This window comes from Orcinus orca, chromosome 1, assembly GCF_937001465.1.
Source record: "Orcinus orca chromosome 1, mOrcOrc1.1, whole genome shotgun sequence".
Taxonomy (NCBI): Eukaryota; Metazoa; Chordata; class Mammalia; order Artiodactyla; family Delphinidae; genus Orcinus; species Orcinus orca.
In genome coordinates, this window is record NC_064559.1 from 51,298,100 (window position 1) to 51,442,278 (window position 144,179).

The following is a 144,179-nucleotide window of genomic DNA, read 5'->3' on the forward strand; positions in this document are numbered from 1 at the left end:
TATATCCTATATATAATAATAGGAGATTAGCCATAAAAAAGTATGAAATATCCTTTCATGCAACATGCATGGACCTAGAGATTATCATACTAAGTGAAGTAAGTCAGACAGAAAAAGACAAATATCATGTGATATCGTTTATATGTGGAATCTAAAAAATAATCTAAAACCTTATTTACACAACAGAAACAGATTCACAGACAGAGAAGACAAACTTAGGGTTACCAAGGGGGAAAGGAGGGGAGGAGGGATAAATTAGGAGTATGGGATATACACCATTATATATGAAAGAGACAAAAAACAAGGAACAAAAAACTGTAAAGCACAGGGAACTATATTCAATATCTTGTAATAACTTATCGTGGAAGAGAATCTGAAAAAGAATATATATATACCTATACATCTATATATATCTGAATCACTTCACTGTACACCTGAAATGAACACAATATTGTAAATCAACTATAGTTCAATTGAAGAAAAGATTCTACAATGTTGGAAAAATACTCCAACCTGTATAGAGCCTGAATAGATTGGGGAGAAACATCATATATGGGGTTCTAGAGACTCTCTACATAGTGGTAAGAATAGATGTTTTAAACACAGACAGTCTGGGTTCAAATCTCTGCTTCACCACTTTTTACTTGGGTATTCTTGGGTGTCATTTTATCTTTGTGCTTCAGTTTCCTGTCTATAATGTTGGGATAATATTACCACCTCACAGGATTATTGTGAGAATTAAATCAGTTAATACATGTAAAGAAGTTGAAACAGTGTTTGGGGCATTAATAAGCACTCAATAAATAGTAACAAAAACTAGAAAATGGTGAGGGACAACTTAATACATATTCAAAGGTCTCGATATAGATCTTTTCCATCTTCATGGTATACAAAGTAGGAGAAAGTCCATTTAAACTACGAAATTGAGAGTAGATTAAAAAAATTGCTCATCAAAAAATGCACATAACTACTATGAGTAGATATTCTCTTATGGGCTATATAGAACGGAGCAGTTTCTCTTCTTGAGTTTAGCCTAAGAATGGTGCTCTCTAAAGGTGGGAAGAAAGGGATTTCCCTGGTGGTCCAGTGGTTAGGGCTTCGCCTTCCAAAGCAGGAGGTGCGGTTCCGATCCCTGGCTGGGGAGCTAGGATTCCAATGCCTTGTGGCCAAAAAACCAGGACATAAAACAGAAGCAAGGGACTTCCCTGGTGATGCAGTGGTTAAGAATCTGCCTGCCAATGCAGAGGACATGGGTTTGAGCCCTCGTCTGGGAAGATCCTACGTGTCACGGAGCAACTAAGCCCGTGCACCACAACTACTGAGCCTGCGCTCTAGAGCCCGCGTGCCACAACTACTGAAGCCCACGCACCTAGAGCCTGTGCTCCGCAACAAGAGAAGCCACAGCAATGAGAAGCCCACGCACCGCAACAAAGAGTAGCCCCCGCTCGCCGCGACTAGAGAAAACCTGCTCGCAGCAATGAAGACCGAACGCAACCAAAAAAAAAAGACACAAGGGGAAGTTGCTGAGGCATAGCAAGCCAGAAGTAGAGAGGCAGAGGGAATGGCTGTGAGGTCTCCGTCCAGAGCAGTCCTCACAGTTCCCATACTTTCCTGTCTTGGAGTCTCAGATGTATATTCTTACAATACCCACCTCACCCTTCCTTTCCTCTTTTGCTGATTAGACAGAGTTTTTATTTACAATCAAATAATTCCTGACTAAATATGTGAGTCTCTACTTCAAACTGCTAAAAGTCAACAGAAAGACATTCAGAGATAAGAATTTATTTTACCACTGTGTGCTTAGTATTTGGGGAGAGAAGATAGATGAGCTAAATAGATTGAGGAGGTATTTTTAGTAGTACAGTGCTTTGAAGAGTCCTCTATGAGGTATTTTCTCTATAACATTACATTCGATTACCAGACCTTGTCATTTCTATGTCTCGAATATTTTTCTTATCCATCTTCTCTCCACATCCATAGCCATCTCTTATCTGGACTATAATTACCCTCTTAGGCAACATGAAAAGATGTAAGGAAACTTCCTAGCTCTTTTAAGAAAACTCAAATTCCTAATCTTACTGTGGAAAGACCTTAAGGCCTCCCAGTTTTCTTTCTTAACATTCACCTTCCCCTCGGGGACCTCTCACTAATGATCCTTGCTTCCATCAGAAAAGGGCCAGGTTTCCCTTCTGAGACTGGTCCCCTTCCTCTTTCCTGAAATTATTCATAGCCTTACTGAATCCAGGTTGAAATAGTTTATATAAAAAAGATTTAGAAAAAAAAGGCTCAGTAATAACAGAAAAAAAGCAAAACACTGGGAAAGATGCGACTTACCTATTTTTGCTAACCACACAGGGCTTGCAATTTTTATTTAACAAATATTTGAGCACTTTATGTGATTACCACTGTACGTAGATTGATCACACTCTCCTGCTCTCAAGAGGCATATGGTGATCCAGCAATCCCACTCCTGGGCATATACTCAGACAAAACTCTAGTTTGAAAAGACACATGCACCCCTATGTTCATAGTAGCACTATTTACAGTGGAATATTACTCAGCCATAAAAAAGAACGAAATAATGTCATTTGTAGCAACATGGATGGACCTAGGATTATCATACTAAGTGAAGTAAGTCAGAAAGACAAATACAAATATCATATGATATCACTTATATGTGGAATCTAAAATGTGACACAAATGAACCTATGAAACAGAAACATACAAAGAGAACAGACTTGTGGTTGCCAAGGTGGGGGGGAGGGGAGGGATGGAGTGGGAGTTTGGGATTAGCAGATGCAAACTATTTTATGTAGGATGGATAAACAACAAGGCCTTACTGTACAGCACAGGGAACTATATTTAATAGCTTGTAATAAACCAAAATGGAAAATAACATGAAAAAGAATATATATATGTATAACTGAATCACTTTGCTGTACAGCAGAAATTAACACAACACTGTAAATCAACTATACTAATAAAATTTTTTTAAAAAAGAGGCATATGGTTGTGGGAGTGTGCTAAGTGCTGTGACAGGGGTAATACAGGATGAACAAGCGTGTAAAGAAGAGGCACCTGCACCAGTATTTCAGGGTAGGGAATTAGGTTAGGTTCAGTAAAGTTCTGTCTGAAAAAAAATAAAGCATTCAGAACAAATAAGAATTAGCAGAGCGTGAGGCTGGGAAAAGGGAGAAGGCAAGATATGAAAAATATTCCAGAGGAGTCCAAGAGTGTGCAAAAGACAAGATTTTAATTTGTAAATTGCAAGAGGTTTCTCCCTGTTCATACTCAGGTGATGGGCTATATTTCCCCTACCATCCAGAAGAACCTGCAAGCCCACCAGGACTTCTCTGAATCCAGGCCAAAGATAGGTTTAAGGCAGGACTTTCCTCTTTTTCCAAGTCAATGGCCGTCAATGGAAGACTTAGTTTGGTTTCCCAGACCCAGGACTCACACCTTCATCCCAGGTGGCTAATGCCAGTAGAATCTTCATACCATAAGATTTGACTCTGTGGCCTTGATAAGGACAATGTAGAAGAATAGTCCACTGTTTTTTTTGCAATCAATGAGAAATGCTTCCTCATATTGACAACACAAAGGCCGCTTTCAGAAGACCTAAGGTCACAGGCAAATTGGGCTTTATATCTTTAGTGTAGGTATTAACTATGCAAACCTTTTCTAAGTTTCACTTCTCTTCGTAGAACGAAAATCAGGTTTATTTCCTATCATTGAGGACTGGAGGTTTAGAAAACCTCCTTAAGAGTAATATAAGTAAGTCATTAAGAGAAGGGAAGCAGATTAAGTTTTTAGAAATTTGTAAGGTCAGTTTTGCACTGTGGTTTTCCCTGGGCCAATGTTGTCACCCAAAGTCACAATGTGCCTAATTCCTAGAGGCCCAAGTTCCTATTTTCAAGCCGATGATTTATTAAATTTTCCCCTCCAAACAGATTATGGTAACATGAACAAATCAAAATGTTTTAGGCATCAATGATATAAAATACAGATGTCCGTGAGCATGCACTTTCAATGGGGGCAAAAAAATCTTATTCTTCAGGTATATAAAGCATAAAAATATGCAGTCCATAAACAGATATAGAGTATATATGCAGTATTAAAATTTCATGGGAGTAGATGATTAGAAAACAAAAATCTAAAAAGGTTCTTCAGAGAGGTGAGAATGAAAAATTTGAGAAACATGGTGTGGATTCTTTTGCCAACTGGGGAATACCTAAACTAATTCCATTTTAGTGATAATTCAAAATCCCTGGATGAAACAGAAAATCACACTGATTATATTTCCTACCAGTGTACTTGTGAGTGGCTGCAATTCTTTGTTTGGCCTTTGTTTCTCCTAGCAGAAGTCACTAAAATTGGTCAAGTGTAAAGAAAACTCTAGGAATAATTTCTTTTAAAGGTATATGAATCATTAAGTTTATGACACACAAGAGTACAAACCAAGAAAGTAAATTTATTTAAATTACTAAAATAGCTTTTAAAGTCATTTACAGATCAGCTGCTACAATTATTTTTCCTGATATAAGTAATATTAATTACTTTAAAATTATTTTGGTCAATGAAACATTTAAAAAAACATGTTTCTCCATATAATATATATAGGTATAAAATAAGTCTTTTCAAAAACTCTTGTTTTAGAATCCTCTATAAATCAGAATATTTGACTTCTGACAGTCAGGAACAAATTACAATAAGGGGTATAAATTTATGAATACTGGTAGTCCTAGTGGGAAGAAACGAGACTGTACTCTACCACCAGTCATGGGATCCTTAAAAGGTAAATGATGAAGCCATTGACAGGCTCTAGTATTCTAAAAACAATATTTTCATTTAAAGGTTTGTAGACAATAAAAAAATAAAGTGGATCCAGAATTTTAAGCTTCTAAGAAAACCAAAGCAGTTGACGGATGAGAAAGCTGTTAGTGATGCTAAGTTAAAACTGAAATTCTATAGTAGTACAGTAATGTACAGTAGTACATTTTAACATTCTTCATATATGGTAAACTTCACTTTCTTTTTCGCTTGAGGCACTCTTAGTAGAATTTATCACGTGCATTGTAAATCTTTATTCTTGTTACAAGAGTGTCATTAAAGGACTCAGAATGCAACAAGTAGACATGCAGAAAATCAAATCCTTCTTCAACAGCCCAGGAGAGCTGGTTAACAAATGGTTTACCAATTCCTGAAACTGTATTTCTTAACAAAACTTTCAGGACATGACCAAAATAAATGGCTCTGAACTTACCCATTCTTAAGAGCCAAGTGAACAAATATACTAAACCTCATCATATACATGCTTCAAAATCTCTGGGAGGAATAAAAATTTCTTAAAGGAAAAAAAAGGACATGTGAGAAACAAGTCCCAACAGAATTCACTGAGAATGCAGTTCATATAACTATGTTTGACTAACCCTAAGCCTCAGTGGCTTTCTTTTTGGCCACGTGGGGCGGCTTGCAGGATCTTAGTTCCCTGACCAGGGATCAAACCTGGGTCCTCGGCATTGAAAGTGTGGAGTCCTAACCACTGGACCGCCAGAGAATTCCCTCAGTGGCTTATTTTAACATTTCACCTTGAAGACTTTTTCCCCCCTTTCTCTCCCCATTCCACAACTTTTCCCATGTCTCCTTCTCCTTATCCTCCAAAATCAAAGGAAAAAACCAAAAACCAAAAATCCCAAACACACACTCGGATGGTCTTTCATTATTTTTGTTCCTATAAGCAGAAGCTGACTACGGAATTCACATCTAAACGATGTAGAAGAGGACAAAAGGGAAAACCCACAGTTATGTTCAGGGAGCTGTCTTACTAATAACTCGACAAACTGTGAAAAAAATCTAAGTTAAAAAATTGGGTGGATTCATAGGAAGGAGCCTAATCCCTCCCACTGGTCATACCGTAGCAATAATGATTCAACCCAGAATCTAAGCAGATCCTCTATGGGACTGCATATAATTTACAGTCCTCAGATATCATTCACACAGATCTCAATGGAAACAAGGAAACAATTCTCTCAAAAAACAGATAATTAGGTTGAATAAACGATTTAGATATTCCACGTTTACTTAAGAACTTAACCTCCTTTAAAAAGAAACCAGTTCTTTCAAAAAGAGCTCTGGATCCTGTCTATGGTTAGAAAGTTTGAAAAATTCTCAGAACTTGAGACATGATTTTCTCTTCTGTCTCCTCTTATAAGCAGATGCCCCTTTTCAGGTCATTTTCTGGTTGTACTGGCAGGACTAAGTGAGAAATACGGCTCCAGAGCCCACTCAATTTGTCTGGGTCCATATGTTTGTAGGAGTTGGGTGTATCAGAGTTGGTAAACTTGAGTTTGAGGAAATCCCTCACTTTTTCTTCAATTTCCTTTAGGCCTAGACTGGTTCCAAGTGTCTCCTCCTCTAACAAGACAGTTAGGACTAAGGCTACATCTTTGAAGGCTGCATTTTCATGATCACAATACTTATAGAAGATCAAAGTAGAGCCTGCAGGCAATGACTCAAAGCGGTGGACCACAGCTGCATTCTGGCCATTTCGGAATCCGTTGCTCAGTTCCTCATCTACCTCTTGTTTGACAACATCACTGTCTTGAGTTGCTTTGCCCGTCCCATCAATCCGGATTGCAGGAACACTTTGGAAGGAAGAATAGGCATCGGCAATTTGTTCACTCAGACACTTGAGTGCTTCTTCAGCATCTCGGGCAGCAGTGAGCAGCAAGATAGCAGGCTGAGGCCGAGGGTGGGAGCTATTAAGATGTTTTTCCAGGAATGTTAGGCTCCTTTTCCACAGCTTCTCATCTTGACCTTGGTACTTATTCATAAGTTGTTTCATCTGGTTCTGGAACTCTTGAACAGCAGTGGTTTCTGCTTCAGGAGTACGAGTGTACAAAAAACACCCAATGAGAAGACCAGCTATCAGAACAAGGGGCCACCACCACTTCACCTTGACAAAAGATGCACTTTGGGGTTGTCCAGTCACTTCTGCTCAGGAAAAAAAGAAATGATAGACACAAATATTATTTTCTTAGATTCAAGAGCAAGTGACTTTTAAAGCCAATATTAATCTTATAAACATTAGATAAGAGAGGAAGGAATTTAAAGAAGGGAGCTGATAATTTACTTTCTTAAAGAAATAATTTAGCACATGTGTTTTAAGTTACTTGTATGAGTATGCACATGTCTCTTCAATGTCAAAATGATAAAGAGACTTAGAGGAAAAAGTAGAATTTAAGTATATGTAATGGCATGTGCAAGTCAGAAAGAATACAATTTATAAAGCAAAACTATTATTACTACTGCTAATATTTGGGAGGTAAACAATATTAAAAGACACTTTACAAAATAGTTTTAAATTTAGAAACTAACATGGATTATTATCCAAGGTGGAATGTTTATGTATATAAAGGAATAAAGAAAAGGATGCATTATAAGTGAAATCTTCCATATAATAGCTAGCTGTCCCTTTAATTGCACTGATGCCTATCTTTTGCTGTATGCAAGTTAACACTGGTAAAACTTAGTTTGCAATTCATTCCTAATTATTACTGGTAATGATGATATGAATTTACATTTACCTAGTGCTTTTCAGTTTAAGCACTTTCTCATATACCACATCATTTAATAATTTAATATGACAGCAACAGTATTTTTACACTTCCTATTTATTGACTGCTTTAGACTAATAATTGTACCATGGACCCCCTAGAGCAACAGTTCTCAAAGTGTGACTGGTGGGGTATCTCAAGATCTCTTCAAGGGGGTCCTTGAGGTTAAAACTATTCTCCCGACACTAAGATCTTATTTGCCTTTTTCCACCATATTGACATCTGCACTGATGGTGTAAAAAGCCATGGTAGGAAAAATAACTGATGCTTTAGATGAATCACAGGGCAGTAGCACCAAACTAGGACTGTCTTTGTATTCTTCATGGCCATGTATTCCAGGTTATCAGTTTCACTTAAGGACATCCTTCATGAAGCATTTAAAAGAATTTATCTTATTAGAACTCAACCTTGAGTAGAAATCTTAACATTCTATGTGAAGAAATGGGACATATATATAAAGCACTTCTGCTACATAGAACAGTATATGGCTGTCTCAAAGAAAAGAACTTTGTGCAACTGAGTTGTGAGCTGAAATAGTGCTTTTTTCATAGAATTTTTACTTGAAAAGACAAGTGACAAACTGGTTAGTCAAACTTTCATATTTGGGACACTTTTTCTGGAAAACAAACAATGTGAGCCTGTTGTTTTCAAGAAAACAACTGACTGGGACTTCTCTGGTGGCTCAGCGGTTAAGAATCCGCCTGCCAATGCAGGGGACGTGGGTTCAATCCCTGGTCTGGGAAGATCCCACACGCCACGGAGCAACTAAGCCCGTGCGCCACAACTACTGAGCCTGCGCTCTAGAGCCCGTGAGCCACAACTACTGAAGCCTGTGCACCCAGAGCCCGTTCTCTGCAACAAAGAGAAGCCACCGCAATGAGAAGCCTGTGCACTGCAATGAAGAGTAGCTCCCGCTCACCGCAACTAGAGAAAGCCTGTGCGCAGCAAAGAAGACCCAATGCAGCCAAAAATAAATTAATAAATAAATTTTAAAAAACCCCAAATCGCCAATATATTGTAACAGTTTGAATACAGAAGCAGAATGAAACTCCAGCTCCATTTTATTAAGCCAGGCATTAGAGATCAGAGAAAATACAAAGCAATCTACCACTCTCCTTACTAAATTATTTAAAAATAACTAACAAACATTAAAATTTTTTTTTACAATTTTAATCTCTAGGTAAATATGGACAGGTATAACTCATATATATTTTTTTAAGTCTCTTTTTAAAAAAGGTCTCTGGGGTTCTTATTAATTTTGCTAGTGGAAAGTGGTATTGAGACCAAAGAATCTGAGAATCACTGTTACTTTCTTAGTACTCTTTCAAGAAAATAAAAAGGCTTAGAGAACTAAAGAAACTTGCCTCAAGGCTATACAGAAGGTAAGTGGTCCAAACTAATTCAAATTCAGGTCTGTGAACTCTAAAAAACTATGGTATTCCCATTATGTCATGCTATGTGCATCTTTCTTTTGACAACAAGGTTCACTTGGTTAACAGTATTAGTTGCTTTACTTGTTAACTTTCACTTTTGGTCTTATGGATAATAAAGTAAAGGGGAAAGCCAGATGTTTTTTCACAGAGTTTGTCCTTAAAGACTTTTGCTGCTGGTAAAATATATACTTTTTCTTTTGAAGTACTTAAAATATAATTCTTCAAATAGCATGAAGTTCTTTGGTGTCAAAAAAATTAAAAAATCATTATGTTCACCAATTTTAGAGACTCGTTTAATGAAAGCTGAATAGACAAACTTACGTTGGCTGGAGGCTGATGGAGATTGGTTTCCAAGCTCTGATTTCTGAACACCGTCATCTAATGATAGAAGTAATAAAGACTATCAATTTATGTTTCATAATTTCAGTATTTCCAACAGAAAAAGAGAATACAAATTTCACCAAGAGAAAATAAGGCAGAGATCTGTCAGAAACAGAAGAAAAAGCAGAAGATTCAAGTGTCTATTAGATTGACAGCTGCTTGAGACACAAGATTGATTTCTTTCATAATTAATGTAATGGTCGAGTACAAAGCATACTCTTAACACATTAGTTTTGTGAGAAAGCCTTGAAGAACTTGACCCAAATTATTTAATGGGAGTGGTGAAACTTCTGGGACAAAGAGGACAAAGAAAATAAGCACAACTATAATAAAAGGAAACAAATAATACCATCTGAAAAATTGCCATATATCGAACGCTTGCCTGGTGATGATGCTGTAAAGAGGGAAAGAAGGACAAAATATGATTATGGATTACTGAGCTCTCTGGATAAGGGGTTTTAAGGTAAAACTCAATCTTAATCTTCACTAATTTCTACCTCAATCTGATTCAAATACGTCCTCTGGTGCTTCTGACCATTTCAAATATCAGTAATATTTTAGAAATTACACTGAAAAACTTTTCACCATTTCTGGTAATAGACAAGTAATTGTTTTAGCTTCGTGGTTAAACAACAGATTTCAAAAATAATTTTCCCACAACTCCATCAAATCTCTATTTCCATCATACTTTAGAAAACAAATGAAAAGCTCTTTCCTTTTCCTCTCCGTCCTCCTTGGCATAGCCATCTAAGAGAGAGGAAATGGAACGACAGGGTTCAGGAAGCGAAGAGGCTGAGTTACTCATCTGTATGATCTACATTACCAATACTGTCATCTAGCACTTGCCTGGAGTTTTATAACTTTATGTGTATAAGTGATCTTCCTAGTATTTATCAACAGTTTTCATTTGAGAAACACTGGACTAAACTGGAGGAATAAAATTAGCATTGCTGATTTATTTATTTTATATATATTTTTACAGAAACAGCCTTATTTCTGGTCATATGACAAAAAACCTCAAATGAAACAAAATGACATCAACCTTAACTCTAAAGGCATATTGTTTTGCAATTACTAGGTTAGTCTAGGAAATGGCATCATTTAGAAGCTTCAAAGTTAGGTAACCAAAGTTAAAACTGTCTTACTAAAAAAAAAAAATTTCCATCAGATAATGTTTATCTTAAATACCTCATTCCATGGTTGCAAAGATCAAATGATATATGAAAATGCTGTGAAGTGCATGATGATATTAATAATGGAGAATAGCTAAATAACAGTTATTATGAAACATATGTAACATTCATATAACTCATAAGAACATAAAATTAAGAAAACAAAATTAACACAAACAAAATTAAGAAAAACTCCCATTTACAATAGCATCAGAAGAATAAAATATTTAGGAATAAGAGTAACCAAGGAGGTAAAAGCATTATACACTGAAACCTCTAAAACACTGATGAAAGGAATTAAAGCAGACACAAGTAAATGGAAAGACATCCCATGGTCATGGAATGGAGAATTAATATTCTTAAAATGTCCATACTACCGAAAGCAATCTACAGGTTCAGTGCAATCTGTATCAAAATTCCAATGGCATTTTTTACAGAAACAGAAAACAATCCTAAAATTCATATGGAACCACAAAAGACCCCAAATTTGAAAGGCCAAAACAACTTTGAGTAAGAAGAACAAAACTGGAGGCATCACACTTTCTGATTTCAAAATATATCACAAAGCTAGAATAATCAAAACATTATGATACTGCCATAAATACAGACATATAGACCAATGGAAGAGAATAGAAAGTCAGAAATAAACCCATGAAGATATAGTCAACTGATCCTCAACAAGGGTGTCAAGACTACACAATAGCAAAAGGATAGTCTCTTCAGTAAATGGTACTGGGGAAACTGGATATCCACATACAAAGAATGAAATTGGACCCTTATACCACACACAAAAATCGACTCAAAATGGATGAAAGACTTAAATTAGGAATTGAAACAATAAAACTCCCAGAAGAAACACGGGGAAAAAGCTTCTTGAAGTTGGCCTTGACAATGATTTCTTGGATATAACAACAAAAGCATGGACAACAAAAGTAAAAATAGACCATGGGATTACATCAAACTTAAAAAGCACATGACTTATGTGATCAAAATCACAATGAGAAATCACCTCACATTATCAAATGTATTGTGGCTATTATCGAAAAAACAAAAGTGCAAGGTATGTGGAGAGGATGTGGAGGAAGGAGAATCCCTGTACACTGTTGGTGGGAATATAAATTGGTGCAGTCACTATGGAAAAGAATTATGGAGGTTCCCCAAAAGGTTAAAAATGGACTACCATATGATCCGGCAATCCCACTTTTGGATATATATCCAAAGGAACAGAAATTACGACCTTGGAGAGATATCTGCACACCCATGTTCATTGCAGTAATATTCACAATAGCCGAAACAGGGAAGCAAACTAAATGTCCATTGACAAATTAATGGATAAAGAAAATGTGATGTATTTATACATATACATGTATTCACACACATACACACACAATGGAATTATTATTCAGCTTTAAAAAAGAAGGAAATCTTGCCACTCTGGACAACATGGAGAACATTATCCTAATGAAATAAGTCAGATACAGATATGCAAATGCTTCATACTATCATTTATGTGAGGAACCTAGTCAAATTCATAGAAACAGGTGGTTTCCAGGGCCTGGGGGAGGGGGAAATCAGGAGATATCAGTCAAAGGGTACACAGTTTCAGTTAAATGAGATGAAAAAATCCTAGAAATCTACTGTAGAGCATAGTACCTATATTTATTGTCCTATATATTAAAAATTTGCTACGAGGGTAGATCTTAAGTGTTCTTATCACACACATAATAATAAATAAAGAGGGTGGGAGAAAACTTTTGGAGGTGATGGATATGTTCACGGCATAGACTATGGTGATGGTTTCACAGGTATATACTTATCTCCAAACTCATCAAGTTGTATACAGTAAATACGTAAGTTGTATACATTAAATGCATGTCAATCACAGATGAATTGATAAAGAAGATGTGGTATATATATAATCAATGGAATATTAACCATAAAAGTGGATGAAATAATGCCATTTGCAGCAACACAGATGGACCTAGAGATTATCATACTAAGCGAAGTAAGTCAGAGAAAGACAAATACCATATGACATCACTCATATGTGGATTCTAAAATATGACATAAATGAACATATCTATGAAACAGAAACAGACTCACAGACACAGAGAACACACTTGTGGTTGCCAAGAAGGTGGGGGTAGGGGAGGAATGGACTGGGAGTTTGGGATTAGCAGATGCAAACTATTATATATAGGATGGATAAACAACAAGGTCCTATTGTATAGTACAGGGAACTATATTCAATATGCTGTGACAACCCATAATGGAAAAGAATATGAAAAGTAATATATATATGAATAACTGAATCGCTTTGCCATACAGCAGAAATTAACACAACATTGTAAATCAACTATACTTTAACAAAATATTTTAAAAACCAAAATGAATGTATGTCAATCATACTTCAATAGTTTAACCTACAGTTAAAGAGTATGTGAAACAATTTAGAAAATAAATCCATCAAGATAATGTTTATCTTGGATACTTTAATCCATGGTTGCAAAGATCAAATGAGACAATACATAAAATGTTAAGTGCTCTTCTATGATGATTTTAATGATATAGAATAGATAAGTAACAGTTATTATATACCATATGAAACATTTATATAATTTGAAGAACTCAAACTTAGTAGGGTATATATACTGCTGAGGCAACACACTAAAAGGTAAACTTTATTCTCATTAAAAATATTTTTAGAGACAGTAATAAAAATTCCGTTAAAAAAGATCTTTTTAAAAAGATAAAGCTCAGAGTTTTTCTAGTATGAAGAGTATGGTAACAATCAATCACTCTATAAAGTCAAAAGCAGAGGGCATGAATCTTTCATAGTTATTACTACTGATTATTACACAATATATTGTTAACAATAAATAAGCATTAATTATTTATGTGGTACATTTAGACTTAAAAAATTGTGTTCACATATATAATAAGCTCATTAGAATAACCTAGTTATAGGCACTATTGTCCCAACTTTAAAGTTAAGAAAATTGAGGTTCACAAAGTTTAAGAGACTTTACCAAGATGACTCAATTAGTAGAAGATCTGGGACTGGAACCCAATAGCTCTAACTCCAAACTCTCCTCTTTTCTCTACACCACTTTTAGAGACAGGTTCCAAAGCATGTATATTAATGAAGCAGAGACTCAGAGGCCTGACTGTTTTATCATCTGGGACACAGCAAAAGTATAGACAGTGGTTCTATCTTTCCCCAAAGATCTGGATACCTGCAGAAACCTGAACTGGGACCTGTCTACCCAGAGAACTGGTACTAACATAGGGTGATAATGATCTGAAATCCAGGTTCTTGAACACCTAAATCTAAAAATGAATTTTTTTTTCTCACTGAAGCAGGCAGAAGTGTATAGTTAAGACAATAAGATATGAAACTTGGAATGCCAAGGAAAAGTTTTTTTCAAATGATGTTAGATTGAAGAGAAATCTATAAGGCTGTTTGGAAATCACTGCAATCTTCTACTCTGACTGAAAATTCTTTCTTCCTGCAATCGTCTACTCTGATTGAAAATTCTTTCTTCTTATCTTAAAGTCCTTCTGTGGTCAAAAATCTAAAAAATTTTGTTACCTGAACCCGAATGTGCAAATTTCTGCTATATAGTTTCTCTTTAACTCTGGAAGTTCTGTATATATGGTAGATGTCTATCAACCAGTATACAACTATTTAAGCCATAACAAATATACAAACTTAAGACAAAATAGGAATACAGAGAAAATACTATAAATAAGCTATCAATTTAGCAACCATAAAGATCTATTTCTACATTCCAGCTAGACCTTCAATATAATGATTTTCCCTTCTGCATTGCATTTGTACAGTGTCTTAACAGAGGACAATGCAAACATTTTTTGACAACAATATGTACTACACTTCACTTTTCTGGAAGTAATTTATCTGCTATTAGTTACCCAGAATATATAGTTAAGAACTAATAACATCATAAAACTCTGAGCTTTTCATAGTATATACACTTAAACTCGTGCAGTTTTGCTTCCAAGAGTAATTCTTAGATCTTCAGAATGTTTTAATTTTTGATATTGGCTATAACCATAATCTTAAAAAGCTGAATTAATATTTGGTTTCCTAACTATAATAGGTCAAGAAGAACAAATTTTAAGAGGAAATGGTCTTCTAATAGCAAGTATATACAGCAATAAGAAATGACAGCCAGGGAATTCCCTGGCGGTCCAGTGGTTAGGACTCTGCACGCTCATTGCTGAGGGACCTGGTTCGATCCCTGGTTGGGGAACTAAGATCCCACAAGCTGCGAAGCATGGCCAAAAAAAAATAACAGCCAACAATAAGGCGAGGGCAAAAAGTTATTTCAGTTTTAGACAGCTGAAGAACTCACTTACGTGTACGGTAATACTTCACTGCTGGGGAAAAAATGAATTGCAACCATTACTACTTTACTGATAGAAAAACAAAGCCACAGAGGTTATCTTGTCCAATTACAGTTAGTTATTTTGTGAGCAAGAGCTATATGATGGGGATTTTTATATTATCTAAATAAAAGTAAGGGACACCTGATGACCTCAAGACCTACTGTGGCTACAGGAATAAGGAAGGGATAGAGGTTAAAGGTCACTTAAGGCATGGCATGGATTTTTTTATACAGTCAAGGTTTAATGTGGACACACTGCTATAGAAATTATGATAGACACTGAATTCAAAGTATGTTTTATCGCACCTATTTATTTCTTCAATATTTCTTAAATTCTATGACATTTAATCCATCCTAAACCCAAACATGAAAATACAATTTGAGGATTTCAGCATTTATAACTTAAAATAATGAGTATGCAAAGCTGCTCTAAGTGGTTATTTATATAACGGTAAACAACTGTTAAAAATAAAAACAGGCACTATCAAAAGATTAGAATTTCATTTTCATGTGCAGATTGTACTGCTGCTAGACAGAACTGACAATTTGTCAAGTACAGACCTATCATCCACTGGTTTTCTCACACCATGATTCTACATTCTACACCCAGTCCATCTCCTGCCAGTCCAAGTAGATGGAAATAACTAAACTAGCAATCATAAATGTCCTTTATTAATGAGATCACAAGCAACCCAAATGCTTATCTGATGAACTAAACAGTTTTATATGTTAAATAGTCAAAAAAACAGCAAATAAACTTAAAATTACTTCAATAACAGGTAGCAATTTTAAAATTTCTTCAATAACAGGTAGAGATTTATCAACTTACTTTGCATCCTAGTCCTTATTCTTGTGGTTTTTTCAACCCATTCCTGAGGATTTTTTTGATATCCCGAGCCTGAGACAGATATATATATCAAGATATCGTTTCACATACTTTGAAAATGTATACTATACCTCAGTGTTATAAGGTAAATTTATCAGAAAGGCAAAACAAATTTGGCGAGGGAAACAACCAAAGCAATAGGTTCAAAAGTAAAAGATAATGTCAAAGGATCACATCAGTGAGGATGAGTTACTTCCCACAGCAAAAAAGGCAGCAAATAAATACATAATCCCCTAATAGACAAAACTATGTACAAGTCCTTTGCTATGGTCTATGACTGCATTTATTAACACTTGAACTTCATTAACACTTTGGTGTTAATTAAGAAGAAAAAGGTTAACCATTTACTTTTGTAAATAAATTATTTTCAGTAAAGTAGTCCTAAACACATTTCTACATCACAGAGTACCAATATTACATATAGTATCAATCTGTGGTGGATTAAAAGGCAAAGAGGGTAAAATGACTTTGAATTCTATTCAAATTTTTGTTGGCTAGTAAGACTGGGTTGATAGATAAAAGAATAGACAACCAACCACTTACTTAGCACTAATGGTTGCTTATCAAAAGCTGTGAAGTCGGGACCTGAAACAGAGAACAGAGATAAGGTCATAGAAAATAAAGAATGGAAATAAAAACAATGAAGATGTTGCATAAACATTTTACTTGTTTACTACTGACACCAAAAACAAAAACAATCAAACCTTTCTTTCATCAGTCCCAAACATATACAATATATATGTATTTTCCCTTTTCTAAACTTCAAAATGTTCAGGAATTGGATAATAAGAAGCCAGCTTTAAGAGCAACACCATCAAAATAAAAGCTAAATGTACTGAATGCTTACCAGGTACCAAGTATAATTTTATCAACTCTCACACTTTATGTGGTAGATACTATTATTCCTATTTTACAAATAAGTAAACTGAAATTGATAATTTTCTCCAAGATTACATATGTAAAAGGTAGTAGGACTGAGATATAAACCCAGGCAGTTCATATATAACGGTATATACTATATAAGCAAATTTGTGAACACTGCAAAGCAGTTATGCAGTGCAAGATGCTACTTCATGTTTTGGGATGGTATTTAAGGACAACTATAAAATGATACAATGGGATAATTAGAAAATGTTATTACAAACAATTATAACATGGTAAATTTGCAAATCTGCCCTGAAGAAACAAGTTACTTCTAGCTACTGATACAAGTACCAATATAAATTTATGTTCGACTTATTTTCTGACTAAAAATGCAGTATGTGCTGGCTGTAACAGAAATACACCATTCTAGAAATGCATAACCTAAAAATTCATTAATATCTATTAAGTGCCTATTACGTGCAAAACATTGTAGGAAAACCGTGGTGAATAAGACAGATAGATGTATATTCCAGATTTGTTTTCAGTCTACACTAACAAAGAACTTTTTAAAAAACTAGACACACTTTTTTGTATTGTCTTTCACTGACTCTGTGAAGTAACTTTTTAAAAACACCTTTGCTTTAGGGCTGCATCTTAGAATCAGTGATATGACACAGTTTAACTGGATGGTTTTCTTTCTCAGTAATACATAAAAGCAATGGCATTTTAGATTCAAGGAAATATATACCTAATTGTATACAAACAACTCATTTTCCATAACTGAAAAGTATACCATTGCATAAGTATAGCATAATTAATATAGGGACACATTTCAGAGCTTCCAAAGATCAAAGATTTAGAATAACAAAGCGCAAACATATAAGATAATCCAGAGAGTAATTTTCCATAAATGACTGATTTTTGTTTCACCTGCTTTTGTTTGTCTCAGTTTTAATTCCAAACCCAGAACCTACTAAAAACTAAAAAAAAAAATATATATATATATACACACATATATAAAGTGGAATTCTATGAACACAGTGATTAGAAAACAGATTTCCAAAGACTTTTTCTTTAAAAATAGTCTCATATTTTTAAAATGGTATTGTGGAAGGAAAAAAAAGTTCTTGAAGATTTTACATTCCAGGATATTTCTGGTTGACTAATAATTAATTTGAATTCTGGGACTTGATTTAAAAATGGAAAAAGAAAAAACAGTGTAATTTCTGCTTAACCTAAGAGATACATATCCATTGTAGATAATCTGCAAACTATAGAAAAAAAGTAAACGAAAAATGTCAACAATTCTACCATCCTGAACAAACACTGTTAGCATTTTAGCATACTACTTCCCATTCTTTTCATGTGTGTTACATTTTCTCAATATTTTATTATGAAAATTTTCAAAGCTGTAAGCTGGGCTGTAAGACTTTTATATACACACCAACTAACTTACCATTAACTTTTTACTTTACCTGATTTACCACTTATTTATTCATCCTTCCAAACTTTCGCAACACAGTTTAAATCATACCATATAAGTAGGTTCAAACTACTACAATCAACAAATTTATATTGCAGATGAGGACATTCAACAAATCAAAGAAGGCAGTAGTTTTTTTTTTTTTTTTTACCCGGTACGCGGGCCTCTCACTGTTGTGGCCTCTCCCGTTGCGGAGCACAGGCTCCGGACACGCAGGCTCAGTGGCCATGGCTCACAGGCCCAGCCGCTCCGCAGCATGTGGGATCTTCCCAGACCGGGGCACAAACCCGTGTCCCCTGCATCGGCAGGCGGACTCTCAGCCTCTGCGCCACCAGGGAAGCCCTTTGTTTTTTTTTTAATTCAAAATCAAGGTTGGGTACAGAGGTGATTAACTCAAGAAGCAAATTCAAGATGCAAGATGAGGGTTTTTTTAGCATTCACTATACCTCTTTTTCAACATTTTACATTAAACTGCAAAAGAAGATCTTCAAAAATAAGAATAGCATTTGACCACACCCACAGGTAGACTTTTAAGAGTAAAAATCATGGTTTTACTTACTTTGTGATGACTGCCAAAATGATTCTGGATATTGACTTGATGATCTGGTGGTTTGGTCTAAAAACAAAAAAGAAATATAGTATACTATAAAGCATATTTAACTTTCTAAGTGCACATTTAACCAGAGAATGATGAATAATCAAAAGAGCAAGAATATTCAGATAAACCCCAGGGAATTCAACACTTGAATGTATAATTTATTTTAAAAAATAGTTTCTAAAGGGTCAAGTTATGTCTAAAAAATTAATTATCTGTCTTTTCTTTTTAAAGAGAAAAAAAGATATAGGGCATGGCATGAGGCAAAGAAGATAATGAAACCTTTGAGCTGGGGAAAATCTTGAAAGTTTAGAATAATGGATCTTCATTACTATACATTTTGTCTTAAATTCTTCTTGCAAGTGGTCGATATGTTATGTATTTTAGCCTTCCCTTCTTAAAAATCTTAATTTTTTTTCATTTAAAAGTGGAATTTATAACAAAGTATGTCTAAAAGCAGTCAGACTGCTATCTTGGAGGCAAAAGCATTTGACACAACCAGGTGGTGGTTAAGTATTTTTGTTGGTGTACTCCTCTAAAAAAATTTTGAGCATCTATCTCCAAAATATATTTTTAATATTATATACAAGCATTACTAAAATAATATATTAACTAATGTGTTGTATATATTATAAAACAAACTAAAATAGACATTTTAAATGGATGAAATAAAAGATGTATATAACTAAATTCTAATATTTTCCTCCTGCACTCCAGTGGACCTTCTAGTACCTCTTCGGTAATAACTGGCCCAGAAGACAATCTAGAAAGATCAGTATTCTTCTGAATATGCCTCACATCTTTGTTCTTTAGCTAGAGTTTTCTTCTGTATGGGGTATGCATGCTTCAATAAGAATTTATTAGAATTCAAAAGGGATCACAGAGCCTGGGGTTTATGTAGCATCAAAGAGCCACACTGGTAGCAATGGCATCAAGCTACTGGCTATATGATTCATGACTTAATTAGTCTCTAATTTTTAGAGCTGTATGTATGCATATATGAAAACTAACAACAGCACTCAATTTGAGTGTTTACTATGTGCTAGGTACTCTCTAAGTAATTAAACCTCACAACAACCCAGATGAGGGAATTGAGGAACAGAGAAGTTAAGCAACTGCCTGAAGGCACAAACCTAGTAGTGGAAGAGTGAAACCCAGTGAAACTCCAGAGCCCAAGATCTTAACCACTAGGCTACAGTGTTGCATATCTCCTTTGGGATTTCTGTATCAAGAAAGAATGGTGAGGGACTTCCCTGGTGGTCCAGTGGTTAAGACTCTGAGCTCCCAATGCAGGGGGCCCGGGCTCGATCCCTGGTCAGGGAACTAGATCCCGCATGCTGCAACTAAAGATCCCACATGCGGCAATAAAGATCCTGTGTACCGCAACTAAGACCTGGCATAACCAAATAAATAAATAAATATTAAAAAAAAAACAAAGAAAGAATGGGGAAAAATGAGGAAGGGTGGGAAATATGTAGAATAAATGCCCATAAACCAGCTTCTGAGCTTATTTTTAAAATGGAATGATTTAGTAAAACATAGGAATTACAGAAATTCTCAAAAGGTGGTGAGGGGTAAGTAGAGACTTACTCTATAATGGAACTAAAATATAAAATTATTTATTATTTCCACTGTTTACAAATTTAATCAGCACCCTCATAAGTCTCAAGTTGGTATTTTTTTTCTCTTCAGTCAGTTCTTTCCTTGAATAAACTTAAACATCAATTCACAGGAACAATCAGAAATTGTTATTGCTAACTGGATGTGAATTTGAACAAATCAGAGATAAAAGGAGTAATCTAAGTTTATTAAAACTTCCTAAAAGCTAACTAATACTCCTGATAGTGTAGTGAGTCAATGCCAGTGTGATCAGTTTCTCTATAAACATTTTTTTTTAATTTTTAATTTAATTTTTAATTATTTATTTTTGGTTGCATTGGGTCTTCGTTGCTGCACGTGGGCTTTCTCTAGTTGCGGCGAGCGGGGGCTACTCTGTGTTGTGGTGCACAGGTTTCTCACTGCAGTGGCTTCTCTTGTTGCAGAGCATGGGCTCTAGGTGCGCGGGCTTCAGTAGTTGTGGCATGTGGGCTCAGTAGTTGTGGCTCGCGGGCTTAGTTGCTCTGCGGCATGTGGGATCTTCCCGGAGCAGGGCTCAAACCAGTGTCCCCTGCATTGGCAGGCAGATTCTTAACCACTGCGCCACCAGGGAAGTCTCTCTATTAAATTTTTTAAAAAATCACAAATAACTCTTCTTTTGAGCACAAAAATATCTTATGTTCCATAAACAACAAAGCAAGGTAAAAGTGATTTGTTTGTTTAGATATTACATTACTAATCAGATGTATACATGGAATCAGTAATTTTAAAAAATGTTTAAAAGCACACAACTTTTTAAAAAGTAGTTTTAATAAATACTTTAAAAAAGCAAATTCACAGAATACCTTTATACTTTAACTAAAAATACAGCTCCTAAGATAAGAGTCATATGTACATAAAGCAATGTTACCTCCAGACTCAACAGAATCCCCGGATCTGACCTTAACAACCGTAACATCACTGTCAGAGCTGTCTTGATCATTTTCCTCCGTTTCCCCTAAAAAGAAATAAAAATATACTAGTATAGTCTTTATTCTAAGGCTCTAAAGATCTGGATTAAAAAATAAAAACAAGTAATTCAACATTAAAATGAAGCCTTTTAAATAATCGGATATAGAATTGCTATTTATTATGCTTACTATCCTGAGTCACAAAGGTCTAAATAAGCTAAAATTGAGCTCATTTATTTTATTTTCTCTGAGGTAAATAATTATATCCGAAACAAATATTCAATAAGATTATATTCTGAGGCTTTAATGTAGAGTTGAAAAGTAAACAAATGAACATTAAATAGAAGAAAAGTTTTAACTTATGGGGAGGAAAAGTACATATAGTTAGTGTATAAATTCAGACAAGATTAGTATATGCATGCATATGTGTTTGCATATATGTGTGTGTGTTTGCAAACAGGGTGTGTGGATACATACACCCGTACACAAACATTTCTGTATGCAGGTGACTAATCTCAGATTATGGTGAACTTAAAAATGGACTAAATTTTACCGTACTACTCAAACATAGACTAGTTGTAAGAATTTGAAAACTGATTATTTGAATACCATAATCAAAGGCCAGCACATGCCAGAAACAGAAAATATTAGCTTTGCTTAAATTAACTCAAACAGACAAAAGATGCTTAAAATGCACAGGAAGGGGGCTTCCCTGGTGGCGCAGTGGTTGAGAGTCCGCCTGCCAATGCAGGGAACATGGGTTCGTGCCCCGGTCTAGGAAGATCCCACATGTCGAGGAACGGCTGGGCCTGTGAGCCATGAGTCGCTGAGCCTGCGGGTCCGGAGCCTGTGCTCCACAACGGGAGAGGCCACAACAGTGAGAGGCCCTCGTACCAAAAAAAAAAAAAAAAAAAAAAAAATGCACAGAAAGGCTACCATTCTATCCTATTTTACCTTCCATTTAACAGTTCAGATAATCATGAATTTTTTTTTCCAAAAAGACACTATTTTCTGCTCTCTCTCTTAAGTACTTAGCAAAATTGCTTCTAATCTTAACAAAAAGATTTAGAATATATTGCATGATATTTTAAGAGAAAATACCTTCTTCTGAGAAATTGATCTTCTGTTGGACACTGGTGGCTTCTAGAAGAGAGAAGCATACATGCTGTATGTAACATCATAAGCCAAAGCTCAGGAATAAATAAGAGCATTTAATTTAGGGAAGTGAACATTACATCACACCAATTAAACTTTTTTTGTTAAATTATAAAAAAAAGAATCAATTAATTCCCTTTACATTATTTCAGGAATAAGTCTGCTACAAACTAGAATCAGAAAGAGTTTACTGTTCCTTCACCCAGAGGTCTGTTTGTATTATAAAATGTAACCTTTGTTTGCAGAAAACATGAAACTCCATGTTGATAAATACAGTCCCTATAGGTTTACTGTATTCTTATTCTCATATCTGCTACATTCCCTATACTCTTTTGAAAAGCCAACCACACCAGTAGAGTTGAAAAACCAGTTCTTTAATGAATCAGTGCATCCAAAGAGGATGTAAGAAAGGTAAAGAAACTCTCCTAGTTCCAGCAGGTCCACATACACCACTATTTCTAAGAGCCAGAGAATCTGGACAAAGATAAACGAGCAAAATGTGTCAAACAAATGCAGTATTTTTACATCGGCTATTCTGACTTTTATTTTTGTATTTTTGGCTGTGCCCCGCAGCTTATGGTATCTTAGTTCCCCGACCAGGGATTGAACCCAGACCCTTGGCAGTGGAAGCGCAGAGTCCTAACCACTGGACCGCCAGGGAATTCTGTGATTTTTTTTTTTTTAATAAAGGAAGATATACCCAAATGCAAGCATTGCACAATTGGGCTAAAATACTGCTGAATGATCATATGAGAAGTAGTATGTTCCACAAAGCTGAAAACTTGTGTTTGCTTTCAGATTTTCTTCTATTGATTTTAACCCCCATTTGCTTTACAAAAGAAAAAAAAAACTGTACTGTAGAAAGCAACTACCAAAACATTATATGGTGAATTTGGAAATACTTTTTAAAAATCAGTTTAATTAGATGATATAATACTAGTCAAACTACTCTTAATAGTGGCAAGTGCAAATCAGTATTTCCCAACATTTCTGCTATAAAACTAATTAACCCTGAGAAAATTGCTAGTAATACTATGCTACTCTTTCCTTAGAAAGACTGTCTTTTCAGTTTATCTTTTTCCTCCAAGCAGAAAAATGGAAAGTCAAACTTGTCTTAGTGCTATTCCCTTAAAATTTGTTAATATTTCCATTCACATAAAAAGGTATGGTTCCCTTTTTGAAGTTTTGTTTTCTAAGTGCATAAGTATTACAGTATTTCTTTTTTGGACAGCTGTTTTGCTTTATTCATTTATACAACTATTCACATAGCATGCAAAAAAATTTTTTCTTAAGAGTCAATGGTCATGTCTTAGTTATTATTTTAATAATAGTAAGTCCTTAATATTTTCATGTTGCTAGTTAGTTTTCAAAAAACTTCATGTCTGTTTTCTGATTCCCATAATGTCATAAGGGAATACTATCATAGAGGTAAGGCTCAAAGATACTAAGTGACTTGTCTAAGGGTGTCAGGACTAACAAGTGACAAAAAAGGACTTGAATACAGACTCTTCTGATTCCTAGTCTACTACCCTTCTACCACTGCATCAGTTTTGTTCATAATGGCACATAGTAAGCACTCAGTAATTTGTTTAAATTTATTTTTAAATTCATTTTTAAAATTCATTTTTAAAAGCAGTTTAAGATTCATGAAACTGAGGGGGAGAGAGATTTCCCATATGCTCCCTGTGCCCAGACATGCATAGTCTTCCCCATTACCAACATTCCTATCAGAGTGATACATTTGTCACAACTGATGAACCTATACAGACACATCGTAATCACCCAAAGACCATAATTTACATAACAGCTCAATCTTGATGTTGTACCTTCTATGGGTTTAGACAAATGTATAATGACATGTATCCACTATTATGATATCAGAGTATTTTCACTGTCCTAGAAATCTTCTGTGCTCTACCTATATTCATTGCTCCCCCAACTCCCACCCCCACCCCAAACCCTTGGCAATCACTGATCTTTTCATTGTCTCAAGAGTTTTGCCTTTTCCAGGATATCATATAATTGGAATCATACAGTATGTAGCCTCTTCAGATTGGCTTCTTTCACTTAGTAAGATTCACTTAAGGTTCCTCCATGTCTCTTCATGGCTTGATAGCTCTTAACACAATAATATCCCATTGTCTGGATGTTTATTTATCCACTCACCCATGGAAGGACATCTTGGTTGTTTCCAAGTTTTGGCAATTATGAATAAAGCTGCCATATGTGTGTGTAGGTTTGTGTGTGGACATAAGTTTTCAACCCTTTTGGGTAAATATCAAGGAATGTGATTGCTGGACTGTATGGTAAGAGTATGTTTAGTTTTGTAAGAAACTGTAAAACAAACTTCAAAGTGGTTGGACCATCTTACGTTCCCAACAGCAATGAATAGGATTTCCTGTTGCTTCACATCCACATAAGCATTTGGTGTTGTTAGTGTAGGTATGTAGTGGTATCTCGTTTTCAATTGCATTTCCCTGATGACATAAAATGTAGAGCAACTTTTCAAACGTTTATTTGCCACCTGTATATCTTCTTTGGTGAGGTGTCTATTACGGACTTCAACCCATTTTTAAATCAAGTTGTTTTCTTATTGTTGAGTTTTAAGAGTTCTTTGTATATTTTGGATAATAGTCCTTTCTCAAATAAGTCATTTGCAAATATTTGCTCACAATCTGTGGCTTGCCTTCTCATTCCCTTGACATTGTCTTTTGCTGAGCAGAAGTTATAATTCTAACAAAGTTCGGCTTATCAGTTATTTCTTTCATGGATAATGCCTTTGGTTTATACCTAAAAAGGCATCACCATACCCAAGGTCATCTAGATTTTTCTCCTATGTAATCTTCTAGGAGTTTTATAGTTTTGTGTTTACATTTAGGTCTATGATCTATTTTGAGTTAATTTTTGTGAAAGGTGTTAAGGTCTGTGTTCAGATTTTTTTTTTTTTTTTTTGCATGTGAATGTCCAGTTGTCCCAGTACCATTTGTTGAAAAGACTCTCTGTTCCATTGTACTGCCTTTGCTCCTTTGTCAAAGATCAGTTGACTATATGTGGGTCTACTTACGGGCTCTTTATTCTGTTCCAATGATCTACTTGTCTATTCTTTTTTTATTATTATTATTTTTTATTTTTTTTGCGGTACGCAGGCCTCTCACCGCTGTGGCCTCTCCTGTTGCGGAGCACAGGCTCCGGACGCGCAGGCTCAGCGGCCATGGCTCACGGGCTCAGCCGCTCCACGGCATGTGGGATCTTCCTGGACCGGGGAACGAACCCGCGTCCCCTGCATCGGCAGGCGGACTCTCAACCACTGCGCCACCAGGGAAGCCCCTTGTCTATTCTTTTGACAATACCACATTGTCTCAATTACTGTAGCTTTAGGTTTAGTTTAGCTTGAGGCTGAGTACTGTCCTACTTTATTCTTCCAATATTGAGTTAGCTATTCCTGGTCTTTTGTTTCTCCATACAAACTTTAGGACTAATTTGTTGATATCTATGAATTAACTTGCTGGGATTTTGACTGGTGTTGCACTGAATCTACAGATTAAGTTGGGAAGAAATGACACCTTGACAATATTGAATCCTCCTATCCATAAACATGGAATATCTCCCCATTTATTTAGCAGTTCTTTGATTTCATTCATCAAAGTTTTGTAGTTTTTTTCATATAGACCTTGTACATGTTTTGTTAGATTTATATCTAAGTATTACATGTTGGGGTATGCTAATGGTAATTATATTGTGTTTTTATTTTCAAGTATCTCTTGTTCACTACTGGTATATAAGACAGTGCTTGACTTTTGTATATTAACCTTGTATCCTACAACTTTGCATAACTGCATAAGTTCCAGAAGGTTTTTTTTGTCCATTCTCTTGGATTTTCTACGTAGACAATCATGTCATCTATGAATAAAGACAGTTTTATTTCTTCCTTCCCAATCTGTATACCTTTTATTTCCTTTGTCTTATTGCATTAGCTAGAACTTCCAGCACAATATTGAAAACTGGTGAGCAAGGACATCCTTGCCTTGTACCTGATGTTAGTACAAAAGCTTCCAGTTTCTTACCATTATTACACGTTAGCTGTAGTTTCTGTAGACAGTCTTTATCAAGCTGACAAAGTTTATCTCTATTCCTAACTGAGGATTTTTATAATGAATGGGTGTTGGACTCTATCAAATGTTGTTTTCTGCATCTATTGATATGATCATATGATTTTTCCTTAGTCTGTTGATGTGTTGGATTATATGAATTGATTTTCAAATGTTAAACCAGCCTTGCACACCTGAGATAAATCCTATTTGGTTGTAGTGTATTAATTCTTTTCGTACTTTTAAAATTTTGATTTACTAACATTTTGTTGAAGGTTTTTGCATCTGTGTTCATGAGAAATATTTTTTAAACATCTTTAAAAAAATTTAAGTAACATTGATCTGTAAGTTTCATGTGTACAGCATTTTATTTCTACTTCTATATACCCTACAATGTGCTCACAACCACAGACTTATTTTCTGGGACTTCCCTGGTGGCGCAGTGGTTAAGAACCCGCCTGCCAATGCAGGGGACACGGGTTCGATCCCTGCTCCGGGAAGATCCCACATGCAGTGGAGCAACTAAGCCCGTGTGCCACAACTACTGAGCCTGTGCTCTAGAGCCCGTGAGCCACAACTACTGAGCCTGTGTGCCACAAGTACTGAAGCCCATGCACCACAATGAAGAGTAGCCCCCACTTGCTGCAACTAGAGAAAGCTCGTGCACAGCAACGAAGACCCAATGCAGCCAAACATAGATAATAAACAAATAAATTTATTAAAAAAAAACTTATTTTCCATCCATCATGCAGTTGATCCCCTCTACCCATTTTCCCTTCCCCACCGCCCCTTTCCCTCAGATAACCACTACTTTGTTCTATCTACATGTTTGTTTTTGTTTGGTATGTTCACTTATTTTTAAATGTTTATTAGTTTTTTTACATTCCCCATATGAATGAAATCATATGTATGTCTTCCTCTGTCTGACTTAGCTCACTTAGCATAATGCCCTCAAGGTCCATCCACACTGTCACAAATAGCAAAATTTCATCTTTTTTTATGGCTGGGTAGTATTCCATTTTATACATACACCACATCTTTATCCATTCAACTGTTCATGGGCACTTGGGTTGTTTCTGTACCTTGGCTACTGTAAATAATGCTGTGATGATTATGGGGGAGGGTGGTGGTGCAGATATCTCTTCAGATTAGTATCTTCAAATTCTTTGGGTAAATGCCGAGAAGTAGGATAGCTGGATCATATGGTAGTTCTATTCTTAACTTTCTGAGGAATCTCTAGTCTTCCATAGTGACTGTACCAACTTACATTCCTAACAACAATGTATGAGGGTGTCCCTTTTCTCCATATCCTTGCCAACACTTGTTATTTCTTGCCTTTTTGAGAATTCTAACAGGTGTGAGGTGATATCTCACTGTGGTTTTGATTTGCATTTCCCTAATAATCAGTGATGTTGAACATTTTTTCATGTGCCAGTTAGCCATCTGTATGTCTTCTTAGGAAAAATGTCTATTCAGCTCCTATGCACAATTTTTTTTTTTTTTTTTTTTTGCGGTATGTGGGCCTCTCACTGTTGTGGCCTCTCCCGTTGTGGAGCACAGGCTCCAGATGCACAGGCTCACCGGCCATGGCTCACGGGCCCAGCCTCTCCGCGGCATGTGGGATCTTCCCGGACCGGGGCACGAACCCGTGTCCCCTGCATCGGTAGGCGGACCCTCAACCACTGCGCCACCAGAGAAGCCCCTATGCCCAATTTTTAATCAGGTTGTTTGGGGTTTTTTGTTTTTGAGTTGTATGAGTTCTTCATATATTTTGTATATTAACCCCATATTTGATATGTCATTTGCAAATACTTTCTCCCATTCAGTAGGTTGTCTTTTCATTCTATTGATGGTTTCCTTTGCTGCAGAAGCTTTTTAGCTTGATATAATCTCACTTGTTAAATTTTGCTTGTGTTTCCCCTGCATGAGGAGATGTATCTAGGAAGATACTGCGAAGACTGATGTCACAGAGTATATTGTCTCTGCTTCTTCTAGAAGTGTACGCTTTCATCTTATATTCAAATATTTAGTCCATTTTGAGTTAGTTTTTGTGTATGGTTTGGTCTAGTTTCATTTTTCTGCATTTGGCTGTCTAGTTTTCCCAATACCATTAATTGAAGAGACTATCCTTTTCCCATTTTATGTTCATTGCTCCTTTGTCATAAATTAATATCCATATGTGTGTGGGCTTATTTCTGGGTTCTCAACTGTGTTCCATTGATCTATGTATGTTTTCCTGCCATAGCAACCATGCTGTTTCTATGTCTTTGTAGTATAGTTTGGAATCAGGGAGTGTGATACCTCCAGCTTTGTTCTTTTTTCTCAGGACTGCTTTGTCTACTTGGGGACTTTTGTGGTTCTATATAAGTTTTAAAATTTTTTGTTCTTTTCTGTGAAAAATGTTTTTGGGATTTTGATAGGGATTGCACTGAATCTGTAGTTTGCTTTAGGTAATAAGTACATTTTGACAATGTTAATTCTTCCAATCCATGAGCACAGAATATCTTGCCATTTATTTGTGTCTTCTTCAATTCAACAGTGTCTTGTATTTTTCACTGTACATGTCTTTTACCTCCATGATTAAATTTACTTCCACGTATATTATTATTTTTATTGTAATCGTAAGTGACATTGCTGGCTTTCTTTCTTTTTAACATTCTTACTGGAGTATAATTGCTTTACAATGGTGTGTTAGTTTCTGCTTTATGACAAAGTGAATCAGCTATACATATATCTCCATATCTACTACTGCTTGCGTCTCCCTCCCACCCTCCCTATCCCACCCACCTAGGTAGTCACAAAGCACTGAGCTGATCTCCCCGTGCTATGCACATTGTTTCCTTAGTCACTCTGCAGCATGTGGGATGCTCTTGGACCACGGCTCAAACCCGTGTCCCCTGCATTGGCAGGCAGATTCTTAACCACTGCATCACCAGAGAAATCCCCAGATTTTTATATATTGATTTGATATCCTGCAACTTTACTGTATTCATTTATTATTTCTACTTCTTCCTTTCCAATTTGGACGCATTTCATTTCTTTTTTCTTATCTAATTGCTCTGGCTAGGACTTCCAATACTATATTGAATAGGAGTGGTAAGAGTGCACATCCTTGTTTTATTCCTGATCTTAGAGGGATAGCTTTCAATTTTTCACCATGGAGTATCATGTTGTCGTGGGTTTATCATATATGGCTTTTATTAGGTTGAGGTGTGTCCCTACTATTCCAAATTTAGAATTTTTATCATAAATCAGTATTGAATCTTGTTAAATGCTTTCTCTGCATCTACTGAGATGATCTTATGGCTTTTGTCCTTCATTTTATTAAGGTGGTGTATCACAATGATTGATTTTATAATGTTGAACCATCCTTGAATGAAATAACTCCCACTTGATCATGGTGTAGGATCTTTTCAATATATTGTTGAATTCAGTTTGCTAATATTTTGTTCAGGATTTTTGCATTTATGTTCATCAGAAATACTAGACTGTAATTTTTTGTTGTTGCTATCATCCTCTGGTTTTGGTATCATGGTGACATTGGCCTCTTAACACATTATTGACCAGGGGATTTCTGCAGAAACTAACTCCTGTGGCATCTCTGGTCAATAATGCGTTACAGTGAGATAGGAAGTATTCCCTTCTTTTCAGTTTTATGGAACAGTTTGAGAAGGATAGGTATTAAATCTTCATCGAATGTTTGGTAGAATTCACCTGTGAAGCCATGTGGCCCTGGACTTTTGTTTTTTGGGAGTTGTCTTATTACTGTTTCAATCTCTGTACAAGTGATCAGTCTATTCAGATTTTCTATTTCTTCCTCATTCAGTCTTGGAAGGTTGTATGATTCTAAGATATTGTCCATTTCTTCTAGGCTGTGCAATTTGTTGGTGTATAGCTGTTAAAAATACTCTCTTATAATCCTTTGTATTTCTGTGGTATCATTTTTTTCCCTCTTTTGTTTCTAATTTTATTTATCAGAGCCTTGTTGCTTTTCTCCTTAGTGAATCTAGCTAACAGTTTGTCAATTTTGTTTATCTTTCCAAAGAACTAGCTCTTATTTTCATTGATCTTTTCTACTGTCTTTTTAGTTTCTTATTTATTTCTGCTCTGATCTTTACTTTTTCCTTAATAATACTAACTTTGGGGTTCGTTTGTTCTACTTTTTCTACTTTCTTTAGGTGTAAGGTAAGATTGTTTAAGATTTTTCCTTTTTCTTGAGGTAGACCTTATTGATACAAACTTCCCTCCTTGTAAAGCAACCATACTCCAATAAAAATTAATTAAAAAAAAGAAGACATGGATGTACTCTGTAATGACCCATATGGGAAAAGAAACTTAAAAAAAAAAGTGGATATGTGTATAACAGATTCAATTTGCTGTAAACCTGAATCTAAAACAACACTGTAAATCAACTATACTCCAATAAAAATAATTTAAAAAAAAGAAAAAAAATGACAGGACGAGGGGAAGATGGCAGAAGAGTAAGACGCGGAGATCACCTTCCTCCCCACAGATACACCAGAAATACATCTACATGTGGAACAACTCCTACAGAACACCTACTGAACACTGGCAGAAGACCTCAGACCTCCCAAAGGCAAGAAACTCCCCACGTACCTGGGTAGGGCAAAAGAAAAAACAGAGACAAAAGAATAGGGACGGGACCAGCACCAGTGGGAGGGAGCTGTGAAGGAGGAAACGTTTCCACACACTAGGAAGCCCCTTCGTGGGCGGAGACTGCGGGAGGCGGAGGGGGAAAGCTTCGGAGCCCCGGAGGAGAGCACAGCAACAGGGGTGCGGAGGGCAAAGCGGAGAGATTCCCGCACAGAGGATCGGTGCCGACCGGCACTCACCAGCCCGAGAGGCTTGTCTGCTCACCCGCCGGGGCGGGCGGGGCTGGGAGCTGAGGCTCGGGCTTCAGTCGGAGCGCAGGGAGAGGACTAGGGTTGGCGGCGTGAACACAGCCTGCAGGGGGTGAGTGCGCCACGGCTAGCCGGGAGGGAGTCCGGCGAAAAGTCTGGACCTGCCGAAGAGGCAAGAGACTTTTTCTTCCCTCTTTGTTTCCTGGTGCACGAGGTGAGGGGGTTAAGAGCGCTGCTTAAAGGAGCTCCAGAGACGGGCACGAGCCGCGGCTAAAAGCGTGGACCCCAGAGACGGGCATGAGATGCCAAGGCTGCTGCAGCTGCCACCACGAAGCCTGTGTGCGAGCACAGGTCACTATCCCCACTCCGCTTCCGGGGAGCCTGTGCAGCCTGCCAGTGTCAGGGTCCCGGGATCCAGGGAGAACTCCCCGGGAGAATGCACGGCGTGCCTCTGGCTGGTGCAACGTCACGCTGGCCTCTGCCGCCACAGGCTCGTCCCGCACTCCGTAACCCTCCCTCCCACCGGCCTGACTAAGCCAGAGTCCCCAAAGCAGCTGCTCCTTTAACCCTGTCCTGTCTGAGCGAAAAACAGACGCACTCCCGCAACCTACACGCAGAGGCGGGGCCAAATCCAAAGCTGAGACCTGGGAGCTGTGAGAACAAAGAAGAGAAAGGGAAATCTCTCCCAGCGGCCTCAGAAGCATCGGATTAAAGCTCCACAATCAACTTGATGTACCCTGCATCTGTGGAATACCTGAGTAGACAACGAATCATCCCAAATTGAGGAGGTAGACTTGAGAGCAAGATTTATGATTTTTTCCCCTTTTCCGCTTTTTGTGAGTGTGTATGTGTATGCTTCTGTGTGAGATTTTGTCTGTATAGTTTTGCTTCCACCATTTGTCCTAGGGTTCTATCCGTCCATTTTTTTTCTTAATAATTATTTTATATTTTAATAACTATTTTTTATCTTACTTTATTTTATCTTTTTTCCTTTCTTTCTTTCTTTCCCTCCTTCCCTCACTTCTTTCTTTCCTTTCTTTCTTTTCCTCCCTTTTATTCTGAGCTGTGTGGATGAAAGGCTCTTGGTGCTGCAGCCAGGAGTCAGTGCTGTGCCTCTGAGGTGGGAGAGTTAACCTCAGGACACTGGTCCACAAGAGACCTCCCAGCTCCACATAATATCAAACGGTGAAAATCTCCCAGAGATCTCCATCTCAACACCAGCACCCAGCTTCACTCAATGACCAGCAAGCTACAGTGCTGGACACCCTATGCCAAACAATTAGCAAGACAGGAAAACAATCCCACCCATAAGCAGAGAGGCTGCCTAAAATCATAATAAGTCCACAGACACCCCAAAACACACCAGCAGATGTGGACCTGCCCACCAGAAAGACAAGATCCAGCCTCATCCACAAGAACACAGGCACTACTCCCCTCCACCAGGAAGCCTACACAACCCAATGAACCAACTTTCGCCACTGGGGACAGACACCAAAAACAACGGGAACTACGAACCTGCAGCCTGCAAGAAGGAGACCCAAAACACAGTAAGATAAGCAAAATGAGAAGACAGAAAAACACACAGCAGATGAAGGAGCAAGATAAAAACCCACCAGACCTAACAAATGAAGAAGAAATAGGCAGTCTACCTGAAAAAGAATTCAGAATAATGATAGTAAAGATGATCCAAAATCTTGGAAATAGAATAGAAAAAATGCAAGAAACATTTAACAAGGACCTAGAAGAACTAAAGATGAAACAAGAAACGATGAACAACACAATAAATGAAATTAAAAATACTCTAGAAGGGATCAATAGCAGAATAACTGAGGCAGAAGTATGGATAAGTGACCTGGAAGATAAAATAGTGGAAATAACTACTGCAGAGCAGAATAAGGAAAAAAGAATGAAAATAACTGAGGACAGTCTCAGAGACCTCTGGGACAACATTAAACGCACCAACATTCGAATTATAGGGGTTCCAGAAGAAGAAGAGAAGAAGAAAGGGACTGAGAAAATATTTGAAGAGATTATAGTTGAAAACTTCCCTAATATGGGAAAGGAAATAGTTAATCAAGTCCAGGAAGCACAGAGAGTCCCATACAGGATAAATCCAAGGAGAAACATGCCAAGACACATATTAATCAAACTGTCAAAAATTAAATACAAAGAAAACATATTAAAAGCAGCAAGGGAAAAACAACAAATAACACACAAGGGAATCCCCATAAGGTTAACAGCTGATCTTTCAGCAGAAACTCTGCAAGCCAGAAGGGAGTGGCAGGACATATTTAAAGTGATGAAGGAGAAAAACCTGCAACCAAGATTACTCTACCCAGCAAGGAACTCACTCAGATTTGATGGAGAAATTAAAACCTTTACAGACAAGCAAAAGCTGAGAGAGTTCAGCACCACCAAACCAGCTTTACAACAAATGCTAAAGGAACTTCTCCAGGCAAGAAACACAAGAGAAGGAAAAGATCTACAATAACGAACCAAAAAATATTAAGAAAATGGGAATAGGAACATACATATCGATAATTACCTTAAATGTAAATGGACTAAATGCTCCCACCAAAAGACACAGATTGGCTGAATGGATACAAAAACAAGACCCATATATATGCTGTCTACAAGAGACCCACTTCAGACCTAGAGACACATACAGACTGAAAGTAAGGGGATGGAAAAAGATATTCCATGCAAATGGAAACCAAAAGAAAGCTGGAGTAGCAATTCTCATATCAGACAAAATAGACTTTAAAATAAAGACTATTAGAAGAGACAAAAAGGACACTACATAATGATCAAGGGATCAGTCCAAGAAGAAGATGTAACAATTGTAAATATTTATGCACCCAACATAGGAGCACCTCAATACATAAGGCAAATACTAACAGCCATAAAAGGGGAAATCGACATTAACACATTCATAGTAGGGGACTTTAACACCCCACTTTCACCAACGGACAGATCATCCAAAATGAAAATAAATAAGGAAACACAAGCTTTAAATGATACATTAAACAAGATGGACTTAATTGATATTTATAGGACTTTCCATCCAAAAACAACAGAATATACATTTTTCTCAAGTGCTCATGGAACATTCTCCAGGATAGATCATATCTTGGGTCACAAATCAAGCCTTGGTAAATTTAAGAAAATTGAAATTGTATCAAGTATCTTTTCCAACCACAACGCTATGAGACTAGATACCAATTACAGGAAAAGATCTGTAAAAAATACAAACACATGGAGGCTAAACAATACACTACTTAATAACGAAGTGATGACTGAAGAAATCAAAGAGGAAATCAAAAAATACCTAGAAACAAATGACAATGGAGACACAACGACCGAAAACCTATGGGATGCAGCAAAAGCAGTTCTAAGAGGGAAGTTTATAGCAATACAATCCTACGTCAAGAAACAAGAAACATCTCAAATAACCTAACCTTACACCTAAAGCAATTACAGAAAGAACAAAAAAAACCCAAAGTTAGCAGAAGGAAAGAACGCATAAAGATCAGATCAGAAATAAATGAAAAAGAAATGAAGAAAACAATAGCAAAGATCAATAAAACTAAAAGCTGGTTCTTTGAGAAGATAAACAAAATTGATAAACCATTAGCCAGACTTATCAAGAAAAAAGGGAGAACACTCATATCTTTTCATTTCATTAGAAATGAAAAAGGAGAAGTAACAACTGACACTCCAGAAATACAAAAGATCATGAGAGATTACTACAAGCAACTCTATGCCAATAAAATGGACAACCTGGAAGAAATGGACAAATTCTTAGAAATGCGCAACCTGCCAAGACTAAATCAGGAAGAAATAGAAAATATGAACAGACCAATCACAAGCACTGAAATTGAAACTGATTAACAATCTTCCAACAAACAAAAGCCCAGGACCAGATGGCTTCACAGGCGAATTCTACCAAACATTTAGAGAAGAGCTAACATCTATCCTTCTCAAACTCTTCCAAAATATAGCAGATGGAGGAACACTCCCAAACTCATTCTACGAGGCCACCATCACCTTGATACCAAAACCAGATAAGGATGTCACAAAGAAAGAAAACTACAGGCCAATATCACTGATGAACATAGATGCAAAAATCCTCAACAAAATACTAGCAAACAGAATCCAACAGCACATTAAAAGGATCATACACCATGATCAAGTGGGGTTTATTCCAGGAAAGCAAGGATTCTTCAATATATGCAAATCAATCAACGTAATACACCATATTAACAAATTAAAGGAGAAAAACCATATGATCATCTCAATAGATGCAGAGAAAGCTTTCGACAAAATTCAAAACCCATTTATGATAAAAATCCTCCACAAAGTAGGCATAGAGGGAACTTTCCTCAACATAATAAAGGCCATATATGACAAACCCACAGCCAACATCGTCCTCAATGGTGAAAAACTGAAAGCATTTCCACTAAGATCAGGAACAAGACAAGGTTGCCCACTCTCACCAGTCTTATTCAACATAGTTTTGGAAGTTTTAGCCACAGCAATCAGAGAAGAAAAGGAAATAAAAGGAATCCAAATTGGAAAAGAAGAAGTAAAGCTGTCACTGTTTGCAGATGACATGATACTATACACAGAGAATCCTAAAGATGCTACTAGAAAACTACGAGAGCTAATCAATGAATTTGGTAAAGTAGCAGGATACAAAATTAATGCAGAGAAATCTCTGGCATTCCTATACACTAATGGTGAAAAATCTGAAAGTGAAATCAAGAAACCACTCCCATTTACCATTGCAACAAAAAGAATAAAATATCTTGGAATAAACCTACCTAAGGAGACAAAAGACCTGTATCCAGAAAACTATAAGACACTGATGAAAGAAATTAAAGATGATACAAACAGATGGAGAGATATACCATGTTCTTGGATTGGAAGAATCAACATTGTGAAAATGACCCTACTAACCAAAGCAATCTACAGATTCAATGCAATCCCTATCAAACTACCACTGGCATTTTTCACAGAAGTAGAACAAAAAATTTCACAGTTTGTATGGAAACACAAAGGACCCCGAATAGCCAAAGCAATCTTGAGAACGAAAAACGAAGCTGGAGGAATCAGGCTCCCTGACTTCATACTATACTACAGAGCTACAGTAATCAAGACAGTATGGTACTGGCACAAAAACGGAAAGATAGATCAATGGAACAGGATAGAAAGCCCAGAGATAAACCCACACACATATGGTCACCTTATCTTTGATATAGGAGGCAGGAATGTACAGTGGAACAAGGACAGCCTCTTCAATAAGTGGTGGTGGGAAAACTGGACAGGTACATGTAAAAGTATGAGATTACATCACTCCCTTTCACCATACACAAAAATAAGCTCAAAATGGATTAAAGACCTAAATGTAAGGCCAGAAACTATCAAACTCTTAGAAGAAAACATAGGCAGAACACTCTATGACATAAATCACAGCAAGGTCCTTTTTGACCCACCTCCTAGAGAAATGGAAATAAAAACAAAAATAAACAAATGGGACCTAATGAAACTTCAAAGCTTTTGCACAGCAAAGGAAATCATAAACAAGACCAAAAGACAACCCTCAGAATGGGAGAAAATATTTGCAAATGAAGCAACTGACAAAGGATTAATCTCTAAAATTTATAAGCAGCTCACGTAGCTCAATAACAAAAAAACAAACAACCCAATCCCAAAATGGGCAGAAGATCTAAATAGACATTTCTGCAAAGAAGATATACAGACTGCCAACAAACACATGAAAGAATGCTCAACATCATTAATCATTAGAGAAATGCAAATCAAAACTACAATGAGATATCATCTCACACCAGTCAGAATGGCCATCATCAAAAAATCTAGAAACAGTAAATGCTGGAGAGGGTGTGGAGAAAAGCGAACACTCTTTCGCTGCTGGTGGGAATGTGAATTGGTACAGCCACTATGGAGAACAGTATGGCGGTTCCTTAAAAAAACTACAAATAGAACTACCATATGACCCAGCAATCCCACTACTGGGCATATACCCTGAGAAAACCAGAATTCAAAAAGAGTCATGTACCAAAATGTTCATTGCAGCTCTGTTTACAATAGCCCGGAGATGGAAACAACCTAAGTGCCCATCATCGGATGAATGGATAAAGAAGATGTGGCACATATATACAATAGAATATTACTCAGCCATAAAAAGAAACGAATTTGAGCTATTTGTAATGACGTGGATGGACGAAGAGTCTGTCATACAGAGTGAAGTAAGTCAGAAAGAGAAAGACAAATACCATACGTTAACACATATATATGGAATTTAAGAAAAAAAAATGACATGAAGAACCTAGGGGTAAGACAGGAATAAAGATACAGATCTACTAGAGAATGGACTTGATGATATGGGGAGGGGGAAGGGTAAGCTGTGAGAAAGAAAGAGAGTGGCATGGACATATATACACTACGAAACGTAAAATAGATAGCTAGTGGGAAGCGGCCGCATAGCACAGGGAGATCAGCTCGGTGCTTTGTGACCACCTAGAGGGGTGGGATATGAAGGGTGGGGGCGAGGGAGACGCAGGAGGGAACAGATGTGGGAGCATATGTATGTGTGTGGCTGATTCACTTTGTTGTGAAGCGGAGAGGGACAAGCCATTGTGAAGCAACTGTACTCCAATAAAGATGTAAAGAAAAAAAACAAAAAAAATCTTCCCTCTTTTATTCCATCCCATAGATTTTGGTATATTGTATTTTCATTTACGTTTGTTTTCAAGTAATTTTTTATTTCTCCTTCAATTTCATTGATCCAATAGTTTTTCAGTTTCCATATAGTTGTAATTTTTCTAGTTTTCTTCTTGTAAGTTGATTTCTAGCTTCATTCCATTGTGGTAAGAGAAGATGGCATATGACTTCAATCTTCTTAAATTTACGGAAACTTGTTTTGTGTCTAACATATCGTCTATCCTTGAGAAAGTTCCACGTTCCCTCGAGAAGAATGTATATTCTGCTGTGTTTGGATGGAACGTTCTTTAAAAATCTATCAACTCCACCTGGTCTAATGTTTCATTTAAGGCCAGTGTTTCCTTGTTGACTTTCTGTCTGAATGATCTGTCTGTTATGTTATCACTGTTACGTCTTCTTGATAAATTGTCTCCTTTATTATTACATACTGTTCATTTTTGTCTGTTGTTACCTTTTTTGGCTTGGAGTCTACTTTTTCTGATATGAGTATGGCTATACCAGCTTTCTTTTGGCTGCTAGTTGCTTGATGTAACATCTTCCATCCTTTTACTTTTAGCCTATGTTTGTCTTTAGAGCTATGTCTTCTAGAGGAAACATATAGTTGTTTTTCAATCCATCCAGCCACTCTGTGTCTTTTGATTGGTGAGTGCAATTCATTTATATTTAGGGTGATTATTGATAGATAAGGACATAGTACTGCCATCATATCTTTTTTTTTCTAGTTGATCTATACCTTGTTTCTCCTAGTGCTTCTGTCTGGCATTTTTTTTTTTCTTCTTTTTAGATATGGACCATTTTTTTCAAGTCTTTACAGAATTTGTTACAATATTGCTTCTGTTTCATGTTTTGGTTTTTTGGCCATGAGGCACGTGGATCTTAGCTCCCCAATCAGGGATTGGACCCGCACCCCCTGCATTGGAAGGTGAAGTCTTAACCATTGGACCACCAGGGAAGTCCCCTGTCTGCCATTTTGGTTTGGTGGTTTTCTAAGATATTTTTCTCAGGCTCTTCTCGTTATGTTGTGTGTCTCTGCTCTATGTTAATGTTTGTGTTTACCCTGAGGTTTGTATAAAACACCTTAGTTAAAATAGTCCTTTTTCTACTGATATCTTCATTTACCTATACAAGTTCTGTCCTTTTCCCCTTTTATGTTTTTGTTGTCTTAAGTTATTCCTTTTTATATTGTTTGTTATCAAGGTGAGATAGTTATATTATTCTGCTTTTTTTCTCCCTTTAACCTTTATGTGATGATAGAGGGTTTAAAAAATCTGACAGACCGTTGCAATTTTCTAGTTCTATTTATCACCTTGCTCAAAGTTTTGTATATTTTGGCCACTTTGTTTCTGGTTGAAGAGCTCCTTTCAATAGAGCTTGCAAGGCAGGTTTAGTGTTGATGAACTCCTTCAGCTTTTGTTTGGGAAAGTCTTTTTCTCCTTTATATGTGAATGTTAACTTTGCTGGATAGAGTATTCTTGTGTGACAGTTCTTATCTTTCCGTATTTTGAGAATGTCATTCTACTCCTGGCCTGTAGGGTTTCTGCTGAGAAATCCACTGATAGCCTAATGGGGGGTTCCTTTGTATGTAGGTCACCATTATTTTTTCCCTGGCTGCCTTTAGAATACTGTTATTGAATTTTGAGAATTTTAATATTATGTCTTGGAGGAGGTCTTTTTGCATAGAGGTAATTAGGTGTTCTCTTAGCTTCATGGGTTTGTATATGCAGCTCCTTCCCTAGGTTTGGGAAATTCTCAGCTATTATTATTATTACTATTTTTTTTCGGTACGCGAGCCTCTCACTGCTGTGGCCTCTCCTGTTGCAGAGCACAGGCTCCGGACACACAGGCTCAGCGGCCATGGCTCACGGGCCCCACCGCTCCGTGGCATGTGGGATTTTCCCAGACCGGGACACTAACCCGTGTCCCCTGCATCGGCAGCAGACTCTCAACCACTGCGCAACCAGGGAAGCCCAGCTATTATTTCTTTAAATAACCTCTCTGCTCCCTTCTCCTTCTGGGATACCCATTATCCTAACGTTGCCCTTCCTAAAAGAGTTGGACTTCTCTCATAGGATTTCCTCGTTTTTAAAACACCTTATTTCTCTTTCGTCTTCTACTTGTATCATTTCTAGATTTCTATTTAGAGGTCACTTCCCACCATCGGGGGAAGGGGAGAGGACGGAGGGGGCAGAGGGAGCTGGAGTCATGCAGGCAACTCTACCTTGTCTGTTGTAAGGTTTGCAGGCTCTGCCACTGTGAATAGGAGGTGGAGGGGGCTGTGGATGTGGGCACCTCAGCAGCTGTTGTGATGGGGTCCTAGGCCCCACTGCTGCTACCCACCAGTTACTTGTGGCCATGGGTGCTGGTGCAGTCAGTTGGCTCAAGTCATGCATGTAGCCTTTCTTGCAGTTACTGCGTTCTCTGAAGCTGTGGGCTCTGCTGTCCCATTAAGGGACTCAAATTGCAGGCCCCATCTCTACTGTTCCCTCAGTTCCACTTCCACTAAGTGTTAAAATTCACCCAGCTTTAGATGTACAGCTGTGTGGAATTCTCCAGCATCCTGTTGTTTTGGGCAGAGGCACCTTTGTTAAGTTGTGGATGTTTCACTGGTTGTACAGTGAAGGGGAGAGGCAAAGGTAGATGCTTCACTCTGCTGTATTTCTGACATTGGTCTATAGTTTTTTCTCAGGATGTTTTCGTCTGGTTTAGGTATTAGCATAATGCTGGCCTCACAGAATGAGTTAGGAAGTAATTCCTCTGCTTCTATACTCCAAGAGATTGTAGAGAATTGGTATAATTTCTTCCTTAAATGTTTGACAGAATTCACTAGGAAACTCATCTGGGCCTGGTGCTTTCTGTTTTGGAAGGTTATTATTTATTGATTCAATTAACTTAAGAGATATAGATCTATTTGGATCACCTATTTCTTCTTGAGTGAGTTTTAGCAGATTATGTCTTTTGAGGAGTCAGTTCAGTTCATCTAGGTTATCAAATCTGTGGCATAGAGTTGTTCATAATATTCCTGTGTTATTCTTTTAATTTCCATGGGATCTGTAGTGTCCCCTCTTTTATTCCTGACATCAGTAATTTGTGTCCCATTTTTTTTCCTCCCTTTTTTTTTTTTCTTCTTTCCTTTTCTTTTTTTCTTAGTTAGCTCGGGTAGAGGCTTCACCTCTGAAGGATAGTTTTGCAAGGTACAGTATTCCAGGTTGGTGGGTTTTTTTCTTTGAACACTTTAAATCTTTCACTCCAATCTCTTCTTGCTTGCATGATTTCTGAGGAGATGTTAGACGTAATTCTGACCTTTATTCCTTTACAGGTCATGTGCTGTCTTCCTCTGACTTCTTTTGGGATTTTTTTCTTTATTTTTGACATTCTGTGGTTTAAAAAGGATATGCCTAAGTGTATTTTTATTTTTTGGCATTAATCCTGCTTGGTGTTTGTCAGCTTCCTGGATCTGAATTTAGTGTTTGACATTAATTTGGGAAATTCTCAGTCATTATTATTTCAAGCATTTCTTCTGTTCGTTTCTTCTCCTTCTATTATTCACATTATGCATGCATTATTACACCTTTTGTAGCTGTCACACAGTCTAGGATATTCTGTATTCCTCAGTCATTGTTCTCTTTGATTTTTGGTTTCAAGGATTCTATTTTTTTTAATTGAGATATAACTGATACTTAACATTGTGTTATGGGTAAGGTGTACAATGTGTTGATTTGATACATTTATATAGTGCAATATGATTGTCATCATAGCACTTACTAACACATCATGTCACATAATTATAATTTCTTTGAGGAGTCTGTTGATATATCCTGTAGAGATTCTTTCCTTAGCCGTGTCCAGTCCAATAAGCCCACCAAAAGCATTCTTCATTTCTGTTACAGTGCTTTTTTTTTTTTTAACATGCCAATTTTTATTTTATTTTATTTTATTATTTATTTATTTATTTATTTTTTGCGGTACGCGGGCCTCTCACTGTTGTGGCCTCTCCGGTGCGGAGCACAGGCTCCGGATGCGCAGGCTCAGCGGCCATGGCTCACGGGCCCAGCCACTCCGCGGCATGTGGGATCCTCCCGGACCAGGGCACGAACCCGCATCCCCCGCATCGGCAGGCGGACTCCCAACCACTGCGCCACCAGGGAAGCCCTACAGTGCTTTTTTATCTGTAGCATTTCTTTTTGATTCTTTCTTAGGATTTCTATCACTCGGCTGACACTGTTTTTCTGTTCTTGCATGCTGTCTACTTTATCCATTAGAGCCCTTAGCATATTAGTCATAGTTGTTTTAAATTCCTGGTCTGATAATTCTAACATCCCTGCCACGTCTGGTTGATGTTGCTGTACCTTTTCAAATTGTGTTTTTTGCATTTTGGCATGTTTCGTAATTTTTTTCTTGATAGCTGGACATGCTGTACTGGGTAAAAAGAACTGCTGTAAATAGATCTTTAGTAAGGTGGTGGTCAGGTATTGGGGAAGGGGAAGTATTCTATAGCTCTAGGTCTCTGTTTTTGGTTAAGCTTATGCCTCTGGACCGTGAACTTCAAAACAGTTCCTCACCTTTTTTCCCTTCCCTTTTAGGTGTGACAGGATGTTCAGAGTGGGCTGGCATTGCGTATTTCCCTTCCTTCAGGTCAGTCGGGCTTTAATAATAATAGAGTAGGTTAGGTTCCAGTTAACTAGATTTCCTTGAGGGCTTGCCTTGTTAAGAAGAACAGAATGCCCTTGCATATTTCAAAATGTTTCCTTTCTCCCTTTACCTTGCATAAGTACGAGGGGATTTTTTGCTGATATTCATTATGGGAGCCTGGCTGAGCTTCTGGAGGTAAATTTCACAATACAGTAGGGGCCCACCTTTGACTGGGTCCTCCTGGAATTTTTAACTCTTCAGACTTGTCCACACTGAGCCTCCAACAATTCACCGACTGCAGCTCAGATTTTCCTACCCAGCACTACCTCCTGCAGAGGCTTCTGCTTGTGAATCTTGGCTCCAGTAAGCCATGACTTCCTATGTTTGTCTGTTTCTCCAATCTTGGGGTCAGTGGTTTTACCTGTGTCATCTCCTCTGTTATGGATCTAAGAGTTGTTGATTTTTCAGTTGTCAGTTTTTAACTTGTCATTAGGCTGAAGTGGTGACTTCCAAGCTCCTTACACGTGGAACCAAAAAGTCTTCCGCAATAATTTTATTTATTTATTTATTTATTTATGGCTGCATGGGGTTTTCGTTGCTGCGTGCAGTCTTTCTCTAGTTGCAGCGACTGGGGGCTACTCTTCATTGCAGTGCGCAGGCTTCTCATCGTCGTGGCTTCTCTTGCGGAGCATGGGCTGTAGGTGCGCGAGCTTCAGTAGTTGTAGCAAACGGGCTCAGTAGTTACGGCACATGGGCTTAGTTGCTCGGCAGCATGTGGGATCTTCCCGGACCAGGGCTTGAACCCATGTCCCCTGCACTGGCAAGCAGAGTTTTAACAACTGCACCACCACCAGGGAAGTCCCTTCCTCAATAATTTTTTGAATAAATGAATGAATGATGGGAAAAGGCTGAGATGTGAATTCCTCCTAAAATGAGAGGTTCCAACAACACCTAGGTGTAAGTCATGTAATACAGCAGCTGGGCTAAAGTTACAATTATATTAGGGCATTATGTTTTATATAGTTTAAAATTTATTTGGTGTAGCAAACTTTCTTTAAGGCTGAACTGATTTTTGAGTCTGCGTTAATGGAAAGAAAAGTATGTTGAAGATTTATATTCATTCACCCAACTATCAGAAAAAATAAATTATACAGTAATCCTTCCCTTTTTCATCCTGATACAATTTATTTCCATAATACTTTTGAAGTTCCAGGTCAATTTGTCTAGAGCCAATTAACTAATAATCAGCCCATATACCAGGTTGCCTAAAATTCAATCTCCTTTTTTTCTGTTTATGTTAGTGTTCTAATTAGCATGGGGGAGGATTTAAGAAATTTTTTAACCAGCTTATAAAACAGAGTTCCCCATTTACTTTTAATACTTCTAATATGTTATTATCATATTTGAAGTATTTAATTTATTTTTGAATGCTTTAAAGACTTTTAATCTGTGTCTAAAAATCCTTTCTTTAGAATTCCATGTTCCTAACAGTAAATATTTATCAGCACTATACAAGACATAAACAATAACTTGTCAAGCTAGGCTATCTTGATAACATCACTAAGAACAAAAAACGGTATTATTTTGTGCCTTACAATCCAGTAATATTTTATGAATTAGACAGCTTAAATAATAATAACTCTTGTACATTTGACAAGTAATCATCACTGTAATAGGCTTTCGTCTTGACTGTATATACATTTTTAAACATGTTTCTCACTCTAGAAAATGAAACTCTAGAAACCCAAGTCTACCGATTTAGAATGTCATTCTGAAAATTATTTAACATAAAATATCTCAAAGAGCCACAGTTAATGTGAGTGTTGCCTCTAATGTAAAGGAGTTTCTCATATTGCCTGAACTCTAAAGGTAAAAGAGTGACATTCTATTACAAAACAATTACAAGTATTGGCGATATTTGTAATTCTCCTTCCCCATTTTGCCTGCTATTCATCCTTCAAAATTCAATTCAAATGCCATCTCCATAAAACCTTCCTGACCTCTTCCAGAGTAGGGAGCTTCTCTAGGCTACCATATATATATATACACCACTATTTTAATACTTAAAACAATTTTCATTTTTTTAACCCAAGCTGCAGAGAATGTACAGATAAATATTCAAATACAATCTCAAATACAATCTCATGGTGAATCAGCAGTATCTATGACTACATAGCTTTTAATTTCATTTCCCTCTTTTGTCATTCAGTTTCGTTTATTTTAAACTTCTTGGCTGCTACATGTGGAAGGTTAGAGCATTTAAAAAAATTTTTTTTAAAAAAGGTATTACTCTTCCCTACACTCATGCAGAAACTTTAAGAAATTAAAATCCCATTTGGAGCAATAATACCCTTAATCAAAAAAAGTTATTAAATTATAAAAGCTGTGGCTTTTAGACAAATGGCAATAATTAAATGTGCTATTAAGGAGGTGTCACTTTTCTAACAACTTCAACCAATTAGGAAAAGGTACTTTCAGAAGTCCCAGGTCTTTATGTCTGCTGTAAACGTAGACCACTTACAACCACTTTCTCTGGTGGGTGGAGCATCCACTAACTGTATCACTTTCTGTTCACTTTCTTTTTCCTGGTCATCGTTTTTAAGAAAAACACAAAGTCCCAGGTATATTTCTACTATAGACTTTCCTATTCCTAGAGACTTATGGAATGTGTTCGTGTGAGTAGTGAAGGGTACTCAAGGAAATATAAACTTCACTTGTGTTGTGTGGGACAAAGACATGAAGATTCAGAATTGACACTACCATGCCTTCTCAAAGAGAAGACTAGATAGAATACAGGAGAGTCACTGTGTCTCCTGTCTTTTGTGTTGTCAGGAAAACCTAGTGTGGAATGTTGCAATAAATCTATGTCCAGACAAGTATGGAACTCTCTGAATTTACTTAGAACAAACAAATGCTAATTTGGGTGATATGCTGTGTTTATTTCTGCCACTGATAAAATCAGGGGTTGGCAAACTTTCTCCATCAAGGGCCAAATAGTAAGTATTTTAGGTTTCTCTAGCCACATATGGTCTCTGTCATACATACACACACACACACACGTGTGTGTGAGTATAAAACGTAAAAATCTTTTCTTAGCTCACAGGCTGTACAAAAACAAGATTGCAGGTCAGATTTTACTCAGAGGCTGTAGTTTGTGGACCCCTGCTATAGATACCTTCAAGAAAGGTACCTTTTAAGACTATTCAGTGCCAATCATGTTTTGGAGAACAGAGTGGGGCTGCAAGAAAAAGAGAATAAAGAATAGTTTGGAAGTATCACTAGTGCTCAAGCTCCATGAATAGCCATTTTATATACTCCAAGATGTACTAGCATTACTATTAAAAAAAAAAAAAAAAAAGAGGGTGTCATTCCCTATACTGATCTCACAGAAATTCCCTTTAAGCTGGAAAGCACTTTTTTAAAGTTAGTTTTTATTATAAAGTACTTGTAGAAATGATTTCTAAATCTAGCATACAAAGAACATAAAAGTGCTAGATTATTTCAGCTCCAACTTCTCTTCTAATTAAGATTCTGTGACTTAAAAAATTTTTTTTCTAAGTTTTTAAATAGAGCATTTGAGAAACTGGTGGGTGAAAGTACACATGATAAGTTGCGTACTACAAGGATCATTTTCAGTACCCAGACACTATAAGTGCTGAAGTCTCTAAAAAAAATTAGCCTGAGCTTAAGTGAAAGAAATTTAAAACAAGCTGCAACTATTTATAAAGAAAAATGAAGCTTCCCTCCTTTTGACTCATCTCCAAATTTAGAGAAGAATTGTAACCTAAGTCCAACCACAATCAATGTAAATTCACTTAAAGCCGCAGATCTTGGTAGCTCATGTCTTACACCAAGGCAAACACTGAAAAGAATATAAACCACTTCAACAAACATGGCAAAGAACACTGAACTTACCTTGAAAAAGCTCAAATTCACTTTCTAAATCAAGGAAAAACCTTAATTGGTAAATTGATATCCTTTTCTCCCAATAGTGTGAACTTGACTGCTAGTAAAAACTAAAATATATGTTCTTATATTTTCTTACATGAATTCAAACAATAATATAACAAAAGACATAATTTTAGAGAGAATAAAAACCCAGGTGATTAAGAAAGTTTATGGTCATAAGGACACTGCCCCTCAAGCTGAGATAATGAACAAAGTAATATTCTCAAGCCAGTGGCCAAATGAATGTACCCCTGTATTCTACTGATAATTAGACACCTCAAAGAGAACCTACAAGAATTAGAGATAAACAAACCTAATTCACTCATTTTAGTATTTCCATTTGTTTTATATGACGAATCTGCAAGAGAGATAGCAAGAAAATGATTAGAGCTGAAAAGGAAATGCATCATATGGTTCTTTACCACAGGTTCATCATCAAAACCTTAACAGATTTTTATCATTTATAACACTTAAAAGGACAGCCATCTATCAAAAAAAAAAAAATCAACCGAATTCTTTTTTAAAGGGAATGATTGAGGAGTAGAAACCTCATGTGAAGATAAATATGCTTCCTTTTTAGTTCCCATGATAAAGCACCCTTATGGGTCTGTAAACTCTAAAAATTAAGTAGAAGTAGACCTCTTGGAATGACATTACTAGTTTTCTTTCACAGTCATGAAATCAATTTAAGGGCAATACCCTTTTAAGGTTTTAGTCAAAAAGAAACGTAATTAAGGCAGGGAAAATTTATAGCCCTGAGCCACAAAGCCTCAGTCTTGAATTTTTTATTAGCATTATACTGGGAAGAATAAAAAGTCCCTGACCCTAATTTAAAACCATTTTGCTAACAAAAAGAATCATAGCAACATATAAGAAACAACCTCTTAAAAAGAATGAGGAAGTCCTTTATACACTTGTATAGAAAGATGTCTCAATATATTTTAAGTAAAAATAAATAATAAGACAGTACAGAAAGGAGTATTTATTGGGCTAAAATTTGGGTTAAAAAAAGAGAGGAAAATATCATTTATACATGAATTTCCCTATATCTCCATAAAATACCTCTGGAAAAATACCTAAGAAACTGACAACATTAGTTGCCTCTGATGAGGAAACTGGGTGGGCAAAGGTCAGAAGGGGCAGGGAGACTTTTCATTGTATATTTATAGAAACTTTTGAATTTTGAACCATATGAATACATGTAGTACTCTATTTAAAAATATAAGAAAGTTGAACCAACAGACAAAACAGTCTCTTACCAGATCTTGAGCTTCTTAGAGGGGGTCTACACAGGCCGATTACAGGATCTTTACTCACCACTAATACAGGAAGAGAAAACATTAAAAAAATATATAAAATGTCAAACATATTAGATTTATTATACAATCATCTATTTAGTCAGCCAAGTTTTTTCTGAGCTTTCCATTTTGCTAAGTATGGGAATACAATAGTGAACTAAAGTTTCCTGCTATAAAAAATTTATGGACTTGATGGAAAATTTTGCAGTTTTTCTCACCAGACCATATTTGTATAACAAGAAAGGAATATCAAATAACACTCTTCTAAATTTCTCAATTAAGAACCAAAATCTGTACCATAGCACCAACTCAATTATCTACCCCATTTGTGGCATACCCTAATTGTGGATTATTTATGTCATATTTTAATTTGAGGGTTAACTTCCTGAGACTTAATACACTCCCTCCAATTATTTAACCTTGTGTGTGTTCAGGAAATGCAAACTCCAATTTTTAAAACAATGTTAATGTTAGCCAGGTTTCAGACTGTCTGTGGTTCAATGGCATAGGGTTAATGAGGAAGCCAATCCCATTAAATAAAATATTAATGTTAGCCTAGAAATCCAAGGTGTGTTTCCTCAAACAGCCTCACACAACATAAAATAAAATGCAATCTACATCTAAATTTGGGTTATATTATGCTTTGTTTCATTTGTTTCTATAAAAAAGCAGTATGTTTGGCTCTGTATGAGAAGTGCAAAAACCACATTCCGAACCAGCTATCCCTGACCCCTGCCATTACACTGGCTGCCCATGTTTGTTTTCACAAAACTGACTTAATCCAATTTCCCTTTACAGTATCAAGAAGAGAAATCTTGAAGGGACACCCATTCATTTGTTCTAAAAATACTTACTGAGCATGATTTTGTACATCTTCAAGACAGAGATGTAGAGAAACAATTAAATTGACTTTGTGTAGCTCAAAAACACAGAACTAAGATCAAGAGAAAGTTACAGCAAAGTAGCTTTTAGTTCAATAGTAAAACGAAAAACAACCAAATTAAGTGTTGTCTCCAAAACAGAATGGAGAGTGAGGGAGTGATTTCCACATCACTGCAGATGATCAACAATGCACAGATACATGTTAACAAAGGGACACCTACACTGATAGAAACTCTGAGTAGATGACTTCCCTAAATCTTCCAGTTCTAAGATTATTATCAGTTGTTAGAATTTCACATATCAGGTATTTAGAACTTACATAAGCAGCTTTAAAAAGAAATCTTGTACATGTCTGTTACTCTTATTATTACAACTACCTTCCTCTTTTTCTCCTCTGTATTCCCATCCTTTTCAGGTTTAATTAAAACCTAAAACTTAACCTACTCTATAGACATCAATTACTATTTCAGTCCCCATCTTTTCATTTGAGCTTTTCTTGTATGCTCTACCATATATATAGCCCTATGTAAGATACTTGAAGGAGACAGAGTAGCCCAGAGAGGTATTAGAGAATAAAATAACAAGTACCCTTCTTTAGTAGCAATCTCCTTCCTTTGTCTGCTGCTTTTGCTCACCACTGCACCCCCAGGCTCTAGAAAGGGGACTGGTATAAAGTAGGTGCTCAATAATATCTGGAGAATGGATGAATGCTGTAACTACAGGAGCCAAAGAATCAAATGTTGATGACAAAATAGAAGGTATTAAAAATATTTAACTATAATTATTTAGCCAGAAACCATAACTGTTAAAAATATTTAACTTTAGGAAAAGTAAATGAAATTTTCCTACTGTATTTTTAGATTATGAAATTAGTTTCATGAAAGGAATGAACCTGGCCATAGAAGAAGTTATATAGATATTGTGGACTGAACTGACTGAACAACCTAATGGCTATTTCAATGTGAAAATAATGCAATTCTGAAACTTCAAACATTAAGCAGAGTTTAAACCATATCCCTATTCTAAACTAATACAATAAACATTTTTTCACAACTTCAAAAACAGGATGACAAATGATGTAGTTGTCTTTATTAGGTTGTTTTAGAAAGTGGCCCCTTGCTTTAGGTCATTAGTTTCAAGGACATTTTTGGATAAAGTTCTCTCAGACCACACCACTGGCCCTATATACAATTATGGCACAACTCTGAATACCAAAGTTAAACTGAAAGTCTATGATTCTACAAGAAGGAAGGGACTATCTTTTTTCTTTTTTAATTGATGTAGTCAATTTACAATGTTGTATTAAGTTTCTGGTGTATAGCAAAGTGATTCAGTTATATATATATATTCTTTTTCATATACTTTTCCATTACGGTTTCTTATAGGATACTGAATATAGTTCCCTGTGCTATACAGTAGGACTTTGTTGTTTATCTATTTTATATATAATAGTTTGTATCTGCCAATCCCAAACTCCTAATTTATCCTTCCTCCACCCCGCTTACCCCTTTGGTAACCATAAATTTGTTTTCTAAGTCTGTGAATCTGTTTCTTTTTTGTAAATAAGTTCATTTGTATCATATTTTAGATTCCACATATAAGTGATATATTTGTCTTTCTCTGTCTGACTTCACTTAGTATGATAATCTCTAGGTCCTTCCATGTTGCTGCAAATGGCATTATTTCATTCTTTTTAATGGCTGAGTAGTATTCCATTGTGTGTTGTGTGTGTACACATATACATATACACATACCACTTCTTTATCCATTCAGCTGTTGATGGACATTTAGGTTGCTTCCATGTCTTAGCTACTGTAAACAGTGCTGCTATAAACATACGGGTGCATGTATCTTTTCGAATTAGAGTTTTCTCTGGATATGTGCCCAGGAGTGGGATTGAAGGATCATACGGCAACTCTATTTTTAGTTTTTTTAAGGAACCTCCAAACTGTTTTCCATAGTGACTGCACCAATTTACATTCCCTCAAACAAGGAAGGGCCTACCTTAAACTTGCACTTAAAGCAGTTTTCCATCAAAGTTGACTCCTGTTTAAATAATTCCTTTGCTAGAAAGACTTTATAACCATTCATTTAATGACTTCCCTAAACTCTTTCTCCTTTTATTAAGAGGAATGATACAGGAGCATGCCAAGTGCTAGATGCAGTATAATTTTTAAAAGCACCTTTTAGAGTAAGAGAACCCCGAGTATCTCAAGTCTCCCAAAGATGCACATATCCTTATTTCTAGTTATATTGTAGCACAGTATGATATCGATATATTCCAGGTAATCTATGCATGAGTTCCATCGATCTATCATCTATACTGGGAAATGTTTTGTCTTTTCCGTTACCAACTATAGCATAAGCTTCTTGAGAAAAAAGAAATGCTTAAGCAAAATTTTATGAACTTCATATCTCCTGTAAAGTGCTGTGAGGAAAAAAACCCCACCTTATATCTGTATGTTTTACTGGGTACAAACTGACTTGGCAAGTACTATATCATTTTTGCAGTGGCCTTGTGAGTTAGGCTGGGTAAGTCATACAGATAAAGGCCTGAGGTTCAAGGTGAGTAGCTAATTCAACCAAGGTCCAGTGCTCTTTCCACAACATTATGCAGCCATGTACCTCAACAGCAGTCCTTAAATACAGGCCTAATGTGAACTCCAAAAGACTGTACGAGACATTGTATTTTATAATCGTTTTATAATGGTCTATAGGCTGGTGCTCAACAGTCTTCATTACATCAATTTACTTAACTCCATAATTTTTATAAATTTACTGTAGATTTTAAAAATGAGAGATTTTTGTTCCTCCCGGTATAAGGGACATGAATTAAATCTCCAGTAAATAAAATTTCAAGAATATGGTTTTTCCACATGGCCTAGAAGGACTTCCCTGGTGGCAGAGTGGTTAAGAATCTGCCTGGGGCTTCCCTGGTGGCGCAGTGGTTGAGAGTCTGCCTGCCGATGCAGGGGATACGGGTTCGTGCCCCGGTCTGGGAGGATCCCATGTGCTGCGGAGCGGCTGGGCCCGTGAGCCATGGCCGCTGAGCCTGCGTGTCCGAAGCCTGTGCTCCGCAACGGGAGAGGCCACAACAGTGAGAGGCCGGCGTACCGCAAAAAAAAAAAAAAGAATCTGCCTGCCAATGCAGGGGACACGGGTTCGAGCCCTGGTCCTGGAAGATCTCACATGCCACAGAGCAACTAAGCCCATGTGCCACAACTACTGAGCCTGTGCTCCAGAGCCCGCAAGCCACAACTACTGAGCCTGAGTGCCACAACTACTGAAGTCTGTGTGCCTAGAGCCCGTGCTCCGCAACAAGAGAAGCCACCACAATAAGAAGCCCATGCACTGCAACGAAGGGTAGCCCCTGCTCACCACAACTAGAGAAAGCCCACGCACAGCAATTAAGATCCAACGCAGCCAAAAATAAATAAACAAATCTTAAAAAAACAATGGCCTGGAAAATCTGTTTATAGCACCTATCACTCAAAGCATTTTCCTAAGGTAGTTTATAATCTTAATACAGTACCATAGGCTATTCAAGGAATTAAGCATAAAGGGTGTGTTATTTGGAACTGAACTTGAACCAGATATTTATTCATTCTAAACTGAGAACAGAACAGTTTAAATTATAAGGAATAATCTTATTAGAAGCAATGGGTAAGGAAAGAAGTCAGGATTTGCGTTTAAAAATAAAAAGCCAGAGATGATCAGTTTCAATAGCTACAATCATTTATTGCTGTGGACTTTCCTAATATCAAAAAAAGCAAACTGAAAATAAATGGAACTAAAAACCAAAGGATGTTACGCGTTAATGACAACTTAATCCTTTCCCTTGCTTTTCAAAATAGTTTAAACAGGTTTTAAAACGTTAAGTAGACTATCAAATGTACCCTATTGTCATGTTACATTGATACTAAGATGCAAATATTTTTACACTTTAACATCTCTGAAAGTGGGATGTATCATAAAATCTAAGGCATATTACAGTTTAATTGGCAGCATTTCTTCCTCTTAGGTGGTACATAAAACAATGACAGTATATCTTACAACTGATGAGATCTTAGATTTGGTGAAATATATTATCAAACTGAGATCGACCATATTGTGTCATGATTTTACAATGCAGACCATTTAATCCATTTTATTTTATTTATTTATTTTTGGCTGCATTGGGTCTTCATTGCTGCATGCGGGCTTTCTCTAGTTGTGCCGAGCTGGGCTACTCGCTGTTGCGGTGCGCGGGCTTCTCACTGCGGTGGCTTCTCTTGTTGTGGAGCACCAGCTCTAGGTGCGCGGGCTTCAGTAGCTGTGGCTCGCGGTCTCTAGAGCGCAGGCTCAGTAGTTGTGGCGCACGGGCTTAGTTGTTCCACGGCATGTGGGATCTTCCTGGACCAGGGCTCGAACCTGTGTCCCTGCGTTGGCAGGAGGATTCTTAACCACTGCGCCACCAGGGAAGCCCTTAATCCGTTTCAAATGGAAAGTAGTGTGACATATTCATTCATTCAACACTTAACAAGCTTTACTGAGTAGTAATTATTACACGGGACAGTGACAGTGAGGTACTTGGGGCAAATGAAAGGGCTTTGGAGAAAACAAACCTGGGTCTGAATTTGGCTCAGTTACAAGCAAGTAATCTTAGAGAAAAGTTAGCTACTCTGAGCTCCAGTTTTCTCACCAAAAAATGGGTACATCTATCCTGCATAGTTATGTGAATGAATTAACATACACCAAGTATATGGTATTTAGTAGGTACTCAGATATGTGCCCTGTCTTTTCTTGACACATCCTACTATTGCTTAATTCAATAAACAACCTATACAGAAGATTCACTGAAACCCTGAATGAGGTATGATCTGCGACCCTTGATAGACCAGGCTATCATCTATACATAAAAAAAGCAGCCACGTAAGGAAAACAATAAACTCACTCTTCTTACCTGGCGTCTGTGTCCTCCTGATAGTATTCTTTGAGACGGTTGGGCTTAAAACAGTTTGTGAAGGTGGTTCATCCTCTAAAGAAAAGATATGACAATTTTAAAATTCAGAATATGTGAACTGAGTAGAGATTATGTATATTAACAGCAATATATAAACAGAAATGCAAGTAATTCATCCCTTCAGAAATGTGTTATTAGGTTTACCAAAACTTAGGAATTTAACTAGCCAGAACTACTCTTTAAGACAATATAAAAATAAACTATTCACCAATGATGCTTTACAACAAAATTACATTACTTTAGAAAATTTAAAAGATGGGCTAAAGCAGAAGAATGAAAAACGTGTAGATCCTTATAGATTTACTAAAATAGAAGTATATCCTTTATGTGTTAAAAAAAATTAGCTTATACAACTGCACCAGCCTGTGTGGGAGAGTCAATACAATTTAACATATATATTTTTTGCCTTCTAAAGCAGTCTTCCAGATATTGGAGATACAGAATGAACATAAGCACGGAAGTATAACGTGGTCCTTCAAATACATAAATATATATGTAGGGTCTTTGTCTTCAGAAGTTGACAATCTTAAAAGAGAGATAAAACTAACATATATATGGGTTAAACTGTCTTGAATTGCTACTCCCAATACTAATTTACATTATCTTTAACATAGTTTCCAAAATCAACACATCTTCCAATGTGGCAGCACTTCACGTGTTAGCTCGTAAATGTGCAGCCTATTACTCTGCTCTAAACTGAAAATCCACCTCCTCTTCATCATATCCATCAAAGGTCTATCACTAACTATGTAATTCCATTATGATTCAAATCCCCCGATTTTACCTCATAGGTGCCCTACGGGGAGCCAACATGAAACTTCATCTGTGACTCAGTGTTAGATAGGGGAGAGGGGGCAGGGTGGGAGAGGATGGATTAAGGGAGCTGATTCATCTGTGACTTTCCTAAAACTATACAATCACCTTGTCAGTATCCTTGCGGCCCATTCAGACGACACCTAATTAAAAGTCTTGCTTTGTCTGGCTACTACTTAACCATTGACGGTCCCCAACATGCGAATTTTTGCCAGAGACCACCACACTCTAGAAAGAGCGATCAGCTCAAGTTTATCAGGCACTGGGAAGCTTCAAGTTCAGGATAACTGCCTTACCCTATTTCGGTGTAAGTATTTGGGTGGGCCCTCAAATCAATTCATCAACTACACTTGTCCTCAAAACGGCCACTCACAAAATTCCCCTCCCTCTCTCCCCACCTGGGTAGTGATGGAAAAAGACTGGAAGGTTAGATGAGAACCAAAATTCTCAGCTAGGGACTTCTGGCCTCTGAGAGTTAAAGGAGGAAATGGAAGTGGCTTTGGTAGAAACATCCGCAGGACAAAGAGAACCGATATGAAACCCAGCCCGGAGTGATTCAGTCCCGCCTGCCGCCTAACTCGCCGTCCCAACGTGCAAGCCTGCAGAAAAGAGGCAATCCTGACACCCCTAAATTGATGCCCAAGGATGCACGCGGCTCCACGGCTCTGCTCAAGTAGCTCCGCACGCCTGCCTTCCCTTCCAGTGCCCCCGCCCCTGCCGCTTTCCCGCCAGCGGTCGGGGCGGACCGGGCGTCGGGTCGCACGCCCATCCGGGCGGAGGAGCCCCGAGGGGGTGAGGTCCAGAAAGGCACACGCCCGGCCGAGGCGCACACGCCCTCTGCGCGCGCACGCTCGCGGCACTCCCTTCCTGGCTCGGGGCTGAGACTGTTACCTCTGTCGGCCTCACCTTCGGATAAATGGGAGTCCCGTAATCCTCTCCTGGTCGTAACCGGAGACGGCTGCAGCGGAGGCGGCTGTGAGTGCTGCTGCTGCTGGAGGCGAGTAGCCCTTCGCGTCTTCATCTCGGCTTCCTGGAGTCGCGGCTGCCTCCGCTGCCGAGACCGAAGGTAATAGGAGCGTTCTCTCACTTCCTCTTTCGCCGAATCGGGCCGGAACTCTTCTAGCGGAATTTGTCTTCCCACCGGGGCCTTTTCTTTGGCCGCCCGGGGCTCGAAGTCGCCGTACACTTCGGGCGGCTCTTCTGAGAACCTCACTTCCCGCCGGCCGTGGCGCGACGGCGTAGGAGATCTATACGCAGGCGCGTCACTGCCGCCGCCATTTTGAGGGGCGAGCCGGGGCCTCGCCTCCCGTAGCGGAGCCCTGGGCGTGACGTACAGCCCCCATCCTTCCCTCTCCGGCTCCGCCCGCCACCCCTCGCCTGCCATAGTTGTTGACGTAGCTTGAGTCGATCGAGAAGGTGTTTTGGAGGGCCTGTAGAGTCTCCCGCCGTTGGTGGCGATGGTTTTTCGGGTGTTCGGCAGTGGTGTAGACGGTCAGGGAGGCAGTTGAGAGTCGCTGGGGCTGCCGCCTGCGTCGTCGCTGCTGTGCTGCAAACCCGCCTCTGGGCCCATCGTGTGTTCTGAGGGCTGTGAGAGAGGCAGTGCCTGTGCTGGGTCAGCTGCCGCGGGTCACTCCCGCCTCCTGGCTGAAGGCACCAAAGAGGAGGAGAAGAGGGAGGAGGACGTCGCTGTCCTTGGCCTTCAGGGAGGGAAGGAGGGGACGACGGAGAAGAGACCACTGGTTGGGCAGAGTGCCGGTACTCAGCCCGCTGCTCCTGGCAACTGTTGCCGGCACGCAGGAGACGTCCGGCCCGTCCCCCAGTACCGAGAACCTGGGAAAGGCGGAGTGGAGGGGAAGTTTCGGTCCTCACCCCCAGGCTGTTGCGCAGTTTTCCCGCAGCCTCTGATCGACTGCTGCCTCCGCCGTACCTTGCCGAGTGTTTCTTAGCAGGGGTTGATAAGAAAGATACTTTTGCAGGTGTCATCTTGGAGAAAATTTTAGTTTCAAGGACCTTGGGAAGGCATTTAACCACTTTTTAAGTTTTAAGTCCCTCGTTGAGTGTACGAAATCGGATCTACAGGCATACTGGGGTGGATTAACATTTGCAAAATGTGCGCATAGCAAGCAGTCTTATTCCTGGTTTCGTATAAAAGCTCTAGTCCAGCAGCACTGTTCAGAAAGCTTGCTAGTGCTGTGTTATGGACAGTGAAAAATGAACAAATACTTTAATTAATGACGGCACTGTAATTTTCACTTGTGATCCATTATTTTTACTTTGATTCTGGGCATGACTTGATATACTGCATTTGATATAGGGTTTTCCTGCGTTTAGTTTACTGAATAAGAAAGCATGATAAAAGCCTATGTTCCACCTCTGTGTATCGTATTTGCAGATGTGGATAATCTGCAAATATCTAACCAAATTTAGACACACTGAAGGAATGTTAATTTAGTATAAAGTCTGAACAATTATTGAAAAAAGATTAATCTTGCCTTCAAATATACACACACTTCTTGGACGGCTTTCTATAATTGATTTTAGTGACTAGATTTAAAAAGTTGCAATTTGGATAGCAATTATAATGAATGAGCCTGAAAAATTTGAAGGTATTTGTTTATTCTTTCATGTATTTAAAATCACTTTAGAATGTTTTTGAGCAACTCATTTGTCCAAACTGGGGACAGATTTCAATTTAATTAAATCTTAAGGTGTTCAATGTTTTCACTAATTGTCCAAAAATTTGGCCACAGACAAGAGGAATTACATGCTTTAGAGAATCACCTAGGTTTTTGCCTGTGAGGAGATTCATTTAGTTGAGCTTTTGTTTTTACTGAATACAATATAGACAAAGAAACTGAAGGAATAGCAACATGGGAGATGCTACTTTTTAAAAAAATCTTTTGTCTTAAGGGAAAATGAAAAGCATGTTCTCCCTCTTCAGCCTGAGTTAGTATATTTGCAAGATTCGTGGGACTTAGTCTTTTCTGACAAAATGCTGAGAAGTGTTGATACTTGGTTAATACCTGGCTTTTATTTAACTAATGCTTTAGGAGGTACCTACTATATTACTCATTATTAACATATAATAGTAAAAGTTCTGTAATAGATGAAATTATTAAAGAATATAAAACTTTATAGTATTAATATACAAAGTTCATATTATGAACAGTAATGCATATATTAAGAGCCTCTTTAAAACAGTTACCAGGACAGGTGACTATATGGAAACTTGGTTACAGATTGTAAAACTTAGTTTGGGGGAACATATTAAAAAAGAGAGGACAGGAGGTTCTATATATTATTGAATATTCAGTACATGTGTTATTTTGTAATTAAAAATGCTTGTAAGAGTTTAGGAATGGTTTTCAAAGAAACAGATCATGAGACGCTTGAAGTAAAATCAGAGGAACGGCAACTTTAATTTAGCATTAACACATATATTTGCTTAGGATTTTCCCTCTTTATCTAGGTAATAAGGATACATAATCCTAGCCCTGCCATACGTGCCTCCCACGCCTTAGCAACTTTACAAATACCAACTTTCATCACTAACTGAGAGGTAAAGGTAAACCCTTGTCAAACCAGATATTCTGCTGTAGATGTTTTCCAAACTACAAGGGTGGCCCAAAAGAGGTGAGACAGAGACAGACTCATAGCTAATATTATAAGGGAATTGCTGGGCTGCCAATACCAAGAGAGGAAGCATGAGCTCCAGATGTTAAACAATTACTTTGGGAGTTTGAGATATGTAGAGGAATTCAGTGAATCAAAACAGAACAAGAGAAGAAATGATTACAACAAAGAATGTACTCATCAATTTAATTCATATATTTATTAAACACAGAATAGATGCTTAATAAATATATGAATTAAATTAATGCGTGTTCTTTACCCTGAGGGAATTTGCCATATACTAGGGAAGACAGATATACAAAAAATTATAATTCAGGTTAAATGACTGGCAATTTAAGGACCTAGCTATTAGGCCTAAGTCTAGAAATCTAATGTTCTTGACAATGGATTTCTAAATAAAGCAGTTTTTTTTTTTTTTTTTTTTTTTTTTGCGGTACGTGGGCCTCTCACTGTTGTGGCCTCTCCCGTTGCGGAGCACAGGCTCCGGACGCGCAGGCTCAGCGGCCATGGCTCACGGGCCCAGCCGCTCCGTGGCATGTGGGATCCTCCTGGACCGGGGCACAAACCCGTGTCCCCTGCATCGGCAGGCGGACTCTCAACCACTGCGCCACCAGGGAAACCCCAATAAGATAATTTTTGTACATGAGTTTTTTGTTTAGGGTAAGCAGAAATCCTGTTGTTTACTGAGAAAGCATTTATCAATTAATTGTACATAATATCCACACTTTTGATCAGAGAAATAACTTCGGGATTATATCTTAGTAGAAGGAGGAAACATTGTTATTTTTAATAAGGAAAAGATTGAAATATTAAATAAGAGGAAGTAAAGACAGTAGCTAGCTGCATTTATTCCCCATCCTCACAAGTGATAGAAAAAATACTTTAAAGACGGTTAATACAAATGAAAATGTCTAGAAATGAAGTGATTAGAATATAAGTCTTCCACTTATTCTTTGTTGAATTAGAAATTGCAGTCAATTAAACAGCGTCTAAGAATGTTACCAAATCCCGTGTCTTCTGCCAAAAAAAGGATGGTTGAGAGGTGAAGACACCAAAAAATCAGTTACATGAAGAATCAGTAATCCAGTAAATTATTGAGCTAGTGCTATGTACTAGGCAAACCCTGTTCTAGGTGCTGGGGATACAGCAGTAAAAGAAGAGACCAGAAGGCAACCCTCCCTGCCTTCTAGGCTTTTATATTCTATGGGAGTCAGATAAAAATCAAAATAAGTACAATAGTGTGTTGGTCAGGAGTGTTATGGGGAAAAATCAGGAAAGGGGAAGTGAGATTTATGTGAGTAGATTTCTTCTATGTTGTATTGAATTGGTGCAGGTCAGGAACAGGACTTTTAGACTTACTTGACTTTGCCCTTAACCAATTATGTGTTCTTGCGTAAATTGCTTGCCATCTCTCAATTTTCATTTTTATAAAATTAATAGATTAAGATAATAGCTATTTTTTATTCATCATTTACTAATGTCGTTTAGTAGACACTGTTATGTACATTAGCTCATTTACTCACAACCACCTATGAGGTACTATGTATGTAGCGTTGTCTGCATTTGACAAGAGCAAACTCGGGCTTAGATTAAGCAACTCCTTTGAGGACATGCACCTCGTAATGGTAGAGGCCGGCTTCTAAGTCAAGTCTGACTGGTGCTTGCCAGTATCATTGGCTAGTACCTCTCACTGTGTTGGTTCCATTAGTTCCTCGAGCCTATGAACTTTAGGTCTTTATGAGGGTTTAGGGTCCTCCAGGGTCTTGCAGGGATGCCTGCCTCCGGGTCTGGTAGCAGCCTGAGAACGCGGGGAGGCTTGCGGTTCTGCCGCTGCACTCACCGCACCTCCAGCCTCCAGCCTGCGGGGAGGAGGGGCCGGCGCCTACCAGTCCCAGCATTCCGCGGGCGCCTACCCTCCCCGCGGAGGTCGCGGTCACGTGGGCAGGGACGGGACGACGTTCTGTTCCGCCGCGTCCGAGGGGTGCAGCTCAGCGTTGTGGAGCAGAAAGAACACTCTAAGGGCTCTCCTGACATTGACAGTCGACGATTTAAAACCCCGCTAGAATTTGTAAGTAAAATTTGTATACAACTTTTCCATGTTTTAATATTTGATCTGATACCTTCTTTTTAAATATCTTTCAGAAACGGTCCTTCCCCACCCCCACCTCCTTACCGCAAAAACCTTAAACGGAGCAGGTTGGAGGTATATTTTTGTTTTGGAGTGAAAAAAGAGAAACAGAATCATATAAACATTAAACAGAATAAGGTGGGAATAAATGTTTGGTTTGGACTTTGAGACGAGAAGCAGAATTCCTATAAGGTTCAAATGTAAACGGGAAATCTACCAGTGCAGGTGTTGATTACTCCCTTTACCTTCATGCTTAACAGGATCCCATCATTCGTCTTTTTAATCTTTATAAGATAGTGTCTGTGTTCCCCCGCCGCCGCCCCGCCATCGCTCACTTGCCACCCCTGCCTTTTAGCCTTTATGGTGCTAAAAAGAGAGAAGTTTTAGTAAGACCCTGCAATTACCAATTAATTACATATTATATATGTATTCCCAATTGTATTTCATACCCGAGAAAGTTTACCCCTTTTTCCTTCCTTCAAAAAAGTTTACTCTCTATTTAATCAGTAGTGCTTAATTGTTAGACTTTATACACAGTTACAGAAATCAGTTAATCTGATTCAACACACTGTTTCAATTTTACCTGTCTTTAGGTTTTAAAACATTTTATTTTGGATCTATATGAGAGATCCTTTCCTTGTCTCTGTTTGTTAAGAATTAGGGCTGTGGCTGTTATCCATATTTATCAGTTTTGTTTTTCAAGCACAGGATTACTATATAAATGGTCAGTGGGAAATAATCTAATTTTAAAAGGAACTTACTGGTAGAGGAACTAAAAATTTTCCTGGAAGCCTTTGTGTGGATTAGAACAGTTTGAAAACTGACATTTGCTGTGAAAACTTTGGGAGTCTCTCCTGAGTAATGCTTATGCTGAATGCAGAGTCCAGAACTTGATTACCAGTTTTACTCTGGTTTATCGTAACCATAAGTGACTCAGTTCAGCTCTACTTCACTTGTTTTTCTTCCTAGTGTAGAGATAATACTAGCCTGAGAGCTTCTATAAGTAACAAATAAAGTAACAAGAATTTAGCTAATTATTTGAGGATTATTGGGTATTTAAATAATGTATAGCGTCTTGTATGTAATTTATTTTTGCGTAGGCGGTAATTTTAAACTGTATACCATGGAAATCCACATTTCTCTGAAGTGCCACTTGAATTTCCTGAAGGAAAGTTTGCTGAGAGAAGCCTTGTCTGCTTTATGCTGTTTTTCATTTAGAATTTTAATTGTGTTAAAATTTCGTTAATAGTCTATATTTTATAATGACTACTGTGTCCCACAAGAGATAAGTCAATATAGTGATTATACTTTATCGTAAGTTTTGCACAGCAAATCAAGCATTTGTGAATAAAGAAAGATGTCTCCAACATTGGTTATGAGCGTAGACTTCGGAGTCAGAGCTGAGTTTGAATTCCTGTTCTGTCAATTTGTGGCTTGGGCAGGTTGCTTTATCTCTCTGAGCCCATTACCTCATCTTTAAAGTGGAGAGTCATAGGGTTATTTGGAATATTAAATGGGGTTAAGGACTCAATAAGTGGAAACAGTTATTACTAATTGGACTACTTTCTTCTTTACTAATATTAAAGGAAGTGGCACATGGTTTTGATAATCAAAATAGAAAGGAAGAAAATTCACCAATAATTCCACTACCTGAACAAATCAAATTGTTTTTATTTTTATATACTCTTCTTTAGCTCTTGATCATGGGTGTACATAATGTAAATATAATAACATTTTTGCCAAAAGGCAAATTTAAAACATTAATTTGTAAACTTCTGAGGGTTTTGTTTTAATTATATAAATAGAGCTCTCTGGTTCTGCCTTTATTTTGATCTACTAGTGAAGAAACAGCAGAACTTTCCTTTAGCACAGTGTCCACTTGCTTTCCCCATTCCGAAAAATAAAACGTCTAGTTGCACTTTTACTTAACAGTTCAAATAATAATAAACACATCCTGAGACTTCTTTTGTGCCCCCATAGCGGTAAGTGCTGCACATTATCACTTTAACCCTCATAATGCTTCTTTCATCTGGGTAGTTATTCCATTTTGTGGTTAAGAAAACCAGGGAAATAGAGCAGAGTTCACCAAGTCAGGTGCTGGAGCAGTCATTCAGGCCTAGGCAGTCTGACTTTAGAGGACTGTGCTGGGAGGATTTCATATTTATAGATTCACTATATGGATGTTGAGTCATATATGTAGGCAGGAGATGGTCCTGCAGGCTGACTTAAACTTCTTTGTATAAGAGTAACAATATTTGTACTTTATAACTACCATGACCACCACATGTAAAAAAAATTTTGTAGGAAAACAAGAGTAGGGAAGTGTTCAGTGCCTTAACAGATGAGGCATTCACCTATAGTTTTATTAGTTGTGGCAGTAAAAATATAATTTATGCACAAGTTATTAAGAGTAAATTTTCCCTTTTTTTATTAGGGATAGATATAGTAAACATAGGGTTTATAGTGATGGAAAGCTAACTCTTCTTCATTAAAGCAGTGTTTCATGTTTCTTAAAATTTTATAGTGAGCATCAGAATCATCTGGTGAGCCTGTTAAAACAAATTCCTGCACCAGACCCTCAAAGATTCTAGTCTGGTAGGTCTGGGGTGGGTCCCAAGAGTTTGCATTTCTAATAGGTTCCCAGGTGATGCTAATGATTTCCAGCTAATGAGTTTAGTAAGGAAACAAATAATAGTGGGGGTTGTCCAAATTGTTGACCTGATGGTGAAACCCCAGTAGCAATGAGCACCCAGCTCTTGTTTTTAAACACTATCCTCTGATAAAAGGAAATAGGATTTTTTTTTTTTTTTTTTGAGACGTACTTGATTCCAGGTCTGAGTCAGGGAAAATACAAGGTGAGCCTGGAACATCTTGTGGTGCTTGAAATTAAGTAAATGCTCAAAAAGGTTTGGGAGCTTGTTGAAAGGACACAGGAGGAACTTGAAGGAGCTTGATGGCCAAAGTTGGAACAACCTGAGTAATAAAATGAGTAATGGTAGTACTGGATTTTAACCCATAGAATAAAGTAAAGTAAGTGGCCATGAGTCCATACTGACATAGTTGATAAATAAATAGAATTCAAGAAGGGACAGCTCTTTCTTAGAGAAGAATTCCAATGAGTAAACATGGTAAAAAGGAAACAAAATCACTATTAGACAAACAGCCGCATAGTAATTATTGCAGATAAAATCTACCTATAATACTGGTAGGTGAAATTTTGAGGAAAATCAGGGTATTTGCATAGTCTCAAAATATCTCCCCAAAATAATTATTAGCTACAAAGGAAAAATAGTAACTTGACAGTGGAGATACTGTGTTAACCAACTGATTGAGGTTAACATCACCAGTAATAAGACATACAGACATCATGACCCCAGTGATATGATGCACTTAGAAGGACTCAACATCATTTCTGTGGTGTTATTCTTGCCAAAAATGCATAAACTCTTTATCTTTCTACTCACAAATTGGGGGACATTCTACAAAGTAACTGGCTAGTACTTTTCAAAAGTGTAAAGGTCACAAAGACCAGGAAAAGTCACAGATAATTAGAGACAGAAACTGTCACGGATTGGAGACTCAGGAGAATTGACAACTAAATGCAGTGGTGGATCCCAGATTGGACTATGGAACAGAAAAGGGACATTAGTGGAGAAACTGGTACAATTCGAGCAGTCTGTAGTTTAGTTAATTGACTTGTACCAATGTTAATTTCTTGGTTTTGTAACTGTATTTTATGAGATGTTGACTTTAGGAGAAACTGGGTAAAGGGTATAAGGAACTCTCTGCACTATTTTTGCAACTTTTCTACAAGTTTAAAATTCGTTCAAAATAAAACATTTAATAACAACGTGCTGGCTTCCTGTAGATACTAAAGATGATTAGAGGAGTTGAGCTAAAACTGGGAATCAGTTATGCCACCCACTGTTGGAAATCGTAGCAAACTCTTTGATCTTTGTTGCTTTTTGCCTCTGCGTGGGTCAGCCTAAATGTGAAATGCAAATCGAGGGAGTAAGAAGGGTAAGAAGGAAAGGAAATTTTTTCTCTATCCTCAGAAAAAATTTATATCTGAACTGTTCCAGACATCCAGTCCCTATATAAGAAACAGTTCCCTAAGAAAGTAAGTGGAGTGCTTTTTGTTTCTAGTTTTTAGTACTTTCTCAACCTCCCCTTCAAAAATATGGAATAAGTACTATTTAGTGAAAACACTGGGAAATGAGTGGGAAATCTTGAAAATAATAATCCTGGCATATTATGACAATGGATATGGTGCAGAGGCGTGGGCAAGACTTAGATACTTAGTTTTCAACACAGACACAAATAGCTGATACAAGTATATAAATACCTAACCTTAGCACTAGGTCTCACTGTTGAAAACTGCATATTAACTTTAAAGGTTTGGCTGCTGGTGTTTTAAATTGAAACTGTAGATAGAATTTGAACCATGGACTTTTGTCCATTAGGGCAAAGTAGATTGAAGTGCACCAGTAAAATTTTAAACCAGTTGTTCCCCTTTATGGAATGCCAGCAATGCACACACACACCTGTTATGTTTGTCAGTTCCTTTTTTTTTTTTGTTATTTTTATTTTTGGCTTCGCTGCAAGGCTTGTGGGATCTTAGTTCCCCAAGCAGGGATTGAACCCAGGTCCTCGACAGTGAGAGCTCGGAGTCTTAACCACTGGACTGCCAGGGAGTTCCCTGTTTCTCAACTCCTGGGTGACTCAAGATCATATTTTTTGTTTGGCTTATCTATTTTCGTAAGAGGGAACAGTGTGTGTGCTCAACAGTGTTGAAGATTGTGCCTTCTCTCTGTGATCTCAAGACTGCCAAATTAAAAGTAGTTCCTCACAAAACAGGCTGAAACCTTTTTTCAGGAGCATGTATTTTCATAATATATTTTAAGCAAAGAATTATTTTAGATTATGTGAATTTAAAAAGAAGAGTGATTCTTTTTTTTCATACTCCTTAATCTCCCAACATCTAAATTCAGAACTAGTTAATGAAATATGAAGCTCTTGAGATTTCACTTCGTGTGTGAAACTTATCAGAGAAGCTGTCTCATACAAAAAATAGTTTTGATTATTGAGTAGTGTTAGAATAAATTATTCCATGGGAGAAAATATTTAAAATGGAAATGCAAGAAAATTTAGAGCATTTATATTTTTTCTATGTGTCTGTTCTTTTGATTTTATATATCATATGAGGACTTGGCTGAGGCTGAAGTTTAAGTGATATATTTGCCTGGAGAAGTCATCCCAGTCCTGACTCAATCTGAAACTTATATTATCCTATCACTAAAAAGAACAAGAGGGACTTCCCTGCTGATGCAGTGGATAGGACTCCAAGCTCCCAATGCAGGGGGCCCAGGATCGATCCCTGGTCAGGGAACCAGATACCACATGCATGCCACACCTAAGGAGCCCAGCTGTCACAACTAAGACCCATTGCAACCAAATAAATAAGTATTCTAAATAAATAAATAAAAAGAACAAGAGAATTTTTGTTTATCAGAGGCAGATTTGAGCTAGCTTACTAACATCAATTCAGGAAATAGCGAAGAATGATACAGACTCAATATTTAGAGTTGATAATTATTTAATATGTATTAAGCTGCCATCATTAATAGTGTAAATTTCACTGGTTTGAATAGAACTGCATTTTCTATTTTGATGTTAAAGTGCTTATTTTCTAAATTTTCCTCTAATAAATCTACAGGATGAAACTTAAATTTACTTTAGTTCTCATACACAAAAAGTCTGATCTGGGAAGTTCCCTGTTGGTGCAGTGCTTAGGACTTGCCACTTTCACTGCCAAGGCCCAGGGTCAATTTCTGGTCGGGGAACTAAAATCCCACAAGCCACGCAACGCAGCCAAAAGAAAAAAAAAATCTGATAGAAAATATTTGTGAAAAAAAATTCAGAAAGTTCCAAAAAGCAAAACTTGAACTTGCTGTGCTCTGGCAGCTATTTACATAGCATTTACATTACATTAGGTATTATAAGTAATCTTGAGATGATTTAAAGTATACAGCAGGATGTGCATGGGTTATATGCAGATACTACGCCATTTTATGTAAGGGACTTGAGTGTCCCTCTGGTCCTTGCATTTTGGTATCTGTGGGTGGTCCTGGAATGAATCCCCCACTGATACTGAAAGATGACTGTATAGCATTTATGTGGTAGGGAAGCCCTTTAAATTTGTTTTTTGCCCACTGTTGTTGGCTGCAAGGTTCGCTTGAAGATAAGGACATTCCAACTTCTGTGGGCCTTCCTGAATTTCCTGTGATCTCTACAGGCAGTCTTTTTATATCTATCGAAAAGCTCTTAGCCTTTACCTAAAGCATTGGTTCCAATCTGGATTCCCTCGACATCTGGAAGCTCTGTAAGATTTTTCTCTCTGTATGTATAGTATTTGGCATTGGGCCTAGTACGTGGCAGTTTCCTCAATAACTTAAACAATAATCAGTTGAGTAATGGTGGTTCCCAAGGTATTTTTTGCATTTCTACCAGCCTGGTGGTAATCATACATTTACCTCAGATCAACCACTTTTTTTTTTTTTTTTCCCCCAGATCAACCACTTTTGACTTAAGCTAATGGAGTTGAGGAAGGAAACAAATCCAGAGTAGCCGAAATCTCTCTGACTTTATGTTATAGGCATTTTGAATATTATCTGTAATTTAAAATATTGAAAATTTCTAAATCAGGGCTATTAACACTAGTTTTTTTCTTGTTTTTATTAGAAGTTCTGATTGGCAGACCTACATGTCTAATTAATAAAATGAGAAAACGAAGTTATTACAAGAATGGTAGTTGTTCAGGGATCCTTCCATATTGAGATCTGGGGAGGGGGGTGCCAGGAATAAAAATTGCCTTTGATGGTACAATGATTAGGAAGCATTCATGCCCAATGGTTCTGAACCATTCCTTTGGGAATCTAAAAGTGTGTACAGTTGACCTTTGAACAACACAGTTTGAATTGTGTGGGTCCACTTACATGCAGATTTTTTTCAACAATAAATATTTCAGTACTACACGGTCTGTGGTTGATTGAATCCAAGGATGCAGAACGATGGCTACAGAGGAACTGCATATACGAAGGGCTGACTGTAAGTTACATGCAGATTTTTGATTACTTGAAGGTTGGTACCCCTAACCCCCACGTTGTTCAAGGATCAGCTGTACTCTCTTTCCAGAAAAAAATGCACATGTGTACATAAAAAATTTTATATGTAATTTCAGGGGATTTAGGACTCCCTGAAATGTATCCTGGATTTTTTTGTGTGAAAGTGGAAAATTATGGGAGAGAGTTTCTCCCACCCCCACTTTAATATAATACACACAATTGAAGAGTATCCTGTAGCTTTGCAAATAGCTTATGAAAGGGTTTTCTAAAACTCAACAGTCACTGCTTCAGAAAGGCAGTGTCTTATAGTGGTTAAGAGTACAGGCTCTGGAACCAATCTTCTTGAATTCAAATACTGATTTCTCTACAAAGACCTGTGTGGCTCTGGGCAAGTTGCTCAGCCTCTCTGTTTCTTTAACTATAGAGTGGATTATTGTAAGAATTACATGAGTTAATAGATGTAAAATGTATTACATGTATTAGAACAGATAGTGATGCTCAATAAGTATTAGCTATTATTATTATTATTATCTTGGGGACTTCCCTGGTGGTCCAGTGGTTAAGACTGCAATTCCACTGTAGGGGGCGCAGGTTCAATCCTTGGTTGGGAACTAAGATCCCCATATGCTCCATGCGTGGCCAAAAAAAAAAAAAAAGTATTATTTCAGAGATGGAGTTTTTCTGTTGAATATCTGGCCAAGTGAAGTTCTTTTCCATTAGGTAGCCTAATGGAAAAATTAATTCCATTAATTAACATTAGGTAGGCCTCTTTTACCTTATTTCTTTTTTCTTTCCATAGAGATTTTTTTAAATTGAAGTATAGTTGATTTACAATATATTTTCTGTTACTTTATTTCCATGAAGAGATAGTTGCTTCCAATATTATGAGAAAAACAAAGATCCATGTCTTTCTGTAGGACTTCTGTTTTCCTCAGTCACCCACTTTGCCTCTGAGCAGAGTAACTGCTCCTGGTCTTCTTGTCCACAGGGTGAAAGTTGGTTTTGCCTATTAATCTCTTTTTCTAGCCCACTGCTATTTTCCACTCTTTTCTTTTTTTAATTATAAAATATTGAATAGAGATTGGGATTAACGTATACACACTACTATATATAAAATAGATAACTAATAAGAACCTACTGTACAGCACAGGGAACTAACTCTATTCAGTACTCTGTAATGATCTATTTAGGAAATGAATCTAAAAAAGAGTGGATATATGTAGATGTATAACTGATCCACTTTGCTGTACACCTGAAACTAACACAACATCGTAAATCACCTGTACTCCAATAAAAATTAAAAGTTAAAAAAAGTAAAAATGAAGACAGAAGTAGAAAAAAATAAAATACTGAATAGAGATTATGTAAACTATTATGATTTATGATGCATTCTTGTACCTCCAGCCATTCAAAGAAAAAATGTTTACAGTTATCTTTGAAATACTCTGTATGCCTTTCTCAATCCCATTCCCTTCCCTATCCCATCAAAGGTAATAGTTATCCTTGTACTTATCCTTTTCTTTTTAGCTTTATTGCATTTATTCCTAAGCAATATATTGAAACTTTATGTAAATGGAAACTATATAAGAGAGTGAGTATGTGTGTATTCTTCTGCTACTTGCTCTTTATATTTCAGCTCAATATTCTTGAGTTTCATCTATGTCTGTGTGGGACTATCTCAATTTTTTTAATCCATTCTACTGTCTTGGGCATTTTGGTTGTTATTTTGCTGTTATACAAAGAACTACCTTGAATATTTTTATTCATGTTTTTAAATAAACGTGTAATTTTCTCTAGGGTAGTTACCTGAGACTACTCTCAGGTAATTACTGAGTTACAGGAAATGCACATCCTCAGCTTTACTTGATAATGCCAAATTAATTCCAAAAGTGGTTATCCTAATTTATGCTCCTAGTGTTAGGGTATAAGGATTCAAATTACTCTATAGTCTCATTATTTATTCATTCTAGAAATGTTTATTGGGTATGTACAGCAGTAAATAAAAACAAAACACCCTACTCTTGGAGTTTAGGTTTTAGTAGAGACAAATAGCTAAAATATTTAATATCAAAATGGTACATGTTTTATGGGAAAAAAAGTAAAGAAGAGAAGGGGGTATTATCTTACTGTTGTCAGAGCCATATGGGGATTAGAGACTATAAGAGGATGAAGTATAACCAGGAAGCTCTGGGCTCCATGTGGTGATTGACATAAAAAGAGGTACAGGTGTGATGAGATTGGTTGGTCCTCAGGCTTTCAAGCAGATAATGGTAGTGAAGCTTGTGAGGCTGGGGGGGTGCGGTAGTTCGAGAATCTTGCCAGGAGTATTTTCAGGAAGGAATGAGTTAGGAGGCTGGTAATAGGTGATCTTATTCTGAGCATTTAGTGCTTTGGAGCCCTGTTTTGACTCCCCTCTTGCCCATTGTGGTTTGGAGGATGAGGGGAGGGGTGGTCTTGTCGGGAACATATGGAACACTAGATTGCTCTTGATTCAGGAATACTTGGAGCTCTAGTCTTGCTTAACTCTTGAAGATGGAGAAATGAAGGTTGGGGGAAGGCCATCCTTCATTCTGAGCATTTGGAGCTTAGGGAATGGAGCTTTAGCCAACAGAGATGTGGAGTTTGAGGGGAGGGTAGTCTTGCCTAGAGTATATAGAGCCCACATTGTCAAACTTGTTAATTTTTGCCAGTCTGGTGTATGTGAAATACAGTATCTTCTTGTGGTTTTAATTGAATTTCCCCTTTTCTTTCTAAAAACCCAAAATTCTATACCTTTTCAATGTCAGACTTAGTCATATAACTTTACTACTAACTTCTGTGATAAACCCCACAATCATGTGGGTTTTATTCATCATCTATTTGTTTCATGTACTAGACATCCAAGATTTCCCAGTTCAACAACTGAAACTTTTACTGTAGTGGCTCTTGACAGTAGACCCTCAGGGAAATCTGTTATACTCTATGTTGTCACCACAAAGGTCAGGAACCCTACTTTCTGTTCACTCTTCCTGAGGAGCTGAGTTGGTAATCTTCATGCATACTGTCACCTAACCTCAAAAAACACATCAGTGTATCTACACTGATTCTATCCCACCCCATCCGGGGCTCCCATCAGACTATTGACCCCAGGTTGCAGCACTGGCAGAGGCTGCTCTTCAGTTGTCTTTTAAAGTTGCCGTTTTAAAATCTGAGAATCACAGCTGCTATTGATAGTCTGTAAGGAAAATGCTTTGGCTGATCACAGCTAAGGGTTATAACTCCCTCTGCTTTTCAGGCTATATCTTTTTTTTTTTTTTCGCGGTACATGGGCCTCTCATCGTTGTGACCTCTCCTGTTGTGGAGCACAGGCTCCGGACGCGCAGGCTCAGCGGCCATGGCTCACGGGCCCAGCCGCTCCGCGGCATGTGGGATCTTCGCGGACCGGGGCACAAACCCGTGTCCCCTGCATCGGCAGGTGGACTCTCAACCACTGCACCACCAGGGAAGCCCCAGGCTATATCTTTATACAGTTTTAACACTCACATCTTCCCCAGTGTCCCTTAGTGCTCTCACAGGATCAGGCCTCAGAATTCACGAAAGAACACTGGAGAAAGGCAGACTATATATTGTGCTCTGGTGATCTGTGGCACTTCCTAGGTGCCTGTCTAGTTGTTCCATGCATCCTGCTCTACCCTACCTTGTTTACTTGTTACATTCAGTGTCATGAAGGAGTACAAAGATGATGAAAGCATCTGTAAATTCCAACTGATTTACTATATATTTTCCAAGAATAGCTCAGTACCGTGCCTTAATTGCCTTCTTAAACTTAAAATGCATATGAGCCTATAAAGGCAGATGTGGACAATGAGACGTGTCCCTTGTGTTTTCTTTTTCAGCCTTCAAAAGGATTTCATCCAACTTCCTATGGTTAGTTATTAAGAATATTATCTAATAATTTTGTAAGCTTTTCCCTGCATGGATTGAAGTCTGTTTTAGAAGGCTGTCACCATTGTTAATGTTATCCCACCCATTATGGGAGAACTATATATACGGCACCCATTTCACAGAAGAGAGACAAGAAATCTCAAAGTTTTACCACATTAACCATGATTATACAGACCTTATTATTCCCAAAGTTCCAAAGGAGTAGGAAAAAGAAATATATAGTCCTAAAATAAAATTAAGCTAATACAAACCTTAAATGAACCAAAATCCTCCTTGTTGCCCAATCAAGCATAAGAATAACTCCCAACAGATAAATTGGTTTGAACCCATATGAAGTTGTTATGGGGAAACCCATGAGACAATTCTCATCCAAATGCATGTTTCTAATAATATTGTGAGCAACTCAAAGCCCACATGAGTCGTCTGAAGTTTTATTATTTACAGGTATGTGAAGCATTCCCAGACTCTTCAACCAACTCAACAGCAGCTACTTCCCTGTGACTGGGTCCTGATTAAGGTCCTCCCAAGAAAGACTTCATTGGATCCACGCTCAAGAGGACTCTGCCAGGTTTTCCTGACCCCTCTACATCGCTATAAAGTGCCAAGGCCTTAAGACTTGGGTACGTGTATTACAACGGCAAGAGTGCCAGCGCCCACCAAAGACCCATTGGACCTGTCAGCTCCTCTGTTTCACCAAGCAGACATAATAACTTACCAGCAAAGCAGAGTAAGCCAGATGCCTCTGCATGATACCACCAGCTGATAACACACAAGAAAAAATAATTAACTTAGACTAGAACCCTATCTTTTCTTGAGAAGCTGGGATTTAAAGGAGCTATTCTGAGATCTGTGCTGTTAGTAAGTGACTGATAACATAGACTGGATCAGTCCCTGAGTTCAGAGACTGGGTTGCAAGTGAGTGAAAAATAGACAACGAAATCTTGAAGAACTGCACGGAGGTGCAAGCCACATTTTACCCTCTCCAAGTAATGGTGGTTGGACTGAGAAAGTGCTAAACCAAACCTGTAATAGGACTGGTTGTTTGGGTGTCTCTCTTTATCATTGTTGCCTCTTACAGTTACATTGCTTTCTGTGTTGTCTCTCTAGGTCCCAATGTTCTCAGATAATTCACATTGCCCTGACTGTGGACAGCAATGGTTCCCTAGTTTAGAACTAGGCCATTGGTTGTACCAAACTGAACTGGTTGAGAATGAATGTTACCAAGTATTCTTAGACCGTATTAACAGAGCTGATTATTGCCCTGAGTGTTATCCTGATAATCCTGCTAATAGAAGCCTTGTTCTTCCTTGGTCTTTCCCACTTGAGTGGGCTCCCCAAAATCTTACCAGGTGGACCTTTGAAAAAGCTTGCCACCCATTTCTTCTGGGTCCTCCACTGGTTAGGAAAAGGATACATGACTCTAGAGTTGCTGGTTTTAACCCTGCATTACAGTTAATCCTGACCAGAACAGATAAAACCTTGAACAAAAAACTTGGCCAAAGCAAATAACTTCTGAAACAGTCAAAATCATGGAGACTCTAGAGGGTTTTGTACTAGTAGCCCAAGGAAGATGGAAAAATGACTCCTTTCTATATCTGATCCAGACTGTCACTACTCTGGGAAACTGCTTAAATTGTTGTTGGATCTGCTTCCAGGGTCTGTGCATCTCTTCTTCAGCATGAATTTAATCAGTATTCCAAGCCAGATTGTTCATCTAGAACCTGACTAATCCATATTTCCTATGTTTTGGAATTAGCTTACTCCTAAAAATCTCCACAGCCTAATTATTGACGTTATTATGACATGGTAGTCCTGGAGGAGAAGCCCCATACTGTGTGTACTTTCATTATATTCTAGTGAAAACTTTTCTGGGAAAGCATCCTTGTAGCTGAATTCTAGATTATTCCAGTAAAACAACTAGACATTTTAATAATAAACTATATTGTTCTAAATTCCACCTCTTAAATATTAATCAGTGATAATTATATATATATATAAAATTTATTCATATATAACCATTTATTCATCATTGGCTCTATTTAGCTCATCCTCAGTGTGGCTATGACGTTATCCATAACTGGTCACTGTCAGAGGAATCACATTCAGTCAGGCAGCACCTATATAGGTGACAATAAAAACATGCAGAAATGCCTCTGTCTACACCTCCTTGGCTCTACATAAGCAAGGACTATCCTGTCTTTGTGGTGACTGAACTTAGAATGTCCTCCCCTGGCAATGGAAAAGTACCTGTCCTAGGAGATAGGTGACGAAAGGAGTTACCCAGCTTGACTGCATATATATTATGAACAGTTTAGGGGAAGCATTTTTCTTAGAACTAAGAAGGTCTTACCTGACATTGGCCTCATTCTGGCCTTCACTTGTTCATAAGAATCATGAAACTAGAGTTCAGGTTAAGAAACTTAGAAAACATCTCAGAGGCCACTGAACAATTTAAAAATTCCACTTAAGATTCTAGATAATCCAGTGCTTGTGTAGCAACTCAACAATGTTCTCAAGGCCCCAGGTTCTTGCTATCTTTCCCCTCTGGGATCTTTAGCATATTGGCTTTTTGTCCTCATAGTTCTCACCGAGTACAATGTAGCTTGTTGCTGCTCCAGACATTTCAGTCCCAATCAAAGGCTGGAAGTAAGGAGCAAAAAGCTTTCTCCTTTCAAGTCTGTGTCTTTTATTTGGGAAGAAGATCTTTCTCAAAAGTCCCTCACAGATTTTTTCTTACATCCTTGATTCACAAAGGAGCCTGGGAAACCTGGCAGAGGGGAATGGAGTTGCACTGCCTGGGTAGGACACATTGTCTCCCCTAATAAAATCAGGGCTCTTTTAGGAAGGAAGAAGTAAGGAATAAATGGCTGTTTGTATGCAACAAATCATGCCTGCCACATGTTAAAAAGTCACTTGTTAGTCTGCTTAAAGAATGTACCCCAGAGATCTGCCCTGTATCTGCCTTATGTCTGTCATGATGGAAGTTCTCTTCTGTTCTATTGCTGAATAAACTGTGTGGACTGCTAAATTGAGTGAAGACTAATTAGTTTATCATTTACCATTGGTTAAGAACTACACTATCCTAAAGCTCTTTCTAAAAAGTGAAAATTTACTTTGAGGTATTGCTTTTGAGTGTGGTGTTATGATCAATATTATTGTCTCCTAAACTTTTTCAGACACATACCAAAAAGCACTACATGTGTGCAATTTTAAATATCGGCAAAATAGAGAAAGGGTCTTTGTTTTAACCAATCTCATTCTTAAATAGTAAGGACATATTAAATGGATTTATACAATTGGTTTTCAAATCAGTGCCTGGGTGAGCTTGTCAGAAATGCAAATTTTCCGATCTTACAGAAATTTTTATTCCTTAGATTGCTTGTGGGGCCCAGGTAGCTACATTTTACAAATAGTGCCTCAGGAGATTCTTATGCAGGTACTCTATGAACTATACTTTGAGAAATACCATAGCAGCATATCCAGGGTATTTAGTTATCCGGCTTAAAAGAATAGGAAATGAGGGATTCCCTGGTGGCGCAGTGGTTGAGAGTCCGCCTGCCAGTGCAGGGGACACGGGTTCATGCCCCGGTCCGGGAAGATCCCACATGCCGCGGAGCGGCTGGGCCCGTGAGCCATGGCCGCTGGGCCTGCGCGTCCGGAGCCTGTGCTCCGCAACGGGAGAGGCCACAACAGTGAGAGGCCCGCGTATCGCAAAAAAAAAAAAGAATAGGAACTGAGTACTCATAATACTGTAAGGTAGTGATAGTTATTGTACTTTGCCGGTGACATATAAAGAGGTTTCACATCAGAGTGAAGGTCACTGCTGATATTCAGGTTGTAACTCAGTCATTTTTCTCAACTGTGAGGAGGGCTCTATTGTAGCCCTCCTCAAAAACAGTTCTGTGTGTTGTCATTATAAGGTATGTGAGTATATAGGCAAGAGAAAGGAATCAAAAATACTAATTTTAATATTACATTAAGAAGGGTACTTTGCCTTCATACACGATTATCATTACATACCTGATATATGGTCAGCTCTCAGAACTAACATCATGGGGTAGAGTTCATAAAATTGAGCAAGGGAAAAAATTTAGAAAGCTTTGTAGCTTTTCAGCTTCGGTCTTTTTTAAGTATGACTTTACTTGGCTTAAAATATTGCAGATTATTCTAAAATACTCTACTTCATAGTTATGAATAATGAATTTTAAAGTGTATTCTTAAAATTCTCATGACAGTTGATTCACTGTTTTGGATTATATGAGCCATATTAATCTATACTTCTGTACTGTAGGAGAGTTGATAATTACTTACACGTAATGGTGGCCATTTCTAGACTTCTAGAACTACTCTCTGTTATTTTAATGCAGACATAGGAGTGGAAGTTTAATGGAAACTGTGCTGGGGCAACTGGAAAGTACCTACTAAAGCAGAGTCTGTCTTGAGTTGTACGTGACTAAGTTAAGATTCATCTCTAAGTTGTAGGAGAAGGTAGCCCAGGCAGACAGGCATGCAAGAAAGAATTCCATGACATCCAAAGTGTATGTGGCAATCAGCAGAATACAGATATCTGTAAAAGTGAGTTGAGCCATAACCCTTCTATCTCTTCAGTCTCCTCTGGCAGCCCTTGAGTCTCCATGGAAGCTTGGGAACACAGCTTGAAAACTACTTGTTATAGAGGAAAAATAATAGCTTTGGAGCCAGCTGACCTAGGTTTGTCTTCTGATTCTGGCACTATTAAATGACCTTGGGCATTTTAACCTTTCTGTATCCAGTTTCTTCATCTGTGAAATAGGTTATGTAGTAATACCTACCTCATACTGTTGTGAGGTTTAAATGTGATAACATATGTCAATCATATGGCATGTAGTACGTCTTTAGGACTAGGAAGGGTATAAGAGAATGAGGCAGAAGTTAGAACTAGGGATAAGGTAGAGTCTTAGTTTTAGAACAGGGATTAAAGCCAATTGTTAGAACTTAATGCTGAATTGTTAAAAACTTCTTAAATCCTTCCTGGTGAAGAACAAGATTAATCTTGGGACTGAGGTCGATCCTGTAATTATGTATGTTAAATGGTCTTAGATGTAAAGATTAAGAGGCCTGGTGGGATGAATGACCCAAGGCAGATCATTGTCACATTTTTTAGGCCCATTTATAATCATAATTGTGGTAGATGTAGTTGCTACATGATTTATTATATCACTTGAGACTTTCACAACACCAAAATAAGCAATTTGAGAAGAGTTGAAGAATATGTGCAAATTTACCCAGGTCATATGTGCTAGAGTCACAATTCAAATATAGAATCAGGATGCCTTATAGTATGTTTATGATACATATATATTTTTTTTACTAGTTGTGTGTTCTTGGGTAAGATTCTTAACATCTCTATATCTCAGTTTCCTTATCTGTAAAATAGAAGGAATATTAATAGTCCATACATCATAAGATTGAGGTTTCCAAGATGGAGTAGGTTGGGTGAGGTCCTACTGCTCTCCCAGCTCTGATTTTGTTCTCATGGGTAGCTTTTCTTTGTCCTACCTCTTCTCAACTGGATATGACAAAATGTATAGGAGGCTGTGGTTGAAGTGTGCCTCTGTAACATAAGTTCATTGTGTGTGGGCTCAGAGTTACCATTACAGGCCTTTCCTTTTTTTTTTTTCTTTTGAATTTTATCTTATTTATTTTTTTATACAGCAGGTTCTTATTAGTTATCCATTTTATACATATTAGTGTATATATGTCAACCCAATCTCCCAATTCATCATACCACAGGCCTTTTGATTTTTACTTTTCCTCACAGAAGCTAATATATTTTATTTGATTACTCATTTAAAAAATATATTAACATCAATCATATAGAAAAGTGCAGGAAATCATTCACCTATGTACCCAAGTCTAAAATACATTAACTTAGGAAAGATATCCCATGCTCTTGGATTGGAAAAATTAATATTGTTAACATGGACATACTACCCAAAGCAATCTACAGATTTAATGCGATCCCTACCAAATTACCCATGACATTTTTCACAGAAATAGAACAAACAATCCTAAAATTTATATGGAACCATAAAAGACCCAGAATTGCCAAAGCAATCCTGAGGAAAAAGGGAAAAGTAGAAGGCATAAGCCTCCCAGACTTCAGATGATACTACAAAGCTACAGTAATCAAAATGGCATGGCATTGGCACAAAAACATATATGGATCAATGGAACAGAATAGAGAGCCCAGAAATAAACCCACACACCTATGGTCAGTCTTCAACAAAGGAGGCAAGAATATACAATGGGAAAAAGACAGTCTCTTCAGCAAGTGGTGTTGGAAAAGTTGGACAGCCGCATGTAAATCAACGAAGTTAGGACACACCCTCATACCATACAGAAAAATAAACTCAAAATGGCTTAAAGCCTTAAACATAAGACATGACACCATAAAACTCCTAGAAGAGAACATAAGCAAAACATTCTGACATAAATCATACCAGTGTTTTCTTAGGTCAGTCTCCCAAGGCAATAGAAATTAAAACAAAAATAAACAAATGGGACCTAATTAAATCTATAAGCTTTTGCACAGCAAAAGAAACCATAAACAAAACGAAAAGACAACCTACAGACTGGGAGAAAATATTTGCAAATGATGCGACTGACAAGGGCTTAATTTGCAGAATATACAAACAGCTCATACAACTCAACAACAAAAAAAAACTCAATTGAAAAATGGGCAGAAGACCTAAATAGGCATTTCTCCAAAGAAGACATGTAGATGGCCAAGAAGCACAGGAAAAGCTGCTCAACATCACTAATTATTCGACAAATGCAAATCAAAACTACAATGAGGCACCACCTTACACCAGTCAGAATGGCCATCATTAAAAAGTGTACAGTGGCGCAGTGGTTGAGAGTCCGCCTGCCGATGCAGGGGACTACGGGTTCGTGCCCCGGACCAGGAAGATCCCACGTGCCGCGGAGCGGCTGGGCCCGTGAGCCGTGGCCGCTGAGCCTGCGCGTCCGGAGCCTGTGCTCCGCAACGGGAGAGGCCACAACAGTGAGAGGCCCGCGTACCGCAAAAAAAAAAAAAAAGTGTACAAATTTTAACAAATGCTGGAGAGGGTGTGAAGAAAAGGGAACCCTCCTACATTGTTGGTGGGAACGTAAGTTTGTGCAGCCACTATGGAAACCAGTATGGAGGTTCATCAGAAAACCGAAAAAGAATTACCATATGGTCCAGCAATCCCACTCCAGGGCATATACCCAGACAAGACTATAATTCAAAAAGATAGGGAATTCCATGGCGGTCCAGTGGTTAGGACTCCGTGCTTTCACTGCCGAGGGCCCAGGTTCAATCCCTGGTCGGGGAACTAAGATCCTGCAAGGTGCATGGCATTGCAAAAACAAAAAGATACATGCACCCCTATGTTCATAGCAGCACTGTTCACAATAGCCACGACATGGAAACAACCTAAATGTCCATTGACAGATGGATAAAGAAGGTGTACCTATATACAACAGAATACTGCTCAGCCATAAAAAAGAATGAAATAATGCCATTTGCAGCAACATGGATGGAACTAGAGATTATCATACTAAGTGAAGTAAGTCAGAAAAAGAAAGACAAATACCATATAATATCACTTATATGTGGAATCTAAAATATGACACAAATGAACTTATGTATGAAACAAAGACTCATAGACATAGAGAACAGACTTGTGGTTGCCAAGGGGGAGGGAAGGTGGAGGGAGGGGTGGAGTGGAAGTTTGGGGTTAGCAGACGCAAACTATTATATACAGAATGGATAAACAACGAGGTCCTACTGTATAATACAGGGGACTATATTCAATATCCTGTGATAAACTATAATGGAAAAGAATATAAAAAAGAATGTATATATATGTATAACAAATCACTTTGCTCTACAGAAATTAACACAACTGTAAATCAACTATACTTCAATTTGAAAAAATAGATAAAATGCGCTAACATTTTGCCACATATACCTTTTCTTTTTTTTAGAGGCTTTACAGGTACAGTTGAAACCGATTCTTGTTCTCATCCTATTCCTGTCCTTTCCTCCATAGAAGCAAGCATATATCCTTTCTGTTCATGTGTTTATTTAAACAATGTACAGAGCAATAAAATAGTTGAACACTTTCAAAATTTTATTACTCAGTAACATTCATATATAAACATGTATTATGCATCAATCTGTAGAGATAACCTTACAACATTTAATTTTATGTGTTGGAGTCTGCTAAACTTGGTTGTATTACTGCAGTGCAAAGGTCATTCCATATACCAGACAATGAACACCTACCAGGCTGACAAAACATTACCACTGGTACATTGAGATGGAGCAGAAAAGGTGCATCTTAAAGACAGAGCACAGGTAGCCACAACAGAAGAAGAGGCACTGAGGCAAATTTGTGTCCCTCTTCAGGGAGGTCTCAGGATATCGAAATAGTAGGCATCCCTCAGCCTACTATCTGTTGATTTTCTCCAGTTATGGAGAATGCAGCCTTACTACTTTAACCTGGTTCACGCCCTCATGGAGACAGTTAAAGCAAAACCATAAGTTTTGGTGCAGATTTCAGGGTCACAGGGAAGTGGAGATAACTACCAGTGATAAGGCTGTTTTCTTTAAGTGGAAAAATGAATCATAACCTCCATAAATGGGGCACTGAAAACCAACATTTCACAATTGAACTTGAAAGGGATTCACTTCATCAGTTCCTTTTTGCAAAAGATACCATCAAAGGTATTTTTTTTTGGACATTCTTATGGAGTGGTTTTTCCTACAGCTGCAGAAAGTCTCCAACATGCCTATTTTCCATCAGCATGAGGCTCTGCCTCACTTCTATTACACAGTCCAGAGATTCCTAATGTATACATTTCCTGGTATTGATTGGACACTGTTGAAAAGATTGACCTGCCTCTGGAATAGTGGCCTCCAGATCTCCCAGATACCCCACCATGTGACTTTTTGTGAGGATGTGTCAAGAACCTCTGTGTTTGTACCACTTCTTCCTTGTAGCCTCGAGGGACTACGTTTTGGCTATGAACAACGATGTTACAAAGGGTCTGAGTGAAATGGGCTATAGGAATGATGTGTGCCTTGTGACAAGAAAGGTGTATATTGAACATTTGTAAGATTATTGAAATATCTCTCATGATTTCTTTGCAGACTGCTTATTGACCACAACCCCGTTTCCAAGTAATACGTTTTTTAAAGCATTCAGTTGTTATTTGAAAAAAAAGTTTTTTGAGGATATTCTACATGCAATAAAATGTACAGATTTTAAGTTTGATGACAAACACTACCTCAATAAAAATATGAAGCACTTTCATTACTCCAGAAGGTTTTCTCATGCCCTTTTCCAGTCAGTAGTCCTTCCCCTAGGAACCTCTGATCTGTTTTCCATCACTGCAGACCATTGGCAATTCTAGAACTTCATATAAATGGAATCATTTGGCATATAATCTTGTGTGTGGCTTTTTTCGCTCATCACACTTTTTAGATTCATCCATGTTATGGTATGTATCAGTAGTTGGTTCATTTTTTTTTCATTCGTTCAATTTGTTTTAACATCTTTATTGCAGTATAATGGCTTTACAATGGTGTGTTAGTTTCTGCCTTATAACAAAGTGAATCAGTTATACATATACATATATCCCCACATCTCTTCCCTCTTGCATCTCCCTCCCTCCCACCCTCGCTATCCTACCCTTCTAGGTGGTCATAAAGTACTGAGCTGATCTCCCTGTGCTATGCGGCTGCTTCCCACTAGCTATCTGTTTTACGTTTGGTAGTGTATATACATCCATGCCACTCTCTCACTTTGTCCCAGCTTACCATTCCCTCTCCCTGTATCCTCAAGTCCATTCTCTAGTAGGTCTGTGTCTTTATTCCCGTCTTGCCCCTAGGTTCTTCATGAACATTTTTTTTTTTTTTAGATTCCATATATATGTGTTAGCATATGGTATTTGTTTTTCTTTTTCTGACTTCACTCTGTATGACAGACTCTAGGTCCATCCACCTCACTACAAATAATTCAATTTTGTTTCTTTTTATGGCTGAGTAATATTCTATTGTATATATGTGCCACATCTTCTTTATCCATTCATCTGTTGATGGACACTTAGGTTGCTTCCATGTCCTGGCTATTGTAAATAGAGCTGCAATGAACATTTTGGTACATGACTCTTTTTGAATTATGGTTTTCTCAGGGTATATGCCCAGTAGTGGGGTTGCTGTGTCATGGTCATATGGTAGTTCTATTTTTAGTTTAAGGAACCTCCATACTGTTCTCCATAGTGGCTGTATCAACTTACATTCCCACCAACAGGGCAAGAGGGTTCCCTTTTCTCCACACCCTCTCCAGCATTTATTGTTTGTAGATGTTTTGATGATGGCCATTCTGACTGGTGTGAGATGATATCTCATTGTAGTTTTGATTTGCATTTCTCTAATGATTAATGATGTTGAGCATCCTTTCATGTGTTTGTTGGCAATCTGTATATCTCCTTTGGAGAAATGTCTATTTAGATCTTCTGCCCATTTTTGGATTGGGTTGTTTGTTTTTTTGATATTGAGCTGCGTGAGCTGCTTGTAAATTTTGGAAATTAATCCTTTGTCAGTTGCTTCATTTGCAAATATTTTCTTGCATTCTGAGGGTTGTCTTTTCGTCTTGTTTATGGTTTCCTTTGCTGTGCAAAAGCTTTGAAGTTTCATTAGGTCCCATTTGTTTATTTTTGTTTTTATTTCCATTTCTCTAGGAGGTGGGTCAAAAAGGATCTTGTGTGATTTATGTCAGAGTGTTCTGCCTGTGTTTTCCTCTAAGAGTTTGATAGTGTCTGGCCTTACATTTAAGTCTTTAATCCATTTTGAGTTTAGTTTTGTGTATGGTGTTAGGGAGTGTTCTAATTTCATTCTTTTACATGTAGCTGTCCAGTTTTCCCAGCACCACTTATTGAAGAGGCTGTCTTTTCTCCACTTTATATTCTTGCCTCCTTTATCAAAGATAAGGTGACCATATGTGGATGGGTTTATCTCTGGGCTTTCTATCCTGTTCCATTGATCTATCTTTCTGTTTTTGTGCCAGTACCATACTGTCTTGATTACTGTAGCTTTGTAGTATAGTCTGAAGTCAGGGAGCCTGATTCCTCCAGCTTCGTTTTTCTTTCTCAAGATTGCTTTGGCTATTCGGGGTCTTCTGTGTTTCCATACAAATTGTGAAATTTTTTGTTCTAGTTCTGTGAAAAATGCCAGTGGTGGTTTGATAGGGGTTGCATTGAATCTGTAGATTGCTTTGGTTAGTAGGGTCATTTTCACAGTGTTGATTCTTCCAATCCAAGAACATGGTATATCTCTCCATCTGTTTGTATCATCTTTAATTTCTTTCATCAGTGTCTTATAAGTTTCTGCATACAGGTCTTTTGTCTCCTTGGGTAGGTTTATTCCTAGATATTTTATTCTTTTTGTTGCAGTGGTAAATGGGAGTGTTTTCTTAATTTCACTTTCAGATTTTTCATCATTAGTATATAGGAATGCCAGAGCTTTCTGTGTATTTTGTATCCTGCTACTTTACCAAATTCATTGATTAGCTCTAGTAGTTTTCTGGTAGCATCTTTAGGATTCTCTATGTATAGTATGTCATCTGCAAACAGTGACAGTTTTACTTCTTTTCCAATTTGGATTCCTTTTATTTCTTTTTATTCTCTGATTGCTGTGGCTAAAACTTCCAAAACTATGTTGAATAAGAGTGGTGAGAGTGGGCAACCTTGTCTTCTTCCTGATCTTAGTGGAAATGGTTTCAGTTTTTCACCATTGAGGACGACGTTGGCTGTGGGTTTGTCATATATGGCCTTTATTATGTTGAGGAAAGTTCCCTCTATGCCTACTTTCTGGAGGGTTTCTATCATAAATGGGTGTTGAATTTTGTTGAAAGCTTTCTCTTCATCGATTGAGATGATCATATTGTTTTTCTCCTTCAATTGGTTAATATGGTGTATCACATTGATTGATTTGTGTATATTGAAGAATCCTTGCATTCCTGGGATAAACCCCACCTGATCATGGTGTATGATCCTTTTAATGTGCTGTTGGATTCTGTTTGCTAGTATTTTGTTGAGGATTTTTGCATCTATGTTCGTCAGTGATATTGGCCTGTAGTTTTCTTTCTTTGTGACATCTTTGTCTGGTTTTGGTATCTGATGGTGGCCTCATAGAATGAGTTTGGGAGTGTTCCTCCCTCTGCTATACTTTGGAAGAGTTTGAGAAGGATAGATTGTTAGCTCTTCTCTAAATGTTTGATAGAATTCTCCTATGAAGCCATCTGGTCCTGGGCTTTTGTTTGTTAGAAGATTTTTAATCACAGTTTCAATTTCAGTGCTTGTGATTGGTCTGTTCATATTTTCTATTTCTTTCTGGTTCAGTCTCGGAAGGTTGTGCATTTCTAAGAAATTGTCCATTTTTTCCAGGTTGTCCATTTTATTAGCATATAGTTGCTTGTTCAATTATTTTTGAATCACTCTATATATTATTGTGTTTATTAAATTTTATATAAATGCTTTAATATTGTACCTTTATAAATTTTTGATATCTAACTCATTAATTTATATACAATATTATGTTTTAAGAATATACTACAATGGGCTTCCCTGGTGGCGCAGTGGTTGAGAGTCCACCTGCCAATGCAGGGAACACAGGTTCGTGCCCCGGTCTGGGAAGATCCCACATGCCGCGGAGCGGCTGGGCCTGTGAGCCATGGCCGCTGAGCCTGCGCATCCAGAGCCTGTGCTCCGCAACGGGAGAGGTCACAACAGTGAGAGGCCCGTGTACCACAAAAAAAAAAAAAAAAAAGAATATACTACAATTTAAAAATTCCACTTCCACTTCCTTATTTATGGACATTTAAGATTTTCTCATTTTTCCTGATTTTAAACAATGCTGCTACAAACATCATTGGGCACTTGAGGAAAAGTTTCTCTAAGGTATATGTCTAAAAGAATTGCCGATTTATAGAATGTGTGTGTGTCTTAACTAGGTATTGCCATATTGCTCTCCAAAGCTATAACAGTTTACTTCATTGCCAGTAAAGATCTCTGTATCTCCAAATCCTCACCAACACTTGGTATTGCCTGATTTAAAAATTTTTGCCAATCTGGTGGTTGTGAAATGGTATCTCATCATTAATTCATTTTGCATTTCCTTGACTAAGTTTCTTACCAATTCAGTAGACTTTTAGATGTCCTCTTTATTTAACTGCTTGTTCATCTCTTTTGCCCACTGCTTTTAAAATAGCATTATTTGTCTCTTACTGATTTGCAGTAGTCTTTATGTATTCTAGATATTAATCTCTTAATGATTATATGTGTCGCTGATATCTTTATAGTCAGTGAATTTTTTAACCATGATTTTGATGATTTGTCTAGAGATTAACATTTTTAACGTCATCACATTTGTCAAAGTTCCCCTTATGGTTTGTATATTTTATATCTTGATCAAGAAAACCTTGAGATTATAAAGGTATTCCATGCTTTCATCCAAAAATTTCAAAGTTTTGCTCTTTACATTTAGGTCTCTTATCTGCAATTGATTTTTGTGGAGGTAGAAATCTAATTTTTTTCCCATTTGAAAAGTCATTTGTCCCAAAACTATTTATTCACTGATCCATTCTTTTTCTTTTGTCACTCAATTTCCTTTATTTATGTATGCATATATTTCTTGTCTCTCTATTCTGTGTAATCTGTCTCTTCTTACACCAATGCCCTATTGTTTTTAACGTCTTGATATATCTGGTAAAAATATCCCCCCTTCTTCAAAATTCTTTTTTCTTTCTTCAGAATTATCTTGACTCTTCTCAATCCTTTACTGCTCTTTGTGAATTTTAGGGTCAACTTGTTCATTCCATAAGAAACATATAACAATAAAAAAATTGTCTCAAGATTTTGTTTCAAATTGCAATGAATTTATAGATTAATTTGGAAAGAAGTGGCATTAAATGGCTTTGAGTCTTACTGTCTATATGTATTTCTCTATTTAGGTCCTTTTTATGTCCTTCAGTAAAGTTTTATACTTTTCTCCCTAAAAGTTCTTTTCTTAAAAGTTTATTGAGGTATAATTAACATACCATAAACTTCACCCTACTCTAAAATTCTTGCATATGTGTTGTTAGATTTATTACTAGGTACCTTCTAGTTTTTATCATGAGGTACCTTACAGTTATTGTGAATAGCATCTTCGCTTTCTAAAATTTTTGTAACCGGACTTTATTTTTAAAGGATTGGGGACTTTTTATTTTCTATCACAAAATAGGATAGGAGGTAACCCTCATTGCAACATATGATGGTAATGAAAAGGAGATGTATAAGCCTAGTCCCAGGAGTCTGAAGCAGATAAAAGGGTGACAAGGAACCCTCCAAATCTGAGACTTGTTTCTAAGTGTTCACACCAGCAGAAAGGAGGCCTGTTTTTAACCCCTCCCTTCACATTCAGTTTATAGTTGACACCACTCTATTCGTACATTCAAGCATTCATTCACTTATTCATATTCTTTTAAATTAAAATATGGGGTTCTTGCTGTATACTAAGATCTGTGCTAGGCATTTGGGATTAAATTTTTTAACTTGTAAAATTAGATTTTATAAAAGAGTGTTGTGAGAAGGACACAAAAAAGGCTAGTTGACTAACTTCTCAACTAGGCTATCCAAAAAATGTAGCACTTTACAAAGCTCTTTCACACATATTTTTATATTTAGTCATCATAGCAATCCTTAATCATTTTTATAGATAGTGAAGGTTAAGTAACTTTGAGTGGTATGGTTTTTGACAAAAAATAAGATTTAACTATAAAATGACATGATTAAGTTTTTATTGCTTATAAATTGCCTCTGATTTTTATTCCTTTTATATATAGCTCATAATCATTTATTTTTTTGTTTTTTCTTACAGAAACATTTAATTAAAGACTATAGAGTAAACATAATGTCTTAAGATCATAATCATTTATATTTAGTCTTCTTTGAGCACTGTATAGAAGAGCATTGTATAAAGAGATACCTGTCTCCATATTTTACAAAAGAATACTGTGTGAAAACCACTAAGAAGGCAGTGACTAAACACAAAATGTGTATTTCCTCTTCCTAACACCAAGACAGCCATCTTAGTTTGTAGGTAGCCCATGTGCATTGTTACTTGTTAATGATAAGTGAAAGCTTCTGATAGGCAAACTCTGAGAAATTTATATGGGACAGAAATTGAAGACATAAAGGAAATCTGCAATGATTAACTCAACAGTGACTTAAATTTTTACTCTTAGAATTACTTTTCATTTCAATTTTTACTCTTAGAATTACTTTTCATTTCAGTTTCAAAGATGTTCTCTTCAAGATTCTGGTCACTTGGTCTTACTTTTTACATCCTTCCAGACACATTGGAATGTATTAGAAGGCTATGGCATCTATACAAGGTTAATAATCTGAAGCTTTTCTTCAGTTTGTAGTCTAGGATTTGGAATATGATCCTCATGAAAGCCAGAAAACACTTTCTCTTCACTAGAAAAGTTTCAGAGAGGAAATATTACTCAAACTAAACAGATTTAGTAAATAAAGCTGAAATTGGCATTTCTCCCATGTATGAATTAAAAAGTCATTTAATTTTTTTCATTTTATTTTAGTCACTGTATATATGCCTTGTTTCCTGGGTCCACGGGAAGCATGAGCCTGTTGGGACTTGGGACAAGAAGAAAACAAGACATCTGCACAAGGAAAACCAGACACTAACAAAAAGTATCCCAAAGTCTGAAGAGATAAAACGCAAACATGACCGACAGAGGACTTAGGGATCCTCCAGAGGGTAAGACTAGTTTGTACAACACTAGGTTTGTGCTGTAGGAAACTAGGGCTGTGCTAGAGAGAAAGTCTCTGGTGACTAAAACTGAAGTTTGGAAGTAAAAAAGAAATTAACTTAATTGCTTAATTTGTTATGATTCCTATTCTTTGATATTTACTGAATTTTACCATAATACCAGACCCTAATTATGAAAAAGAGTTATATTTTAGAGACTCCCATAGTAGGAACCTATAGTGTTGGAAAAATTACAATGCATCTTAAAAAAAGATGGTAGACAGATCTTTAGAGTTACATTTTTAAAAATCAAGTAAGCTATATGCTATATATTTAGAGGGGGATCTTTCAATTATAAGGAAAGATGAAATTTAAATTCTTCATCCTACTTACGTGTATGTGTCTATATATATATATATGATATAAAATAGGCAAAATATGAAGTAGGTTTTTCAGAAGAGAAGGGTATATTTAAATATTTTATTAAGGATATTTTTAAATATATTAAAGTAGAACAGTATAATGAAGTCCCATGTACTCAAAATCTAACTTCAACTTTTACCTACATAATAGTACTCTTGCTGCCTGCCTTGGAATAGTTAAATGCAAACCCAAGACATTATATCATTTTATTTGTCAATACTTTAGTTTACATCTCTTAAAGATAGATTTAAAAAATAAAAAAAAGAACCAAAATAGCATTAGCACACCTAAAAAATAAATTAATAGTTATTCCATGCTGTCATCATATATACAGCCAGTATTCGCATTTCCCCCATTGTCTCATACTTTTTTTTTTCTTCACTGTTGGGTTTTTAAATTCTTTTTTCTTTACATTTGGGCCACATACTGCATTTGATTGATACATCTTTTTGGTTGCTCTTTTTTTTTTTAAGCTTTATTATGGAAAATTTCAAACATATAAAAGTAGAGAGAGGAAATGAATCTCATGTACCCATCAAACAGCTTCATCTGCTGTCAACATATGGCTAATGTGGTTTCATTTATACTCCCTTACTTCTCCTTACCCCCATATCATTGAGTTGAAGCAAATTCTAGGTGTCACATAATTTTAGCCATAAATACTTGAACACTTATCTCTAAATGATAAGGATTTCTTTGTAAAAACACTCTCACAATACCTTTATCATAAATAGAAGATGAACAATAATTCCTGAGTCTCATCAAATATCTGGTGTTCAAAGTTTTCTGATTATATCATAAATATTTCTTTAACAACTGGTTTGCAGGACAGTGAATCTAAACAGTGTGGTCCACACATTGTTGATGTATTCAAGTACCTCTTAATCAATAGGTTACTCCTTTTTTTTTCTTGCCATTTATTTTTATTTCCTGCTGTTATTAAATAAACAAAGTCTTTTGTCCCTTAGAATTTCCCTCATTATGGGTTTTGCTGATTACATTCCTGAGGCATAATTTAATGTATCCCTCTATCCCTGTGTTTCTTGGAAACTGGTAGTTAGCTCTAGAAGCTTGATCAGATTCAGATTCAGTTTGGCAAGAATACTTCATAAGTGGTATGGTGTACTTCCTATTGCATTGAATTCGAGAGGTTATAGTAATGTCTGGTTTTCCTTCTTTTTGTGGTGTTAAGATTGATCAGTGGGTTCAGCAGTTGTCAGTCTCACTCATCTCGTTCATAAAATTCCTCATTATCCTTTTGCATAATGGTTTTAGTTGCTGTTGATGATTATTGCCTAGGTCTGTTATTTCATTAGGGAAGAGGATGTATTTGATACTACCAAAAATTGGTTTGTCATTCAAAATAGTTTTACATTCATATTATTTGTTAGATTAACATGATAGTGAATTTGCTAATCAGTCACCTTTACTGAAAATCAAGAGAAGTAATGTTTAGGAAGAGTGCCTCATAAGCCATAAAAATCTATATAAATATTTTTATTAATCAGGGACCTTGTTAAAATACAAAAATATAGGGATTTTTTTAAATAAAAATTACAAATTTTTATCTCAATAGACCCTCAAAAGGATTTGGAAAATGATCCATCAATAAATTGTCAGGCACAGGAGACTACAGTGACAGCAAGTCCCACTGAAGAAGCTCAGACCCCAAACCCTGCCTCTGGTCTTAACAAAGACCACCAAGAGGTAGAATCAGTTGGTCCAGGAAGTACAGATACAGATGATCAATCAGAAAGTCCAGATGAAACAGATGATAGGAAATATCCAAAGGATACAGAAGGTGAGAACAGCCAGAGTTTCCAGGGTGGAGAACAAGGGCATCCGCTCCCTTCAGAAAGTCTGGGTGAAGACCTCTTGGATCCAGAACCCAACTGTTCTCCAAGTGACAAGGTGGGAAGAACAGACACACACTTAGTGAGCAGCTCTGCAGCCCTCCCTGAGCATGTGAGCGACAGACCTGGAGCTTTGCAGGAGCCACCTGTCCTTGACCCTCAGGATACCCAGAGTCCTGGGCATTCCAGTGCAGGGCTGGAGAGCCAGGACACACTGAGGAAGCGACTGCCGGCACCAGGTGAGAGAACCCCTGAGCTTGTCCTGTTTTGTACTGTTCTTTTCAGAGAACTTCTCTTTCCTTCATAGGATTAAGGCCTTTGCACCTTGCCCAAAGTCACATAAAGAGATATAACTGACTTGAGATTAGAATGAGGTTTCTCATATCCTAAACTAGCTCATTCCACTACATTAAGTTGCTTCCCACACATAAGCTGCGTTTTTTAACAGTTTTTATTTATTTGCTGTCTGTATTAATCCAGTATGATTTTTTTTAAAGGCATGACTTTTAAAAAATTTACCTCTGGCTTTTTCCTTATTTCTAATGAGCATATCTTCACTTTCACTTTTTAAAATCTTTTACTTTGGGGGAAACTAAATGCTACATAAATCAAGAGATAGGTATATTTAAACACCAACATCAGTGGTATAGGACCCTTAACTCGGTCATCTTTCAGTTTTATAGGACTTTAAGCAGATTAATTTTTCTATACCTGATTTTCCCCACTTGTATATTAAGGAGAACAGCATCGTATCATTCCTTACAAAGATAATAGTTGGAATGTGCAAAGTCCTTACACGGGAACTCAAGAGATGAAGATTCTAGTTGTGGCCCTACCACTTCCTAACTTGGGTGAACTTAGGCAAATCTCTCAACTTCCTGGTACTTCAGTTTCCTATTTGCAGACTGAAGAAGTAGGACAAGATGCTATCCAGCTGGTCTCTTCCAGCTTTTTTTACCTTCTGTGATTTTATGGATTTGGACTGTGTGGATTTGTATTTTATAAGTACTCTGAAAGCTCAGTCTGAAATGCCTATTTGCCAGAGCAAAGAAATATAAGACATTCTGTTCATCAGGGACTTGACTAAGGGCTACAATTCCATGTTTCACCATAAGTCAATGTCTGATCTCAAATATATGTTTCATTAGTTAATATTAGAATAGTCTGTAACTTCAGGGAAGGCAAGGGCTATGTCTCTCTCATTTATTGTGTTTCTGTGGCACTTGGCACAGAGAAGTGACTTTATGAATATTTGTTAAGTGAATGAATGGATATGATTTGTATGGACCATTATCTGCCATCAGAATTTCACCGGTATGCAGGGTCACTGAGTAGAGGAAGAAAATACTGTTTTAAAAATGCAGTTTATGTGTGGGAAGCAACATAATATAATGGAATGAGCTAATCTAGGAAATGAGGAACCTCATTCTAATCTCAGCTTGGCCATGTCTCTTTATGTGACCTTGGGCAAAGCCCTTAACATCCCTGGACCTTTTGTCACAATAGGTAAAGTAGGGGGCTACAGTAGGTGATCATTAAAGATCCTTTCAGTCCTTAAATTCTGTGACATGATATTTTAAAAACCCGTGTTTTGGTGTGATATAACTAAATGAACTATCGTTTATAGGTGAGATAACTCTACTTCTTTATGTTAATAGAGTATGTTATTTGAGTTATTTCTCCAGTAAGGGTTATGGGCAGTAGTCAGCTTTCATTGTTATATGAGGTACTTGGCTGGGGTCAAGCACACATCTAGACTCTAGAGTGACTTAGCTCAGAGTCTACAAAATACCGCCCTCCTTTTCACCCACACATTTTATGATTGGTGTCTCACCCCACACCTACATTTTTATATAGTTCATAACTTTTCTTAACCTTGTATTCCTTGCTTTGTATACCTCGTTCACTAAGTTTCAAGCTTGCTTTTGTAAGCTATTTTGCAAAGGTAAGCTATTACTGTACAGTAATCTCTCCTGTCTCTAAACTTAATGTCTCTGTTATTTGTATATTAGGGGGTCTTCAGGAGCCTTTTGAGATGTGAACACTGGAATTAGAGCATCATTGCCCTGTGATGTTGAGTCTTGTGTACATTATTTCTTAAATCCCTTCTTAAATCACATGTTAGATACGTTTGGCTGCAATATTAGGATGCTTGTTTCTTTGTCCTTGATGTAAGAGCCAGTGAAGGATTGTGGGTGTAGCAACACTATCCTGAAGTGAATTTCACAGCATTTCATTTTATTCTAAGTAGAACAAAGGTAATGGTGAGCCGTAAGGAAAAGACAGGAAGTTAGCTTTGTATAAAACAAAATTTTATAAAGTATGGAAATCCTGTCAGGTAATTCTTTGCTTCGGTAAGAGGTATAAAGGTATACACACTCTCATTAGTGTACTGTCTAAAAATAATGTTCCTTTTTTTTTTTTCCCCCAGAGGTTGAGAGACATCAACAAGAAACACAAAAATTGGAAGGAAACAAGGAGAATGTACAGGATACCATAAGGAAGATTAATAAAAAGGATTTTCGGAGCTATGGTAAGAACAAAACTAGTCTTACTGTAGTGATTCACATTCAGAAATTCTCAGAGAAGTACCTAGAAAACTAGCAGATTTAAATAGTTTTAACATTGTTTTAATATTTTTTTTTAATGTTTGATAGTAATATTAGAATAGAGCAATAGAGTTCTGGGGATTTTTCCCTTAGGGGTGGCAGCCAATATTTTGCCATCCTTAACAAAATGGGAATTCCCACCTGAGGAAGGGCTTTTCATAAACAAGAAACTAAAACTGTTCTTTTTTTAATTGAAGTAAAGTTGATTACAGTATTGTGTTAGTTTCAGGTGGACAGCAAAGTGATTCAGTTATATATGTATATTTTTTTCAGATTATTTTCCATTATAGGCTATTATAAGATATATGAATAGGGCTTCCCTGGTGGCGCAGTGGTTAAGAGTCCGCCTGCCCATGCAGGGGACACGGGTTCGTGCCCCGGTCCGGGAAGATCCTGGAAGATCCCACATGCCACAGGGCGGCTGGGCCCGTGAGCCATGGCTGCTGAGCCTGCGCGTCCGGAGCCTGTGCTCCGCAACGGGAGAGTCCACAACAGTGAGAGGCCCGCGTACCGCAAAAAAAAAAAAAAAAAAAAGAATATAGTTCCCTGTTAAAGCTGTCTTTTCAATGAAAAACAAAGTATTAACTTCTCAAATGGCATTTTTACATTTTGACTGTTTAGGAAAAAATGGCCTATCTACAGGTAGGTAGTAGATACTTTTGAGATGGTAGAAGAATATACTGATAGTTCATTTCTAAATCACATCAGTAGCTATAGCAAAAAATATATAAACTTAGATTTTACCTTTTAACAAAGATGTTGTTATCTTCAAATTTCTTCTTAAGAAATTAAAGAAAAAGTATTTCCAGTAGATTTCAACAGCTGAAAGTTTAAAGGACTGAGGCAAAAGAAACTCACCACAGGCCAGTAAAATCTGACAGCGTATCTGCCTTTTTTCAGTTTACCACAGGCTTTACTTCTGACTCACATTCTAATTTTGTCTTTTATTTTCTCTTTCTCTGATAGGCTCCATCTTTCTTGGCTTCCTGGTTCTGATTCTTGTTTTGCTAAGTTCTGTTAGTAGCTATTATTCCTCTCCGGCCCAGCAAGTGCCCAAAAATCCAGCTTTGGAGGCCTTCTTGGTTCATTTCAGCCATTTGAAGGATAAATTTCCAGGCCAGAGTTCCTTTCTGTGGCAGAGAGGACGTAAGTTTCTCCAGAAGCACCTCAATGCTTCACACCCCACTGAGCCAGCCACCATCATATTTACAGCAGCTCGAGAGGGAAGAGAGACCCTGAAGTGCCTCAGCCACCACGTTGCGGATGCCTACACATCTGCCCAGAAAGTCTCTGCCATTCAGATTGATGGAGCTGGAAAAACCTTTCAGGACAGTGATGAGGTCAAGCATTCAGTTGACGAGAAGCTGAGCTCTGGATTTGAGAAGGGCCGGAAGGCTGCTGTGGTCCACCGCTTTGAATCCCTTCCTGCAGGCTCCACCTTGATCTTCTACAAGTATTGTGACCATGAGAACGCTGCCTTTAAAGATGTGGCCCTGGTCCTGACCATCCTACTGGAGGAGGAAACATTAGAAGCAAGTGTCAGCCCAAGGGAAACTGAAGAGAAAGTGCGAGATTTACTTTGGGCGAGGTTTACCAACTCTAACACTCCCAGCTCCTTCAGCCACATGGACTCAGACAAACTGAGTGGACTGTGGAGCCGTATTTCCCACCTGGTGCTGCCTGTCCAGCCAGTGAGGAGCATAGAAGAACAGGGCTGCTTTCTATAAGCTAAGCACAGAGTTGGTTATGTTCAGCATGGGTTTATTAAAAAGTCAGTTTAAAAGCCTTCCATTTATATGGAAGGAGGTTGACGAATGTGAGGAAATAGCCTGGAAAGCACAAATGAGCTTATTTGAGAAAAGAAATTTTCATTTTTTACTTTTTGTAAAATCTTTCTAATCTAAGCTTGACAAAGCTAAAAGTTGACCTGACTTTTTTTCCTTGCCTTTCAAGCAAATCAGGTATATATAACTGAGGAATGTTCTTCAATCCAAAAGTAGAGCAACAGAATCATTACATGGGAAGATAATCTTCTCAGTAACTACAGAGTGATTTTTGTTTTCTTGAGACTCTAAGGAGCCTTTTGGATAGTATTTGGACTCAGATTAAAGCAATTACAATTATAAAACTGAAAATTTAAAAAAAATTTCTATCACATGTTAAATATTTTTAAAATTCATTTTAATAACCTAGTTGTGGGATTACATCTTATGCTTTTTTGCACTTTTGAATAGTATGAAAAAGGAAATAAGAATTCAAATACTTATTTACCTAAATACTATATGTAAGGCACTGTGTTTTTGTTCCGTTAATGAGCTCTGAGGGAAAAGCAGCTGTGCTCAAGAAGTGTTCTTAAAAATTGAAAACAATGGGGGAATTGTTTATAATCACTGCAAATGAAGAAATTCCAATTGGCTGTGCCTTCGCTTCAATTTTCTTGAATGATTTAGAGCAGTGGTTTTCAGGCTGTCTACTGGCACCCCTCCCCTTTGTATCAAAGAAGTTCTTCTTTTTCTCATTTTATATATTGGGCTCCTCTGTAAGATTTAATTGGATTTAATTGGAATAAAGAGTTCCACTAATAATGAAGTTTGAAAATCACTGATTAAGTGAAAAAGCATCTTGGAAGATAGGAAAAAAATGAAAATATTAAAACTCATGAGTAGGTTGAAAATAAGATACAGGTTTATCAAGAGACATGCTATTTATGAAGAATGAAGACTTACAGATGAATAGCAGAATGTATAAACTAGTATTTACTAGCATATTTCTATGCTTTTGGTTAATCTCTGTTATCATTTCTGTCTCCCCGAATGGAATTTTATAATTGTCTACAATGAGAGTTTGAGTGCTTTAAGCAGAACAGATTTTAATAACCAGTTGAATCATAGATTTTTATATAGGTACATTAGCATAACTTTACCATACTGTTTACTTATTATACAGTGATGGAACGTTTATCTAATGCAGTTCATTTCTTGGCCAGCTAGTTAGAAGTATGATTAGGTTAACAATTAGAAAAATGCAAGAGATGCTATACTTAGTGAGAGGAAGTGGAAATGGTAGGTAGATTCTAAGAGGTTTTAACAGCTAGTATTAATTGTTGGACCATGTTCTGTGATTGTAAGAAAGCTTGAGAAAGATGTTTATGGAGACAGTGATTGTTGATTTGCATCTCAACCCCGAAGGCAGAACTTTAGTAAAATGATCTTGACCTAATGAAGGATTTGTCCCATTACATGGCATACCTAGGAACTATCACCATGAACCTGGAATATTTCAGTTAGGTTTTGGCCTCTGAAGTCATGTGACTAAATTATGGAAGGATTTTCGGAAACAGTAAGAAGATATATAGGGGTCTTTGTTGATGCCTAAACAGAGAGCATAAAGACATGGGGGGAAGAATCTATTTGAAAGTGTTTGTCACAGGAAAAACAGATCTGTTCTAACCAAGACCTGACATTGTGCTCAATTGAACGTAAGGCCATACCTAAAGGAACTGTTTTCATTTGGGACTTTGTGAAGGACTCTTCCGCTAGATTTGAGGAGAGACCTTCCTGAACAAAAAGTTAAAGCATAGTGAATATAATATCAATCCAATTTAAAATCAGTGGAAATTGAAGAAAAATCTATATGCCATATTCAATATTTTTTGATATTTCTGGATCTCAGATGCTAGCATTACATCACACAAAACCATTGGTGCCTTGTAGAACTGGTGCCTGCTGACCTGTGCTACCTCAGATTTATAAAGAACCAGTATGAAGTGTGCACATCTAATCTGTCAGTGACTCAGATCACAGCTGAGACAAAGATGGTTTCGTCATTCAGTTGAATATGGTTTTTCATCATTTCCTTTCAGTATAATTTAGAAAATATTTCCAAATGTCACAATTTTTTTTTTTACTGTTCAGCCTTTGTTAAAAAAACATGTCTCCTTCCATGTATAAGTGCAATCAACTGAAACTGTTGTCAGTTTTCTGTCCACTATTTCAAAAATAATTTTTAAAAGAAGCAGTATATTAGCTCTGTGTCCTCATGAATAAAATGATTATTCTTAAAGCATAAAACTTTATATTTTTTAAATGTACAAATAAAATCTATTATCTATTGTACCCTTAGGTTAATTTCTATTCAATTGTACCTATTTTTTTTTACATTTTTCAAGTTTCTAAATTTTCTTTTGTGTGTCTAGTAGTTCATCTTTCATTACTATAATAGATAGTTTGCTTGTTTGACTTAGAACAATGACTTGTGGGCATTTGATACGATATATGATACCCAAACATCACCATTTAATTATTATCATAGAACAACTCTAATTATGTTATATATTAACATAAATCACTTCTTGAGTGATACCAGAGTTCTAGAACCAACTGGTAGAATTATAAACTGTCTCTCGACTTGAGTTTTTTCCCCTGTGGGGTAAATTTTAGGTTTCCCAGTTAGCTCCCAAGCAATGCTGTTGTTTCTACTTCTAATTTTTAAATCAATAAAGTAATTTAAATATGTTTCATTTGAAAGCTGCCAAGCTTATGTGGTAAGGTTCAGCAGGCCTGTGACCCACCATCCTCCAGGTAATGACACAGTTGAACAGTGTTAGCAGCTGAGGTGGTTTTGACCCTGTCACAGTTTTTGTTTGTTTTATACAGGAAACATAAGGAGCACTGATGATAAAATATAACAAATTCAGCATGTAAAAGTGATACTAATTCAGCAAGATGATCTTCTCTGGGACTATATTTGCATACATCTGACCAGTTTCTATGCAGCATAGTCAGGTGTCTAGTACTTCAAAAACTAATGTTAAGCAGAAGATATAATCATTATAGCTGATTATCATTTATTGGGAATAAAGCTTATATCCATACACAGTTTATTTGTAGAGAAGTACTTTCAAATAGGAACATGATACCTTTTTTCTTTTATCATCTGAAAATAAAATGTAACAATTATAAAAATAAACCAAGACATCTTTGTAAAGCCCTCAATATGTCATTTTATAAAAGCAGTTTTAGTCTGCTTTTCATGTTGAACGTATGGTTAAATATTAATCTTTAATATTTTGTCCACCAATCTGAGCATAATATATTTCATTTTGAAATTTGTTGAAAAGTTAGTGGTTCTGTTTTCTCTTGTTTTTGTTTTTTTCAAAAATTAAAGTACCTTTAACACTATCACTTGTTCAATGGGAATGTTGATGTTTGTCTTTATATATGTATTGTGAATATTAATGATTATGAATCACTATCATAATCCATAGAAATATGATGAAATGATTATTTTAAAATATTTCTAAGGGTATCTATGAGATTATGAAATACTGAGGCTTATGAGTCACACGGGAAATACTTGCTATGAATAATATATTTGCAAAGAAGGTGTTACCAATTCTAGAGAGAACTAAAGATATCTGTGTAAAACAGTTTTTCCAGATGACTTTAAAATATGCCTTATTCCTATTATGTTAAGTTTTAGGTATTAGGTTGTAAAGTAGCTGATGATGTGGGCCTAAATTTGCCTCATTCAGACTGAGACTGGGCTACTGAAACTCACTTCCAACTAATACACGGCCCTATCAGTTCTGTATATGGCAGTGCTTCTCGATCTGTTTTTAAAAATATACAAACTAGTTAAGAGCACTAGCCTTATCCAAAGGGCCTGAGAACACAACCAGTATCCCCTAATCTGTAAATAATTGGTAAAGATATAAATAATTCAGTTTTCAATGCCTTTCCTTCCAGGATTATATGCTGTGTTTACTTCAGCTTGTTTTGATGTCTTTAAAAATCCATAGATTGGTTCCTATACTGGGAAATGATCTCCCACTTTTCCTCATTGAGGCTTCATAAACTAACTTTGCCCTTGGCTAAGAGCAGTTACCTGAACCAAAAAGAATATTTTTGGACTTGGGAAGCAGTGGGCTCAGTAGGTAGGGTAGAGCTGGCAAGAAGATGTGAAGGCCCGCGGCAGTTCCAGCCTTCCTTCTCCCTGTGCCCACACTAGCCTCAGCCTTCTCAGCCCAAAGCTCCAGGCAGCTGCTTCTGGTTGAGCGGATTACAGGAGATTTAAATCTGTTTGCCATCCCTGTCATAAAAGAAACGGCACATTAACTTTCAAACAACTGCAATTTGCTTTTTTTTTTTTTACCTAACAAAAAGAAACGGGCTTTGCCAGTATTAATGTCAAAATTCTTGGCATCCCCCTTCTTCCTTATGTAACCATGATTGTGTTTGCATTTGTTTCTTATAGATGTTGAAGAATGTGCCTTATTCAAATTAGTTGTTTGGTTTTACGAAAAATAAATCTCCTTAATTTTTCTCCGTTGACTCATTCTTGATTATAGTTCCCCAAATAGCAAGTTTATAGAAATGGGCATATGGTCATTAATGATGGGAAAGGAAACTGCCCTCCTTTGGTAACAAGTTCAAGAGGTAAAGAATCCTGTGAGTGTCAGGAGGCACCAGGCCATCAGTTGCAGGCCTCATTTAGCATTCTTCCTGTGCTCTTTCTACTTAACGAGGTTTTCTTCAGTAGGAGAGAGGGAGGGCTTGTAAGTAGAGCTCTGGGAATTGCTCCTAACCTAGGTGTGCTGATTGGGAATGTGTTAATCTTAAGAGTGGACATCTTTCAGTTGTGTGTCGGGGGTGGGAGAGGACAGTGTGTTAAGAATTTCTGCCGTAAAATGTTGTCAAACCAGAGTTAGAGCGCAGAAGCACCTGAATACCCATCTCAGCCCCTCACCCACCCTTCTCCCAGCTTTCTGTCCCCACTGTTTGTACCCCACTAAAAACAACAGACCTATCGACATTTTATTGAACAATTTTCCACCAAATCTGAATTCAGTTTTGAAAATCTGATTTATTCCTGCAGTTTAGAAAAATAGGAACTCTTGGGAGTCAGCATGTCTTAAATAAGAGCTTTCAGTGGAATGGGCTAAAGTCAAAGGACAAGATGAGCCTGAAGGCAAAGAACATAGGGTTTTCAGCAACGTGATTTTTTAATTCATAAACTCACCACTAGAGAATGTTAAGATACTTCTCCAAATACGTAGGAACAGACTTAAGCCTCAATACTGTGAAAACTGCTTAATAAGGAAGAGAGGTGCTATGAGTTATTTAGTTACTATAGGAATTGTAATTTTAAATAGTATACGATAAAAATGATGTCAAGTCTGAAGTTGCAGTCTGGGTCATGGAACGTTTGATGCAGAAGCTGACAATGATTCTTTGCTTGACCGAACTTTAGTCAGGCTCCTGAATATTTTTCTAGGCCTATCTGTGTACTTCTTTGGAAAACACAGTTTTAGCAAGAATCCTGCTAAGTCAATTTAACTAGAACCCCACACCCTCAATATCCTACCTGGCTCCTCATCTTCCAGCATCCCCTAGGTGATGTCTGATCACTCTGGCCTGATAGGTCAGTTTAGCCAGAACCCCCGTTTCCTTGGTGTTTCCTCTTAGTTGTTTTCCATCCCTGCTCATTGGTTATAAATTCCTCCTTGCCCAAGCTGTATTTGGAGTTGAACCCAATCTCTCTCCCCACTGTGACATCCCACTGCAGTGGTCCCTATACCTATAATGAGGGTCCTGAATCAAGTCTGCCTTACCATTTTTAACATGCGTCATTGGATATTTTTTTCTTTAACAAAGTAGCTTCATCAAGCTAAACTAGGGAATGATCTTAGCTACTGAGTGAAGACCTTAGCTACTTAAGGAGATCCTGTTTCATATATGGGCAGGGCACACTTTACTGAAGAATCCACCCACATGATACATGAATTTAGGGCCTCCAGAGGCCCTCATCCACACAAACAGTACAAATGAGACACAAATCGTCTTTTTTGACCTGTAGCCTGACACTTTAGGAGCCCTGATTTTCTAATCTACAAACCAGTACTTAAGATGAACCGTCAACTCTGTAATGCCTTTTATTATTATATTACCTAAGATGCCATTTTAACAACTTTTTGTAACTCCAAACATGTAACAATAATAGAATAAATTCACGGGAAATTGAAAAACACAGAGCCATCATCACTAATCATTAGAGAAATGCAAATCAAAACTACAATGGAGGTACCACCTCACACCAGTCAGAATGGCCGTCATTAAAAGTCGACAACAGGGCTTCTCTGGTGGCGCAGTGGTTGAGAGTCCGCCTGCCAATGCAGGGGACACGGGTTCGTGCCCCGGTCCGGGAAGATCCCACATGCCGCGGAGCAGCTGGGCCCGTGAGCCATGGCCGCTGGGCCTGCGCGTCCGGAGCCTGTGCTCCGCAGCGGGAGGGGCCACAACGGTGAGACGCCCGGTTCGACAACAAATGCTGGAGAGGGTGTGGAAAAAGGGAACCTCCTATACTGTTGGTGGGAATCTAAGTTGGTGCAGCCACTATGGAAAACAGTACGGAGGGTCCTCAGAAAACTAAAAATAGAATTACCATATGATCTTACAATCCCACTCCTGGGCATATACCCAGACAAAATTCTAATTTGAAAAGATACATGCACCCCTATGATCATAGCAGCACTATTCACAATAGCTAAGGCATGGAAACAACCTAAATGTCCATTGACAGATGAATGCATAAAGAAAATGTGGTATGTGTATACAATGGAGTATTACTCAACCATAAAAAAGAATGAAATAATGCCATCTGCAGTAACATGGATGGACCTAGAGATTATCATACTAAGTGAAGAAAGTCAGAAAGACAAATACCATATGATATCACTTACATGTGGAATCTAATATATGACACAAATGAACCTATCTACAAAACAGAAACAGACTCACAGGCATAGAGAACAGACTTGTGGTGGCCAAGGGGGTGAGGGAGGGAACGATTGGGAGTTTGGGATTAGCATATGCAAACTATTATATATAGGATGGATAAACAACAAGGTCCTATTGTATAGCACAGGGGACTATATTTAATATCCTGTGATAGACCATAATGGAAAAGAATATGAAGAAGAATGTATATATGTATAACTGAATCAATTTGCTGCATAGCAGAAATTAACACAATATTATAAATCAACTATACTTCAATAAAGTTAAAAAACAAAAATAACACAAAGCCAAGAGATGCACCTTTAAGGATCAGAAACGGTACAAACAAAGTGCCGAGTGGGGCTAAAGCCATAGGCCTCCTGGGCCTGCATCCAGTCAGGCAGAGGCTCTGGTGTGCCCCATGTGAGGCACACCAGTTTGGTTATATAAGCAAGATGGCTGCTAGGCAAGCCCTGCAAAGTTAGTATTGTTATCCACAAAAAGTCAGTAATTCTTTTGTTTCAAGCAGCTTTTTAAAAAAACATCTTGTTTGAATGCCTCCTGTAAGTATGCTACAAGTTAGTTTCATAATTTCTTATATGCCATGTAGTTTGGCTGGAGAAAGATAATTTGAATATGCCCCACTGTCTTTCTGATTATAGCCAGTAATTTCATCACATGATGTGGGGCTATAATTACTTGTCAGACACATTACTGAACAGTGCAAACATATGCTTCTGGTTACTAAATCACCATGTTGGTCTATTGTCAATGATATTGCACAACATTTTATCAATTTTTCATCCATTTGTTTATGAGTTTCACTGAGAAAGTAAGCTGTATGTAGAATATTCTCCAGGTAAAATCTAGATGAATGGCTTTTAGAAGAATGTCAGTATGCTTACAGGAAACTAACGAAGAAGTAACAAAAAAAAACCTTAGCGACTGCATTTAATTTGAAAATTTAAGTATACAGCAGCAGCCAGAATAAACAGGAGCCACAGCACAAGAGCTGGTGCCATTTTTTACATTATACTCTTGGTAGGTATAGGAAGAAAAATGATTCTCCCCCTTGTTTTAATTAAAAATCACCCCAAATAATCACTACAAGTGAACTCGAGGTAATAGTCTTTCTTCCTATAGAGTTGTCTTTAAACTTAATGCCTGAATTAGCAAATTTAAACAAAGAAGGAAAGTACCTTTGACAAGCGCCATCAGTTCAATGGTTATTATTTAGTGGTGAAAGTCTGGGGCATGATTACCAAGTGGTTAGCTATTCCAATTACAAAAGAAACAGCATAGATAAGGTGTATATTTCTTCAATCAGATTTTCACCATATTGCTTTCTGAGTGATCAGGAATCCTCAGAAATTTCTCAGAAAGCAAGAAAAGCAGAAGCACAGATGAATTCATCATCAGTCCAGCATGCTGTCAAAACCATTAGTGTTCTTTTCATATGACTAAATGTCCCTTTGTTTTATTAAATAATAATATTATTTAATAAGAGTTGTTAGCATTTATATTGTACTTCTTTTCTTCATACACTCTGTTCTTTATTATATCTGATTCATAGGTGTTCTTATACATAATTTTGGAATTATTTCCTCCCCATGATAGTTTGAGGTGGCAAAGTTGACATCTTTTTTTTTTTTTTTTTTTTTCTGTTATTTTTTTTGCGGTACGCGGGCCTCTCACTGCTGTGGCCTCTCCCGTTGCGGAGCACAGGCTCCAGACGCGCAGGCTCAGCGGCCATGGCTCACGCGCCCAGCCGCTCTGCGGCATGTGGGATCTCCCCGGACCGGGGCACGAACCCATGTCCCCTGCATCGGCAGGCGGACTCTCAACCACTGCGCCACCAGGGAAGCCCTGACATCTTATTTTTAATGCATCTGTACAAGATTTGAAAAATTCCTAATAAGACTAAAAAAAAAAGACTCATGACCTAAATGGAAATAAATACCTGTTACTGAGTCCAAGCTTGTACTGCTCACCGCACGACAGGCCAGTAAGTCGAGAGACGAGTTGATGGGGCAAAGAATAGCAACTTTATGCCAAAAGCCAGCAGGCCAAGAAGATGGTGAACCCGTGTCACAAAGGACCATCCTGCCTGAGTTAGAATTCAGGCTTCTTTTATACTAAAAGGGGAGGGAGCAGAGTCAAGCATTTCCTGGTTCCCATCACCCTCTGGGAGGATCTGATAATTTCTTTCCGCCTGCAGTAATTCACAGGTGGGCCTGGTCAGGATGATTCCTGCGAAGCATTTTAGCTTAATGCTCATTACCTGGGAGGCAGGGTTCCCAGAGATGGGCCATTATGTGTAATTTAAGCTTATAGGCAACATTCCTTTAGTGATTAACCTGTAATAGAATACGAAGGTTCTTCCCTATTACATACTTAAAAATTAAATACAATGTTTAAAGATTATTTTGTTAACTAATAGCACCCCAAATAATCATAGGAAGATTAAAATTATGATATCTAATCTCTTATCTGCTTTGAATTATTTATTTTTCCAGGTTTATTGAGGTATAATTGGCAAATAAACTAATATATATTTCAGGTGTACAACATGATGATTTGATATATGTATACTGTGAAATGATCACCACAGTCGTTAACATATTCATCAACTTACATAGTTACCCTTTTTTGTGGTGAGAACATAAGATTTACTCTCTTAGCAAATTTCAAGTATACAATACAGTATTAGCTGCAGTCACCATGCTGTACCTTAGATTTCCAGAACCTACAGCTGAAAGTTTTGACCAACATCTCCTTATTATTATTTACATTTTAATAAGTGGTGTTTATCTCAAAAAGAATGTAATGTTATTCTCCTAAATGTATCTTTCTTGATATTCATATCAACTGTCAATTTATTTCCCTATTAAGTGTTTTCAAGTACATATTTTTTACATAAAATTAACAACTTTCACAAACGTAACTGATTCAGTATTTTACTCTTACAATGATAACTGTTTATTAAATTAAATGATAGATTTTTCAAACCTATCACATATGGTGATTTTAACTTTGAGTTACATTATAGACTTCGTTTACATATTTGAAAGTGAATATTCACATTTAACAAAAAGTCAGAGTGACCTACTTCACTGAATTACTGTAGCTGTTCAAACATCATTTACTGAGAATCTATCTTTCCCCCACTGATCTGAAGTGCCACTTTGTCACAAACTTAGTTCCCATATGTGTTTGTGCCTGTTTCTGAATTTTCTTTTCTGATCCATTGAGCTGGTCATTAGGCATAAACACCACAGTTTTAATTATTGGAGCTTTAATACTGGTGGTGGTTCATTTATTTATTTTTACAAAGTTCCTACCATTATTACTTATTTTTTCAAATGAACTTTAAAATCACCTTGTCTAAAAAAGATTAGAGTTTTTCATGGGGATTGTATTACAATTTTTAATGTTCTGGTGGGAAACTGGCATCTTCCTGACATTTACTCTGCATATCCAAGAAGCAAATAAACTGCTTAGTTTGAGTTGTCTTGTTTTTTTGATTACACCGTAGCTAGAAGAGGCTAGAAAATGTGCTTCTCAAATCTAAAAACCTACCGTACGCTGAAGTCCTTAGCTTTTGCGCTATAAAAGCATCAATTTTATTCACACTCAAATATAAGAGTGATCCCTCCGTCCCTCCCCACGCAACCCCCAATAGTGGGAGAGTTTATTCATCTTTGGAATTACTCAGTTCACTGAGGATCTTCACAGAAAACAATACTGCCTGTGCTGCTCGCTAACTACCATGGTTCTCTGTGAAAGGAAGCCCCTCTCCCATGGAATTCTGATTATTTTGCAAATAATGATGAATAACAGAAGTTCTATGAGAATATTTGTTCCTGGCCTAAGGCTGTAAATGCCCTCTTACCAAGGCTATTGGTGGTCTTTAAGTCTTCTCCTAGTACCCCCCCCCCCCCAATCCTGTAATGCTCTTTCTCCTCCCCTGACTTTGCTTTCTGTAATCTTAGGCATGAGGCTACCTTCAGTTCAGTGAATATTTCCCAAGTGCCCACCGTGTGCCGAGAACTGAACAGAACATTGGCTATCTCAATGACTTAGGAAAAATCAAAACTTTCACCTGGGGCTTCCCTGGTGGCGCAGTGTTTGTGGGTTCGCCTGCCGATGTGGGGGACAAGGGTTCGTGCCCCGGTCCGGGGAGATCCTGCATGCCGCGGAGTGGCTGGGCCCGTGAGTCATGGCCGGGCCCGTGAGTCATGGCCGCTGAGCCTGCGCGTCCGGAGCCTGTGCTCCGCAACGGGAAAATACTTTCACCTGGTTTGGGAGAATATTTTCTTCCACCCCAAAAGTTGGTAATCTTGAATAGGATCTTGCCTCTTCTATCTGTGGGAAGTATGGCCAAGAATTTATATTTGGCAGAATGTCCTTCTTGCTGACAGTCGCATACCCATAAACAACATGCTGTCCAAAGTCTGAAAGGAGATTGATATTTGGGGGCTTAATAGCATCGTGGTTTCAAGAGGCTACAGGAGGGGTCACCAGCCCTGCATTAGAGATGATCGACCCCACCAGAGCCTGCAAATCACTCATTGCAGCAGACTATCTTCCCAGTTGTGTTTTGGGGCTGGTTATTCCCTGACAGGGTTTCATCTGACAGCACCCAAACACAAAACACAGAAAGAAAATGCAAGTGTTCCTCTGAGGGGGTGACCCTATCAGGCCCAGTGGGAAGGTGACAGCTGCCCTTCAGAAAGGTCTTGAAGAGATATGATCTAACGGGGAGAGAAAACTGGGTGCAGAGCATGCACAGGTATGGTCCAGACAGCACTCAGTCCCCATAATTTGCCCCTCCCTATATCCTGGTTCCCTACATCCTGGTTCCCTACATCCTGGTGGGCAGCATCGAGCCTAAGTTTACAGCACACAGAACACTAAATAAAGACTAGTGGGGTGGCTTGTTCAAGTCCATGGATGGCCTTTTGCAGAGGAAGGATTTAAACTTCTAGATTTATGTTGTTTAGTGTTTTAAATAACTCTCCATACACCAACCCCACCTGGTAGCATCAGCTGTCAGGAATTTTCATAGTCATATAGCAAAAACACACTATATTAAAAAGCAAAAATAGACAGTTTTTTGAGTTCACAGATATACTTGGGAAAAATGAGTAAATGACTTTTGCTTACCATTTTCACTCTGTTTTCTAATTCCCAGTGGTCTTGGGATCCCATGTTCTGTCTAAAGTTTAGAGCAGATGTCTATGGGAGGAGTAGAAATGCCCCTGTGGGAAAAAACACAACTAGGCATTGTAATTTAAAATTTGCTCTTGTTTGGGCTTCCCTGGTGGCGCAGTGGTTGAGAGTCCGCCTGCCGATGCAGGGGACACAGGTTCGTGCCCCGGTCCGGGAAGATCCCACATGCCGCAGAGCGGCTGGGTTCGTGAGTCATGGCCGCTGAGCCTGCATGTCCGGAGCCTGTGCTCCGCAACGGGAGAGGCCACAGCAGTGAGAGGCCCGCGTACCGCAAAAAAAAAAAAAAAAAAAAAAAAAAATTTGCTCTAGTTTAACTTTCTTAAAATATTGAAAAGTGGAGTGAACGCTGGTTCCATTCATCAGGTGACGCTGCGGATAATCTGTGGGGGAAGGGAGGCTTGCTGAGCCGTGCCTGCCTGGTTTGATCATCCCCATCACGACTGCCCTGCCGAGGTCTACCAAATTCCACACTCCCCTCCTCCTCAAAGCTGCCAAGGGCTGGTTGTGACCTGGCCACCACCATTGCTGAGGCGATGAAATGACAGGGTTTGGCTCTGTCAGCCACGTGGGGAACAGACACAAACGCATGCATGACCAAGCCCTGTTCCATTTGGCCCAGAAGCTGTAAACATACTTTCTTGTAGAACCACAAAGCTGTAGCAAGTCCTGGATCCTCCATGTCCTTCTTGCCCTTCCTGGAAACACTCCTGGCTTTCCTAGTTTGGTACTTGTGGCTCCAGTGTCTAAGAAGCTGACACTCAAGGGGGAGTTATGACTCCCTTTTTATTTGTAAGTACCTCCCACCTAGATATTTTCTGTAGCTCAGTCCTTTTCTTCCCATTGGTAGAGAAGCAGCAGGGGCTTAAGTTTTCTGAGAATGAGAAGACAAATTCAAGCTCTTGCCCTTCAACATTTACCTGTGATTGACTCAATCATAGTTGCCAAGCACCGTCGGGTCATGCTCTGCCAGGGCTGGCTTTGCTCTGTAACGATCACCTTAGACTCCAAAGTTGTCTGGTTATCCCTCAAAACAGGACACTTTTTTCCCCTGTCAGATGGTTTCTAACGGCTGATGGAAGAAATTTTCTCATATTGAGGGATGTGGAAGTCATTCCAGCTTGTACGCGATTTGGCTTGAACTTTATGCCAACTAGGACAGTCTGTCTGTGGCCCATCACACATACATTGTACATCTGCCCTAACCATTAAAGAAGAGGGTGCACTGTGCAGAAGTAAAGAATGTCCGTTTTGAAGATAAAGATAAATGCCTCCCTTCCTGGGACATCAATGCTAGTACTCCTTTGATGATAAGGCTCCCTTCCCAGGCGCCAAGGCCATACTGACTCACTGTGTATTTGCTAATCTCTTTTTTGGAAAACTTGAAGGAATGTACCCCTGTCATGTTTGTTGTTCTTCGTTCTGATAAGATATAAAACTGTGCTGAAAACCATGCTTTCTGGAGGAATTCCTCAGAGCTACTGAGAGGCTGTCTCCAGGGCTCTAGTTCTCAGTTTGGCTTGAGTAAAACTCCCCTCTATTTTTAGATCGGTTATCGATTATTTGCGTTGACAGTGCATTGAGGTGGGGTTGACTATGTGACCTCTGACTGTCTTCTGGCCCTAGAACTCTGTGATCCTGACAGCTGGGATCGAGTCTTAGAGTCTATCTTCTTTCTTCTTGTGTCTCTTTAATTCACCACATTATGTACCTTCACCTCCTCAAGGCCTTTAACCTAGCACATCCTCTGCATGTCTGTACCTGTCTCTGCTTGAATTTCAGTCTCTCTTCGTTGTCTACAAATTGCCTTGATCAATGGTTTCTTGTCTCAGTGACCTGAGACCCATCTGCAATGGATTGAATGCTTGTGTCTCCCCAAGATTTATGTATTGACATCCTACCCCACAACGTGATGGTATTAGAAGGTGGGGTCTTTGGGGGGGCAGTGATTAGGTCATGAGGGTGGAGCCCTCATGAATAGGATAGCGCCCTTATAAAAGAGGCCCCAGAGAGCTCTCTCATCCCTTCCACCATATGAGGACACAGTGAGAAGATGGCCATCTATGAACTGGGAAGTGGGCCCTCACCAGACGTCATATTTGAAAATACCTAGATCTTGACTTCCCAGCCTCCAGAACTGTGAGAAATAAATGTTTGTTGCTTAAGGCACCTATCTATGGTCATTTGTCAGCCTGAGCTGACTTAGCAACTTCGCTCTTTCTAACATGAGGACAATGTCTGGCAGGAAAGAAGTGCTGAGGCTGGTATCAACTTCCTAAAGTAATGGTGCCACAGCCGCTGAACACTGCCCCTTCCTGTCTTTGACCATGCCAGTCTGAGGATAATGAGCTCCATCTTCTACCCTTTGAGTCTCCAGTCTCTGTTTTAGTCCAGGGCAAGTGAATACCTGGAGGGTTTAGTATTTTACCTGTGAAATATGTGTTAATTTTCCACCCTGGAGTATAAACCTCTTGAGGGCAGGGGTGGTACTTTTCAGTTATATTTCTCCAGCTCCTAGCACAATGTTTGTTACCTAGTGTTGCATCCCCAGCAAATGCTAGTTGAATGAACAGTTTTGCCTATGTTAGTCCTTCTCTCTCATGGCTGTTTTCCACAATTTGTGCCCTTTGGCCTTCCTGCCAAGCTCAGCTTGGGAGCACTTTGGTTCACCCTTAGAATTGGGTCACATGGCTCAAAGCTGTGGACACGGCTGCAGAGGGAACCACTTGGGTCACCAAGGGAATGATGGTTTCTGGCCCCTGAACTTCATTTATAACTTTCTGCAACACATCAGTTCCTGAAAGTTACAAACGAGTCAGGTTTCTGACAACCAGGTTGTTTTGTCTTTACTGAAACGTTCTGACATCATTTGATTGGACATAGAGAACCAATAGGCTCCTTACACTTTGGCTTTGAGTTTCATTGCCTAGAAGCTTCTAAAAAAAGGGGGCGTAAAATACCAAAATGAAATGATTGGAATAGCTGTATAGTCTAAATCCCTCATTTTACAGATGGGGAAACTGAGGGACTAAGTGACCATCTAAGGCCACGTGGTTATTAGTGCAAAACTGAGACCAGAGCCTAGATCCTGAGCCCTTGTCTACTGCCTTCTCTACTGGAGAAAGCTAGCAAGTGAACTGGAGAAGCACAGTATTAAAAGAACCTACTGTGACAACAAAAACATAGCATGGCGGGGCGGTGAGGGTAAAAAAGTAGTTTTAGAATGTGTTTGAACTTAAGTTGTTACCAAATTTAAAAAAGTAAAACTTGCAGTTATAAGATAAAAAGTCCTGGAGATGTAATGTACAGCATGGTGACTATAGTTAACAATACTGTATTAAAAATATATATATATTGTATATGGGATAGTTGCTAAGAGAATAGATCTTAAAAATCTCATCAAAAAACAACTGCAAATGTGTACCTATATGTGCTAATGGCCTTTAAACTTATTGTGGTGATCATCTTGCATTATATACAGATATTAAATTATGTTGCACACCTAAAATTAATACAATGTCATATGTCAATTGTATCTCAAATAAATAAATAAATCAGTCCACTGCTGAACCAATGCCACTGAATCATACACCTCGAAATGGTTAAAATTGTAAATTTTTATGTTACAGATATTTCACCACAACAAAAAATATTCAAAAAATAATGATCTGATAGGAACCTATGCTGGCTGACACTGTTTCTCCCTCTAGCCTTCTGCCTGCTGGCCTTGTGGGGAGAAGACTGCTCCCTACTTGCAGCACAGAAGCCTCTATGCCTGTGGAGGGTCCCCAGGCAGAAGCTGTGACCCAGCCCCAGGGCCGGGAGGATCCAAATGCGGCAGCATCTCAGGAGACTCAGCCTCTCTTCAGTTAGGCTTCTGAGCACGGGCCTCAGCAGGCTTCCCCCCAAGGGCTCTGCTCACAGCTGGGTATGTACCTGCACGTGACTGCCAGGAAGGTACTCGCTTATTCTCAAGCACAGTTTGGTATAATTTAACAGACGAAAAAACTTTTCAAAATGTAGAGTTACAAAGTCAAAATAATATAACCAGGCATACACTGAAAAGCTTTGTTTCTACCTTCATCTTATTGATTCCCCACTCCCTCCCAATAGGAAGCCATTTGTATTTGTTTTTTATGTATCCTTCCGATGTCCAACCTTTTATATTACCACTTTTTGACCTCATTGGAAATTCTCAATTCTTAAATTTTCTTTTTTGGGTTCCTGCTCATTTGTTGTCACCAGCTCAGGGCTCCTCCTCAGATGGGGGTACCGGGGCCACATATGGTGGGAAGGAGGCAAGAGGAGGGTGAGGGTCTGGTGAGACCCTCGGTGTCTATGCAGGGGCCTGGGCTTTGGGGTCTTCTGACCATGCTGGATTCCTTTGGTTGGGCCCTATATGTTTAGAGAAAGAATTCAGAGGATGTTGTGAGGAGGGTCAGGCCTCTGCTATAATTTCAGGATGTTTGATTAGACCCGGAACACAGATCTTCTCAGGGAATGATCTTTTGATAGAAGCAAGGATGGAATTCCCAATGGGTAGAAAGAAAACCTCTGGCCCAAGGCAAAACGCAGCCCAGGAGGATATGCAGATACTGGGATGGGTTGGCGCAGATGTGGGACCTGGCTCGTACCTGCAGGCAGGCCAGCACATGACCCTGTGTGCCTCCAAGGCCTCAGGTGCCCATGGCCGGCGCTGGATGAGCTGTGTCATCTTCTGTTGACATTGGAGGGGAAGGTGATCTCAGATGCCCAATGCGATCCAGCCACCCGGCTTCTGGATGTTCACCCCAGTGAAGACTGGAACTGTCCTGCCCACTGGGTGGAGCAGGCCTGGGAGCCAGTGAGCTCGGGGAGAAGGCTGCCTCATCTACCTGCCAACTCCTGGCTGTGGCTGTGGTTCCTTGCTGGGGGTAGTGGTGGTGATGGTAGTGTGTGTGTAGGAAGGAGGTGGGGGGGATGACAGGATGGAGAAGAAGTTGGGAGCCAAGTACTTCCCTGGAGGCCTGGGCAGATTGTCCCCGAGAGACCAGCCACCCTTGGAAAAGGACATCCTGGGGAAGCAGGCTCGCCTGGGACTGTGGGGGGCAGTTTGCTTGAGAAAGGGGGACTTCCGCCTTGATTAGGGCAGGGTGAATGTTCCTCTCCTAAGCTTCAGGAAGAGTTCACGGCTGCCCAACAAATGGGTTAAAAGGCAGAAAATATTACCCTTAAGAATATTCATGATAAGTCTGTTATTCTTGAATGCATTTGAATTTGTTTGCTGGACAGTGCTTTCACAGACTGGGAGAACGCTGAGATTTTTCAGAGCCTGTGTGTGGTTGCTTTTGATGATCTTGCCTTTTAGAGATTAGAAGGGGGAGGTGCCATTCTCCACCCTCCTCCCACCCTCACCCAGGACCCTGCCCTGCTCAGGAGTCCTGCCTGAGGAAGAGTTCGAGAGAACGCCCCCTGGGGGTTGAGTCGTGGCCTCCTCAGCTACACTGTTGTTGTGGGGAACAGTGGGTTGTCTGCAGATGGCCTCTCCCTTTGGTTGGGCCCTATGTTCGAGAAGAGTTCAGAAGACTTTGTGAAGAGGTTCAGGCCTCTGTTTAACCTTGAGTTGTGTAGTTAGATCCAGAACAAAACTCAGGATCAAAGTGTCAACATTATACTTACAGGTTCTCTTTCCTCCCATCTAAAAAGCACTGGGAGAGGCAGGTCCAGTTCTCCTCTGGTTTCCTAACTCTGTGAAGATGCAGATGGTGTCCTACAGAAGCACATTCCCATTCCTCCCAGCCAGACACTGGGACTCCCTCCCTCCTGCTCTTTCTCCCGCTCTCACCTCCCCACTAACACCTGGGAGCAGAGCAGCCAGATGTCTAGCAAGTTCTGAGTGAGGCTCAGCAGGGCCACGGATGGACAATCTGGGGAGTGCAGGCTCAAGAGGAGGAGCTGGACCCCTTCTGACCTTTCAAACCCAAGCCTTGAACTTGGAAACCAGTGAAATATGCACAGCGCCAAGCTGAGAGCTGAGCTGTTGTACGTATGAATATTCTCTCCCTCGTTCGTACAATTTACTGGGGCAAATGTGAGGCCAAAATTCAGTCCTAGGTTGATAGGACCCTTGGTCTCTCAAAGAGTCACAAGCAGTTATGAGGGAGTTTCCAAATGAAGGGGGAGGCAGTAATGGGCACAGAGGTGGTCCTGGCGGCGTCTGGAACCGGCAGGGAGAAGTGGCGAGGGAGGAGAGGCTCTGGAAGGCTTGGGGGAGAGATGAAAAAGAGCCCCCAGGAGCCTTCCACCCTGATGCCTGAGCAATCCCAGCTGCCTCCACAGCTCAGACTTGAGTCCCCACCAAATCCTACTAACGACAATGGCTATCGTGTGCGCCAGGCTCATGTAATTTTCACAGCAATGGAATAAGGTAGGCATTGTGAGCCCAGTTGTACAGATGAGGAAACTGAGACACAGAGAGGTCCAAAAAGTTCCCTAAAGTCACACGGTAAGTGGTGGAACCAGAGTTCAAAGTGAAGTCTAACACAAAACTCCACCCTCTGACCACCAGGACTAGATTGCTGGGATGTTAGGTCACAGGGGGAGAGGAGGCTTTGTGACCCAGCAGCTCTTCCTTCCCTGACTCCTGTGGTGCTCAGCACAACACCAGCTGTGGCTGGGGGACGAGGGGCTGGACGGTGCTGTGTGCTGGGCACCCTGAGACACCCAGAGGCCTCCTCCGACTTTAGAGCGGGGACCTTGACCCGAATTACAGGTAGGACCCCAGGGGCCTGGACAGTGAGGGTGGAGTGGAGGCAGGCTGCTCCCCAGGGCTCCGCACCATTGACTGAGCTCCTTCCGCCTCAGGGACAGCCGTGGCTACCCTTCAATCCCCTTTCCCGACAAATGACACATCCTTCCTGGATGAAAGCTCCGACGGAGGCAAGGAAAGGGATGGGGGTGTCGGGTAGAGGACACGGTGTCGGGGTGGACATGGCAGAGGGAAGCAGGAAGGGAGAGGAAGCTGGTAGATCTCAGTGTTGAAAAAGGACATGCTGGGCGATGAGAAGGGGCTTTCACTCTTAAATCCATGCCCAGCTGCCCCTTCCCCAGGTAAAGAACGGAGGACCCTGTGGGATTTCTATGTCCAATTCCTCCTTTATTTTGACATTCACTTAGTTGTGACTCCAAGTTATCAAAGATGCAGGGCAAGAAATCTGTAGCAGGAGCAGTGAAGTGGGGGTGGAGCGAAAAGGCGGAGAGAGCAGGGTGTCCCCTGCCTCTCCTCTTCCTGTTTAGGGTGCAGTTTGCAAAGTGTCCACATAGCGTCCCAGAGCACAGACTCGGCAGCTACAAAGTACAGTGTGGTTGAGTGGGGTGAGCTTCCTCTTCCACAGGCAAGGCCCTTGTGGCTGCAGGGAGGCGGGCAGGCAACCTTGAGCCTGTGCCCTGAGCAACATGCGGCTGTGTGGCGAGGGCCGCGGCCACCATCTCTCTAATGCCCCAAACTCAGATTTTGATATGTGGGTTGATTTAGGCTGGGAAAGCTCTAGGAGGAGACAGGTTTGCACAAGATGCTTTTCACTCAGGGACCCCAACAGATCAGGGCCAAGAAGCAGGTGAGAGTTGACTGGGTCTTGATTTCTCCCAAGGCGGGTGGTACTGGAACTTCTGGGTGAGGAGGGGGCAGCCGCTGCTGTGGTTGTGTGATGGTGGAATCCCAGGGCGGCAAGCAAGGCACTGGGGCTGGTCGTCAGGAAGCGGCGAGGATGCCCAGGCCCAGCAGCTAGTGTCAAGGGGGCGTGCTTAGCCCAGTAAGGGCTGGCAGTGGGATGGGCATGAAAAGCTGCCGTCCTCAGCTGGTCCCTCCCGGCTCTGAAACACAGCTCATTACCCCAGCTAGAGCTGTCTCCTGGTAGCAGAGAAATGTTATCATTTGAGGTCACTCAGTAGGACGGTCAAACATGTCTGCTTTCCACTGATGATTAAAATGGTTTTGCCTGCGAACCCTGTGTTTTACTGTGGTCTTTCATGCATTAACACAAATCTCTGCACACAGGATCAGGCAGTTGGCAAGTGCATCCAGCCCCTGCCAGGACTGCGGCAAGGAAGAGTGGTCTGGCTGGCTTCATGGAGCATTAAAGGGTCCTCAGAGTCCACCTGCGCAAGTCTCGTTTCCCTGGAGAAAATGGAATCTCAGAGGAGATAAGAGACTGGTCCTAGAGCTCCTCTGATTCTCAACCCTGTGATCCTCGATTACAGGTTGAGATGCAAGGTGACAAGTGCCCAGAGTGATGCAAAAGGTGCGGCGAATTCTCTTCCCCTTCCCCAGCTTCACCCTCCCTGTCGCAAATGCAAAAAATCAAGATTTCAGCAGAGGGGCCACAGCTCCCTCCCTGCCCCACGCTCTGCAGCACTCGGTGACGCAAGAGAGTCTGGGGGTTCCTAATGCCCTTAGGAGGTGGGGGGACAGCCACCCCTCACTGCAGAGGCAACTGGGAAACTCATCAGATGCATTCACTCAAGCAGCATAAGGCCACAGCTGAGTTACAACTGGGAGTTGGACTGGGGCTAGAGTGACACAGCAATAAACAGGGCCCTGTCCTGTGACTGGGGGGGTGGGTCAGCGGAGGCAGGGCAGCCAGCATGGAACCTGATTGCTAAGTCAAATCCCTCCCATCCTCAGAGCGAGGGCTGCCATCCGTGGTGAAACGAAGGGGTCCTGCTCTGTGGCCTCGTGGCTGGATGCCCAGGGAGAACACCAGGTCTCTGGAGGGGCTTCCGTGGCTTCCACGCAGCAGCGTTATCCCAGGGGAGACTCCGCAGGCTCTTCCCGTACCAGCCAGCTGGCTGCCGTGGGGATTGGCCGTCACCTTGATCACCTTTCGCTCCTGCTGTCTGGAGTCAGATTTTTCTTTCTAGTTGGTACATCAGAGACCCTTCCGCCCTGCAGCTCCTGCAGGTGGCAAAGTCCTGGTGTGCACTGTTGGTGACAGGCCCGTGTGCACACACCTGGGAATGCACACGTCCTCGCAGGGCTGCATCCACGCACAGTGCTCAGCGTGGCGGACCAGGGCCCCGAGACCATCAGCAGGCTTTCCTTTGCTAAGCTACTCAAACTCTAGTAACAAAACTTGCAAAAGGTTCTCCAGCCGGGGCAGCTGGTTCCCGAGGCAGAGAAAGAGGATTTGTGGGGAGACATCCATTTTGGGTGCATTCCTCACAAATAACCTTATGCCACAGCCTTTAAAGTCCAGTCGACGTGTTCTGTGAAGACAGAGGCAGATGCAGATGTGATGTGTTTCAGGAAGCAATATCCGTGCTGGAACAGCTACAGGGAGTGCAGTCTCTAGAACAGGCGAAGTACAAAACTAGATTGTGAACTAGCTCTTGGATTCATTTCAGCAAGCAGGTCCTGAAGAGTCCCTTTAACCCCTTCCTCTCCCTTCTCGAGTTCTGCCAATGCCTCAGCTCTGGCCTCTCCCTTTGCCCTACACACCCCCCTTCTCCTTCCATCCCCCAAGGACTCCGGAGACCCCCAGAGCCTTTGCTCAGCTTTCCCCTGGTCCGGCAAAGCCAGGGGACTGAGGGAAGTGAGAGGGTGGTGGCAGCGCTGGCACTGGCCACAGGACAGTCCCAACAGAGAAACTGTCTAAGCTGCCAACATGACCTGTCAGGCCGCCACCTGTGGACCGCGGGGCCAGGCCCTGCCCTGGTTCTTAATGCCCTCAACAGCCTGAATCCGGGTGAGCCCTCCACTGTGGGAAAAGGAAAGCCAGGAAAACTGAGACCGTCCCTGTGGGCCGTGCTGGGGGGTGTCGTCCGCTGTCCCCATTGCTCCTGCTGGGGCAGCAGCGCTGGTGCGTGGCGGGGGTGGAAGGGGTTACACGTCTGTGCTAATAGCCCTTGGATTGGTGAAGGCCTCACGGCCAGAGCCTGGCCACGTCACCGGGTAACTCTGGGGCGCTGCCAGTTGGAGGCATGGGGGTCCCCCCTCCTTGTAGTATGTGGGAGCAAAGGAGAGCCTCTCGCCTCCGCCCCCGTTGGGCAGCATGTCAGCCGTCGGTATGTAAAAGGGAGAGCTGTAGAGGGAGCAGGCAGTGCAGTGGCTGGCCGCCACCCCGCACGGCTGGCCGCAGGGCTCTCTGGTGGGAGGCGCCAGGCCGCCTCGGCCGTCCAGGGCCTGGGAGCTGCAGGCATTGCAGGTGGGGCCTCTGCGGTGTGCGGGCAGGTCGTGATCCTCCTCCTCCTCCTCGCGTGCATCCTCGGCTCTGCTCCTCTTGCAGCAGTAATACTGAGGGGAGAGTGGGGAGGGCTGCCTGAGGGCTGAATGCCCCCCTCTGGCTGCGCACAGGTGCCCACGGCCCTGCTCCGCTGAGGACCCCGCGCCAGGCGCTTGGTTGGCCCCGGAGAGAAAACTCAACACCAGAGGCCCACGGTCCACAGAGATGTCCTCCCAGCCCTGCAAGACCAGTTCCTTCCCTCTTCCTCCCCCTACTTCCTAGTGCATTGACTGCAGGCGGAGGCTGAGAGAGCGGGGAGGCAGAGACGGAGGGACATACAGATCCTACTAAGCACAGGCTGGGGTGCGGGGAGCTCCTTTCAGAGTCTCCCCACATGGTGCCCTTCCCAGCACTCCAGAAATCTCAGACGCGCGGGAGACACAACACAGTGACCCGGTATTTTCCCAGCTCACTCTCTTGGGTGCCCGAAGTGTGCAGGGCGTGAGGGGAACACAGCTCCCTTCTGACAGCCCCCCAACTCCCAGCCCCCTTGACTTACGCCTCCCACATTCCATGGCTTTGGGCTTTGTCACGCCCGCAAGTGGGCCTCCAGGTTCTGCCCCCATGTTGGGGACGTGGTTTGCTGGTGGTCTCTGGCCACAGGCCCAGGGGACTGACCTGGAGCCTACAGTAGCACAGGACGGCGATGATGCAGAGGAGAATGACCGTAGCTAGGATTCCGCCAGTGATCACAACCGTTCCTGCTGTCATCCGCCCGACGCCCCATCAAACTCTGCAAAGACGTGTGCGGAGAGGTGAGGGGCAGCTGCCCTCCTGGGCATGGGGCCGGGAGCCCTCCTGGAACTTTCTCAGCTGAAGGCATGGGGGACCCGAGAGCAGGGAGGGCCCTGGGCACTGGAACACCAGGGGCTTCCTGAAGACAGAGGGTAGCTGTGGCCTGGGCCAGCCTAACCTGGGGGGCTTATAGCTGCGGAAGGGAAGAGAGGCGGCACAGAGCTAACTGAAGGTGTGATTCTGCTCCCTGTTTCCATCCAGTTTCAAAGGTTCTTGCTGTCTTTCTGCTTTAATTCTCTTCTCCCTCTCCTCTCCCCTCTCCCCTCTGTTCACATCAGGCTTAACCCTCACCCCTTCCCCTACCCCACGGGGCCGAGACACAGAGAATAATAACTTCTGTTCACTGAGGCCTTAGTCTGTGTGAGGCACTGTGTTAAGCGCTCCCCTGGTTATCTCAGTTAACCCTCAAAATAACCTTTTGAAAAAAAAATAACCTTTTGAGATAGTTCTTGATTATCCTTATTTCACTCACGATGAACTGGGGCTTTGACTGATGTGACTGAGAGTCCACCCAGCCTGGTTCACCCCGGTGGCCATGCTCTTAACCACTGTCCTCTGGGGCACAAGAGCTGACGGTCCCCGAGCCCTTGACCCAGGTGGAGGGGACAGGGTCTGAACCTCAGAAGTTCCACCCTGGCTCCAACTCATTTGAGGGGCGTATCTCCTTTCTTTCCAATTCTTGGGGAAAACAAGGGCAAGGCGAGCTCAGAGGGAGCCGGCAGGCACATTCTGGCCCCTGGAAGGTTGGGGCGAGGCTGGCCAGACGGGTCCTGCTAATGGGGGCTAACAGGTGGAGGCGCGCTCCGGACGTGAGGCTGTCTGAGGGCCGAATCCCCTTTCAGGCCACTGAACGGGGATTCCTGACCCCCCCAGGCACACGGGGACCAAGGTGGGCTGTGTCAACGGAGCAGGAACGTGTGAGGAGACTTGGCATCTTGAGGACAGAATGACTGTAAGCACTTACGTTCATAAAGGGAACGGTGACCTGCAAGACAATGAAAGGGACGGAGATGTTGTTAGAAGAGTGTTAGCCTGAAAAAGGCCCCAAGGGTTAGATTAATCCCTGAGCTCCACCTCACCTCACCCTGCTCTCTCACCATGGGCTCTATCATCAACAGGCCTAGAGGTCCCAAATCTGCAGCTCCAGCTGTGTCTCCAACTGCTTAGTGGACAGACTTGTCCCTCAGATGCCCACACTGGCACCTCGAACCCAATTATGACAGGCTGTCATCGCCCTCTCTCCAAGTGGGCTCCCCGCCTCCAACCCCTCTGTTAGTGGTTCCACCAGGGCTGCCACAAAAGGTTTTGCAGGCTGTTGGTTACTCGAAGGGTAAGTGAGGGCTGGAACGCCAGCTGCTCAGGAAGCTGGGCGCCCTGCTGTGCTCACCTGGGGAAGGGGCACCTGTCTTCACCCAGACACCATCTGCTCCTCACCATTGTGCTCCTGGAGCCCTGTGTGCCCCTGGCTCCGCTTCTAAATCACTCAAAGTGCTCACAGGGCGGTCTGTGGACCACAGCCTGGCAGCACCTGGAAGCTGGTTAGCAATGTAGCATCTCAGGCCCCACCACAGGCCTAATGAGTCAGAACCTGCGTTTTAACAAGGTCCCGGGTGATTATTTGCACATTAGACTTTGACAAAGCTGTGGCGTGTTCCCCTAGATGCCCAGACTTTCAAATCCTCAAATTCTTCTTTGGTTTCTTCCAGTCTTCTGTTCTTCACACCAATTATGACTCTGCACCGCATACCTGCACTGGTGCAAAGGTTTCCTAACAGATCTCGCCGGTTTTGTCTCTGAGCACCCTCACATCACCCACAGTTAGCCCTTCGTCGTGCCCCTGCACCCCTCTTCCTCTGGAGACTTTTAGACTGAGCTTCAGAGGCCTTGCCCTCTCCCACTTCCCTGCATGCTCACCACCAATTATCTTTTCTTCCTCACCGCCCACTGTCCCCCCTGCATGAATCCTCTGCCCATCAGGTAGTCTCAGTTCTTAAGAAGCTTACAGCCAAGTGATGAAAAGACACTTAATATACCTTATGAACCAGAGATGCACAGACCAGGGGCTGTGGGAACACAGAGGAGGGGGCAGCTAACCACTCAGGGAAACGTTCCATGGAACATGTTATATTTGAGCTGGCTCCTAAAGCCTGAATGGGGGCTTGTCCAGTAGACCAGGTGGAGAGGACGGAATGCACGGTCCAGGAGTGTGAAAGAACACAGAGGCTCTGGGAACTGTAAGGAATCCGGGAAGGCTGGGGGTAGGGATGAAGCTGGAGAGGCTGTAAGGCAGGCAAGGAATTAGGATTTAACTCTCTTGAAGACAGTGGGGGTTCCTGAAGGGTTTCGGTAGGGGAGAGCACGCTCTCACTGTCTCCATCTATTTAAATTCTGCCCATCCTTCAAGGCTCTGAGAAGCCTTCCCTGACTGCCTCATGGTGATGCACTCTCTCCTGCTGGAATTCTACTGTAATGCCTTTCCATGTGCCACTTTTCAAATCCTGTCTTGGTATGATGCTTGTCAACTTTCATGTGGGAACATCTCGACTCCTGTGCTAAATTATGAGTCCTCTGGGATCAGGAGTTGCGTCTTATACTGTAGCCTATCCTCCTGCAGCATTATACACAGTGCCTGGCACACAGCGGGTACTTAAAAGTTTGGTAATCATCTCACCATACAGCGTTTCTTTCACAGGCCTGGCAGTAATGACTCTGATCTGCCACCAGAGGGCAGCAAGTTGTATCTCTCCGCTCACATCTGATATGCAGACCAGAGCATCCTTGTTCAAGACCAATTTGACTTTGCCCAAATGCACGGTGAGCCATGCTTCAGGGTTCACTGGGGTATTTGTTGGGGGCGGGCAGGTGAACCTCAGCCTTGGGAGGACTTACACACCATCACAGCCACACCACTCCACCCTCCCCTGCTTCCCCTGCATGCTCACCCCTGAGGGAGACAGAGGGGCCTAGTGACCTGAAGTTGGAAGAGGCAGCAGTGGTCCACTCTACTGAAAGTCTTGGCCTAGTCCCCTGGGATGTGTCCAGGCTGTTTTAGAGAACGGGGAATTATGAAGCCATACAAGAACAGAGCCCTCCCTTCTTTGCCTTCCATGCCTGGCCTCCCTCTTTCAGTACCATGAAGACTGCACAGCAGAAGTGGCCTGGAAATGGGGAGCACTGCAGTGCAGGCAGAGCCACAGGGCTGAAGGCCCATTCAGGGCCCAACTGTGCCGCTTAGCGGACATCCCATCTTGGAAACTGACCTTCTTTCTCATGGTAAAAGAGAGATGACCAAAAAACTCAGGAAAAAGATTCATGTATGTGAGGGCCCCTTGTAACCCCTAAGATGTCCTTCAAACACGGTTATTTGTGGGGAGAAGGAAGGCCCCGACATTCTGTGATCACTTAAGTCTGGCCTGACAGTCAGAAACCAAGAAGGCACATGTGGTCAACTAGCCAGGTCCCAGCCAGCTTCCCAGAGGGCCCAGTCCTGCTGGTGCAACTTAGCAGTTAAATTCCCACACCCAGTGGCTCTCTATGATTTCAGGGGTGCTTATTTTCTCTTTGCAACTAGATGCAAATGATCACAATAACTCCCTGAATCTAAACAGCATTCACTGTACAGTTTACAACGTGTTTCCATTTCTGTCCCCATTTATGACGGGCAGGTTCTAAGATGGCCCCAAATGAGCCTCTCCCCTGGCAGTCATGCCTTGTGTACTCCCCTCCCCTTGAGGAGGGGTGCCACCTGTGACCTGCCTCTAACTAACAGAATACAGCAAAGGGGATGGGATGTCACTCTGTGAGTAGATTCTCAAAGATTCTGACTTCCCTCTTGTGAGCCAGCTCTCGCCCTGCCTGGTTTTGATGCAGCAAGTTGGATTCTGGCGAGGCCCATGTTGTAGCAAGAAACTGAGGATGGCCTCTGGCCCTCAGTCCAATGGACAGCAGGGTGTTAAAGCTATCAATCCAATGGCCCAAAAGGAACCGAACGGCCACTTAAGTGAGAGTGGAAGTAAATCCCTCCCCAGTTGAGCTTTCAGATTAAACTGTAATCCCAGGGGACACCTTGAATGCAGCCTCATGACCAACCCTGAAACGGTGAACCAGCTGGCGATGCTTGGATTCCTAACTCACAGAAACTGTGAGATAATCGATGTGTGTTCTTGCAAGCTGCTAAATTGTGGTAGTTTGTTATACAACGAAAGATAACTAACACACCTCCTTTGAACCATACAAAAACCCCACTCACAGGAGGGAAAGCCAGACCTTTATACGATTTGCCTAAAGTCATACAATAGCAAGTGTCTGAGTCAGGACCCAAGGGCCAGTGCTGTGGAGTTTCTGTCGCACCAGTTGCCTGATTAATTTCCTCAGGCCTTGAGAACAAGGTCCCTGCGTTCCCTCGCAGGGTCTAGGGGCTCTGGACAGAATGGATTCAGTAGCGACCAACTCAGGCGCTCAGGACAGCCAACAACGACAAACCTGTTGCCAACTGCAGACCCCCGGGGCCCGCCCTCTGTGACCAGGACTTTCTGGAGCTCCCTCTCCACCAACACCTCTCTCTACCCAGCATCCGGGCACCTTCTCCTGTGCCTCACACTTACGTGAAACAGCTGGAGCAGCGACGGCCCAGTCACGCAGGCTGTGCCTGAGCAGACAGCAGCTGGGGGCACGTCATGGCCAAGGGTGTCAGTCCCTGACAGAGAAGAGAGGGGAAGGTCAGTGAGAGCTGGAAAGGGAGGCTGAGAGGACAGACGGGCACACGCTGGCACCTGGTTGTGACCCCAAGACTCTGGAGTGGACATCCCCAAGGGGGCTTGTTTCCTGACCTCCACGGCTGCCTTGGTCTGAGGTCCCTGAGCCTAAGAACCTGAGGTCAGACCTCTAAGCCCACATCGTATCCCGTCCTTGTTTCCCTCCCTCAGTGTCGCTGTCCGGAACCCTTGCCCAATGCACCATCAGGACAAGAGCCTCTCCCTGCTCTGGGAAGCAAGGCTCAATGGGGGAAGGGAGTCCAGCTGCCTCTTTCATACTCCACTGGAGAATGCTGACCTGTTCCCTGGCGGATGTGTCCTTGTTGGCTGCATGGCCGATGCCCCTCTCTCTGGCCCCACACACCTCTTTCCCATCTCCTTCCCCATTCTTTCCTGGGCCTGTCCGTATTCCCAGTGCCCAGAGCTGATCACTCCTTTCTCTTACTCCAATATCCCGACTTCCTCAGGCCAACCCACCAACCAGACAGTTGGATGGGTAAGTTCACGCAGATGTGCTGATGGAGGAGGGGGAGGTGAGACCGTATTGAGGAATCCAGTGTAGTCTAATTACTGGGGGGTCCCTTCAAGCCAAAATTCTTTACCCACTCAACATGGAGCATCTAGGCCTTACACTGGGAATGGGGTGAGCGTGGGGTGGAGGGGGGAAGGACACCCCCTGGTGGTGACGCTGGGCCCCTGCTCACTATCCTGAGAAGGACATGCCCCACTGGGTGTATGTGTACTGGGGAGGGAACTCAACCATTAACGGGATGCACTGAGCCACCTTCCACAAGGACAGGGCCAACCACTTCCAGGTTCTCTGCCTCAGCCAGAAGCTGGAGGTCAAAGGACAGACATTTTCATGCCTCAAGGACTGACACCACAACTACTGAGCCTGTGCTCTACAGCCCGCGAGCCACAACTACTGAGCCCGCGAGCCACAACTACTGAGCCCATGAGCCACAACTACTGAAGCCTGTGTGCCTAGAGCCCGTGCTCTGCAACAAAGAAGCCACCACAATGAGAAGCCCACACACTGCAACGAAGAGTAGCCCCCGCTCGCCGCAACTAGAGAAAGCCCACATGCAGCAACGAAGACCCAATGCAGCCAAAAATAAATAAATTTTTTAAAAAGCAATGGGGCTGGCACAAGTTTTAATCTAGGGGCAGGGGCAGATTTCTCTCACTAAATACATTTTAAAGTAAAGGGATACTTGGATCATACATCATGATCAAGTGGGATTTATCCCAGGGATGCAAGGATTCTTCAATATATGTAAATCAATCAATGTGATACACCACATTAACAAACTGAAGAATAAAAACCATATGATCATCTCAATAGATTCAGAAAAAGCTTTCAACAAAATTCAACACCCATTTATGATAAAAACTCTCCAGAAAGTGGGCATAGAGGGAACATATCTCAACATAATAAAGGCCATATATGACAAACCCACAGCAAACATCATTCTCAATGGTGAAAAACTGAAAGCATTTCCTCTAAGATCAGGAACAAGACAAGGATGTCCACCCTCACCACTTTTATTCAACATAGTTTTAGAAGCCCTAGCCATGGCAATCAGAGAAGAAAAAGAAATAAAAGGAATCCTAATTGGAAAAGAAGAAGTAAAACTGTCACTGATTGCAAATGACATGATACTATACATAGAAAATTCTAAAAATGCTAGCAGAAAACTACTAGAGCTCATCAATGAATTCGGTAAAGTTGCAGGATACAAAATTAATACACAGAAATCTCTCGCATTCCTATACACTAACAACAAAAGATCAGAAAGAGAAATTAAGGAAACAATCCCATTTACCATTGCCTCAAAAAGAATAAAATACCTAGGAATAAACCTACCTAAGGAGACAGAAGACCTGTACTCAGAAAACTGTAGGATACTGATGAAAGAAATAAAAGATGACAAAAACACATGGAGAGATACACCATGTCCTTGGATTGGAAGAACCAATATTGTGAAAATGACTATGCTACCCAAAGCAATCTACAGGTTGAATGCAATCCCTATCAAATTACCAATAGCATTTTTCACAGAATTAGAACAAAAAATTTTACAATTTGTATGGAAACATGAAAGACCCCAAACAGCCAAAGCAATCTTGAGGAAGAAAAATGGAGCTGGAGGAATCAGGTGCCCGGACTTCAGACTATACTACAAAGCTACAGTAATCAAAACAGTATGGTACTTGCACAAAAACAGAAATATAGATCAATGGAACAGGATAGAAAGTCCAGAGATAAACCCATGCACCTATGGTCACCTAATCTATGACAAAGGAGTCAAGACTATACAGTGGAGAAAAAACAGTCTCTTCAATAAGTGGTGCTGGGAAAACTGGACAGCTACATGTAAAAGAATGAAATTAGAACACTCCCTAACACCATACACAAAAATAAACTCAAAACAGATTAAAGATCTAAATGTAAGGCTGGCTACTATAAAACTCTTAGAGGAAAACATAGGCAGAACACTCTTTGACATAAAGTGCAGCAAGATCTTTTTTGATCCACCTCCTACAGTAATGAAAATAAAAACAAAAATAAACAAATGGGACCTAATTAAAAGCTTTTGCACAGCAAAGCAAAACATAAACAAAATGAAAAGACAACCCACAGAATGGGAGAAAATATTTGCAAATGAATTGACCAACAAGGGATTAATCTCCAAAATATACAAACAGCTCATGCAGCTCAATATATATTAAAAAAACCCAATAAAAAAATGGGTGGAAGATCTAAATAGACATTTCTCCAAAGAAGACATACAGATGGCCAAAAAGCACATGATAAGATGCTCAACATCACTAATTATTAGAGAAATGCAAATCAAAACTACAATGAGGTATCACCTCACACCAGTCAGAATAGCCATCATCAAAAAATTTACAACCAATAAATGCTGGAGATGGTGCCGAGAAAAGGAAACCCTCCTACACTGTTGGTAGAATGTAAATTGGTACAGCCACTATGGAGAACAGTATGGAGGTTCATTAAAACATTAAAAACAGAACTACCATATGACCCAGCAATCCCACTCCTGGGCATATACCTGGAGAAAACCATAATTCAAAAAGATACATGCACCCCAATATTCACTGCAGCACTATTTACAATAGCCATGTCATGGAAGCAACCTAAATGTCCATCAACAGAGGAATGGATAAAGAAGATATGGTAAATACATACAATGGAATATTACTCAGCCATAAAAAGGAACAAAATAATGCCATTTGCAGCAACATGGATGGACCCAGAGATTGTCATATTGAGTGAAGTCACTCAGACATAGAAAGACAAATATCATATGATATCACTTATATGTGGAATCTTAAAAAAATGGTACAAATGAACTTATTTATAAAACAGAAGTAGCGTCACAAATGTAGAAAACAAACTTATGGTCACCAGGGGATAAGGTGGGGGTGGATAAATTGGGAGATTTGGGATTGACATATACACATTACTATATATAAAATAGGTAACTAATAAGGACCTACTGTATAGCACAGGGAACTTTACTCCATACTATGTAATGACCTATATGGGAAAAGGATCTAAAAAAGAGTGGATAGGACTTCCCTGGTGGCACAGTGGTTAAGAATCCGCCTGCCAATACAGGGGACACGGGTTTGAGCCCTGGTCCGGGAAGATCCCACATGCCGTGGAGCAACTGAGCCCGTGTGCCACAACTACTGAACCTGCCCTCTACAGCCTGTGTGCCACAACTACTGAAGCCTGCATGCCTAGAGCTCATGCTCTACAACAAGAGAAGCCACTGCAATGAGAAGCCTGCGCACCGCAATGAAGAGTAGCCCCCGCTCGCCGCAACTAGAGAAAGCCCGCACCCAGCAACACAACCCAGCACAGCCTAAATAAATAAATAAATAAATTTATTTAAAAAAAAAAAGAGTGGATATGTGTATGTATAACTTTGCTGTACAGTAGACGCTAACACAACATTGTAAATCAACTATATGTCAATAAAAATTTTTAAAAAATAAAGTGATGGACCTTCAGTGAGATTCTGATCAATAAAAGTGAGGGAAAACACAACTACAGACTAGGAGAAATGAAAATGGATATTACCACATATGCTGCAAACATAAGGAAACTAAAGGGTATTAAAAACAACCTTATGCCAATAATCTAAAAATACAGATGAAATGAATGCATTCATGGAATAATGTAACCTACTAACACCTCCTCAAGAAGTAAATTACTTGAAACATAATGTGAAGAATCAAATCATCGAAAATTGACTTTCAAAAAACAAGAAGAAAAAGAGAAAAGAAAACACCTAGGCCCAGAGGGCTTCACCAGAAACACCTACCAAACATTTATAAAGAAATCATTCTATCTTACACAGAGCATTCCAATAACAGAAAAAGAAGAAACATTCTAAGTCATCTTATTATCATTTTTCACTAGCAAAAAAACAGTAAGAAAATGTAATTTTAAAGACATATAAAATGATGATAAAATTATTAGGTCCTAGGTATATACATAACACAAGCTATACAGAGACTTTATGTAGAAATCTATGAAATTTTACTTTTATAAAGACTTTTTTTTTAACATCTTTATTGGGGTATAATTGCTTGACAATGGTGTGCTAGTTTCTGCTTCATAACAAAGTGAATCAGTTATACATACACATATGTTCCCATATCTCTTCCCTCTTGCGTCTCCCTCCCTCCCACGCTCCCTATCCCACCCCTCCAGGCGGTCACAAAGCACCGAGCCTATAAAGACTTATAAAGGTTACTAAATAAATGGAGGGGTATACTAAAAAAATCAAAATTAAAAAATAAAGGGATACTAGAAGAAAAAAAAATCAAAGTTGCTTTTTGAGCATAAACCATGCAATATGCTTGTTTAACAAACCAGTTACTTACACAAAAATGGTCCATGGAAATAGAAGGACTCTAAGAGATCTGGCCCAATATCTTTACTTTTCTAGATGAAGAAACCAAGTTCAGAGAGGACAAGTGACTTGCTTAACCACACACAGCAAGATAGAGATGGAGCTGGAGAGGTGCTGGGAGCAAAGCCTCCTGGCCCCAGTCCAGGGCCCTGCCATTAGGATGCTGTCTCTCCTCCTAGAACATCCGCACTTGTCTCCCCAGGAGCTAAGGTGTCCCCTGAAATAGGGTTTCTCAAATTGGCTTGATGGTAACAATCACCTGAGCCACATGTTAAAGCAGAGACTCCAGACCTACTGAAGCAGCATCTCCAGGGGAGGGGCCCAGAATCTGTGTCTTTAACAGGTTTGAGTCTTACTATCTGGCCCTTTCGGGAAATGATGCAGGAATGAAGGTCTTTGGGAGGATTTCAGGCTGGAGGCAGCAGGGGAGGTGGCTGGAGGCAGCAGGGGAGGCGGGTGGAGGCAGCAGGGGAGGCGGGTGGAGGCAGCAGGGGAGGTGGCTGGAGGCAGCAGGGGAGGCGGGTGACCTTGCAGAGTTTGTGGCATCATCTGCTGCCCATAACAAGGCTGGCTCTGGATTCTGTGTCCTCGGGCCAAGCAGGCCAGAAGGAGGAGGAAGGGAGTGCAAGGAGAACCAAAAGTACATGGTGTCTCTGGGTGGGTTGGAGCCAATAAAGAGGTCAGGATGCGGAACCTTAAGGCCATTCTTCTAGGGGAAGAATGGGGCTGGGGGAGCATTAAAAGCCACCCTGATAGAATGTGCTGGAAATGGGTTTCCCATTCCCCATAAGACCAGGGGTCTATGTTCTCTCTGAAGGGCCCCTGCCCTCAGTGACTTCAGCGCCCAGAGGCAGGGTCACCTCCCTCACTGCCTGGACCAACAGTGGCAGAATGCCTGCTGTAGCTGGCCCTAGCACGTGTAATTAACGATTGGCTGCCCCCTGCACCCTGCTTGGCCCCCTTAGGAGCACAAGTTAATTGAGTGGGGCCTAAGCACCGGCTGATCTCAATTTCTTCCGATGCAATTGAGCCTTCTCCAGTCATTTATTAACTCATGAAATTGACACAGCAGGTTAGCAGCCCCGGAGAAGAGGAACAGTTTTTTTCCTTGTTCCCTGTCTCGTCGGACATCAATGCTCAGGCATGGCTGGCAGAGGGAATCAGAGGAAGGGGCTATTTTCACTCTGACTGTACTTATGGCCATCACCAAGCCCTGACCCCGCGGATGAGGGTGGGAAGAGTTGGTGGTCAGATCGGTTCCTTTGCTCCAGATGAGGTACTACAGCAGCAAAGAGAGGCCTGTGCTGTTTGAGAAGGGGCCTCTCTAAGAGATACAAGGAACCTCTGCAAATCATCAAGGGAAAAAAAGAGACCCTCAATATAATAATGGGTAATAGACAGGTGGTTTATAAAAAAAGTAATCCAAAAGGCTAACAAGAAAATGAAGAGATGCCCAAACTCATTAGTAATCTGGGAAACGCAAATTGAAACCACAGTGAGCTATCGCTCTACACTGGTAGACTGGCAAAAATTAGGATGCTGGATAATGTCACGTGTTGGAGCAGATGTGGGAATTTAAGGGCACTGCTGGTGGAGTGTAGTTACGACAACTGTTGAGGGAGAGACCTGGCACTACTTGGTCACGTTAAGTTCAGACCCCATGAAGCAGCAACTCTGCTCCTGGGTCTGTATCCCCCAAATTTCTCAATATATTCATAAGGGGCCATGTGTGGAGACGTTCATCACTGTGTTTTATGGTGGCAGGGAATTGGAAGCAGGCTCAGTGATCATCACTAGAGAGTGGAGGGGTAAAGTCAGGTAGAGGCACACCTCAGAGGATAATGCAACTGCTGAAAGCAATGGACCAAGTGGACCATAGTAACACAGAGCAACAAGGATAAACCTTAGCAGAAGGCTAAGTGAAAAAAAATCCCCCAGAATTAGATGTATAATACTGCTTATATAAATTTAAAATACAGGCACACAGACCAACAATTTACATTTTCAAGAACACATACCAAAACAAAAACAACAAAGACAAAAACCCCCCAAGTTCATAGATACAGAGAACAGGTTGGTGGTTGCCAGAGGTAGGGGTGGGGGTGGGAGTGGAGGTGGGAGAAATGGGCGAAGGGGGTCAAAAGATGCAAACTTCCAGTTATAAAATAAGTAAGTCATGGAGAAGTAATGTACAGCATGGCGACTATAGTTAACAATACTCTATTGTATATTTGAAAGTTGCTGCGAGAGTAGATCTGAAAAGTTATCATCACAAGAAAAACATTTTTTGGCAACTATGTGTAGTGACGGATGATAACTAGACTTATTGTCATGATCATTTTGCAATGTGTACAAATACGGAATCACTATGTGGTATACCTGAAATTAATACACTGTTATATGTCAATTACACCTCAATAAACAAAACAAAACCGAAAACACATACCCCAAAATGTATACACATTAAATATGCTAGCATGGCTGACTGTGGAAGGAGGAAAATGAGAACAGGAATAAGAATAAAAGAGAAAAAAATAAATAATAGAGGAGAGGGGCCTTGCCAAGACCAATGATGAAAAATAATTTGGACCATCTGAGAAGTAACACTGAGGAGTATAATTATAACCTTCTATGTCTGAGGTCCAACTCAAAAAAGAAAGAAGGGGTCTCTCACCACCCCCAGGAGGCCTTCCATGATTGACTTAATGCTGCACATTTCTATTTGACCTTCCTATTTGTTCTCAGGTAACTGTATTGTTGACACACTGGTGTCAAGTGGCTGTATTTTGCTTCCTTCTTAAATTCCAGACCATTTGAGGGCACAGACTTGGAATCTTGGGTCTTCATAAAGTTCCATTCCCAATGCCTGGTGTTCTGCACATTCTAGACAGCGGGATGGCAGGTCAAATGGGAAGCTGCTTTGCATGCAGAGTGCTGTCCCAACACACAGCCTTCCATTCTGGTCTCACCTGCTGCATGTAGTGGAAAGAGCACAAGGCTAAGAGTCCCAAGATTTTGGGTTAAATTCTGTTTTCTACGCTCATTGCTTGGGCGATTTTGGACAATGAATGATCTCCTTGAGGTTCATCTACAAAACGAAGGTAAATGATTTATCTTCCCTTACGGGGTGAGGATTAGGGGAAAGGGTGTGGTTATTTAAAATGCTGCAGCCTTATAAGGAGGGTGGGTGTTGTTCCAAGGACTCAGAGTCCCTGAAGTCCTCTGTGCTGCTAACAGGAGAGATGGCCCTTTGTGCTCATTCATCCCTTGATGAATTGGCTATGCCAAGTTTGGGGAGCAGACCCTGGTAAGAGCTGGACCACTCGGTGTAAGAGAGTGAGAAGAATTTATTGGGGTGTAGGGTGGCAGGAAGAGCAGGGAGGGCAGCGTGAGGAAGAGAGAGGAGCCAGAAAGAATGGCCCAGACTGGGGGACCCTGCTGAGCCTCTTGGCCAGATAAAACCCCAGCAGTTAGTTTGAGAGAAAGCCTTTTAAGATTTGGGAGGTCTCTAAGTTTTTTGTATTGTCTTCGCAAACTGTTGGTAACTCACAAATGTGAGGGATATTTTTCTTGTTTGTGGCAATCCAGTGAAGGCACTGAGCTCAGACCTGGGTGCATATCCGTGGAATGCAGATGACACAGGAACTAATTCGGTGTGCGCAGTTTAGAGCCAGAGGTCACCGTGAGAACGATGGCCCTTGGGACAGATTCTGGCTTCCTATGAGCCCTGGAACAGGGGTTAGAGCAAGTCCGATCTAGATCCTTAGAACACATGATCCCAGCTGATATATGAGTTATGCCTGAGGTATTGCATGTGAAAATAGATGGTCATTCCTCTTTTGTTCTAGCCTAGACCTAGCTCTCAGATTAAATGTGTCCCTAAGGCCCCTGATCATGACCGTGACTAGCGTTCTGGCTGGGACCTTGTTGTCTCAGCATGATACTCGTGGAAACTGTGCTATTCCCCTCATTTATTCTTTATCTGCTATTTACTGAGCACTAAGTAAGTGCCTGGCGTTGAGCTCTGCTCCAGAGACACAAAGATGAACAGGCAGAGCGCTCTCAAGGAGCTCACAAGTTGGGAGACTAGTAAACAGTAGTGGGCACAGTCTGTCCTCAGGTCCCAGGACCCCCAGATGGAAGGCCTGGGGGTGACTCTGCAGTTCCTATCAGCCTAACACAGTGCGTGAGGCTGCAAACTCCCTGGGGCAGGAAGAGCTGCTCATCCAGTGCTCGGGGCTATCAGCGAGTATCTGCTGCAGAGAAACAGCAAAGAGGAGACAGCCCTGCTCCTCAAAGCCCAGCGTCACCCCAGAGGTGCTGCCTGTGTCCTTGATGCCTCTGTCAGAGGTGAGGCTGAGCTCACCTCCTCCCTGACGAGGGTGTCCCAAAGATGGGCTGCCCTGTGTGGTCCCCCAATAAAAACCATGCCGATCATGGAAGAACAGTGGGTGCATGTGTGTAGGAGCCCTCAAACCTTCAGAGCCTAAGAACCTGGCTATGGGCCCCTCAGGCTGGGGAGGGGGTGTGACTTTGATCTAAAACCCAGTAAGCACGCTGCTTTGTGTCTGCCAGCGAATCCCCAGCCCTAGAATGTAGTAGCTGCTCAATACATGCTTGTCAAACAAAGAGACTAGTGAATAGACACATGCCAGGTTTGTGGGAGGTCTTCCTCGCCACTCCCCCCGCTCACCCCCACTGCCCACTGCCCACTGCCCCTGCCACAGAGCATCTCACGGCACCTCCAAGCCCCACCTGCCCCACCTCTCAGCCTTCCCTGAGCTCTCTGCCTGCCAACTCCCACTGTGCTAATAGTCTAGAGGGCACGGAGGGACTTAATTATGTGTCATTTTAGATGGGTGTGGGCTATTTTGTGCAGATGACACTTGTCCCTGCAGCTTTTGGGATCAGGGTTCCTGATCATGGATCTGTTCTCTCTGCTTCAGAAAGACGGGTGCAGAAGCCAGTAAAAGTATCAAGGGCTTTGTTCGCCTTGGACTTGGCTCTCTTTCCGTTTCTGCCTTTCAAAACAACGTTCATTACTGCTGACAGTTTTCTCATGTTCATCTTGTTTGATGTTTAGGCATGGCAGTTTTTTGATTTCTCTTATTTCACAGAAAGCAAAAAGTTCAGAAAGGCCAAGTGGCTTGGCCAAGGTCACGCAGCTATTTTGGGAAGAGCTGGGACACCCTGCCCACACCATTCTTCCATGACTAGCATAGTTCTAGCTCTGCAGGGAACATGTGCCCTGTGCCATGGGTCCCATCTCTGTCCCACTCCAGTTCTGACTCCACGTTCTATTTCCTGACCTGACCATTTGCAGGAGGCTCAGGGGCACCATGGCCTGTGTGTTGGGAAGGGGTTCACTTTTCCTTTCCACAAGGTGCATTGCTCTGCACCGCACACTTGGATTTCTCTCCATTTGATCTCTACTGTTGTTTGGAAGGTGTTCCGAGATCCCCAGGCAGCAGGCCTCCAGCCTGATGACTACTGAACAGGCTTGTTAGGAAAGGCAGAAGCATCTATGGGGTTTGTTTCTCCTTGCTGGCAAGATGTCAGGAGACTGGAAGAGATACAAATAAGAGAACCCAGGCCACTGAAGGGACAGAGAGTTTGATTTCTGAGGCCAGATGGAGATAAGGAAGGGCAAGGCATTAGGCTAATGAGTGGGCCAGAGGGAGCTAGCCTGTGAGGGACTGGTCACAGGACCCTAGAGTCATCTAACTCAGAGTAGCAGGAAGGGGGAGGCTTGCTCAATGTGCTCCAAGGGGACAGGATTTGAAGTAATGGGATAAAAGGAGACCAAGGAAAATTTAGGCCAAATCTAAGGCAAATCTCACAGGACACAAACAAATGTAGCAGGAAAATTGGAAAACTGCCAACCCATGTGGTACAGGGAGGTGCGGGAAGCACTACTGAGCTGCCTCCTCTCCTGTCCTCCAGCCCTGAGACCTGGTCCATTCATCCTGCCAGTCGGGTCTGATGGAACCAGGCTGAGGGCAGGATGAGGGTGTGACGAGGCAGCTACAGGGTTTGGGGGCCTTAACAATTGCACCAGGATTTATTCAGGATCCTTAGTCACTTCAATGAAAACATTCTAAAATGGGCAAGAGGGCCCTGAGGAGGACTCTCAAAAGTCCATTTGCAGGTGATGAAGTGATGCAGGCAGCAGACCTTTTGCTACTTGTGCAGGTGGGCGCGGGACTCCACGAAAACCACGGGAGAGCTCCTGGCAGAACCCCGTGGGCTTAGTGAGCAGAATGGGAAATTCACATCCAAATATGCCTCCTATTCTTAATAGTTGACACACACACACACTCAAGTCAACTGCATCCCACAATATATATGGTTCCTATTCCACATTCTGGGTTTGCTAATTCTCAACTAATCCCTTGGGTGTCTTCGTGAAGTTCCAAGTTAAACTTTTCTAAAAACTGACCTACTTGACTTATCAACATATTGTCGTCCAGAGGGAGCAAAACTAAGCAAACAGTAGTTATATCTCCATGAATCGTAATTCTCTCTGCATTACATGCTCTAATTTCTCTGGCCATGGGAGGGGCCTGTGATGGCTCTTCCAGCGGAATCTCTCACTTTGCACCCTGTAGATGCGGTGGGGAGGCTTGTGCTGATTCTAAATTGAGCTTCCAACTGCCCCCCAGAAGTGAAGATGGAGACAGGAGTCCCATTTCATCCGCTGGCCCCTGAGGGCTGAAGTGGGTGAAAACTGCATGTGGCCAGATTACCCATCAGGGAAGCCTCCACTATTAGGCTGATCCAGATGAGCCATGCTTTCTCAAAAAACAGGTTAAAAGAGCAACTTTACACTTTTTGGTGCAATAGGAAAACATACTGTGTAACAGGGAAACATATAATGTTTATATCCTCTGCTTTCTGCTAAACTCTGCCTACCAGCTCATGTCCTGGACTGGGGAGAATAAAAGATAAGTCGGGAGATACCATGCTGTTTGAACTGATATGACCTGACCTGAATACACTTAGACAATGAAAGGAGAAAAGGAGAAGTTCAAGAGCTGGCATGAAAGGTACTTGAAAAACATTCTGGAGAGACTGCAGGGAGGAGTAGACTCGAGGTGGCTGCTGTGTGCGTGAGATATTGAGAGAGATGGAAATGGGAAAGAGACTTTTTAAGTTTTTTTGTATATTATGAATGAAATTTATCCCATTGGGACTTCCCCAAAATCTTCAATAAAGGTTTAAATTGCTTTCCACATATGTTTTGCATATTGGATTTGAGTTTCTTTAAATAAGACACCTCGAAGAGACTGAGCCCACAGGCAACTTTTCCTGTTCTTTCAAGGGTTATCATCATAAAAGAGGATGACTTGTCCAAAGAAAAATGATCGGTAGGAATTACCAGTAATTCTCAGAGATGGGAGGATGCCAATTTAGGTAAAGTTGAAAAGAGACAGAGAGATGAGCATTTATGAACTTCCTAAACAGAAAGACACAAAGAAGATAGGGATTTGGTAGGAAACATAAATGATAAATAGTTTCTCAAAATGTTCCTAGTAAGTAGCCCCTCTGGGACCAGCCAACATAAGCCCCAGCCTAGGCCAAGGCACAGCCTGCACCTGGGTCTCTGACCCAGCGGAGCACAGGCTCCGGACGTGCAGGCTCAGTGGCCATGGCTCACAGGCCCAGCCGCTCCGCAGCATGTGGGATCTTCTGGGACCGGGGCACGAACCCGTGTCCTCTGCATCGGCAGGCGGACTCTCAACCACCGCGCCACCAGGGAAGCCCCCATATAAATTTTAAGATTGTTCTATTTCTGTGAAAAACGCTGCTGGAATTTTGATAGAGATTGCACTGAATCTGCAGATTACTTTGGGTAGTATGGACATATTAACAATATTAATTCTTCCATTCTATGAGCATGAAATATCTTTCCATTTATTTGTGTCTTCAATTTTTTCATTAATGTCTTGTAGTTTTTAATATACAGGTCTTTCACCTCCTTGGTTAAATTTATTTCTAAGTATTTTATTCTTTTTGAAGCAATTATAAATGAGATTGTTTTCTTCACTTCTCTTTCGGATAGTTTGTTATTAGTGTACAGAAGCACAACAGATTTTTGTGTATTGATTTTGCCTCCTACAACTTTACTGAATTCATTTATTAGTTCTAACAGTTTTTTTTTAATTGATGGAATCTTTAGGGTTTTCTATATATAATGTCATCTGCAGATAGTGAGAGCTTTACTTCTTCCCTTCCAATTTGGATGCCTTATATTTCTTTTTCTTACCAAATTGCTCTGGCTAGGACTTCCAATACTATGTTGAATAAAAGTGGCAAGAGTGGGCATTCTTATCTTGTTCCTGATCTTAGAGGAAAGGATTTCAACTTTACACCGTTGAGTATGATGTTAGCTGTGGGCTTGCCATATATGGCTTTTTATTATGTTCAGGTATGTGCCCTCTGTACTTGCTTTGTTGAGAGTTTTAAATCATAAATGGATGGTGAAGACTGTCAAATGTGCTGCACCTATTGAGATCGTGATCATATGATTTTTATCCTTAATTTTGTTAATGTGGTATATCACATTGACTGATTTGCAGATGTTGGAACTATCCTTGCATCTCTGAAATCCCATTTGATCATGGTGTATAATCTTTTTAATGTACTTTTTTTTTTTTTTGCGGTACGCAGGCCTCTCACTGTTGTGGCCTCTCCCGTTGCGGAGCACAGGCTCCGGACGCGCAGGCTCAGCGGCCATGGCTCACGGGCCCAGCTGCTCCGCGGTATGTGGGATCTTCCCAGACCGGGGCATGAACCCGTGTCCCCTGCATCGGCAGGCGGACTCTCAACCACTGCGCCACCAGGGAAGCCCCCCTTTTAATGTACTTTAATTAAATCCTTTAAATGTTGAATTAAGTCTGTCAATATTTTGTTGAGGACATCTATATTCATATTCATTAGGGACAGGGCCTGTAATTTTTTTTCTCGTGGCATTCTTGTCTGGTTTGGGTATACGGGTAATGATGGCCTCATAAAATGAGTATGGGAGAGTTCCTTCCTCTTCTTTTTTTTGGAAGAGTTTGAAAAGGATTGGTACCAATTCTTCTTTGACTGGAAGAATTCACCAATGAAGCTGTCTGGTCTGGGCTTTTGTTTGTTTGGAGGTTTTTGATTACTGGTTCAATCTTCTTACTAGCAATTAGTCTGTTCAGATATTCTATTTCATCATGATTCAGTCTTGGTAGGTTGTATGTTTCTAGGAATTTATCTATTTCTTCTAGGTCATCCAATTTGTTGGCATATAATTTCACAGTGGTCTCTTATGATCCTTTGTATTTCTGTGGTATCAGTTGTAACATCTCCTCTTTCATTTCTGATTTTATTTATTTGAGTCCTCTCTCTTTTTTTCTTTGTGAATCTAGCTAAAGGTTTGTCAATTTTCTTGATTTCTTTCAAAGAACCAACTCTCAGTTTCATTGATCTTTTCTATTATCTCTTTAGTCACTGTTTCATTTATTTCTGCTCTAATCTTTGTTATTTCCCCCCTTCTACTAACTTTAGGCTTTATTTGTTCTTTTTTTCAGGTCCTTGAGGTATAAGCCTTCACTATTTGAGACTTTTCTTGTTTCTTAAGGTAGGCATTTATTGCTATAAACTTCCCTCTTAGAACTGCTTTTGCTGCATCCCACAAATTTGGGTATGTTACATGTACATTTTCATTTGTGTCAAGGTAATTTTTTAATTTATCTTTTTGTTTTTCTTCTTTGACCCGTCGGTTGTTCAGTAGCATGCTGTCTAAATGCCATATATTTATGAGTCTTCCAGTTTTACTTCTGTAATTAATCTCTCATTTCATACCATTGTGGTAGGAAAATATGCTTGATATGATTTTAATCATCTTAAATTTATTAAGACTTGTTTTGTAGTCTAACATGACCTATCTTGGAAAATGTTCCATGTGCACTTGAGAAGAATGTGTATTCTATTGCTTTTGGGTGGAATGTTCTGTAAATATCTGTTAAGTCCCAACTGTTCTAACATGTTGTTTAAAGCTGATGTTTTCGTATTGATTTTCTGTCTGGATGATCTATCCATTGATGTAAGTCAGGGTATTAAAGTCCCCGACTCCTATTGTATTGCTGTCTATTTCTCCCTTTAGGTCAGTTAATACCTGCTTTATTGTTGTTGTTCAGTTGTTCCTATGTTGGGTGTATAAATATTCACAAATGTTATACCAACCTGTTGGATTGACCCTACATCATCATGTCTGTCATAAATGCCCTTCTTTGTCTCTTATTATAGTCTTGTTCTAAAGTCTGTTTTGTCTGATATAAGTATAGCCACTGCAGCTTTCTTTGGTTTCCCAGTTGCATGGAATATCTTTTTCCATTCCTTCACTTTAAGTCTGTGTGTGTCCTCACATCTAAAGTGAGGTAGCATATAAATGAGTCTTGTTTTTAAAAAAATATTCAGCCATTCCATGTCTTTTGAGTGGAGAATTTAGTCCATTTACATTTAAAGTAATTATTGATAAATATGTACTTGTTGCCATTTTGTTAATTGTCTTCTGGCTGTTTTTATAGTTTCTTTCTGTTTCTACTCGCTTTTACCTCACTATGAGAATTTCTTAAAGCATGCGACAGAAACACTGAGTATGCTAGTTTAAAATCCAGATTCCTGGTAACCCCTAGACCTAGTAAACCAGACTCTCTGTGGGTGAGGTCTGGTTATCTGAATTTAAGTAGGGTGATTGTTCAATTTATGGCCCAAACTGGAACACTTCTGAGTAAAAGGGGGCACTATTAATAACTATGCTGGGACAACTGGCATAAACCAGGATAGTCACCCTCATTTCAAGTATTTCCTTTTACAGTGAAGTGTGAGAACCACTACCCAAGGCTCTAATTCTTTCATGATGGAAACCAGGTATCTTCCCTCCTTTAATTCCCTAGTAGGCCACAGCAAGGACAAGGCCCTGAACTGACAGGCTGAGCAGGCAGCTACAGTACTACCATTGGGGTAGGCAGAAGGAGAAGATGGCTGAGAGTGTGAGCAAGGACAGCTAGTGTCCTAGGTAGATCTTGTCCCACAATGGCCTCCTGCTACCTTGAGAGATGCTGGCTGTGGTCACCGTGAATGAAACGGACAGGACTGGTGCCAGTGTACCCCTCCAGCTATCCTTCAAGGACCAGGCTCTTTTCACCCAGAGATGGGGCTTTAAAGGGGACTTCATTTACACAAATAATGCCCCATATTCAACAGTGAGAATGAACACCATGTTAAGTCAGACAGCCTGGGGCCAACAAGAGCCACCTAGCTTGTCGTGGGGCTCTGTCATCTGCCCAATGCCCAGTGTGATATTTAAGACAGCAGTAGGGCCTCCAGCTCCTGTGGTTGGGCTGTTGTTTCCTTCCAGGGGAACTTTCCTTCTGTTCATTTTGCTTTTCCTTTTAATTTACAATCATGGAAAAGCACCCAGTTCCATCAAAGCCAATTCTGAGACCTTTGAGCCTAAGAGAGTTTTAAAATGACACCTGACCTAGTCTCTGACCTATTCCACCAAGATCCCTTGAGATTTAATAAGACACCATCTAGAATTGAGGTTTTCATTGTCTCCTAATAGCATTAAGCCAGAAGTCCACAAAATCTCTGCATGAGCGTGTACACATTCTTTTCCTCTTTTCTATATGCCTTATACTCTCTTCACACACATACTTCTTCTATGTCCATGAGACAAGCCCATACACCACTATGTGAATAGATGATGAATGTCCTGATTTGTAGTGTAGCTTACAGACTCCTGGAATTTTGGAAAGTATAAATGGCTTTAAAATAAGGTTTTAATTATTCTATAGCTAATAAACTGGTTATGGTGATTATGTGATATATATAGACCTTTAAGTATTCCCTGCCATTGGAGCATATAGGGAATGGACCATGTTCACAGCCAATCAAGTGAACAATGGTTGAAGAAACTGGGCTTGTTGAGCTTGTATAGAGAAGATGTTGGAGAAAAGATGGGAGGAGAGGCTATGATAACTTTTGTCAAATATCTGAAGACCTGTCTCTTAAAAGAAAGACTTATTTTTGTGCTGTATTTCTGCTCCATTAAATGATGTGACTCCCTGCTTTCTTTTTCATAATATTCCCCCCCCCCACTGCCTCCACCTCTTTCAAGCGCAACTTCCTCCATGAAACCTTGCCGAGACAGAGCCAATTGTCCCCTCCATCAGGCTGCCAGCATTTATCACACTGTATTCTTTTTTAAAAAATTATTATTATCTCTTTGTCTCATTCACTAGAGTGTAGGGCCCTTGAGGGCAGGAGCTGGGGCACACTTTCCTATTTCAGCACCTAATACAGAGTAGACCTTTCATGCATGTTTACAGAATGAAAAACTGAAAAATGACTGTTTGGGTAGGAGCTTTTTAATATAAGAGCTCTGTGAGGTGATGGAGTCATCATCAACTCCATTTCGTTGATGAGGTAAATGAGGCTCAGAGAGAACAGGTGACTCATCTAAGGTCACACAACTAGTAAGTGGTGTTGCAGACTGCTTCTCTGGTCTTCTAGGTCGAATGCCAATTTCTTACCCATGAGAAAAAGTGTAAGAGCACCTAGGCAACAATAACAAGCAAGCCACTATTTATTGGCACTAACTATGTCCTTCCTCACTGGGACTGGACCTTCTATTAAGATATCAAGGCTGGATACTGTCCTCATAGAAACAAAGAACAGATTGGTTGTTGCCAGTGGCAGGGGGTTGGGGGGTGGGAGAAATGGGGGAAGGTGGTTAAAAGGTACATACTTCCAGTTACAAAATAAATAAGTTGTGGGGATGTAACATACAGCATGGTGACTACCAGTTAATAATACTGTATTGCATATTCAAAAGTTGCTAAGAGAGAGTGGATCTTTTTTTTTTTTAATTGGGGTATAGTTGCTTTACAATGTTGTGTTAGTTTCTGCTGTACAACGAAGTGAATCAGCTATATGTATACATGCTATATGTATACATATATCCCCTCCCTCTTGGACTTCCCTCCCACCTTCCCCCATCCCACCCATCTAGGCCACCACAGAGCACTGAGCTGAGCCCCCTGAGCTGTACAGCAGGTTCCCACTAGCTATGTGTGGTAACGGATGTTAACCAGACTTACTGTGGTGATCATTTTGCAATGTATACAAACATGGAATCATTATGTTGTACATCTGAAACTAATATAATGTTATATGTCAATTTTACCTTAAAAAAAGGAATGAATAGTGTCAATCATAGATATTTATTAACCATGACAATCCTTTGAAGTGGGAATTATTATTTCCATTTCACAAATGAAGGAACTGAACGTGAGAGAGATTAAGAAACTTGCCCAAAGCACACATCTAGTAAGCGGCAGAGTCAGGACTTGGATCCTGGTCTATGTGACACCAAAGCTCATTGACCTCAGCACCCTATTACTTGGCAGAGTAAGCCTTCAGTTAGTACTACTAAAGGTTATTTCCGGAACAGGAAGATGGACTTTCACTCAAAAGAAAGGAGCACTTTTTAGAAGTGAGAAACTGCTGAGACAGAGTAGTCTAGTGACTCAGGGGGCAGTGAGACCAACACCAATCATAACTGGAGGCGTTTAAGCATTTAATGGGATCCCAAGCTTGGCTGGGTGATTGAAGCAGATGACTTTTATGGTTTCTTTTATCCAAGTTCTTCCTCCTAACATCTGTGGGGCCCAGGGCAAGATGACAAATGGAGGCCACAGACCATATGTCTAAATATCTCAAAGTTAAAAATCAAGCTAGCACCTGTAAGATAAAAAGTGTTCTAACCTCCTGCCTTGATAAATATACTTGGACACCTGGACATCCAGTTTCAATTTTAGAATGCCAAGACTACTTGGAGCTCCATGCTGAAATGAGGCAGCATGGGGACAGCTGGTCCAGTCGTTAGCCTGCAGCTCACCCCCCTCCTCTTTCCACTCCAGACTTGCTCCTGTACCCATGAGGGACCTCATGTGCACAGAGTGTGGACACTCCAGCCTAAAAGTCCAGGCTCCATTCACTGTCCCCAAAGAATTGCCTCTTGGCCACCCTGCACAGATGTATGCGTACCCGTGGAAGGACAGACAAGGGAGAAGAGGTCTGAACAGGTCCTGGAAGCAGCTCAGGGCTGTTTGGACAGGGAAAAGGAATGGTTTAAAAGAGAAGGCACAGACACGTCCTTCTGACCCCACAAACTTGTCCTCACAGAGCAGGGGCGGGGCCAAGGAGACCCAGGGCAGAGGCCTCTCTTGCCTGGGTCTAAGGGCTACTTCCAATATGAGAGTCCCATGATGTTAAGTTCCTTGGGTCTTTCCTTTCTTTTGGATGTTTATATTATCTGAGTTTGAGAGCAAAATCCTCTGTCTGGGACAAAGACATCTACGGTGGATAATTCTGAGCTAGGCATTAGGGAAGCTTTGCTAGGCTGTCAGACTTTGGGTGCAGTGGCCTAAAAGGGAATATTGCTGGAGAAACCCAGATAAAATAACTGGTGGAAATGAATTCATTTCCTTTTGTTTTTGCTCTTTTCTCCCTGCCTGGCTGCCCATACAAAGTCCTTTACGTAAAAGAATGTTTTGGGCTTTGGGGAATTTTCCTCCTCTATCCCACAACTTTCTTCCACTGATCTCTTCTCCCTCCTTATTCTGTTTTTCTTTTTTTTATTATTGAAGTATAGTTGATTTACAATGCTGTGCCAATCTCCGCTGTACAGCAAAGTGACTCAGTTATACACATATATAGATTCTTCTTTATATTCTTTTCCATTATGGTTTATCACAGGATATTGAATATAGTTCCCTGTGATATACATTAGGACCTTGTTGTTTATCCATTCTAAATCTAATAGTTTGCATCTACCAACCCCAAACTCCCAGTACATCCCTCTCCCTCCTCCTCTCCCCTTTGGCAACCACAAGTCTGTTCTCCATGTCCACGAGTCTGTTTCTGTTTTGTAGAAAGGTTCATTTGTGCAATATTTTAGATTCCACATGTAAGTGATATCATACGGTATTTGTCTTTCTCTTTCTGACTTACTTCACTTAGTATGATAATCTCTAGCTCCATCCTCTCCTTATTCTCTGATGTTCCAAAGGCCACTATCTTCCCAAGTCTGTCCAGAATCTGAACTGAAGTTGCCTTCTCCCCTCACACCCCCCACCCCCAGTCTACAGTACACCTTTTCTTTAGCAAATATCTTAAACAGAAATCCCAATTTCCATGAGAACTGACTGCCATCTACCCAGGTCAGTGGAAGGGTGAACTTGGTCTCTTAGGGGTGACAGCAGCTACAGAGGCCAGGTTTGCCTAGCTCACCAAACCAACTCTCCCTTTATCCCAGCTTATATCTGCAGGTGGGTTGAAAGTGCTGTTCAGTGCTGGGTTAAGAATGTGGATTCCGGAGACTGTGAGCCAGACTTGGGTTGAAATACTGGTCCATAGCTTACGAGCTTTGTAATCTTAAGCAAATCATGTAATCACTTTGGGTCTCAATTTTCTACCTCTAAAATCTCTAAAATGGGGATGATAATTTTAGCTATGTTACAGGGCCAATAGGAGGACTTAATGAAAAGATTAACAAAAAGCTCTTAATTTTGCAGTGGCTAGGACATTACAGCTTCTCAAAAAAAAATGTCAGCTGTTATTAATAATACTTCCTACCTCTGTTGTTGTTATTCCTTCCATCCCAAGGCTTGGAGCCTTGGTACTATCTCTGACATCCTTTACTTGTCTCCTGCATTTAATCTGTCTCTTCCTTTCTATGCCTACTGCCACCATCTGCGTTGAGGGTCACATTTCAAATAGTTTGTCCCCATTTGCAGCAACATGGATGGACCTACAGATTATCATACTAAGCAAAGTAAGTCAGAAAGAGAAAGACAAATACCATATGATATCACTTATATGTGGAATCTAAAATACTCCACAAAGGAACATATCTATGAAATATAAACAGACTCACAGACATAGAGAACAGACTTGTGGTTGCCAAGGGGGAGGGAACGGGGGAGGGAAGGATTGGGAGTTTGGGATTAGCAGATGCAAAGTATTATATATAGGATGGATAAACAACAAGGTCTTACTGTATAGCACAGGGAACTATATTCAATATCCTGTGATAAACCATAATGGAAAAGAATATGAAAAAGAATATATATATGTGTAACTGAGTCACTTTGCTGAACAGCAGAAATTAACACATTGTAAATCAACTATACTTCAATAAATTTTTTAAAAAAATAAAGAAATCAAATAGTTTGTCCCTTTCCTACTAATCTCTTCTTTCCAACTTTTTTGTGTGCTGCTACATTCACCTTCCTAAATCATTTTTTGGTCATGTTCCTTCCCTCCTCTAAAACATTCTGGGACTCACCATTGCCCACTGCATAAACACAAACTTGGCTCTTCAGCCCTGCAAAATGTAATCCTTGTCCTCCTTTCCACCACCATCTGAAATGAGTCTTCAGTTCAAACCAGATTGGTCTATTTGTGAATCCTGCCAGTCAGATATCTTGGGTTGAAATCCAGTATGTGCCATTTATTAGTTGTGTGACCCTGGACAGGGCTCTTAATTGCTTTCAAGTCTGTGTTCTCATCCTGCAGAATGGGGGTGGTAATACTACTTTATTATAGAATGACTTTACCTTCCTCCTAGGGCAGTTGTGTGGACCAACTAAGATAATGTGACAGCACTTTGCAAGCTTAAATCACTCTGCAAATATTAAATTTTTAGTCCTTGCAGGTCTGGTCCAGGATACTCTTTGTCCTTCTCTTTTAAGAGACACCTCAAAGCAAACGTCCTCCTGGCTAGATGATCAAAGCCAGGACTTAACAACATTTTTAAATGAGAAAAAGAAGGAGAAAGAAAAAGGAGGATGGTAGAAGAAGAGGAGACAGAAGAATTTGATCTCTTCTAGGAATGCACTGGAAGATTCTGAGATGAAATAACCAGAAATTTTCACTTATTTTAAATTGATTTGATAACTGACCAGAACCATCTTTGGGCTCACAGAAGGGGGTCTGGTAACAGATGTGTCCACATGGAGACCATA

At 40.0% G+C, this 144,179-nt stretch overlaps 4 protein-coding genes across 21 annotated transcripts; 2 read left to right on the forward strand and 2 right to left on the reverse strand.

The window, feature by feature from the left end:
• Nucleotides 1-4,451: 4,451 nt before the first annotated feature.
• Nucleotides 4,452-56,527, reverse strand: TOR1AIP1 (torsin 1A interacting protein 1). Of its 13 annotated transcripts, none has more exons than XM_049700391.1 (13): nucleotides 55,698-56,526; nucleotides 53,934-54,008; nucleotides 48,071-48,130; nucleotides 47,125-47,169; nucleotides 22,487-22,528; nucleotides 21,346-21,432; nucleotides 18,804-18,860; nucleotides 16,441-16,482; nucleotides 15,841-15,909; nucleotides 14,983-15,000; nucleotides 9,780-9,824; nucleotides 9,371-9,427; nucleotides 4,452-6,993 (listed from the first exon to the last, which is right to left on the reverse strand). In XM_049700391.1, the coding sequence occupies exons 1-13, from the start codon at nucleotides 56,188-56,190 to the stop codon at nucleotides 6,206-6,208; spliced, it is 1,878 nt and encodes a 625-aa protein (XP_049556348.1). In that variant the 5' UTR covers nucleotides 56,191-56,526; the 3' UTR covers nucleotides 4,452-6,205. The 13 variants fall into 13 exon arrangements, with proteins under 13 accessions (XP_049556348.1, XP_033284079.1, XP_049556351.1 ...); XM_033428188.2 differs by having other exon boundaries at nucleotides 14,983-15,003; nucleotides 55,698-56,525; XM_049700394.1 differs by having other exon boundaries at nucleotides 14,983-15,003; nucleotides 55,713-56,517.
• Nucleotides 55,736-74,647, forward strand: LOC101284994 (torsin-1A-interacting protein 2). Of its 4 annotated transcripts, XM_049700508.1 has the most exons (3): nucleotides 67,586-67,674; nucleotides 71,567-71,597; nucleotides 72,060-74,647. In XM_049700508.1, exon 3 carries the CDS (start codon nucleotides 72,729-72,731, stop codon nucleotides 73,122-73,124), a length of 396 nt encoding a protein of 131 aa, XP_049556465.1. In that variant the 5' UTR covers nucleotides 67,586-67,674; nucleotides 71,567-71,597; nucleotides 72,060-72,728; the 3' UTR covers nucleotides 73,125-74,647. The 4 variants fall into 4 exon arrangements, with proteins under 4 accessions (XP_049556472.1, XP_049556468.1, XP_033284090.1 ...); XM_049700515.1 differs by lacking the exons at nucleotides 67,586-67,674; nucleotides 71,567-71,597 and adding an exon at nucleotides 55,736-55,872; XM_049700511.1 differs by lacking the exons at nucleotides 67,586-67,674; nucleotides 71,567-71,597 and adding an exon at nucleotides 60,384-60,507.
• LOC101284742 (torsin-1A-interacting protein 2) lies at nucleotides 55,737-97,524 on the forward strand. Of its 3 annotated transcripts, none has more exons than XM_033428197.2 (5): nucleotides 55,737-55,872; nucleotides 87,290-87,468; nucleotides 89,459-89,974; nucleotides 92,167-92,268; nucleotides 93,311-97,524. In XM_033428197.2, exons 2-5 carry the CDS (start codon nucleotides 87,435-87,437, stop codon nucleotides 94,069-94,071), a joined length of 1,413 nt encoding a protein of 470 aa, XP_033284088.1. In that variant the 5' UTR covers nucleotides 55,737-55,872; nucleotides 87,290-87,434; the 3' UTR covers nucleotides 94,072-97,524. The 3 variants fall into 3 exon arrangements, with proteins under 3 accessions (XP_033284088.1, XP_033284089.1, XP_033284087.1); XM_033428198.2 differs by lacking the exon at nucleotides 55,737-55,872 and adding an exon at nucleotides 60,393-60,507; XM_033428196.1 differs by lacking the exon at nucleotides 55,737-55,872 and adding an exon at nucleotides 67,595-67,674.
• A 15,950-nt stretch (nucleotides 97,525-113,474) lies between these two features.
• FAM163A (family with sequence similarity 163 member A) lies at nucleotides 113,475-117,617 on the reverse strand. The gene is made up of 2 exons (XM_033428182.2): nucleotides 117,228-117,617; nucleotides 113,475-116,620 (listed from the first exon to the last, which is right to left on the reverse strand). The coding sequence occupies exons 1-2, from the start codon at nucleotides 117,318-117,320 to the stop codon at nucleotides 116,210-116,212; spliced, it is 504 nt and encodes a 167-aa protein (XP_033284073.1). The 5' UTR covers nucleotides 117,321-117,617; the 3' UTR covers nucleotides 113,475-116,209.
• Between the last annotated feature and the right edge of the window lie 26,562 nt (nucleotides 117,618-144,179).

Bases quoted from the DNA above. Each gene is read 5' to 3' on its own strand.
- FAM163A (XM_033428182.2), bottom strand. From the start codon at position 117,320: ATGACAGCAGGAACGGTTGTGATCACTGGCGGAATCCTAGCTACGGTC. The intron at 116,621-117,227 runs GTCAGTCCCCTG...CTCTCCCCTCAG, and splicing joins TGTGCTACTGTAGGCTCCAG to TATTACTGCTGCAAGAGGAG.
- TOR1AIP1 (XM_033428188.2), bottom strand. From the start codon at position 56,190: ATGGCAGGCGAGGGGTGGCGGGCGGAGCCGGAGAGGGAAGGATGGGGG. The intron at 47,170-48,070 runs GTAAGAGACTGT...TCTCTCTTGCAG, and splicing joins TCTAAGAAGCTCAAGATCTG to ATTCGTCATATAAAACAAAT. The intron at 18,861-21,345 runs GTAACATTGCTT...TTTTGTTTTTAG, and splicing joins GGATTCTGTTGAGTCTGGAG to ACCAAACCACCAGATCATCA.
- LOC101284994 (XM_049700515.1), top strand. From the start codon at position 72,729: ATGTTCTCAGATAATTCACATTGCCCTGACTGTGGACAGCAATGGTTC.
- LOC101284742 (XM_033428197.2), top strand. From the start codon at position 87,435: ATGACCGACAGAGGACTTAGGGATCCTCCAGAGG. The intron at 89,975-92,166 runs GTGAGAGAACCC...TTTTTCCCCCAG, and splicing joins GAAGCGACTGCCGGCACCAG to AGGTTGAGAGACATCAACAA. The intron at 92,269-93,310 runs GTAAGAACAAAA...TTTCTCTGATAG, and splicing joins AAAGGATTTTCGGAGCTATG to GCTCCATCTTTCTTGGCTTC.